This window comes from Dermacentor albipictus, chromosome 2 (assembly GCF_038994185.2).
Source record: "Dermacentor albipictus isolate Rhodes 1998 colony chromosome 2, USDA_Dalb.pri_finalv2, whole genome shotgun sequence".
Classification (NCBI taxonomy): Eukaryota; Metazoa; Arthropoda; class Arachnida; order Ixodida; family Ixodidae; genus Dermacentor; species Dermacentor albipictus.
This window is the reverse complement of record NC_091822.1, coordinates 151,413,288-151,521,546: the sequence shown is the minus strand read 5'-3', so window position 1 is coordinate 151,521,546 and position 108,259 is coordinate 151,413,288. Positions and strand designations below refer to the sequence as shown.

The 108,259-nt window shown below is 46.4% G+C and overlaps 2 protein-coding genes, 2 long non-coding RNA genes and 1 pseudogene across 6 annotated transcripts; 2 read left to right on the top strand and 3 right to left on the bottom strand.

Annotated features, from left to right (window-relative positions):
- Positions 1–4,158: 4,158 nt before the first annotated feature.
- Positions 4,159–28,469, top strand: LOC135899847 (uncharacterized). Its single transcript, XM_065429228.1, has 10 exons — positions 4,159–4,346; positions 5,029–5,146; positions 7,117–7,308; positions 9,120–9,299; positions 10,530–10,759; positions 13,437–13,631; positions 18,291–18,535; positions 21,959–22,258; positions 24,946–25,287; positions 26,000–28,469. The coding sequence occupies exons 1-10, from the start codon at positions 4,276–4,278 to the stop codon at positions 26,131–26,133; spliced, it is 2,007 nt and encodes a 668-aa protein (XP_065285300.1). The 5' UTR covers positions 4,159–4,275; the 3' UTR covers positions 26,134–28,469.
- LOC135899848 (acetyl-coenzyme A transporter 1-like) lies at positions 27,134–55,143 on the bottom strand. 3 transcript variants are annotated; one of them, XM_065429229.1, is made up of 10 exons: positions 54,916–55,143; positions 47,381–47,669; positions 46,462–46,769; positions 43,242–43,396; positions 40,802–40,998; positions 38,215–38,399; positions 36,658–36,775; positions 34,931–35,152; positions 30,379–30,548; positions 27,134–28,518 (listed from the first exon to the last, which is right to left on the bottom strand). In XM_065429229.1, the coding sequence occupies exons 1-9, from the start codon at positions 54,942–54,944 to the stop codon at positions 30,390–30,392; spliced, it is 1,662 nt and encodes a 553-aa protein (XP_065285301.1). In that variant the 5' UTR covers positions 54,945–55,143; the 3' UTR covers positions 27,134–28,518; positions 30,379–30,389. The 3 variants fall into 3 exon arrangements, with proteins under 3 accessions (XP_065285301.1, XP_070390208.1, XP_065285302.1); XM_070534107.1 differs by having other exon boundaries at positions 30,379–30,440; XM_065429230.1 differs by having other exon boundaries at positions 47,381–47,666.
- A 10,623-nt stretch (positions 55,144–65,766) lies between these two features.
- On the top strand, positions 65,767–68,495 carry LOC135899846 (uncharacterized). The gene is made up of 4 exons (XR_010563736.2): positions 65,767–65,850; positions 66,989–67,023; positions 67,977–68,051; positions 68,116–68,495. It is a non-coding gene; the product is annotated as an uncharacterized lncRNA (long non-coding RNA).
- Positions 68,496–75,332: 6,837 nt separating this feature from the next.
- LOC139046738 (zinc finger protein 84-like) lies at positions 75,333–77,843 on the bottom strand (annotated as a pseudogene).
- A 3,249-nt stretch (positions 77,844–81,092) lies between these two features.
- On the bottom strand, positions 81,093–100,151 carry LOC135899845 (uncharacterized). The gene is made up of 2 exons (XR_011512189.1): positions 99,838–100,151; positions 81,093–81,718 (listed from the first exon to the last, which is right to left on the bottom strand). It is a non-coding gene; the product is annotated as an uncharacterized lncRNA (long non-coding RNA).
- Between the last annotated feature and the right edge of the window lie 8,108 nt (positions 100,152–108,259).

Genomic DNA, 108,259 nt, shown 5'->3' with positions numbered 1-108,259 from the left:
AAAGGCACCTGCGCCCATGATCTTTCTTTTGCCTCGGCGCAGTGAGCACGATTAACGAGAATAATGTAGAGGGCATCCGGTGCAGTCGCGAATGCATCATGACAAATGTAGCTCGCGTCGCCTGGCGTCTGTAGTAATATCAGAGTTGGTTGTATGAACTTTATGCATAATACGCTTTGTTACGGTACCTTAACGTAATGGGTCTAGAGGACGGTGTTGGTACATTTTTTCGTACCGCCCTAACCCTATACCCCCACTACAAACACACACATACCCCCTTTCTTTATGTATACATCCAATTCCTTGCCATGCGGATCATAGGCTCCTTTATTTTTGAAAAATAGAGGAGGCTATGGACCGATTGACCAGTTCAATTTGTCAACTTGTCAGTAACTGTCGTAGGAATCACTGTAATAAACACAATTCCACGATCGGATTGTTTACTTTCATTTTTTGTTGTAACACTGAGGACTACATAGAACTTTATTTTGTATATGTGAGAGAAGTATGTGGATATCACGAGCTTAAGCCAATGTGCGATACACAGACAAAGCAGCTGCTACAACATGAACTGCATTGAGGGCCACACATCACATACGTAATTAAAGGTGCAAAATATAGGGGGAAGCTTCAAAATACACTCTGTAGCACTGCAAAGTATAACATATATTGCATGTGTACAATAAATGTTCAAAAATACAATGCATCAATGTCCCATTTGCCTTCAAGTTTATTATGAAGTTCAAGTTTACTGAAGTTTATTATGAGCATATGTACAACAGGAATCTACTAACACACCCACAGTCAAGGTGGCTGTTCGAGGTGTGCTGGCTGCCTCAGTGTAAGAAAAAGAAATTGGGTGACTGTCGACACAATTGCCACTGCTTCTTGCCTCTGACCTGCACGTGCCTCCGCGTCATCTTTGTGCACAAGTGTGCTGGCGTGGCAAGGCGTAGGAGTCATCCGAGAGAAAGAGTATCGTTTACATGGAGAAGTGGCTGTTCACATTGCCTGTCACTTTCCCTCAAATGTTTCCTTGGCGACTAGGGTGACACACCCGCAGTCAAGGTGGCTGTTCGAGGTGTGCTGGCTGCCTAAACGAAATAAAAAGAAATTAGATGAATGTCGATACCAGTGCTATTGCTTATTGCCTCTTACCTGCATTTGCCTCCACGGCCTCTTGGCTTGCGGAGTATGAGGGAGCTGCTGTGGCTAGGCGTAGGCATTGTCTAAGCAAAACGAAAAGGCCATTTAAATGGGGAATTATGGAAATAAATGCAGTTATGTCTGCTTCTTGCACTCTTCTTGCCTAAAAGTTTTCAAACATAGTGTCCAGAACACACCAGCACTTTGACTGCTTCTGCTTTTTACCTGCAGGTGTTGCTGCGAGATCCTTAGTATGGCTGCGTGCAGCATTGTAACACTTGGTGGAGGCATTTGAAGTGGTAGCCAAAAATGTAAAGAATCATCCTTGTCTGCACGAATGCTTTCAATTTCTAAATGCAGTGGTAACTATCACTATTGGTGCAAGGGCCCCCAACTCTCTGCGGCAAGTGCCATAGCTCGAAACTGAATTGTTCCTTTAGTGTTTCACAAGGCATCGGATATGTCCACATTAGATGTGATGTGTTTGTTTTTATTTACCCCAGTGTGGAGAGAGCATCATTAAATGGCTGAAATACTATAGCGCCAAACAGACGACACAAGAAGAAGAGACACGGACGAGCGCTTATGTCCGTGTCTCTTCTTGTGTCGTCTGTTTGGCGCTATAGTACTTCAGTAATATGCACCAACTAGCCCAACAAAAAGTTCTGCTGAAATATCATTAAATGTTTTTTTTATTTCTGCGTGTCTTGTTTTTTGGTTTATTTTTGAATTTATCATGATGCTAAAGTGACTTATGTAATGGCAATCAGCTTTTGTTTTGCAGAAAAACAATGCATTTCCTGACCCATTGTTTGACATCCCCTCACTCGCATAATTTTGCAGAGTATTCTACCTATATTGACTTGCTTGACCTCCACTAAAGAGTCTTGCATTTTCAAATATGACTCTTTCCTTAAAATCATTCGACACTTCTCAATTTCTGTACCTTGGGCTTCTGATACTCTGCAGTCACCATTTTTGCTTGTTTCTGACTAGAAATATCTTCTTTAATTTAGAGCTTAAATTTTACTTTTGTAACACATGGAAGGGCTTGCCATTGCATATCTGCATAAAAGGGAAACATGTTTCATTAAACATTTGCAAAATCCAATTGAAGATTGATGAATGCAGCTTGCAGTGTGATATGACTGAATGAGCCATAAAAGTAACTCATCTCACTTGGTAAATGAAAGCACATATTAGTGTGATGCATAAGATACGTTACACTAACGTGGTGGGTTCTCTTGCTTATACAGCAAAATAATCGGTGCGCGAGAAAAAATTATTTTTGCATAACCCTTATACACACTGACTTAAGGAAAATGAGCTGGAGCTGTCCGCATGATGTACTTATTTTACCTGCGAGTATGGTCAACAAAAATGTGTCCCAGCTGCTTAGTGGTATTCGGGATTATGTCAGTATTGCACATGTGCCTGTTGTCGAAAATAATTGAATTTTGAAAATGCTCGCAGGGATTTGATGTGCATATCTGCAGTTTATGGATACATGTAAAAGACTCAGCATCAAGTGCAAGTTAACGGTCCCACAGGCCCGGAGTCGATCATGCAAATAGATTCGCTGCACAAATTTGTGACCAGAAAAGATATTCCACATGAAATGGCATGCAAGGAAGTGTTGAAAATATTGTACAGTTAATAAAACGCCCAAGCTATTAATATGTGGGTTGATGCACTCGTTATGCAAAACGGAGGTGAGGCGTGCAGACAGGACACAAAAGTAGAGTATTTACAAGCAAACAACACGAGCGCCGCCCATTTCTCTACTCTTGTGTCCTGTCTGCATGCCTCAGCTCTGTTTTGCATAATGAATCCTTACGAACTAGCTCAGCTTTCTGTCGTTCTAAGTCTCGATGCACTCGATTTCGTCCGCATTAGGCACTCGCCCCTTGATTACTTCGTGGCACAGAAATACTCGGCATCGGGCTGTTTTTCTGCTGTGGCCTTTGTAGAAGCATGATTGTTCAAAGTGCAACAATTAAACAGATTCTTTGAGTTGCTTGTGGCTTCGCCAGTACAATTCCGGTGCGCTGGTCCGCCTGTCCAGCAATTTCCTACTGAAGGGAAACCTGCAAATAAAAACGCCGCTCCGCATGCAGAAAAATGCTCTACTGTTACGCTTCTCAAACGATTGTGATGTACCACAAGAGCTGCCTACTCGCGTGATATTCTCAACAAGGAGATACATTCGTTTACTTACATGTGAAGGTATATGCCAGACCACTTCGGGGCTTCGGTGGCTCATAAGGCACGAGTGTGCCATAGCGTCCGATGTCGACGCGCGATCGCATGTCAAACCTAAACGAAACTACTACGCATCCAAAAAACAGATTCGAAACCGAAATTCGCGTCATCCTTTATTGCAAGAATGCGCACATCGTGATTTACATAAGTAACGGACTTAGCGATCGCTTTCTGTAAACTTAATATTAACGTACCACCTTCATAAAGCCATCAGGTATGCGTTTTTAGATGACAAAGCATAAGGTGACCTGTACTTGTTCTCAGCTCTTTCAATAGTAATTGCGCTGGCCACATTGACCAGTAGCAACAGGGCGGCGCCCTAGAGGTTCCCACTTTTCCGGCCCAGCTTTTCCTCTAGAGTTGTTCTACTAACTCTATGATAAATATATATATATATATATATATATATATATATATATATATATATATATATATATATATATATATATATATATATATATATATATATATATATATATATATATATATATATATATATATATATATATATATATATATATATATATATATATATTGTAGAACGCATAAAGTTTCTCACTATATAAGTAATGTAGTGAGAAACTATGGTAGAAGGGCTATTCACTTAAGTTGGGGTCAGCGCGCAAGACGAATTCGCGTTGCACTCAATCTCGGAGGTCAGTTCCAGTGTCATAGGGGCGCCGTCTAACGTATCTCACGTTCCTTGTTCTCCCATCATTTCTCCATATTGCCTGCATATCGCTCGCTCTATTTTCTTCATCCTTTCATTCGCCGAAACCCGCAGCGTGAGCTGCGGCGGCATTTTTCGTTCATTTGTACTTGTTTCTCGTAGCTTTGCACAGTTAGTGCAGTTAGCTTAATCTCAGCATGATATTGCCGGTGCTCGCAGGAGTAGTACTGTGTGTGCCTGTTTTTCTGTATTCCTACAGAAGGATACGGTGAGACTTGCAGCCAATTACCCGCATACAGAGAGCTGCAAATTTTGTTCGCATCAACTGCAAATGCCGGTGCGCCGCCAAGCTTCGCGTTGGTCCCGCCACGTGCTGTGCTCTCGCGCGCGCGCACCTGCGTTTGTAAGCTCGACCGCGGGCATCTGCGTGTGCTCAACCGCACGACGCTATTATGGGTTTTCGACCCCTTGACTCACGAGCTAGAGGTAGACGCATGGCCTTCGCCGGGCACTAAATGCCGCGAGCATCGGCGAGAGCTGTTTTGTGGTGGTGGGCGACGATGGGAGTTGCCGCTTTCTTCTCATGGCTGTGCTCGCGTTCCTCTAGTAGTCGCCTGGGCTGGTTACGCGTTTCTTGTTTCACTCCTACGCATGGAAGTATGAAAGATGCTTCTACGATGTTTTGGAGATTCGAGGATCGAACATTCGCATTTGAACGCCCGGCGGGGTCTTTGCTTCTTTTTTGTTTTGTTTTCCTTTTACTTAGACGCCAGGTTTTTTAAACTGCTTCCTCGGACTGAATTGCTTGAGCTGTGGCTTCCCTGTTGTACATTCGAAGCGTGCGTGAATATATGTGCCGGTGTTCGACATTACATAGTGTTTACACAAGCGAAATGAAACACCGCAGTAATGATCGTACTACATTTTTTCCCTCCGCAATTTCCATGTAGGCCACTCTTTTCTGTCAAGGTAAACTGCTGGTTCTGCGGGGTGCAGACGATTGTTCCTTACGGAAACATCAACTGCTGGGACTGTCCGAGCTGTGAGCAGTACAATGGATTCAAGGAGGTACGCTGAACTTGCCAAGTGACCCCACTTGCTTGCGCACTCGCGAAATACATATTGTGTGTGTATGTATTAAAATTCTATGTTGTGCACTTGCACATTCAAGGTACAAAATTCTATAGCCCTCATGTACCGGCATATAGGAAAGTCGGAGCCCCATGTCATTTTAATGAGACAGTTGCCATTAATTCTTGTTTAATGTGTAGTGCACCTGAAGAATATCTTCAAGTAGAAACAATGATATGTTAGCTAGCTGATGCCTTAACCAAAGACGAAACGGTCAGTATGTTACATTTTGCATTTGAGGATACAACGTAAATTTACTTGCTAAATAAGCTCTGATATCACTGGGTGAGAAATCTCAAGCAGATCAAGTGAAAGAAGGGTGCATTTAATAAAGCCTATCCCTGCCTTTCTCTAATTTGCATCTCTCTCTCTTAATAAAGCCTACAATATAGTTAAATGTCACACTGTATATGAGAAGACTATGGATGTTCATTTCTTTATTGTCTTTATAAGAAAACAGCTTTGTTATATGCTGATGTTGAATTGTATTTACATTAAATGGATTCAAGATTTCTGGGACTACAAGTGTTGCCTAATCTTATATTCAAATATTGAGCAGCCAAGTTATTTAATGAACTGGTTATTCCAGTTGAAAAAGCACCCAATGTTTTACAACTTCGATTAGCTCAGAAGGCCCTGTTCATGTCTTTTAGCAGCTTTACATACTAAAAGTTAGCATAAAAGATAATGTGCAGGTCTTTAAAGAGGAACAAGAGAAAAAGCTCCACAAAAGTCATTCAGAGTAATTCGGTCACAGTGGCGGTGCGATATAGAAATGGGCAGAACTAGGTACTTGTAATGTTGCCATTGGTCTTTTGTGATACTAGTTTATTCAAAGGTAAAGAATGCTTAATATTTCCAGCCTCGTTCTTGAATTCACTTTCTGAATTGCTTACATTTTAGGAAATATCGGGCTAATTGCATACACAAAATGATATGTGCTTACATGAATAACCTTGAAATGGCTTTGTTTCAATACAAAACAGTGTACTTCATAAGTACTGAACAATGTCAGACCTTAATATTTATGGCCACTTAGCACATATTCTAAACAGAAAGGAGGAGGGGAGGACATAGCACTCACCTTGTCCCCGTCCCCTTTCTGTTCTGATTTTGTACTATGTGGCAATAAATCTTTTGGGTTGAAATTGCTCAGTGTGAACCGACTAGCCTCAACACGTACTACGTCATAATTCTGCTTAACGCCACTTTTTAAGGTCCGGTGTCCATTTTCAAACACCAGGCGTAAGTACTGAATAACTTAGAGGGAAGTCAACTTGACAAGACGAATGTAAGTGTGTATTCAAAATTGTGTGGCAAAGTATTTATACATTTCATAGTAGGAAGCTGTGTCGTTAATGTGCCATGTAGTTGAGAATCAAAGAAAAAAAAAAGATTTCAATTAGGGCATGCAAGATGCTTGGCATTCCGCTTGCAAACACAAGCCTGCTTGAGTTGCAGGAAAACCCTAACATAGTTTGGTTTCTTGGATACACAAATCACTCGCATCCCATAATCTAAAGCTCTCTAATAACCGTGGTGACAAACAACTGGTGTTTGCACATGTGCCTTTAAAAACGTTCCTCCTTGGTTGCATGTAGACAAGACTGAGATGTTGTGGGTGCAGTCCAGCCCCATCTTTTGAACCAAAATGTGTTCAGGCGCCCACATTCAAGATTGTTTTTAATGCTCCTCTCCAAGCAACAATAAACTGCCGCAGCAAGTAAACTGCTGTGTAGAAAAGCAGCGCATCAGTGACTTTTCACCTGTCTTTTCTACTTCATATAGGTATATAATTTTCGTTACTTTTAGTAATCTACAATATACTGAATCGCGTTTGTCCAGTCTTGAGGCAGCATTTAAGAAATGCTTTTCTATGCGTTTTTCATTTATATATTCTTTTTCAGGATGGTGACTACAACAAGCCGATTCCTGCACAGTTTGATGAAGCCCTCAATTTCACAGCAACTTCCAGCTGCCAAGCAGATTCCTCGCCCGGAGCGTTGAAGCTGAAGCCTGACAACCAGCTGTGTTCTGTTTGCAATTACCATCAGGTCATCAAGGTTCGACTTCTGGCAAACTTCACTCCCACAGAGGAGGTGTGTGCCTTATGAATGTTATCAGCTGTTGCACCTTGCCTGTCACTGTAAAATTTGCCCCTGAATATGTGCTTGTTACCATTTTCACCCAATACTGGAACACAAATGTGTGTCAAAACACATTTGCGTTTCCTGTATACAAGGATACAGCATTATTTTGGCACTTGTTCTTTCTAATTTGAGCTAGAGATGGACATAAGAAGTAATTGCATACAGAATATGACATTGAGGCTTCTTATGTGCTGCACTTATTAGCAGCTCGAAAGTTTTATTCATAACACCATGCTCCTGCACTTGAGTGCAGTTGGGCACATATCACTTCACAGTGTAATTGAAATATCCTCTGATATTCAGTCCTGTCCTCCTGTAAAGCTGAAAAGGCGCTCAGGCTGAATTGCACACAACTTCGGTAATAAGCCAGTGTAGCAGAACTCTGATTGCAAGTTCAAACATAGCCACAGGGGAACGACATGAGACCCAAAAATGAGACTGAATGAAGTAAGCGCTTCGTCCTATCGTGTTTTCTGTGTTGAACCCTTGTATGATGCCTATCTGCGATCATGGGCTCCCAACATGCCTACTCTCACATATATTCGGATGACAAGTTTATTGCCAAATGCGACGCAATAGGTGTCATGTTCTACAATATGGTGATGAACTTAGTTTTGTTCCCTGGGAATCGTACTGAAAGCACTGAGGTTGATAAAGGAAAAAATTTGACAACAGTGACACAAATTTGCCACTTTTTTAGACCCTACCTGCTCAGGCATTCTGTGATTAAGCCATATTGCAAATAAACTCTACTGCAGTTACATTCATTCGCACAGAAGATGTAATTATGGTTATGTATGTGTCCACTGTGGTTAAAGGAATAACTGTGGTTAGGCTTTTCATGCAACATTAGTGAAGCTGTGGTTCAGCTTAGCTGCTGTCTGAATACCTGCAGCTTATTTCGAGGCTGCATCACATCCATGGTACTATTTTGTTTCTTCCAAAGTTAAACCGAGGACAGGGCCATTGTGACTCAACCGCACTGTTCCCTTCTTAGGAGCTTTCATTTTAAAAGCCTTCAAGGGGACAGCCTTCGCTGAAGATGACTATGCAAGACTTTGCCTAACCATATATGTGTTAGCAGAAATGTAGGCATGGGCAGCATCTCGTGATGCTGCATTCAAACAAAGCTTGCAAAACCTCCCCCCCTCCCCTTTTAGGTGACTGTTCTAATTTAAGTACTGGTGTCAAAACATCAGCAGCAACATAATCTTAATAGACACATTTGATTTCACCCTTTTTTTCTTTGACAAGGACAGTCTTGAAACAGAAGAAAGCTTTCTCAAACTCCGGGTTGAACATCGAGACATACGATGCTAGATGCACTTGAGGACAGCAGAACATCCAAGTACAGTCGAACTTCGATATACTAACAAACTCTGATATTATAATTTATTGGGTATAAGCAAAGTAAACCTCAAATGTTTCTCACTGATATGAGCATGTAACAAATAATGAATACGATGAAGGCATCTTCCTTCAGATGAAACTTTATTATAATTTGGTTAATATGTGCTATAAATTTATGCAGATGTTTGCCTAACAAGCAACTTATCCAGCATTGTGTTCAACAATAGGTAGTGCTGTAACTAATGTGTACTCATGCTTGAATTTTTTTAAAGAGTCATACATATGTGTGACCCAGATGACATGTATGTATCATGTCAATAAGATCCTCTAATGGCACAGATTTCATCTGCCTCTGCGGTACATGTAGAGTTGCGCTCTGACTTTTTTTTGCAATGTGTCCTGCTGTGCAGAGCCTTTTCGAGTCCGAGGTGGAGCAGTACCGGCAGCACCTCGAAGAAGTCTACCCACTGTGCCAGCCGTGTGAGGCACAGGTCAAGAGGGCGCTGACCCTTCAGGACTCGCTGCTACGGCCGCACTTGGTTGGCCGCACGCTGCCGGGCCATTGGAGAGTCCTGGCACACTACTGTCTTGTATGTGAGCCCTCCTTAGATGGCAGATGCTTATGGTTATCTAGAAAAGCAAAGGATTTAGTCTGTTGATGTGTTTACACTGTACAATGAATAGCAGAAAGCCGGAACTATGTCACGAAAATGATGATCGTTGGGAGGTTAGACATTGTGTGTGAGAACTTCAGTACACAGAGACATAGATGCAAAGGAGTACAAGACATGTAGCACCTGCCACGGTGGCCCAGTGGTGTTCTGCTGCTGAAAAATGGCATCACAGGCTCAATTCCTGATGGCATTTTTATAAAGGTAGCATGTAAAACATTTTATTTACGTGCACGTTAAAGAACCTCAGGTCATGGAAATTGTTCTGGAACCTATCCACTATGGCCTCTCTCATAGCCTGTGTTCGTTGCCCCAGGACAATAAACACCGTAATTTGGCTCATACGAGACACAGCGCTGTCTTGCCTGCGTTTTTCCCCCATATTTGTCGTTGTGCTCTGCAGCTTTGACTTTAATCACCAACTAGACCAGTAGATTGGTAACCATCGCTGCTCATACTCTATCATATTGCTGGACACCATACATACGTGATCGGCATGTGTATGAGCTTGCCCTTGGGTTCTTCAAACAATGCGAAAATTAAATACCTACCGCCAGTTATGATTGGGATCTTAGCAGGAGGGCATAAATAAGGTGAGGAAGATGTAGCTACAGTATTTTCCGAACACATGGTAAGTACGCAATAAGGACGCTTAGGATCACGTAGAGTCTGATTAAATTCAAGAAATCAACCAAAAGAAATCATACAAAAGCAGGCACAAGCATATCGATGGTGTATGACTGTAGGCCAATATAGCATGAGGATTCTATTCCAATTCTTTGTTTTTGCATTTTGTCAATGTTCTGCGTGGCACCCTGCCTACGTTATTGACCATTTGTATGTAATGGGTAACTAGAAAGAATTTAAAGGAATGCTCACAATATGCCACCCATAGTTTCGTTTTGTTGGTTTTTGTGGTTAGGTCTTGGTTTGCGCGCAACTGGTCTGGTTTAACTGTGCAGACCCGTTGGCACCCCAGCAAAATGATCTCTGTCCAGCAGCTCATTTCGCTGTACCAACTTTTGGGCTAGTTGGTTTGATACAGTTATGTGAACCACGGCACACATTGTGTCATTCTTTCTTGTCCGCATCACGGAAGCACTACGTTCCTTGTATGATTTTGCTGGCATGGGTCTTCCTTTTTTGCAGCCTTGGAAGCAGCGCCTGAGGCTTGTGTTGTCCCTGGTAGCATCAGCCATGAGTGTCTCTGCCTCGACAATGTTGCTTTTGGCCTTGCTGGAGGGCAACGCTGTGCTGACGCAGTACTGCGCAAAGTTGGGCCTGGCTAGTGTGGCAGTGAGTGTGCAGCCCCGCCGACTACTGCAGCCTGCTGGTCTGGTGTTGGCTGGAAGCTCGGCACTGCTCGCAGGACGGCGGCGGTAAGTTTGTATGCTTTCTTGCCCTGCTGTGATTGTGAACCCAGCCTGTTCAGTATGAAACAAAATACCGTTAAACCTTGATATCACAAAGTAAGTAAAATCGGCAATTTGCTTCGTTGTATCGAAATTTCATTGCACTAAAATTCAACCTTTATGCAAATAAGTACATTTGCTGATCTATTTTTTTTTTTTTTTTTACACGGAAAGAGCCACAGAATTTTCAGTTATCAAGAAATTGAAAAAACCAAATTTGATTGAGAAAACAATTAATTTTGATAAATTTGAAAGTCGGCGACAAATGATACGGTTTCCTGCTGTGTCGACGATATCTTCACATACGTGGTATGAATTAAGCGAAGCCAGCCGCGCTCAGGATAGCGTCATCCGCATTGGGACGACGCTATCGTGAAAACCGCCGACAGCAGGGCGCGAATGCTTCATCTGCCTCTCGCTCCAACGGGCCATCAAAACTCCAGATTGTGCAACCTACAATACTAAAGGCGCAGAAAGATGAGTTACATGATGCCACACCGTCTCGGCACGCCTACTCTCTGCACGCGCTGCAGATTACCTCTAAAGCAGGGTGCGCAGCTGCGTATGCGCTCAGCCGCACCTACAGCCATGCGCAGCTACGGCCAAGACCCACGCCAATTACCCCCATGCCCCGCCCCGTCCCTCGCACGCAATTGCATCACTGCGAGCTCGCTCCCCTCCACCTCATTCCCTGTGCATGCACGGGGAGGCGGCACTCATGCATGAAGCAGTCGTCTTTCTCACCCTTGCACAGTTTCAGTCGTACCTAAATAACAAAGCGCGCGGGGCACATAAAATCTTATCGCACTTAGTCTTTATAGGGAAGGTGATGCAGCTCCACTTAGGTGGTCGTTCTTGTCACGCTGCTCACGATTTGAAAGGTGCGTTTGCAAGCAGCTGCTGGTAATTCAATCATTTGACTATTTGCGTATGCAGAAGTTTCCACTTATTGTCGCGGCATTCCTTTGCTGTATAAGTGAAATTTCGTTATATTGAAATTGCATACAAACACATTTTGTTATGTTGAGGTTCTAATTATATGATGTTCTGCGAGTTAAATGTTATGAAAAGTTAAATGCTTCGTTATATAGAGAATTTCTTCATACTGAAATTTGTTAAATCAAGGTTTAAACTGTATATCGGGACTGATAATAGCAGTTTACCAGCCTTATGATAGCAGTTTACCAGCCTTTCTTTTATTGTAACCTTGCATTGTTTTTTTTTTTTTGCATAGCCAACCTAATTCTAGAGAAAATTGCATTGTGAAATTCTGCATGACACAACACTTTCCATCATTTGATGCACAGAAGTAAAGTGAGCTAGGCAGTGCCTCTTGATTAGAACACTTAGCAATGGGTTCAACATTTCGTTTCCAAAAGGAGACTTTTTATTTATTTATTTCCTGGCAAGCACTGTACATTTTACATGCAGCTTTTGCTTGTCCATGCACTCGGTGTAGATGATCTTGTGACTTGTAGTAGTTGGTAATGTGCTGGACCTTGCAATTCGGAGATTTAGAGTTTAGAACAAAACAAGTATGGGTGGCATTTTCACATAACTGTTATTATCTTGTTGCTGAAACTGGACACTCTTTGATGAGACACCCTGGCAGGTGGGTTATCGTAAGGCCAATCTGTGGGACTGATGAAAAGACTGTGCATCACGTGACTCGATTGCCATCAGCGCCATTTCATTCACTGTTTCTGAAAATATTGGTTTCCTCGTCAGGTTCGGCTTGATTTGCCATCTGTCAAAAATTCTGAAATCTGGTCACAGCAAGTTTGCACGATGTTTGCTCCCCCTGCCTTTCCTTGTCCATCTGTTGTCTCTCTTTCATTTGCGAGATGGTTCGTCAGCTTTCTCAGTTTGTGCGGCTGCTCAAATCAGTCTGTTTCGATTCGACACCCAACTGTAATTTTAGTCACCAACGTTCAATGAAGCAACACCAATTAGGCCTAATGGCCAAGGCAGTCTGGCTGTGACGGAAATTCACCACTGGTTGATGTGGTAGCAGGCTGCTAGCCGGCATGGAATTCTTGCCACTATAACATGTTTGTACGGGTGGCTCCTCAGTAATCGATCCTGAGTTCACGCTTGCGGGTTAGATTGAAGGCTGTTGACATGCGATCTCTGTGCCTTCCAGTGGCTAATCAGCTCAATCTTTGTACATGCCTTAGCACTTTTCGAAATATGTGCTGTGTTCCCTTTTTTCTGTGTCATGTTATGGTTTCGATTGGTCCGGTTGACCTGGACGAGCTTTGTACCGACAGAGGCGGCCCTGGCCAACACGGTGCTGTTTTATGAACTGCAGTGTTCAGGCGTTGTGCGTGCAATCCCCGCGTCAAGCCGACATTGGGAAGAGCATGCAGCAAGCTAGAATTTAGCACTTGCAAAGACTTTGTCTTTGCAAGTGCTAAATCTAAGGGATGGGGCGGTCCATACGCAGCGCGCTTGGTGCTCTTTTTCACCGCACTGAGGCCCTCTGCAGTTCACGCAACCTGCAGCACAGCATGGATCTCCACAGCGAATGTACAGAATACTCTATTCACGAATCTAATTATTCGAACATTCACTATTCGACTCAGTTTGGTGATATTTGAGTATGTGCACACCCCTAATAACGTTCCTTTGGCTTTTCTCGCAGGCTGGGTCTCACTGCCCTTCTCCTCTGCTTCTCCTGGCTGCTGACGCTGTTGTGCAGCTACCCTGCAATGGAAAAGTGGCTGGGTTATGTTAACCTAGCATGGTGCCAGCTTGTTCTCGCCACTGTAACAGTTGTCCTAGGCACCTTCCACACTTTCAACCTTCTCAAAAGCTACCTGCATGGTGGAGCTCTTAGGTAGGCTTTGTCTTTTTACCCTAGTGTATTGATGCCGCATTTCTTCCCTCTCATTTCACACCTAAAGAGCCTTCCTGGATTGTTTGTGCCCCTTGCAAATACAATTGATTGATTGATTGAATTTAACACTCCAAATGAACACTGGGGCTATGACGCATGCCGTAGTAGAGTGCTCTGGATTAATTTAGGCCACCTGGGGTTCTTTATTGTGAACCTAAATACAGTTAATCCTCGATATAACGAAGTAGGTAAAATCGGCAATTTGCTTCGTTATATGAAAATTTCATTGTATTGAAATTCGACCTTTTATGCAAGTCAGTGCAGACGCTGATCCCTTTCCCCCTTCCCCCACTGAAAGGGTCCCAGAATTTTCCAAATTATTGGCCAGTCGGAAAAAGCACATTTGATTGAAATTGGGAGTTGACAATGAATGATGTGATTTCATGCCACGTCGACAATACTGTATTTACACGATTGTAAGTCGACTCGAATGTAAGTTGACCCCCCCATATCGCGTGACCGGAAAAAAAAAAATTAAAATAAGAGAGCCTACCCGAGGGCACATTCGATAACGAAAATTTATTAGTAGCTGACATTGTCACTGGACTACTCGTCTTCACTAGTGCTGCCATCGTCATTGTTGCTGCGGTCCCACAGCGCGTCGTGGTCTAGCGAAATTTTAAATTTGGCGAACTACCGCACCAGGACATCTTGCAGAACAGCAGCCCACGCCAAATGCACCCAACCACACGCAGCCGTCAGAGAGGCTCTTTTGACAGGTCCAGTTGGCGTAATTTCGCAGTCTTCTGCCGCCAGCCACTCGTTGTACTCGGGGTGGAGCAGAACCTTAAAATTAAGGCGAAGGTCCGGGCTTGTTTCATGACCACGTCGAACTTCACTGGCAGGGACCGATCACGCATTTCAGCGACGTACGCCGCAAGCTTAGCCTACAGCTCCGGAAAGCGCCCAGACTTTGGCACGTGGGAAATTTCTCACTTGTCACAGGTGAAAATTTCACTTCGCTGCAGTTGCCACTCTCGCACCACCCGTTTAGAAACATCGAAATTGCAGCCCGCTGTGCAGTAATTTGTTTCTTCGGTGTAAAGGATGGCAGCCCTCTTGAACGCTGCTGTGAACGAGTGCTGAACGATTAGTGGGCCTGGAGCACTCATGACGACTGGGGAAGCATAGAAGTAGCACGTAGCCGGCAGTGAAGTGGAACGCGTCAAACCAATACTAATGCCTTCAAACAGAGAAAGAGCAACCAGCGAGCGGCGACTGCTCTTCCATGAACTACCGAGACTCCCCGCAAGCGCCGCAGTTCTGAGGGTGCCGCCGCAAATGGGAACAGCGGCGCTTCCATCAACTATTGACCCCCCCCATGAGCGTTGCATGCACTGTAAAACTCTCAAAACTGTTGAAGAACCCTTCCGAAAAGCGAACAAACACGCGGGATAGCGAAAAGATACGGGTAGGGCCATAGAGCAAACATAAAATTCTAACTACGTTGTAGATCCCGTTGGTATCGCTTTTTTTGGCGGGGCCATGTTTCGGTTTCGATTGTAAGTCGACCCCCCAACTTCAGACTTTCAAATTTAAAAGAAGGGGTCGACTTACAATTGTGTCAATACGGTATCTTCACATTGGCATACGAAGCCAGCCACACTTTTGCGTGCACTCCATCCCCACGGCTGATAGCGTCACCCGTACTGGGACGACGCTATCATGGAAAGTGCCGGCAGCGGGGAGCGAATGCTTTGTCTCACCGTCACACAAAATGTGCGAGGCGTGACAACATCTTATCGCACTTGGACTTTATACGGAAGAGAACGGAGCTCCACTTTGGTGGTTGCTCTTGTTGCGCCACGTGTGATATAAGAGGTGAGTTTACAAGCAGCCGCTAGTAGTTCAATCAGTTGACCATCTGTGTGTGCGGAATGTTCCATTTATTGTCTCAGCATTGCTTTGCAGTGGAAGCAAAATCTGTTGCGCAATCAACAACCGATAATTTGGACTCCATGGTGAACGGAAACAAGTCCAAACTATCGAATGTCCGAAAAAATCAATTTATCCAAAAAAGGTAATTTTATTTACATTTTAAATCTCGTGTGCAAGGAATAAGTGGTCAATTCGTTGCTGCACACACTTCCACTTACGTGCAACCAAGTACGCCTGTAATTCTGCCAGTATTGTGCTGTCGCTTTACGCCAATGCAAGAACTGCAAATGCTCGAGTCCACATGTGAAGGCTCTGGAGCACACGGCACATCATCATCATCCAAGTTAGAATCGCTGTTTGATTGTAGAACTTGCTCAATTATTTTGTCATCATTCATTTCGGCACACGACAACACCGCACTGTCGTCGTCTGCAAAGTCTTCAAGTGTAATGACGGTGGAAATCGGCACACCGCAGCCTAACAGGTCATCAATGATGTCCACATTTGAGCAAGTTGTGGTAGGCGGCAGGTTCAGGCTCTTACGTTTTGGAGTCATTCAGACTGCGACTCAAGACTTGTTCCGAGTCGGACTGCGAGGGCATCGCTGTTGCCATTTGATGCAGCCTGTTGGTAAGTTCATGAGAAAAACTTCTTGTAGCCAGCAGAGCTCTATCTGGAATGCAAACTAGACAAACAAGCACAGAATAGTAGAATGCTGTCCAAAAGGCAAACTCAACAAACAGAATGGTGAGAGCAGGCCATGAGCGGCGTTGCTGGGATGGGATATGATGAATGCTATGTTCATGCGACCTATAATTCAGGCAAAGCTTCCAAGATCAGCATTTGCAGTTAAATCGTTGAGGCGTAGTGCTGCAACCAAGGCAAAGCTTCAGGGATTACCATCTAACTTGTAACCTCTGAGATCATACGTGATGTCTTGCATCTCTGAGGCCATACTTGATGTCTTGTCATGGTTGCCAGAGGAGACAATGGCGACAGAGTTGGTGTACACTACACAGCCATGGACGGTGTCCGGATAATCGAATGTAGAGCTCGTGGCTGCCCGAAATATCAGTCGTCTTTACACATTAAGTCTATGGGGCCATTGGCGGTGCCGCAGTGCTGTTCGAATTACCGAGCATGTCCGAATTATTGGTGTCCACTTTATCATTTGGCGACTGCATTAAAATTGCATGCAAACACTGTTACATTGAGGTTCTAAATGCATGGTGTTCTATGGACAAGAGGTTATGAAAAGTTAACTGCTTCGTTAGGTCGAAGTTTCACTGCAACCTGCAACTGCCAGCACGATGCATCTCTGCTGCACTCATTACGAACAGAAGCATGTGAGTGTGGAGGTCAAATGGCTGAAAGAGTGGTGCGTGGAGCAATTACCAGAGCAATCACTAGACTGTTCAACAATCAAAACTTTCCACATATCTGCACTTCCGAAGCGAAAGTCCTTGGAACATATTTAGAGCCTGCAAATTTCTGTGCACCAGCCCTATGTTACATATGGGCTGCTTCCTGCTGCTGCTTGAAGAGGCTGCCACTCTGTACCGCCTGAATGCAGAAATGTAGTTCTACGGGACTGGCCTTCCCTGTTGCTCTTTGTGTTTCCTTTGTCTAATTACAGACTTTAAGACACATGTCCAAATTGTGAAATTTGAGCCAAACAGTAACAAAAGCCTATCTGTTTAGCAGAAGTCTTCTGCTTTACGCCTGTTTTAAAGATTTATGTCCTCGAATACTGTGGTGAAATGGAATGACGTCCCGGTTAACACCATTGGCACAGTGTAAAATGGAAGTGCCGATAAGCATTAACTGGAACAGACTTTGTGGACAGATTTCTTGAAACTGGTTAGAGGGACACTAAAGAGCAAAACAATTTCACTTTTATTAGTAAATTACCCTCCTGAAATACCAAAAATTCCATTCCGACTGCGAGAAGACGCTTGGTAAGCCAGAAAATGGCCAAAAATGAGAGATGGGTGGCGTTGCCTCCTTGAAGTTCCCGCACCACCTTGTCATGACATCATGGATTTCGATGGCGTCTGCTAGGTCCTAGTTAATTCTTTGTCAGTAAAAATCGACTACATTGTTTTTGGAGGAGCCAAGGACTTAACATGGCAAGTTTCAGGAACTGAGCCAATACAGTCCAAATATAAAAAAATTAGGGCTCTTGCTGTGAAATTCAAAAATGGCACTGCGTCCTTCATTTGCTTTTATTAGTAATCAACCTATTATTGTAAAATCCACTACACTCGCGTTTTCAAACAATACTTTATCAGTATTCGGACATTTAGTGCTCTGATTTAGTGTCCCTTCAAGTACAGAATTTCTGCTGAATGGACGCAACTTCATTACTGCTCATTATACCATTCTGCAATTGAGACCTACGTCCTACACCTAAAGCCAATCACTGTGAAGTTAATTAGTGCAACATTCCTAATTAGGTAACATTTATGCAAGTAATGCCCGCCTCTCCAAATAATCAAGCCAATGTGACAAAATTGTGCCCAGAATCTGCTGCAGAAACTTTCTCAATACATCTGCTTCCACTAAAAAAATGATACGAGATGACCTCATATGTTGTAGGAGCACCTACGTGTAGCAGTTTTTTCATTCACAGTTGGTAGTACAGCTGTAAAGCAGCAGGAGCTGTTACACTAGCCTATAACTGAGCACCTTGGCTATTCCTTTTTTTTTTTTTTTTTGCAGGAAACTGGTCAGTCCCAGAGTAAGCAGCCTGTCATCTAGTCCCTACACATCCAGCACAGCAAGTCTGAGCTCGTCAACATACCTGCCCAATAGGGAAGGCTCACAATGCATTGGCCAGAGTCGGTTCAGCTTTGATGACAACCGGAGCACCTGCAGCCACCTGACAAAGACGGCCACCAGCGACCTCTCGGACAGGATAAGTGACGTGCACATCTCTCCTGAGAGTGAAAGATCATGGACTACTAGTGAGTGAGATCTTTGTATACCTTAGTGTCTCATAACCCTTCGTTTCATCGCTTGGCACTACTAAGATCACAATTCCCGCATCTCATTGCTCTTGTTTCCTCTTAGGGAAATTCCACAACTTCTGCTCGTACACCGTCAAGACCAATTTTTTGCACATGCCTGATCATTCAGATGCCGTGCGGCACCACCACATCTCCCATGAGGACGTCTGAAATTTTGGACGTTGAAACCCTTCGCCGCCAAATTTTTTAGATATTTTGCCGTGATTGCAGGTCTGAAGCAGCATGAATTGAAGCCTCTGCCGCCAACATTTTGATCATCTTGCAGCCTCGAACCAGAGCCCTTCCAGGCCAATCCGTTGGTAGCAGTTTGCTGTTCTGTGCTGTCATTAGGCCTAGCTGCTTCAATGTTCACTATCAAGCTTCCAGCTGTTAAATGCTGTGTTCTTCATTTAAAGGGCCACTCACCAGGCGCCATAACAAATTTCAATTATATGCTGGAAGTTGTTACATGACTTCTAGGGAGCGTTCTGCTGCAAGTATTATTCAAATTGGTCCATTAATAGCCGCGGTATAAATATTTCAGTGCCACGAACCTATGTTTTCAGGAGGCAAGGGCGACTGCCAAGAGACACTCTTTCCACTTATCCCGTCTAGCCTCCGCAAGTGAAATTCCTACCCTGCGTTCTCCTATACTGGAGCTCGAGGATCACGTGACACATGCGCCACGGGCCTCGCCTTCATTTTTTTTTCCCCTCACTTTTTTGCTGCGCAGCGCGCTTCCGCTGACGGTGTCATGCACGAACTGTTGCGTTTGTCCCGTTTTACGCAGCACATGATTTTATGCACTGCGCACGAGAACACCTGCCTAGTAGTATAAGTCAGAGCTATGCGAACACTGAGGTAGACACAAGCAGTTCATAGAGCATGATCGCATGCTGGAACATTGTAGAAAATGACATACTTTCGTTGTCTGCACGTGCGACTGCCTGACAGGGGAACCAGCAGACAAACCAAAAGAACATCTCTGTTGCTGCAATGTGAAGTAAAAAGAGAATACGCAGACATTTGGGTTGTGTGTTTTATTATTTCTTTAATCTTTTATTTGTCTATTGAAGCAACAGATTGCACAAATAACAGTTGTCTTGAATAATTCTGGAAGTCGCGTGTCACTACGATCGACGTCACAGCAGTGCAATGTACGTAGGTGCACTTGTGCGATATACGTCGACCCTCCGGCTGGAAGTGCAGCGCCCGCAAGGAGATGAGCAAACGGCACTCCGTTTAATATTTCAGCTCTTTCCGCGGCGTGTAGCGAGGTAATACATAGTGCACACGATCGTTAGCATGCATTGTATGGACGGCGTTTGTCAGTTCAAAATGGCCAGACCTGGTAAGGGACCCTTTAAATGATTCGTCGCTGTCACTAATGGTGCCAGCTCCGCCTTCGTCATCATCGCCGATGCCGTCGAAGCGCAGAACGCACGTCAAATGTCTAACGTTGCATGGTGCTGGTTTCCGAAAGTCAGCCTCACCACAATACAGCAAGGTTATGCGGTCAATGCAATGTACTGCGGTGAAGCATACTAAGAGCGCAAATGGGCGACTGTCACTGAAAGTAAAATGTGTTTCTTAATTACACGCGCCCTCACCCACCATCTCCTGTCATAATATGAGCATTGAGATGCTGAAGTGTTGTACTGGCAGACCTTTAAAGCTATTTCGGACGTGGCCGTGGTGATTTGAGCCCTCGAGGGCAGTTAAAGGCTTGCATGCTTTTTTTTTTTTTTTTTTTACAGTGAAGCTGTATATGCCTAGGCTAAATGCTCACGGTCTGACCACAGAAACCCCCTTAGGTTCATACCCCCTTAAGCAATGGCTCATACCCCCATAAACGCGACTTCCCCATTATGATGACATGACATGACATGACAAGAACTTTATTGTATTGTCCTGAGGAACTTGATTGGGGGGAACCGAAGGCTCCCCGATCAAGTTGGTGGCTCCGCCCACGACGGGACAGGGAGATGGTGACTCTCCGCGACGTCGCGGGCCCTCTGGACGGCCTGTAGTTGGCTTGGGAAATCCGAGCTCCTCAGCAAGGCGTCCCACTTGGACTTGTTATGAAAGTCGGAGCCCGCGGAACAGAAGTGAAATTCTACGCTAGAATGATGAGCAGCAATAGAGCCAGCAGCCAGCTGTGGAAGACGAAGACACTCGAGCCGTTGCTGAAGACAATAGTTTTTTGCACGCGGAGTCAGCTGTGGAAGAAGACGACAACAACAAACGTGCGAGCAGGGGCACTAGCGTCACATTTGTGCGGTTGGCGCCAATAATTTTTACAGCGAAGCTGTATATGCCTAGGTGAAAAGCTCACGATCCGACTACAGAATCCCTCTGGCAGAAAGTCTGGCGCGCCATTGGCTATGCCGATAGTTACGTCGTTTCTCTCTCGCAGCAGAGCGCGCATGCAGCAGTCTCTCTCCAACTTCTCAATGGGATGGGCTCGCATTATTCATTCTCCCGAGGAGCAGCTGGCCTATGAGCAACAGCGCTGAGAGGAGGAGCGGGAGAGATCTCGTCGACATCGCGGCAATCTCGGGCCGATCCGGTGGCTCGTGCGGCCAAGCTAGTTTATGAAGCGGAGCTAAAGTTGCAATGTTACGTTGCTGACGTCGAGAGAGATCACCAGAGGCGACGTCGGGACGGGGATCAGGCGGTTCAGGCCTGCGAGGCAGAGCAGCAACAACATTGATGTTAACGTAAACACCGGGGCCGCGCATTTCAGCTTCGCTGGTTTACCATCTGTACAAATTGCATGGCCGATGCTTTTTTTGTGCGTGCGTGTGTGTGTGTGTGTGTTTGTGTGTGTGTGTTTGTGTGTGTGTGTAGTTTCTGCAGTCCTAGAGAGTCAGCAAAATCAGACATTGACTGTTTAAGTGAACACTAATAAGAATTTTTATCTGGCCCATGCTTCTGCTCTGACATGGCTACCAGCCTGCGGTTGTGTAAGCCCTACTCTGACAAAGTTGATCTTGAGAAAATTGTTTAGTAAACACTAATTCATGCCCCATGTGACCAAGAAAAGTCTGTTGATTATCGTGATGTCAAGTTATTGACTTGACCAAGAAAACGATTGACAAGTTGCTTTCTGCACCGGCATGCACCAAATCAGCAGAGAAATTTACTACACTCATCTGTAGGTTAAACAATATGTGAATGTAAACTGCAGTCTTTGTCAACACGTACAAATGGTAAGCAATCACATTAGTGAGTCAAGTGTCTTTTTCACATTAGCCTGTTGCTGGACTCCATAAGCCGGTATCTTTTCTGGAATGTCTCTAGCCCTTTGCATTCCCACACAATCCACACCTCCGATCCCTTTTCTCTTACTCACTCTCTATTGTCATAAATTTAATACAGGCACGTGGTCCAAACCTACAAGTCTGCAAGGAATCCCCAAGGAATCTGCTCCAGCCAGTTGCACGAATTTGGCCGACATGGGTGGCGACGGTGGTAGCAGACCGTCGTCACTCCTATGGCCCGCTAGGCTGCGCTTTCAGCAGGGCTCGCCATGGATGGCGGGTGGCATGTGGGCCATGGGCGGAACACGCACTCCCTCAAACACCAAGGTCTTGTGGGGAGTCAAGCAGAGTTTTGGCCTGCTCACTCCACCGCCATCTCTGGCTGGATCAGCCAAGCACAGCTCCAGTGGTTCTGGCGGTGAGTTGCACATCGGGTGCCTCGAACATGGCAAACGTTCTCGGTTTTGTCTACCATGGGGGCTGTGGCATTGTTCTGCAAAGCACGAGGCCATGGATTTGGTTCCTGGCTGCTTCAGCCGCATCTCGATACTGGCAGAATGCAAAAATGCTTGTGATACTTTTACAGTTAATCCTTAATATAATGTAAGTATTTAACTTTTTATAACTTCTTGTCCATAGAAAACCACTTATTTAAAACCTCAATATATTGAAGTGCATTTATACATGAATTCAATGTAACGAAATATCTGCTGCCACAGAGAAATATGTAGACAATAAATCAAAACTTCCGCAAATGCAGATGTTTGAACTACAAGTGGCTGCTTGTGTATGCACACCTCTAGCAATCATTGAAGCGGAGCAACATCATGCTCCATATAAAGTTGAAGTGCAGTAAGATGCTATTGTGTCCCGTGTGGTGTGAAAACATGCGAGGGTGAGCTACGAAGGATGGTGGCTTGACGAGTGCCATCTTTCCACGTGGGCAAAAGGAAAGGTGAAAGGGGAACAATCTCACAGTAATGCGATCAAGTACATGGGGGGGGGGGGTAGTGCAGTCGGAAGCGTACTACACACTTTTATTAGGCAGTAACCCAAGTGTGCCGCTGCAGGAGACGCAATCTAAGCGTCGCGTTTCGCTCCAGCGGCATCCGGCGTCACCCACCAGCTGGATTTAGTTTCAATGTCCTATCGCCGTCCTAAAACACTATACAATAGGAAAACAACAAAACGCATTTCAGGCCACCAGAGCCCCACCAGCTCAACGCGCATATGCGTCTCATGCCTCGTGTCGCAACGCTTCACGTTATATAGATGTTGACTACATTTGAGTCTGTCAAACTTTCTAGTTTCTTCAGCTTATACGTTTTCGCTGTTGGTACGTTTTTTCTTTCTTTTTCTTCAAAAAAATTTGCACTTCCGCCCGAAAGGCAAAGCACCGATTGCAATAGCAAATTAGTAGATAGCTGTACAAAGTAGAGAGAGTAGTTTTGATCAGCCGTATAAACTTGTATACATTCGCTTGCCAATTAAATTAAAAATGATAGAATGTGTAAGCATGACTCAACGAAGACGTAGAAAGAAACACACACACAGACAGCACTGTCGTTTCCGTGTCTGCTTCTTTCTATGTCTTTGTTCAGTCGGGCTTTCCTGTTCTATCATGAATTCAAACCAACTAACTTGTCAACGTATTTTAACTAAATCAACCAGCACAGTGTCATGCGCGCACAGGTAAACATGAACAAATCTCGCTTGATGACAGCAGAAACTGTCTGTGAAAACGCTGGAGTTGGGAATCGCGGCAGCAGCCACGAGCCAATTGACCTCCCTGTATCTGTCGCTTCAACGTGAACGAAACGTTAAAAGCACACGGCATATGAAGCTACCAGCACTACGCGCACTCCGCAAACATCGCAGATCGCTTTGAAGATGAGGCCCGCGCGGGCGCGCACTTTGGCCCCGTCACAGATTGCTTTCAAGACACACAAACTCAGGCAGCGCGTCCCTACAGCATTCGCGATTCGCGTGGCCAACGCCGTAGTAGACGCCACCATGTCTCCACTCTGTACGGAGTGGCGGGCGAGGAGGACGTAGATACACCCTGGCAGCCACAGGAGAGGGCACGCATCCAGGCTGCGTTCCTCGCTCGCGCACAAGATTGAATCGCATTCATCTGCTCCCCCTCACACGCTTTCACTCATACAGAACCTCACTGCGAGTGCAACAGCAGAAATGCGCCTGGAGGGTCCATATAGTTGCTATCGCAATAAAATATATGGACGAGGTTATACTGCACCACTATGGAGCATACACACCATTAATTTGTGAGGACTTTTGTGAGTAAAAGTAAGACTCTTATACATGGTAGCTTAGGACGACTGAAAGCTAAGCAGGTTAGTAAAAATTCATGTTAGAAATAAGTTAGGGTGTTGTCAGCGTCTGTACAGCTAACTTTTTTCTAATGTAACTCTTGTAACAATTCTACCTGAGCAGTAAATTCACAAATAAAATTTGTCCACTTATGTAGCTGTTTACAGAACTGTACGATGTCTGCAAAGACTCCAGCGTTGGATAAATATTGCATTTGAGAATCCCCGTGGGTCTTTGTATGTTTGCTTTCATCACTAGAAATTGCTATTTCATTGTCGCAACAGTGAGGATGAAAGACTAGAAATGAGAAAGACACATTCAAATGCTTGAACATGCATCCATTTTATTCTATTGTTTTGGCCAGACGGAAATATCTTGGAGACATATTATATCCCCAAAAATGACACTTTATGCATGAGCCAACCACCCTTGTCACTTTGTGAAAGAAAAGTTTCAACTACATTGATCATAATTGTTAGGCACGGTACTTCATTGCTTGTTTTGCTTTTAGTTGGCATGGCATTCACAATGTATGTGTAAGACTTCCTCGTCTGCAATTAGAATTCAGCTGTGAGTACAGCGCTTGGATGTGTGCCCTTTCTTTTTTGTGTTTCCTGGTCACAGCAGTCCAGTTTCCCAATGATGAAATGCTAACTGTCCCAACTATCCACTGTACTATAGTGTTTGCTCTTAGCTTGCGCTGTTGTTGGTGGACACCTCCAAGTGTGTGCATTGACCTGCTAATTTCTCTTTCTCTCTTTTCGTGTGGTGTAGCCAACACAAATGGCTGCAAGCAGAAGAAAACAGACTGGTGTTTCTTTAAGCAAAGAGACGCCTTCTTCTCGTCGTCACCTGACAGCACCCTGGTACCTGAAATGCGGACATCAACTTCTGCCAGGAACCGGGAGACCGGAATGTTGACCAGCCAGCATCATTCGTTGGCTGGCAGTCACAGAGTTGATGGTACATCGACACTCAGGCGCTGCAGTGGAGTCAGCAGGAACACTGCATCTCACCTCCTCCAGAATGCTCAAGGCAAAGGCTACGCAAAGTCCTCTGTCAGCCAAACGTCGCTGGCAACGGGGATGGTTGCCAGCAGTGAACACACAGCAACAGGTATGTGGCATTGAAGAGGCACCTTGCTCTCATTTATTTTCTCATTGTTACTGCTAGGGCTACCAGGAATGTGGCAGCTCTTTTATTTTGGTGCAAGGAAAGTAAGTATACAGTGCAGTCCACTTATAATGATATCATGAAGAACAAAAAATCCTATAGTTATAATCAATCATCGCTATATCTGGACTGCTGTAAAAAAAAACAGAAAAAAAAAGCTGCCAAACATACCTTCATATCTCCGAAACCAAATTTGCCACTTACAATAATGAATTGACCTTGTAGAAAAAAGGCTGTGAAAAATGAGACATTTATTTACACCTCTAAACAGCGTGTCAAGCGTTAGGCGCGCTGAAATAGTCAGAAATCTGCATTTGCTTTCGTGACTGTTAATGTCGTCGCCTCAATCGCACAATGTCGCCGTCTGTCGCAACAACGATCACTCCTTCGGGAGATTTTTCACAGAATGACACAGCACTGGTCAAAATTGACCCAGATTCTCCCTAAAAGCTCTCCGCCGCCGCACAGCCCACTATGCGGACTTTGCTTAAGGGAGAACGCCATCAGTAAGCAATACTTCTGGTTGGAAAGTTCTTCTCAGAGCAAGCTTTCACATCTGTAGTTTATAAACAGTCCACCTCAGTAATTTATCATCTTAGTGTCTCTCCACGAGAAGTAAATTGTGCCTGTTTCCTTCATCCCTTTGCCCCTACAGCTTCCAGGGGCCAGCTTGCCAGGCGGCCTTTTCCAACGCTCGGCTGGTTCTTTCTGGGTCTAAGTGTGATGCTCAACATGTCACTGTTCGCCTACTTTACTTTCTGGTCAGGTGTAGCCATCTCAAGACAGTGAAAATCTGCGATGTGCTCATCTCGTACCCACTTTTCTGGCGTGTGCAACTGGCCATGACATTTTGAAGAAGTTTTTGTACATATGACAAGAGATCTGCACATACCGACATGGGAGAGGTGCTGTGCATGCTAATAATCTACAACCGGTGTTTGGTGGGTGCTCTGAACGCACATTTTTTATGAAACCGGCACTGCTTCAAGTGGTCAAGTATTCTTGCTTTTATTGATGTGCGTACCACTTCGAGTGCTGTGAGTGTCCGTGTTCAGCACTAGCCCCCATAGTCATAGAAAGGCCCCATCTCAATGCGCTTCCATGCCTTTTCTAAACGTAGAAGAGTGTCATCCTTTGACTGAAACAGACATGGCCCTTCAATAATTCCCTTTGGCAATTCTCATTTGAAAAGCTGCTTGAGAAATGCTCCTCTACACCAGTGCCTACGGGTAAACGGCGGCAGCATTTGGTTACAAGATTTTGAATCAGAATCGCCAAGGAGTGCTTTAATGCAGGATGACTACTTCAGATGAGTAACAAAGGAGCGCTCCATTTTCTGAAGACAAGGTGAGTGTCTATTGAACGAGCACTTAGGATTACAGTGTAGTCAGTCTTTTTTCAAACTTGAATGCTTCGACTTGTTTTATATGGTTCAACCCACATTTACATATCATACAAATTTTTATAGAACAGGCGTACAGTACTCTACAGCCCACAGAATATTCCTCCTTTTTTGGGTGTACTACACTTAAGTCACCTTGGCTTTCTGTTACACATGTTGCTTTGTATATATTGTTGTGGCTGCAGGGTGTACATGAGCCATAGTTTTCACATCTTATTCTCTCCTGACTGCAATGCACTGTTATATCATCCTTTACTCATATTAGAAATTGTAATGTAATTGAAAGTGTATTCTCTTGGCTGTTTTGATTTGGCAGTCATTCTTTCCTATTCAGGTATGAAGCTGTATGACCAACACATCTGGCAGACATAGTCTAGTATTGTTGACTTTGCCAGACACTTGTGATGAATACAATTGAAATCAAGAGCGAAATGACAAATGTGTTGTACTGCAAGTTATATATTCTGCACTTTAATGAAATTCATTTGTTACTATTAGCATAAGTAAAATCAACTAGGGTATGATTTTTTCTGCTGTCCATTTACACAGAAATGTCAGTAAAATGATGGCAGATGTATAGATTTGTACTTGCTGTTTGATAGCTTTACATAGTATAAGTGCATTTCATGTCTTCACTGCCACTCTGACATCGGGTCCAGTTTAAGTGACCTAGCTGTTTAACTGCCACTAATTGAATGCACATACCTGGGTGGTTTGTCATTGCTTCTTTTTTCACGTACCTTGGCAACTCTGCTTGGAATTCACATCGGTCTTATTAACCGTGTGTCAGATATATATTGTGTAAAGATATGATATAAATCATGCTCCAGAATGGTTGTTCAAACACCTTACAATTTCTAAGACATAGCGTAAAAGTGATGCTGCAAGTGTAACCATGTTGTTTTTGTTTCGTGCACTTTTATATTTCGTTTACGTTACAAAGAACTGCCAATGCATTTTGACTTTTTGCTTTTGTATGTTTTCTCACATATGTGCGCTTTTTAAGGCATAATTCAACTTAAGCTAGATGGTTTGCGTAGGATGCAATTTGTCATTTTTTCGCGGCTCCAGTGAAGTTTTTTCAATGCACTTCGTAATGTCTGTGGCCATGTTAAGCCAAAGCTGCAGGTTCTAAATGCCCGTCTGTTCACTTTGGATTCCAGGACGACCTGGTTCTTTTCATTTTGTATATTGTGCAACCATGCAACATTTGGCAAGCTCATTATGTCGTGTGAGACAAGTTGTGTGCAGTGTGCGAAGAGCTTTACAGGGATTAGGATGCTTCGGTGTGAAAAAAAAAAATGTGCAGTTTGTGAATTTTTAACTTATGGTATTGTCTATTTAAATAGTAATGTATATCCTTGGCTGTGGCTTGGTACAGGGTGCTATGTATTTGCGTGTATGTGAAAGCCCATTTGTGTACATATAGTTAACCTTGCCACATCAAGGTTATGTTTGCGTGCTGTGACGGCTGTGATGGAACTGCGGGAACTAGTCTCTTGTGCAGCACCATATTCTATCGGCAAATTTTCAGGGCCATAGTCTTAATTACATCTTGCTCCACCGAGACACCATTTTTACAGACGCATAATGTAACAAGCCATGTGTGAAGCTACTGTCTTCAGTGAGACACATTGTTCAAGCAAAACTGAAGAAAGCTGCGACATGCATGTGAATAAATTTTTTTATTATTGTTTTCAATAAATATCTGTCATCAAACTGATCCAGCAATTGAAGATTCTTTCAAGCACGTGTGTCAAGTTTTGGGTGTGCTGTCAGGTTTAGGAAAAAGAATACAATTCACATTATTGTCAATTAGTGGCTCTATCAGGGCTAACAGGTTTAAAAGTAATGTTGCATAACCATGCATGCAATTGCACTAATTTGTCATGATGACCAAGGCAATGCTGAAATGTACACTCCATGTGCAACCTCCACCCCTCGCCTTTATTATTTGCTTATTTTTTTGCATGGAAAAAATACGAAAAACATTACATCCTTATTTAGTCCCAAAAACATTTGTTAAGGTTTAAAGAATGATCATACACGTACAGAGCGCAATATGTAATAAGCTTTGTACAGACATGTCTTAAAAATGTTGGAAGGCTTTTTGACATAACAAATGTACAGTACCGAAGATGCTTGAGCAACCGAGCCTTTGTAAAACAAGCTACAGTGTGAGTGCACGCACAACTTTTAAACGGTAGAACAAGTGGCAGCCAGCTCCACAGCTTGTCATTGAAATTTTCATTGCACATATTTGTGGTAGGCTTAATATCTGGAAAAAAAGAGTTTGCCTTTTTTCTTCAGCCACGAGTAATGCACAGACTGCCTTGCTTTCGTGAGTACAAGGGGAGCTTTTTCGGCAGAATGGTGCACATTTTGCACTTTTCAATATTGTGTTATGAATACCGTGCTGTTTCTTTTTTTTTGCCTTTATTTATTTTTATTTTTCCCCTTTGCACTGGACTCCACTACTAATCATTTGCACACCAAAGCTCCAGTGATCTGTAAGCAGATTTTCCATCCATTAAAAGAGAGAAAGGGTGCTTAGAAAGGCAGGGAGGTTAACCAGAGGTAATTCCATTTGGCTACCCTACTTGTGGGAAGGGTAGGGGATAAAATAGAGAGAGAGGGTGAGAGAAGAGCACTAAGTAACAGCATGCACTATAGAGCAGTAGCATGTGGTGCTCTTAGTCTATTGTGAAGACCCGCAGTATTGGGAACCTGAGTAGCTTGTATAAAGCCTACTGCGAGGTTTGATGGTGTGGTGTGCTGCAATGGTGGCAGCACGCAAAGCACGTTTTATTGTGTACACAATTCTTCAAATATTTGCTAGTCTCGAGATTCTTAGCAAGCAAACATGCCTTGAGGACTGGCTCACTTGACTCCCCGAAATGGAGCCGACAGTAATCTTCCTTTCATTGAAGACATATTCAAAAAGCTCAATTGCGGAAAGTTAGTGGGACGTATGCCTTGCCATTGATTACTTAGTATTCGGTTTTACCGGTTAAAAAGTCTTGACAATTTAAGAGGAAACCTTACCTCAGTTGTCGCTATTGAAATGCATATATAGGAAGAAAAAATGTCTTTTTCGGCATGAGGTTTTTGTTTGTGAAAGAAAAACTCAACATCTACGTCTCTAACTGATGAATAAAATATCACAATTCTCTAAACAGCATCTACTTAGACATCTAAATCTGCTTTGGTGGAGATTTACAGATTCGTAAACTTGTGCTTAATTTTACAAACTTCCCAACTTTCATCTGTCTTTCTAAAACCTAAGAGGGCCTTAATCAGCATTCTGCTCCCTACAGCTGGAGAAATTCCACTTTCTTTTTTAAATGCAACCAGTCTTACTCAAACCGGTTCGGTGGTTTTTTAGTTAGAGCACTTTTGCATTTCACGTGTATATGAATCAGGAAATTGGCGTTGGTCCCGAGCTAAGGCCTCCTCTTAAAGCACACACGAGCTGTTATAAATGCAAAAGGAAAATTAACACACAGACACGTCTAAAAGCCGAGCTTATTTAGTCACAGGCAGGTATCTAGCTATTCAAGGGAAAGTTATACGTCTGCGTACAACACAATCAGGTCTGCTAATTGCAGCGGTGCATTTTAATTGTAACGTACCTGCAGCATGATCACTTGCACTTCCACGCAGACTGCGGCAGCGACTGCAACCAGTGTGCCTTCTGCCGTGCATACAAGAGCCACAGGAAACCGAGCATGATGCAGAGTACCATCTCAATGTTGTAGCCATCTAACATAGTCTCGCAGGTGCCTCTTTGACTGCTACATGCCTGAAGGTAATGTGGACAGTGTTAGCGCCCAACAGTCAATTCAGCAGCTGTAGTGATGAAAAAATCTTGTGCAATACTAGAGTTTGACCACTATGCAACAAAGTCACTAAAACGACACTTTGCTTCATGATATTGAAATTTCGTTGTGTTGAAATTCGACCTTTCATGTGACTAAGTACATCCTCAAGGTGTTTTTATTACACAGAAGGGCCCGTAAAATTTTCCAAATTATTGGGAAATTGGTGGAAATGAATTTTAATGAGAAAAACACATTTATTTGAACTTGCCGTGTAGGCGATATCTTCGCATTGGCAGTACAAGCGAAACCTGCGAAGCTTTTGCTTTCACGCCAAAAATAGTTTTATGCAGTGTCAGCGATACCTTCACCTCGGTGATACAAGATACAGTTTCGTGCCATGTTGGCTGTATCTTCACATTGGCGGTACAGGCGAAGCCTGCAAATCTTTAGTGTCCACACCGCCACCGCTGCGGAGTGTCGCCCGCAGTTGGGCAGGGCTATCAGCTGAACGCTTGGGTGTCAGTGGACTTAATCAATGGCAAGAGGGTTTTGAGCCCAGTATTATACCGCTACTCATGTTTATCGCTGCTATTGCCACAAAAGGCAGGGAGAATTAGCCACAACAAAAACACCATGTCGGACACTGACGCGGCATAGAATGCATCAATATAAATTCATGATATGCTGCGTCGACACCATACTCGCCAATTATGACCTCCAAAAGCAGGCGGTGCATGATGTGCGCTTTTGTAGGCCATTACCAGCTGAATTCGCAGCTACTGGCAAAGACGTTGCTCTGCTTTGGTGGCTGCTCTGTTGTGTGGCACGCAATTCAAAAGGTGCATTCAAAAGCAACCGCATGTTAATCAACCATTTGACCATCTTCATCCACAGCAGTTTTCATTTATTGCCTTGGTATACCTTGACAGCGGCGAAGCTTCGTTATATTGAAATCACATATAAATGCACTTTACTATGTTGAGGTTCAAGATACATTGTGTTGTATTGACGAAAAGTTATAAAAAGTTAAATATTTGCTTATATCAGGAATTTCATTATGTTGAAATTTGTTATGCTGAGGATAAGCTGCATGCCTTTTCTATAACACCAACAACCCTGTGCACACACAAGGCAACTTAATGTTTCCACCGCCATCGCTTAGGATAGATGTGTGTGTGAGCACAGGACACACCTAGAAACTGTTTGTAGGCCGCTCGAATTCTACTAAAGGTCTCATTAAGTTTAATGAATGAATGTCTGTTGTTTAGTGGCGCAAGGGTCAGGTATGGCCTAAGAGTGCCATGTCAGTGTTCATGAGTTCACAGTGGAACGATGAATTCCGAGAAGATGAGACGTGGCTGAAAGGGGCCTAAAATAAGTCATTGTAATGTGCGTAAAATCTAGATGTAATAAGATTATGGCAGTGACTACTGAGGTTTATTATGAACATGAAGAATGCTTTGCAAAAGAATGATACAGTATACAAGATATGTCAGATGCAAGAATTGGCAAGAAGCACTACTGCCTAAACAGAGCCCTTGAAACACAAGGGCCTAGATGCATGTACTATACAGAAATACTAACACAGCAGCATTCTCTGGAGAGAGGATGCGCTACAAGTTTGTTGGGTTTATAACATGTAGGACAACATTGTTCAAGAAAGCGAGGACTGCTTTGGTATTAAACAGTTCTTTACCAAGAAACATAGCCGGACGAAGGACACAATAGTGGTATGCGAGAGGAAAATGTTTCTTCTCTCTCTTTCGGCTCCCCGACACTCCAGGAGGATGTGAGGGACGGTCAGCCTCTCCCCACATCTACCACAGGTTGGAGGCTCGTTACCAGTCAGTAGAAAATTGTAAGTACCATATATGTGTCCTATTTTGAGAACACAATAGGATATCTGTTCTTCATGTTTTCGTTCTGGAGGGCCAGAAACCTAACTTCAGCTTAATCACATGAAGCTTATTGTTCATTTCAGCATCTCACAAGCGTTGCCAGTGGCTTTGCAGTTTGTTTCCTATGAAAGGCTTCGGATCTGTAGCAGGGTAGCAGCAGAATGATTAACACCTTGTGATGCTTTTGATTTAGTGATTTGGTCGGCAAGCACAGTACCCTCGATTCCTCTATGGCCAGGAACCCAGCATATTATAACATGTCTATGGGATAAACAAATGTTGCACAAGAGTGGGTAAAGCTTAATAAAAACTGGATTTTTGTGCTGTTGTAAAGACATTAACACTTTTACAAGACTTAATGAGTGTGAATATTTTTGCTTTCTCTAGTTTGAATTTGTTTGTTTTACCACAGACAGTACTGCATAGGCTTCTACAGTGAAGGTACTTGTTAGAGGGTTCAATACATCAGATATAGGAAAAAGACGGACCAACAACCACGTAGGATGCGCCAGCATGTGACTTTGACGCGTTGGTGTAGAATTTAGAAGAAGAGTGCTTCGATTGAAGTTCACAGAAATATATTGCCATTCCGAGTCCGGGAATGTGCTTTGTGATTAATTTTATCATGGTGTTTCGAAATACATGGTGCATTAGATGTATAACATGGCAAACGCAAACTATGTTCCCCACAATTTTATGTCGTAAGACCTCTGGAAGCTCCATGCCTGCGCCATAATTGTGCTGCTGACTGCAAGAAAGTCAAAACAGTAATGGGGAGGCACCTCAACAGGAGCTACGACTACTTTGTCGAGTCTTGTGTCATTCTTGGTTTCGTCAGAGCAAACTGGACAGAAAACAGATAAACACACTAAGAAGTGCAGCATGCTGTGATATCTTTTATATGTGATGATGTAGCAATCCTGCACAGTCATAATGCAACTGATGTGTGGCCTCACAAGCACTAGAATATTATTGCCGTACTATAGCTACAGCTTGACCCAGCAACTGGTGCCCTACATGTCATTCTCGGCTCAAGAATCACGAGTGCTTTTGCCTATACGACCTTAGGCGAGTGATGCAGCTCTCTACGGTGATGCTGCAATTTGTGACTGGGCAAAAGGGTTAACTAGCTGCTTGTGAGCTACACACATACGTTTCAATTACTGATATACTGTTGAAACAAAACTGCTGCAATTAACTGTTACAGTTCGTATGAAGTTCCGGTGGACAGTCTGCACGGCCACACAGTGACCAAGTTTGCAGGTAATGTCGGTGCTTTGAACGCGATAATGAATGTTACTTGCTTATATTATGTACACTTGGCCACAATATTTTATGGAACACGAAATCTGAGAAAGAGCTGAATGTCTGCACAGACTCACAATGCAGCTTAGTACTGTGTTTGGATCTACAGGCTGTACTAGTATATGAGAACAAAATTGTGATGTTCGGTTTTACTGACTACTGTTACAGGCTGCTCTAAAATTGAACGTTTTCTGTGATCCTGTGGTCCGTAAAGTTTTGTGGCCGACTATACCTTACTGCTGGAACTGTTCATATACCTATAGTTCTTGGGTATAGGCCAACAGCAGTAGGTTGGCTTGTAGAATTTCACTAAAGAAACCCTGGATAAAGAGCAAAAAACTTAAAAGCGCATGGTGTGCCAGGCAACTAATGGTCCGTGCCTGCCCGAGCGCATCCCTCACAATGGCAGCCAAAAATCAGCATTGCAGCACAGGGTTGTCAGTTTTATGCAGGGCCCCTATAGTTGAACATTTTGCATGCGTCTGCTGCTGAAAAACCTAAAGCTAATTTCCTACTTGTAAGACATAATGTTGGTCTGGAATTGTGATGCTGGGTTTGTCCGGGTACTCTATAAGGTATTGTCATCTGATCTTTACTGTTAGAACAAGTCAAATCCCATTTGAACTCAACTAACATTGCATTCATATTCAAATAGGTGCACCTCCTTATGTGCCAGTTCTCAGCACAACTACAGCCATATTTATAGATGATATGGTATACAATTTGTCCATGTATGGATGCCATTTACCATTAGAGATGAATGGCCACATATGATGCAATCCATTTATGACAATGAGTACCATTTGTAACAGCATTCACAAAACCCCAAATACTGATCATTGCTGTCGCATCTAGTTGTAGCCACAATAATTTTACACAGCTTGAGAATACTGTGTACAGTGGAGAATGCCAAAATTAGTGGGTATGAAAAAAAAAAGCCATTTGTGGTGTGGGTGAAGAAAAACCACAGACATGCTGGTGCTTGGCGTCCACAAATTAAAGTTTAGCCGAGCCCGCTCAATCGGGCAGAAGCCTGGTTCCGCCGTTTCCACTGTAGTATAGTAGTACCAATTCCATATAGCAGTGCGCTACAGTGGTATTGTTTTGCGTCGACTGCGGTGTATAGTAGCTGCCACAGAAGTGAAAGTATGTGAACTCACATCATGATCTTCTATGGATGAACAGCGTAGCCATCCCTTAGTGGCACCAACACATTGGGTGAAAGTAAGACTGTCCACCATCCACAGTGAGAGTGTTGCAGGCCAATTGGAGCCCAGGTTGGCGATGGTGTTGAGGAGAGTCATGTAAGTTCCCCCAATGGCAGGGTCGCTCACCCTTGCATGGAATGCCACCAGGGACACGCAACAGCTGTATACAGTCACCTGCACAGCCGCCAAGATCAGGCATATTCACATTTATTTAAGCACAGTCATAACGGAAGTGCCAATTCATGCTGTCCCAGTAATAAAAGACACCTAAAAGGAGCACTGACAGAATGCTTTTCTCTCGTTTTATTTCATTGTTTTATCTTTATTGAATAGCTGTTGATCCAGCAAATATGTCATGGAGCCTCAATTGCTCGAGAGCCTAACAAATAATTAGTTGAACAACGACGGGAAGCGCCTCGTCTTTGTTCCTTCCTTGTGTGCCGTCACTATTGGCGCTTCATCTATTGAAAAAAAATAATAATTAGTTACTTTTATCTTTCGATGTGTGCCAAGTGTAGCACAGATTAGTGTAGTCAGACTTGAAAAAGAAGACTGATCATATCACCGAAACCTTATGTGGTGTTCTCGTGCTGCCAAACACCACTAACAAGTACTCGCACACCGTGCTACCGAAAGCAGACTCTATTCAACAATGGGCAGGGAGACAAGGGAAGAGAATGAGTCTTCTGTGTTTTCAAGAGAAGTGCTCAATTGGCAGCTTTTGGCAACACATTCATTGTATGGCCTTGAACTACAGCACCAGACTGGCTGTGCTTTGCAATACCATGCGATGATGTGAATTGTTTTTTATTTTCGCATCCAAAGCTGCTGTGCACTTGACACACGTTTCTAACTGGTTGCATAACAGGCATTGTAATCAGTTAACTGTACGTAGTGCTTTTGAGGAATTGAGGCTTCGCACTGTGATTATGGAGCTGACAGCTACCTAAAAATGAAAAAAAAAATGTCTTGGCTCTCCTTGGATGCTGCAGCTGTAGCTGAATCTTAAGTGATCTTATATGTCCTGCCGATGTGTAAAGGTCCACCAGTTGGAAAATAAAACATTGCGATGTGCTGTGCAATGCACACGAGCTTTAGCTGAGCATTTGTTTCTTATGAATTGCTTTTGTGCACGTTTTCCGCTATTTATTTCTTTGTGCTGAGTCTTCGGCATCAGAATAACTTATGTGGAGCCATGACAACAACCCTGATGGTGGGGTATCGATTGGTTGTAAGTAAGCTGTCATGTTTTACGAATTTTCATTTAGGTACCTTTCTTCAGTTACCTTGTTCAAAAAAATGTATCTGGAATTCCTTTAAGGCTGCATGAAATGATAGTTCATTATGCAGCTATGCCTGCATGCAGCTGTAGAGGTTTACTGCACCATGCTTGTACTGTGCTACTGGTATTTTGTGGCCATACCATTGTGTGGAGTTTGTGGGGTTTCGGGCTCTTGAGGTGGTCATCTGGCATGCACGGTATCACGTAGTGAGGAGACCACAAGTTTTATGTATCTCGGCTTCCAATAGAACACCCACAAGAAAGCATATATATAGAGGGAGCAAAGCATAACTTGCAGTAGCATTAGCTCTTAGGTGCTGGTCGTAAAAGAAGTAAATTATAAGCCATCTCCATAATGACATCTGGCCATTTGAATCTGTGTGCACACAAACGTTACCTGGTGCACTACATAGACAACCACAATGACTGTGTAGTAGTAGATGGGGAAGGTTCCATCTGTATTTTTGATATATGTCCAGTGGAGGAGAACCATGAACATCAGTCCAAGGAGCAACCTGCAGGAGCCACAGATCGTACGAAAGGAATAAATAATGCATAAAAGCAAGCATATCTGCTCGAGCATTATCCTTGAATGCAACCAATAAAGCTTTTCACAAAGCTTGCACAATATGGGTTGAACTATAAACTTTCATTTTTGGAATAATGCAAAACGTGGTGCTAAGTTAAAGGGGCTCAAAAACATTTTTCTGAACATGGTAAAGAAATGCCACCGATATGTAGACGAGGCTCCTGTGAACGTGTGAGCCAAATATTGTTGCATTGCATGCAGCAGGGAACTTACAATCTCCTGTCAGAAATGTGAAAAGTCACTTGGTCACTCCTTCACAATATCCTCGTGCAGCTACATTGCAAGCAGCCTTCCACCAACAGTTATTGGCTGATTTCGTTTTCGCGCGAACGTTCTCGGTAATGCTATAATTGCTAATTTTTAGTTATATAAATGAAAAATACATGTCTCTGATCTCAAGACGACAAAAAGAAATGTATTTCAGCTTTGCACTTCGTCTACTCACGACAGTTGCACGTAGCTGTCTACAGAGCATGCCCTCCTAGAATGCACTGGCGTGCTTCGCAGCGTAGACACCACAGCTGTCACGGAGTGCCGCAACAAGCCCTCTCGTCGGTGAGACGATCAGACAACCATGTGTGCTGATTGGTCTTTGTAAGTAACCTAGCTCCAGGTGCCGAGCACCCATCTTGCATCGAGAGAGCACTACACATGCCTAAACCAGAACTAGCGTTAAAAAAAAAAGAAAGAAGAGGAAGAAGCCCTTTTGGGCGAGGCCTTGCCCTCTTGCCCTCCTCTCTGCGTAGCTTCCAGAACGCTAATGGAGACCAAAAGAAAGCCATGCGTCAGTGTAATAGCTACCTCTAACTTCACTTGAAGGATTCAACAAATTTTTGTGGAGGGAGATTCATGCAGCAAAGTCCTTTAATAATGAGGCTATTCTACGATCAGTTAGAAAAGTGTTTTAAAGTGTAGTTTTTATTCAACTAGCCATCCTTACTTGACGACTGAATTGACTTTTTTTTTTCCTTGTATATGTGTGTTGTATATATTTATTTTTCATTTCATTTAGTATTTTGTTCCTTAGTTTGTTTCTAACGAAATAAACTGCTTAGGATGAGAAACGCAATGAAGAATTGCCATTAAATTTTGTCCCTTACTACTCAGTTAAGTAGAATCTCGCAGCAGTACCAGTGACAGAGTCCGGCACCAATTTTACAAAGGCAACATTTTTAATTTCTTATTAATAAAAAGTTACGACCCTGTGCTTTCACAGGCATACCAGGCTTAGTGCTTCTATATCCGTGCAAAGAATGAAGCTTTGTTCTTGGTGTATCAAACTCTTGTGAAACACCAGTGAAAAAAAGCAAGTGAGGAAAGCTGACCGCTGTATTGCTGCAGGTCTCTCTATGCTCTCTTCCATACCTGTAAGGGTAGGCCTTGAAAAAGACGTTTAGGGGTCTGTGACCGCCAGTATGCTTGCTTATCATGAACGGCAGCATAATCTGCACGGGCACCATGGGGATTGCCAGCAGGGCCAAATTTTCCCGGCGCAAGCCAGCCTGTAGGAGCTTCAGCCCCGTCACATTGTCAGCTGCAGCAAAGCCCACCTGCACAGTGGTGGTACATCCTGCGTGAGTTTCACGACCATTGGCATTGAGCAAAGGAAGGCTACCACTTTGCTGGACACACAAAGTGAAAAACACAAAATTTTAGCCCAAGCCCCAAGTAAATTTCTTGTGGATGTCAGCTGGTAAGGGTTTCTCAACACTATGATATAAATATAACCTGGAACTTGTCAAGCTTTTCCACGTGGCTCTCATATTTACTAATCCTTTACTAATCCTAAAACCTTGAACAACTTCACTTGTGCTATGTCACCTTCTAAACATAATAGTGTAGCTACAAATGGCAACAGACTGCTTTAGCAAGGTGTTATTGCCTTATCGTTGCTCCTATTGCCCTTGCCAGGCACAAAGCTCATATGCACCCACAGAAGTCAGTGCATGCACAGTTAACACTTGGATAAGGGAGCAAAAGACAGAAATGGTAAGGCAGTAACACTAAGCCAGAGAGCGTGAAACCTGGCTATTAGGTTTTTATTAAACGTAAAGAACAGTACAGACAATGGAACAAGTGATACATTCGACTGTCGTTACAGCGAACCCTGATAATCTGACAAGAAAACGTCTGTTTTACCCAAAGTCCGTAATATGAGAAATGGCTGAATTCCGTAACTGCAACCTTTCCTTGTTTTTTAATTTGGACATTTGCCCTCACTCTTTGCAACAATATTGTCAGACATTGCGAGTTTCGGTCGCAATGTCTGACAATATAGATAAGCGTGGCAGCAGCGGCGAGTGGATTAACCTTCATGCTGTCTCTCGCTTCAACGCAAACTAAATGTTGAAAGCACAGCGCATACGAAGCTACTAGCACTGGGCGCACTTTGTCCACATCACAGATCGCTTTGAAGACGAGACCTGCACGGATGCACACTTTGCCCATATCGCAGGTCGCTTTCAAGATACAACGGCCGCTCCCAGAGTAACCCTCCCTTGGGCATCGCGCGTGCCCGATGTTGAGCCGCAATCAACGGCTGACCCTCGCAAGTCGGCTGTCAGCCTGTGTCAACACGGCAAATGTATGTTTATACGCCCGATTTCGAAAAAAAATTGCAGCTAATTTTGTTCGCTGTAGCCTATAGTCCATTGTAGCACGATCCATTAAAAGTGAAATTTGTTGCATTTAATAAAATAGGTAGAACAAACTAAAGTTGAACATAGGCCACTATATCCAAAAGTATGTTGTATGCGGGTCCGTTGTAACGAGCGTAAACTGTATTGCATTGTTGTTGTGTGCCTCTAAGCTAACACATTCTGTGTTTGCTATCTACATTATTGCACGCCTCCAAATAAAGATCATTATAGCACCATGTCCTTCTTGTATCTCTTGTTCTATTGGCTATACTGTTCGCTATGCTGAATGCAATGATAAAATGTCCTAACGATGTAATGCAATCCAATGCATGAAGTGATTAGCAACGATACAACAAGGGATGTCTAAGGCTGGAGCCAACCTGTCAACAAGGAGCCTTGTCTTGCCCTGACGAAGACATGTTCCCTTGTTGTTGGCTGCAGACTGAAGCTTACCATGTTTGGCCACTGTTGATCACTTCATGTCTTCGTCTTTCCGTGAACCTGTTACCTTGCTTTGGTTTTTATCAAGGCCTCAAGTGAGACTGAGACCCGTCGTCTGGATGTTCTACTTTAATGCGAATAGCATTCTTAGGATACTTCACAGTTTCCACAACCTGTCTATGTCCGTCTCTAATCGTGTACTCCAATCGACATCAACTTTGGTCACTGGGTAGTCCATGGTCTAATGGGTGGAGCATTAGGCTGCTTTGCTGGGGGAATTAGGATCGAAACCAATCGTCCGGCCAACTTGGGTCATGGGGCATGCAACACTGAGCGCGTGCCTTTCTCAATGAACCTCTTTGACGGCAACTTGGGTCACTGGGTGTGTCCCATTGGGTATGTGCCGCTCTCCATTGACATAAAGAAATCCATTAAAGTTTAGGTGTACTGGGAAGAATCAAACCGGCATCATATGTATTCATACAATATTGTCTGAACATATATATATATATATATATATATATATATATATATATATATATATATATATATATATATATATATATATATATATATACACACACACACACATACACACGCGCGCGCGCATGGCATGCGGACTTTGTGGTGGTGCCACTAGATGACAGCATGTCCAGAGGGAAGTGCGAGAAAGGAGCCCGTCTCCCTGCATGCCTCCTACATGATGGGTTTCGGTAGTGGCAATACAGTGTGTCGCTACGTTGCTTCAATGCTCATCGCATTAACGCCAACATTCGTCGTGAGATGAGTTCTGCGAGAATTCTTTGTACACATTCATACCTTGGTGTGAGGTACTAATAAAGACGCACACTACCACGACAAAGGCCATTCACCTGGCACGTTAACAGAAAAATGCACTGTGTGCGGACACTGGGGAGCTGAAAGATGCGCAGTGCCATCTTGTATGTCTGAGCGATACCCAGATCAGGGTGGCCATCCTCATCTGGGTTAGATGCATCTTGTTCGTGTTTCAGCAGGGCCACCAGAGTGGTTGTCACCATGAACAGGATGCCCGAAAAATACAGGAATCCTGCGGACACAACGCAATTAGTGAGTTGCAATGCAGCCCTGGATTCATAATTTGTCTTGTGTTTTTGCTGCAGCTGCACAAAGTTATGCGCAAACCTAACGCACTTTTGTGATGGCTAAGTGGTAACTCGATTTGATGCTTGCAGTATTTTTAGAAATCGTACCTGTGATTTCTGAGTCACAAAGTGCTTGTTGTTTTATTTACGAGATGACAATACTGCGGCTTTCAGAAACGTTAAGACAGTGTCCTTGGCCTCTTTATTATCGCACATGTTTAGGAAAACACATTGTGTTGATTAGACAGTAAAGTATCATCACTATGGAGGGTTAAGATTGCATACGATAGAACACAGCGACCTGTTTACAAATGCCTGATTTCAGATATCCAATACATTGTCACTATGTTAAGAAACAAAATAAAATGCTTTTAGTTGTGCACACGGGGTGATTGACACCACAGTTTTCATGTCTGAACACTTGGCAGAATATTCTCTGCCATTCACCAACAGTAGCAATATTCAAATTAAACATATGTTAGCTATGCAGAGTTTCCAGTAAATAATAAGCAAAGCCTAATTTATTGGTCTAATAAAAAGTTTTCAAATTTCCTGTAGACAAAAACTGTACTGAATATTACGCGTAATAGCAAACACCAAATTCATTATTGTGTATCTCAAACTGCTAAAGCTCTCATTTCATAATTGCAATGCTGCTTTAGAAATCCGTGCATTATAACAAAGGCCATGTGGAATATTTGTGTCGAATCGTGTTTTACTTTTGTTCTGCACTGATCAAGTTTTTACATTTGTTTATTGACTGTTTTTCATTGCTGAGGCCCAAACGACGCTAATTACGTGGGGCTGCAGACATGTCAAGCCGCCTACTGGGAGCTTGTCCTCCATCTGTACTGTACATGGTGGAAAATAAAGGTTTGATTTGATTTGATTTATTTTACGGCTTCGTAATGGCAGCATTCACTCATTCTCACCACCACAATCCTCAGTGCTACATAACTATGTTTCTATAGCTCACCAGAGTTAAACTTCCACCAAGTTTATAGAAGCAGTAACTTTTGAGGGAGAACATTTGCCACGTGCTAAAATGGATCTTAATTGACAGCAAAGGTGTTGGTTCCTGCATTGAAGCCTCTTGAAATTATGCTCTGACAGTAATTATACTAGTTTGTACATGCCAGCAATGACACTTTCACCGAGGCATAATAGGGCCATATGGTTCATTTGTGCAAACAGGGGTGTTTATAAGTCAGCAGACTTCAGCAATTGCTCTGGCTCTGTACTCATTTACTCGTAGGTCGGCACACTCGCTCACAAGTGCAAGTGACTCGTACTATCTCCACATTCCCTTCACAGGCGTGAAATAGAGCGAGTGACGAAGGGTGTGGGTGGATAATGGTATATTAACTAGGGATAATTTCGATGAATTTGAGTGGGTGTGTGAATGGTAGTGAGAGCTGGTTAACGTGTGTACAAGTGAAAGTCAAGTGATGGTGGTTTTAAATAGATGGGAGTAGGAACGTAGATGACTGTCGGTGAATGTGAGTGGTCCTGAGTTTGTATGTGGGTGAGTGGCTGCGAGTGGAAGTGGACTCTAGTATGAGCATTATTGGGTACTGGTAGCTGGGAATGGAAGCAGCTATGAATGCGAGTGAATGTTAGTGAGTATTGAGCAGGAATGAGTAGGCATGAGTAGGAATGTGAGTGAGTGCCGATGAGCGTGAGTGCATGTAAAAGTGAGCCAGTACATAGCTAGTGAAAATATTGGCGAGTGAGTACAGGTGACTCTCCGCTTGATACACGTACATGTGCATTTACTGCGACAGTATCAGGCTTTAACAGGAAGCACTGCCACATTCTCATGAATAGCTCCTCCTTTGCAATGTACACAAATGCCGTCCTTGCTCGCTACAGTATTGCATGTTGTGCCCTCCAAGATGGAACAAACACCACTACTCTCAGAGTCCATATGGGGCACAAAGAAATGTACAATTCACCCAATTCTAAAGCTGTGTGATCCAAAAGTGGCTAGTACAAGCAGTTCCCAAATTCATATGGTGGCAGTGGTGCTGGGCAGTTTTGCTTTGGTGAAGCTGAGGAATAGTTTATTTTGATGATGACAGCTAGGATAAAAATAAATGGTTGTCATCGTGAGCCTAATGGAAAGGACATACAGAAGAACATAACAAGCACAGTAAATATAACAACCAAGTAGCAGGAGGATCCTCACCATCAAGGGTGACGATACCATCCTTATGAGGTACGGATCTCAGGTAGCGGTTGCAGAAGTCTGCAGACTCGAGAGCTAGTAAGACCACGTTGCCCAAGATGTATCCGGCAGTTTGCCCCACAGAATTGCATGTGGAGGCATAGCCTACGTGTCTCCTGTAATGGTGAAGGGACATGCCATTTGTACTGTTACAGAGTACTGTGTATGTCAAACCTCTTTATAACGAAGTCACATTGGACATGAAAGTATCATCGCAGAAATCGGCGGCAAAAGAAATTGCAGTCAGGTTTATGTGAAAGAAATGCATAAGTAAGGTGCCTCCTAAGGGCCAGCAAATTCTCTCCTGCGGATTCTGACAACCAGTCGACCTGTTGCCGTGGTTATACGAGGCCTCGCAAACAAGAATTACTATATGCGCTCTACACAGCCGCAGGTACGCAACCGTGCAGTTGTTGCCGCGTGGGATCAGCCCAATGGCTTCCGACTGGGGTCCTACCAACCCAAGCTGCTGGCCAAGACATGAATCCGTACTCCGCTGCTGATCTCACTATCGATCGCCTATAAGGTCCACGAGTGCGAACATATTGGGATATTGGTGTTGTAGCACACTACTGCGTGCCGCAATGGTCTGGTCACAAGAGGATGACTACGATGCGCCCAGCACGCTGACGGTGCGCGAGCAATAGAATCGGCAGAATCAGGCTTCCACCTGATTGAGTGGCCTTGGCTAAAGTATAATTTGTGGACACCAGGCATCAGCGTCTGTCTGGTTTTTTATTCACCCACAAATTGGTGACTCCAATCTGGACTTCAAATCATCACTCTCAGCTCCTGGCGCCTCAGCCACTTCGCTTGGCCTACCACCTAGAGGAGCTCAAGACCCGCTGTCTTCGTGGTCCGCCTTCTTCCAGTCAGCCGTGACCTCGGATTCTCCCGATCAAGTACTGCCGTCAGTGCCACTACCCCGCGATCCTAAGGTCTTCGCTTTCAAGTTCTCGGAGTGCTAGTCGCCGGACTTGGAGCTTTGGTTCATTGCCGTCGAACCCTTGCTGTGTGGCCACTGCCTCAGTTCGCAGTTGACCATGTTCAACCATATCGTAGCGCTTCCACCTATTACTGCTGCGACTGTTCGCGATATTCTGCGCTAAGCTTTCTGCGATGCTTTGTCACCAGCCACTCTGCTGGCCGCAGTGCTTAGGCCACCAGGCCTAACCAGCGCCGCTTCGCTGGGAGTCGGCAACCAAAGTTGCTGTCCTGTGCCAGTCGACATGGCGGAAACATTGCTCGTGTCCGTCATGTTTGCGACCTCGCATGCGCGATTCAAGCCCGAAACACCATGTGGCATTCGGAATTTCGCTTATTAGTGTTATATATTGGTGCTAATCTCATAAAAATGTTTACACCCTTTGGAGCTTATCTTGCCCCACAACAATAATCGTCATCTGTCTTGCTTGCATTTCCTTTCTTGAAAACTCTACGCTCACTGCTTTCCTGTTGCGAATGCAGTGTCACGTTGATAACGCGCAAGCCGTTAAGGGCTTGGAAGTACCGGACCCGCAGCATTGAAGAAAGGAAATGAGGCAAGACAGATGCCGATTCTTGTCGGACAAGGTAAGACCCAAAGGCTGTAAACTTTTTTTTTTCTTTTTGAGGTGCATGGTTAGGTGGTGGTGCCGCAGAAATTGTGCAGGTCCGAAAATAAGGCGTCTGAAAAATCAGTAGGCGACTCTATTGGACATTTGCTACCATAATATGTATTTTAAAGCACGTGCTAACGAAAATTTGCTTCTTCGCTACAACCGATATCGTGCCGTTGGTGCACTCATGATTTTGTTATACCAGGAGAATGCTCCGTCGAAATTAAGCATGACCAACCAAATATTATATTTACTTTGTTATATCCGATGATTCGTTAAATCCGTGTTCGTTATATCGAGTTTTGGCTGTATATACAGTTAACCATCTACATACCAACCAGTATAATGAAATTCTCAATATAACGAAGTATTTAACGTTTTATATCTTGTCCGTAGAACACCATGTATTTCGAGCCTCAGCATAACGAAGCGTGTTTGTGCACGATTTACAAAATTTCACTGCTGCCGCGAGAGAATACCAAGGCAACAAATGGAAACTGCCGCGGGCGCAGATGGTCAAATGGTTGGTTTAGAATTGCGGCTGCTTGCGAACGCGCACATCTCAAATCGCGCGCCGAGCGACCAAGAGCGACCGCCGGAGCGAGTAGCGCGTAGCAACTGAGCCTGTGGCCGTCATGTTCCATATCAAGTCCAAGTTCCATATCAAGTCCTGTCTTCAAGCGCGAGATTGGGGAGAGAGCGCAAGCGCGCTGGGCGCTGGAGGTGGGGGGGGGGGGGTGAGCGAGGGGCAGGTGAGCGCTTGCCTCCTCTCCTATCCTTGCCGTAACTACACGTGACCGTCAGCCCCGCTGGGCGCGCACACGTGGCGGGTGCACAACCAAGATGGCCGTGGCTTCATGAGCGCTGTCTCCTCGTGCGTTTAGTGCTGGAGATAGCGTAAGCTCTAGTTTCGGAGATGCGTTGAAGCGAGAGGCAGACGAAGCGTTCGTTCCTTCCTGCCGGCTCTCATGATAGCGTAGACCCGCTGCGGGCGACACTGTCAGCCGCGGCGGCGGAGTGGACGCGGAAGCTTAGCAGGCTTCGCCTTGTACCGCCGATGTGAAGATATCGCCTGCACGACATGAAACCGGATATTTGGTTGCCGGCTGTCAAATTCAACAAAATGAACATGTTATTTCTCGTTGAAGTGTTTTTTTCACGATTGCCAAAGTTATGCGGTCCCTTGTACCTTTCTGCATAAGAGGTCGAATTTCATTATAACAAAATTTCGATGTGACGAAGCAAAGTCTCAATTTTAAGCACTTCGTTATATCGAGGTTTGTGTGCTACATTGTGCCCAGAGAGCCGCTTTCAGAGCTAAATTAACGCGTTTAATACTTGAATGAACTAAAAAGGTGGAAAGAGCGCAAGAACGACGACACCCAGAAGAAGAAACAGGCACGTGTGGTGTGTGTTTCTTCCTGTGTGTGTTGTCGTTTTTTGCGCTCTTTCCCCCTTTTGAGGTCATGCTTAACCAACTAGCCCAGCGTCGCATATACTTCAATGAATCCGAATGCGATGTAGAAAAAGGTCTGTCTTTTCGGAAGAGAAAGTGCGCGACAGTATACTGTGCATTCGCTCACCGTGAGAGCATTGTGAGGGCCCAGCCATCGACGGCAATGTCCTGAGTAGCCGCAAGGAAGTTTAGCGACATGAATATGAGCGTCAGCAAGAGGACGCTGGGCTGCGTCGTGCTGCCGCCTTCCTCGTCGCCCAGCAGGGACCGCACGTGCGACGACAGCCAGAAGAAGGACAGGCCAATGGCGTACTGGGTGGGCACCAGCCAAGACTTGCGTCGGCCGAAGCGGCTCGAGTACAGAGAGTCTACGATGGGTGCCCATAGGAGCTTCACGCTGAAGGGCCATGTGACAAAGCTGAACAGGGCTTGCTCCTGCGTGACACGATCGCACGGCGTCTCCATTTAGCCTAAAATCAGCGGACTGATTTTTAGTGGCAGAAACCAGAGCCATTCCCTACATCTCAACGTCATAAAGATAGTGGCGCCTACCACAGCCCCCCCCCCCCCCCCCCAATGTGCGCATTTGTAATGCAGCACTCTGACAAGCATTTCTGTGCAGCAGGGAGGTGTAAAAAAAGGGAAAAAAGGGAAACCTGCTGGGTATGCAGCACATGCATGCTTCCGAAAGCATTTCGCTCATTTTCGCGACGTCATGGCAGAGGTGAACTCCGAGCGTCCCTCGAAAACTATTTTTTGAAGCGTAGAAGCACAGAGGTTAGCTTCAATGTGGTTTTATGGGTTGAGCTACCAGAGGATTCTTAAGTTGTCACCGACAATATTGGTAAACGAGCTCTGGCCTGCTCTGACGTTTAGTGTTCAGCAACGACATCTACCTCTGAAGTGATGCTTTGCACAAAGGGTAAAAAAACAAAAGTGATAGCCAATTTCTTTTGTATGTGTGTGTGTTGGGGGAGGGGGGTGCAGACAGTGCCCCACGTATGTATCGCATATGTAATAATCGCATATATGAATCGATAGCACACCTTGTAGCTGATGCGCCTGTTTTGAAGCAAAAGGGGCACAGCTGAACTAAGGCCCAGTGGTATGCCCTGAAGCAAGTACAGGAACAGCAGGAGCGCAATGCTACGCCACTCTTCTCGCACACCACCGACGCGGTCTTTGTTGTTGTGGTGGCCGTCCCCGCTTGCATGGCCATCCGCCACCGAAGGATCTTTGTTTTGAGCCAGCGTGCCTAAGGTGATGTCTCTGACGGAATCTTGATGCTCGCTGATGGGACGCCTGCGTATCTCGATGTCACATGGTGGGCTTCTGCTGCGAAACACAAAGCACGGGGTGCTCACGCGGCCAGTCACAACAGACCTCTCCTCGGGTACGTCACACCGCGCCGGCGACGTCACGAGCAGCATCAGCATACGATTACGCGAAGATTAAGGTAAAAAAATAAATGGCCCGAAAAAGTTACACATGACAATACATATGCGACAAAACAGAGGAGAGTAAGCGCTTGTATCCAAGTCAATCACTGAAGGATACCGGGATATACCGTGCACGTATGTATATATATATATATATATATATATATATATATATATATATATATATATATATATATATATATATATATATATATTTATTTATTTATTTATTTATTTATATAGCGTGGATGTTAGCGTTTATCTAAACTTACAGTACCATATTGTTGCTCGTCTTGTTTGAGTAATTAGCCAAGATAAATAAACTCTTTAAAAATAGCTTGAGACGTTCAGACGTCAATAGGAAAGTTGTGGAGCTTCACAAATATTGCCCAACCCAGGTACTTCCAACGACGTAGACGTAGCGTGGCCGTTTTTAATCGGGAAACACGAAAGCCCGCGGAGTTTTAAAAATACCACGTGACAGCGCGCTCTGTGCGCCCGAATGCGCCGCGATTGCTGCGCTCTCGTGAGTGATTTGTAAAAACATCGCCAGCGCCGCGCCTTCCCTTCACTAAAGTGAACTTTACCTTCACTTACGAGAAAGGGCTTGAACCTTTGCTCGGCTCTGACATTACCGGCAGCGGCTGGCGACGGCCAGCAGCTACTCGCGCCTGTCGCCGAAGAACGCGCCGTCATCAGAAGTTTATTCCGATATGACGAGAAGAGCCGTTTTTTTTTTTCAGCGTTCAATTCGGTGCGGAATGGAAAAGATGCACACAAAGCATGCATCATACATCTGGAACCTGTGCGAGAGAGAGCATCATTTATTGCAACGTCGATTCTCTTCCAAGCTATACCAGCGGCTAGATGCATGTGAGCTCGACTGTCTATTACTGTCGTGCCGCGCAACCGTTTCGAAGAATTTGTTTGCAGTGCCTAGAGCATGCCCTACTCAAGCGAGCAGAAGGGGAACATTGTCTTAGCCTTGGGAGCGGCACGGGGCAACAAGCGGGAAGCTGCCAAGGTATACCGAAATTGGCGATGTGGGGGCAGACCTAGCACGAATACTTGACGCTGAAAGAAACAGGTAGCTTCAAGAAGCGGCACAGAAAGGGGGCCATCAGTGAAGAGGCTGAAGGAGAAATTTGGGTTTCATGACTGCAAACCCTCGTTCCAGCATGCATGCGGGATGTGAGTGGCGAGGTCGGCATTTCAGTCTTCAGTGTCAAGAGTTCTTAGGAAGGCTGAAATGCATCCGTATCACCCCCAAGAGCATCAGAAGCTGCAAGAAAGAGACTTTCAAAGGCGGCTTGATTTCTCAAATTGGATCCTTGTGAACAGTGACGAAATACCGGATTTTGTTGACGAAGTACTCTGGACAGATGAGGCAACCTTCTCCAGAAATTCTCAACATCCATAATGTCCATTACTGGAGCGTTACGAACCCGCATAGGGTGGCGCAGAGCAGACACCAGTACCAATGATCATTCAGTGTGTGCGGTATTTTTGACGGAAGAATAATTAGCCCCATATTTTCTGACCACATGCTTACTGCTCAGCGGCACGTGAACGTCTTGGAAGGCCCAGTCGAAGATTTTCGCTGTGATTTTCCCCTTGCGTTTTTAAAGCGAACTTGGTATCAGCACGACGGTGCACCAGCTCACAGCAGCAGCCTTGCCCGAGCCCACTTGCTCCGTGCCCGAGCCCACGGAGTAAGACATATAGGAGGTGAAACTCCCGTCAGCGCGAGCGAGCGCGGGCGACCAGATAAAGTCACAATTGTTGCATGCGCCGACGCTACCCTATGCAGTGGCGGCACCATGCGGCGCGTCGTAGAAGCAGCAGCGGAAAAAAAAAGCAGCGCCCGGCGCTCACTCCGGCGGCACCCGCTCAAAGCAAGGTGTTCTGTGCTCAAAGCAGACGACAAGCAGACGACACGGGTGTTTGCTTCAGCGGGCACGCCGTAACCGAACTGCGTAGGTGCGCGCACTCAAGAAAACTGTTTTGTTGTGTGCCCATCAAAAAAAGCAACACGTGTGGCAAACTTCCGCTAATCTTCCTCTTATCGCCAAGCAGCTAGGGCAACTAGTTTTCGCGAGTCTTATAAAAAAGAAAAGGAACGGAAACACATGCACGGCGGCATCCTTCCTAAGCGCACCCCTGTGAGCACTAGAGCGAGAAAGAACCGGTCGCCCTTTGAGCGGTTAGGAACGAGATAGCCATCAGTTTCGCAAGCGCAAAAAGCCGAAAACCGCCCGCCACGGAGCAAGATAGCCCTGGCTACAACCAGAAGCTACGTATCATCTTATAGCTGTCATGGAAAACGCGTTTTATTTTTTACTGTGCTCAAATGGCTGAAGCGTAGCAGCAGTTGCTTTTCGGGCTACAAGCGGTAAAGAAGCGCGCGAGAGTGCCCTCAGTACAAGTCAGGCGCGCGCGGCCGAACGGGAGCAACACTCGACCGGTTGCCCTGGCAACCGAAACAGCGGTAATTTCTTCCCATGCCGCCAGGTGCCGCCAGCATGAAAATATATCCGCAGGCTTGTGACCTTTTCTGGTCGCCGCAAACAGCGGAGTTTCCACTCCTATTGGCCTCGAGCTCCACCACTGGAAAAGCTGGCGCCACCGTCGGCGTGACGTGCTAGGAGGGATCACGTGGACATAGCGGCCGCGTCGGCTGCTTCGGGCGCGCCGAAGCGAGCTGAAAACGAGCTTAAATTCCCTCGTACGCTGCGGTTTTCATTTAGTGGCGAAATTTTCCCGCTTCGAGTGTCTCCTTTACAACGCTTGAAAGCACTACAATAGGTAGTGGCTGCCTTTGAAGGCGCGCGATATGGTAGGCTACTGCTCGGTGCCGCAGGGCCGGACGTACGTAACGGAGGCCGGTGTCAGCCTTATTCGCACGTAGCCGCAGGACAAGCTGGGTGAAGCTTGGCTCGCGAAACATAAAACCGGTAAACAGTCATCGGCTACAACTCGGGTATGCAGCAAGCCAAGACGCGAGGAAGATTTCTGCTACGGCGCCCGGTCCGCGACGTTCTGAAAACGCGCACTGAGACGCTCGCGCGAGTCCGCTGCCCGACTAATGTCATGACGGTTTAGCCTATGAACTTGTGATATTATAGATACTGGCAAGTTCAGTGGAGTGGAAAGGCAGCGGTAAGAAGCACATTTAAAGAAAGCATGGCATATGGTCATGTTTGTGTTATGAATTAATGCACTGGATTACAAAAAAGGAGCAGCGGGAAATTGCGCGCTGAGAACGCCGATAAACATACAGTGCGACGCAACTCAAGAAATAGCATTGAAAGGTCAAAGAATTTAGAAGAAAAAAAAGATTGAATCGTCGCGACGGCACATCACAGTCCCGTAGGCGTCAAGTCTCTACAATGAAATTATTTTTGAACAGCTTTGATAGCGCCCACGCAACAATGGTTGCTTGTATACTGTCAAATGTTCATATTCTGCGGCCTTAAGCTCATGGCACGGTGCGAAAACGCGCGCGCGGAGAAAGCGAAACAGTGCGCGGACAAGCATGCAGACGCGCAGTCGGTCGCGGCGAATCTGCGCGATCGCTGCATTGAGGCTTCATTCTATTACGCTCCATTTAGTTATACAAACACTATAAGAACATATTTCACATAGTTTGCTCTCAGCGTTTACCTACCTTTCACGCAAGAAGCCGGTTCGGGAGACTCCATCGCGGCGACCGCGCGCAGTGGCGTTCACTGTACGTATTCGGTAAAGAGATCGCGGCTGTAAACGATTGTGTGCTTTCAGTTTGCCAAAGATTATTATTTAGACAGTAAGAAACTTCTCTCGTTTCGGAAGTACTTACAGAAATGTCTGGGAGAGCTCGCGCGTGGTGTTTTCAGTGAGCGCTGACAGCAAAACCTATGAGGAGCGCGCCACGTGATCCCTCATACTACGCTAGCGAGGCGCTTCCGATAGAGGGCGACTCCGTAACTCCTCGCCTAAAGCCCCTCAATTTTCCAAAAGTAGCGCCATTCTTAGATCTTTCCGCCACCCCGCTCACCCAGGCGCTTCCTCCTCCACTCCTCCTGTCGCCCCAGCCTCCTCCGCCCCCCATTGGCCAATCTGTGTCACGTGAAAGCAGGCCCCGCGCTTTTGTATATTTTTTTCTTTCCGGCGCAGAGCAGGCGCCGCGCTTTTGTATATCTTTTCTTTCCAGCGCGCTGCGACCCCCACTCTTGGGCCTGCGCGACGGAAGTACGGCAGGCGGTTTGAAGGAGCGCGGTAGTTTTATACAATGGGTTAGGGCCGAGTGCTTAATTGTGATGCCGTGCTGCTGCGCCTACGGTTGCCACAACAGACCCAGTGACGGCAAAAAGCTTTTTGCTTTACCATCCGCCGGGCGCAACGCAAAACGAAGAAAAGTGTGGATTCACAAGATCGGGCGGGCTGACTTCGAGCAAGTGGCAAAGAACGCGCGGCTTTGTGAAGTAAGTGCCACGGCTCCTCCAACCTCTTCTTTTGACGCCCGTGTAAAAACGGGCCCGTGTCCAGTGCATTGGGGGCGCGTTAAAGAACCCCAGCTGGAAAAAAAATTAATCCGGAGCCCCCATTATGGCGTGCCTTATGAGATCGGGGTGTTGGGATGTAAAACCCAAGAATCAACTTTTTTTCTGTCTTGTGTGCCTTGACTGTTCCAGTTAACGCAACACTGCTTCCTTGTGAAAACTTACAACGCAAAAGAATACAGACGCACGTAGTATCCAGAGATAAAATTAGCAATTCAACAAAAGTGTTGCTGGTGCCAATGAGGGGAGGGGGATAATTATTTTCTGAACCTCTTTCCAGTTGTCCCATCAAGTTCCTTCTTTTTTTTCTATCAAATTCTAACCATTTGCACTGTAATAAATAAATAACGATTTCATATGCTGGTACGTTGTTCAAATTATCTATACCGCCTATGTGTGAAAACGTTGCTCATGGCCACCACAACCTGTGCATGAGCTACGTACATCTGTAAAAGGCGCGGAACAGAAACGGCCCTGCTGCCAGGCATTGCTGACCGCAGACAGTCGGAATCTCTCACGCGCCGGCCGAACAAAAGCATCCTGCAGGCACGTAAATTAACCTACGAAACCACGTGCACATACTTTCACGCTGTCAAAACCTGAAACTCTGGTAATTACTCGCGTGTCTGAGCACACCGCGTGCTTGTGTCGTGTTTCAGCAACACGAACTTTCAACGTGCGCGCGCTTTACGCCTTAAATACGCCTTGAATAATGATGCTTTTCTCTATTTCTTCCGCAAATCCGACACGACATTCTTAAGGCCAGTTACCGACTGACAAAGCAAGATCTAGATTGAAAAAACTGATCCGCAGGACTCGAACGAACTTTTCCGCGGATTTCCTCCCGTAGCGTGCTAGCCGTCGTCTGCTACGGCAGGCCCACCGCCGGCGGCGCCACCGTCGAGGCCGCGCCGAGCGGAGGAGGAGGGAAGTGAATGGCGCTACTTTGGGAGATTGAGGGGCTTTATCCTCGCCGCCAATATTTCTTGCTCCGTGCCCGAGCCTGGCTTGACGAAACCTTGACGAAGACGGGCGGCATGGACCAGTGGCATGGCCTGCAAGGTCGCCGGACTTGACACCTCTTCTTGCGAGGACATGTGAAAGACCGAGTGTACCGCAAACCTACAACTACACCAGAAGCGCTAAAGGCAGAGATTGCTGAGGTCTGCAGCGAAATACCGTCTTGCGTCATCAAAACTACATCGGACGTGCTGAAAAGGTGCCAGTACAGCATTATGGCAGAGGGCGACTTCTTTGAACACATTCTTTAGACAGACATCACAGCGAATAAGTCTCTACAACCGTTATCCATGAAAAGAGCCATCTGTTGCACACTTTTGGACGACGTGTAAAAGGCACGTAAGTAATATGAAATAACAAATTCTCTGCCGACAAGGAATGGAGAGGAAGCTAAAAAGCAACCTTCCGTGTCGGTTTACAATTCGTTTTGTGACGACCAGCGTAATTCACACGACGTTATCAAGCTCGTTATCATGTGTGTTTGCTTCTTGGGGTCTTGTTCCCAGTGGCGTAGCAACAGGGGGGGCCGGGGGGCCGTGGGCCCCGGGTGCGCGGGGCCAGAAGGGGGGGGGGGGGTGTCATATACGTCTGAAGACACCCGAAAATTGTCGATATCCTCGCCTTCCTCGACTACACCCGGGGGTGGGGGGGTGACAGAAGAGCTATCGGCCCCGGGTGCCAGACGACCTAGCTACGCCACTGCTTGTTCCCAAATTCGAACTCACGAGCTTGTCATTTTTCCTCCGCATGCATTCTGCTAGCGTGAGAGTGCAATTATCGCCGCAGAAACGGGGGCCGCGCTGTATTTCAACTGCCGCCCGAACCCACTGGCGTCATCTCGGAATCAAGCACAACGCGAAGCTCTGTCGTGGGAAGCACAAAATGTGCGAAGCGGGCGATGTTTTTTACAAAGCACGGTTGAGGGCGCTGTAATCGCGGCGCATTCGGGCGCACTGTCACGTGGCGTTCTTTAAACTCCGCGGGCTTTCGTTTTTCCCGAATAAAAACGGTCACGCTAAGTCTGTCTCGTTGGAAGTGCCTGGGTTGGGCAATATTTGTGGAGCTCCACAGCTTTCCTGTTGACGCCTGAACGTTTCAAGCTATATTGAAAAAATTAATTCATTAATCTCGGCTAATTACTCAAAGAAAGACGAGAAAAGAAATGCTACTGTAAGTTCAGATAAACGCTAACAACATCCACGCTATTATTGTTCTGAACGCATAGGTGTTTTTCAACATCTTGGTCCAAGTTAGCTGGGACACCCTTGTATATATATACGAACACATACACACACGCATCATGTACGTCGGTCTCGCATTGGAAGCAAAACGTGCGGTACAGACTCTACAACGACCTGCCGACGTGGTGGTCATTGAAATCGTGCGAACGATAGCTCTTACTGAGCATTGTTAAATGAACGCAGCCTGCAGCAGGGCCCAGCGGAATGCACAATTGGTGACTGGATATATTAAATTTCAGTTTGGGGCTACAGCGTGAATTCTCTTTCCTAGCTACACCACGCACGGCTCGTCTTGCGCAAAAAGTGAACGCGCATTCCCAACATAGCTGACGCAACTCACCTCGGGACTTTGACTATATCTCGCGTCATTCACTCGTATCGCACGTGTGCAATGGTCGCAGCAGACGACCCCGCCGAAGGCTTATGCCCCAACCACTGGCACGCGCCGAAAGCTTCGGCGCGCGCTGGCAAGCGAACGCGTCGCTTCGCTTCGGCTGGAGGGAAAGGGCGCGCAACCACTGGAGACGCGCGCCGAAGCTCGCTCCTCGGCTGCGGCCACGGAGTGGAAACTCCGCTGTTTGCGGCGACCAGAAAAGGTCACAAGCCTGCGGATATATTTTCATGCTGGCGGCACCTGGCGGCATGGGAAGAAATTACCGCTGTTTCGGTTGCCAGGGCAACCGGTCGAGTGTTGCTCCCGTTCGGCCGCGCGCGCCTGACTTCTACTGAGGGCACTCTCGCGCGCTTCTTTACCGCTTGTAGCCCGAAAAGCAACTGCTGCTACGCTTCAGCCATTTGAGCACAGTAAAAAATAAAACGCGTTTTCCATGACAGCTATAAGATGATACGGAGCTTCTGGTTGTAGCCAGGGCTATCTTGCTCCGTGGCGGGCGGTTTTCGGCTTTTTGCGCTTGCGAAACTGATGGCTATCTCGTTCCTAATCGCTCAAAGGGCGACCGCTTCTTTCTCGCTCTAGTGCTCACAGGGGTGCGCTTAGGAAGGATGCCGCCGTGCATGTGTTTCCGTTCCTTTTCTTTTTTATAAGACTCGCGAAAACTAGTTGCCCTAGCTGCTTGGCGATAAGAGGAAGACTAGCGGAAGTTTGCCACACGTGTTGCTTTTTTTGATGGGCACACAACAAAACAGTTTTCTTGAGTGCGCGCACCTACGCAGTTCGGTTACGGCGTGCCCGCTGAAGCAAACACCCGTGTCGTCTGCTTTGAGCGGGTGCCGCCGGAGTGAGCGCCGGGCGCTGCTTTTTTTTTTTCGCTGCTGCTTCTACGACGCGCCGCATGGTGCCGCCACTGCATAGGGTAGCGTCGGCGCATGCAACAATTGTGACTTTATCTGGTCGCCCGCGCTCGCTCGCGCTGACGGGAGTTTCACCTCCTATATGTCTTACTCCGTGGCTGCGGCGCACTGTGGCTGGACTATTCCGTCTTCATCCGTCAAAGTTCGGCCTAAAACAGCCTGCTGTAAACTAAGCTTGAAACAATAAGTTAGCGATCTGTATGTGCTTTTAGATATAAAAAACACGTTGAATAATGAATATACACCTGCCGCAAGTTTGTTTTTATTTTTGAAGTAACAATAGTGTACAAAATATCGACATCAGCGCACGCGCGTCGTCTGCCTGCAAGATCGCTTTGCAAACACCTGCACGACGATGCCATATATCAAAAACTGTTGTACCATTTCATTTTTTGGTAGCTTATTGCACAGCCAACTATGTGAGAATTAGGCGTGCAATGTATAACTGACAAAAATCTGTGTTGGAAATATTGCCACGTAGTAGTGACGGTAAATAAATAGTGCCGGCTCAATCGCAACGATAGCGGCGAGCAATGTCGGCAATTGTAGAAAATCTCATCTGCGGGTCAAGCGCGTCGGTTTGCATACGTCAGTCGTCGAAAGTTACAGCCTATTCGCTGGTGCCCGCGCGCCTTCCAGAAACTACAACACAATTCGTGTCGCGTATGCAATCAGATTAGCAATGTTCGTCGACAACAGACAGAACCATCGATAGCATTCGCGAAACTTGCGATACGTTCAGGCGCATCCTGCACCGAGCGATAACGTTTAACATTTTTTAGCTGGTGAAATACGGTAACCGGATACAGATAAAGCATCCGCGTCAATATAATTATGCTTGTTGGTGCATGAGAGAAACGTGAAAAAGTGGGTCCTGAGAAAATCAGCAAAGCGAAATTGAAACACCTGTAGCACTCACAAAAAAAAAGAAAAACTAGAATAGCTAAAATGTATGTAATTCGTATCTTGTCTCCCCCCAATTCTTGATTCTCCCAAATCTAGCCCATGGAGCACCTCCATTATTCTAGGTTGTTTTGATGCATCAACACTGCATCCGGAGGCCTTCACGTTGAGTGTATTGCTACAAAACATTTTCACAGTGCAAGGGCCATATTATATTGTGACTGGTTTCCACATATCAAGTTTGCCTTTCTTTACATTAATGAAACAACATACCGTCAGATAATACAAGCTTGAGAATTAGAGGGTTTTGATAGGAGTCTTTCGTTGCCCTTTGCCAAGTCATACTATTGAAGCACTTATTCGAATGTATGGGAGCAGCTCATTTGCATAGTATCAGAAATATATAAACAGGTTATTTTCACAATTTACACACTTCGTCACCACAAAAAGAAAAATTGCAGTTTATTGTTTTCAGCCTGCCATGATGTTTTGACTGAGAAAGATATATTCAATTTGTTCTGCAAGGCACGCAATAATTGCTGTGGCATATTATTTTATTGCACAACACTACATACAGTAGCCAGCCATTATTAAAACTCAGAAGAAATTAATAGCACAATGCATATGATCAGGCACATAGCATATTATTGCACTTTCTTAATTCATGCCAGAACGACGACCACAGGCGTCCTTCTCCAACAAGGTCAGCATCCATCGTGCCTCCTTACCATCGGGCTTCACACCCTCAGCATGTTCAACCTCAGCTTTGTGGAGTTTAAAACAACCTCAAGTGCGTCTTACGGTTCCAGGGATTAGAAAGAAGACCGTCCTGCCTACCTTGGCCTTGAAGCAAGCAGCTGTGGATCGTTTGCACACTTTCTACTTTGATCGAGTCCACATATATACGGATGGTTCTTCTACTCGGACCAGCTCCACCAGCGCAGTGGTTATACCATCACGATCACTAAGCATCCAAGCTAGATGGAAAGCCGTTCACCTTGAACTAGATCTTGGGACCATGCCCTCGCATGTCGCAGCTACAAAAGGCCACAAAAGCGCTGCTGCGATATTTGCAAGATATCGGATTGAGTCAGCGTCTGTGATCCAAACTGAGTGACCGACTGATATCCCCAGTGGACTTTCTTTTCTTTTAATCTTTCCGTCCTCCTTTCCCTTTCCCCAGTGTAGGGTAGCCAACCGGGCTCAGTCCTGGTTAACCTCCCTACCTTTCATAATTATCATTTTCTCTCTCTCTTCTTAATTCATGCCCTTTTTTTAATTGCACAAAAGCTACTGAACTGAAATAGTATACTAGTACATACTAAAACAGCACAATTTTATACTACGATAATAATCAATCATTCAAATTTTTATTGTAGTACCCAGGAACAGCTAGAGAGCCTTTGTACAGGTGCACTTAACGAGCACTATGTGAGACAAAATGTACAGAAAACATGAATGTAGTAGACAAAAAAATGGAAGATAGAGAAACAAATAGGAAAAAAAGGAAATGCGGAAAAGTAAAAGGGAGTTAATCCTACATGATTATCTACAGATACACAAAACACAGGAAATGAACTCTGAAGTATGTTTTGGAGTCGAGTCTTATTAGCACAATCTTGTAACAAGCCCAGGCAACGAATGTGGAATGCTACCTGGTATACTATTGCGGCACAAACAAATGCATATGATCAAGAAGCTTTAAGGGGGGACACGGCTCTTTGGGACCGAAAATCGGTCAAAAAGCCCCATTTTCAATGTTTTCATTTTTGGATTCATGGCATAATTCTGCACCTTTGAGCAAATTTCCATTTAAATCTGATGCGTAATTGCGCCGTATTGTCGATTTAAAATAATGTAGTTTCTGAAAGCGCCCTTTAAATTGAGGACAAACGGCGCTAGTTACGACCGCGCGCCGCGCAAAAACGAAAAGCCGCACCTATGCCATCTTGGTCTTGTTTGAAAGCTCGCGCGTCCGGCTTCCCTCCCTCTCTCGGCCAGCCACCATGTGCCAGCCGCAGTAAAATAAAACAAGCGCAATGTTTTCTTCAACGCGTGTTCTTATTGGTCGGTAAAAGCACGTGACCCGAATGGCACCATCTGATAGGCTTAGGCCGGTTGCCCTGGCATGAGCGCTGCACATGCCGCCATTTTGAGCGGGTCCTCGCTACTGCACGGAACTATGCCAGGGGGACCGAAGAAGCACCATTCCGTGTATATGTTCGGCCGGAGACGAAGGAAAACGAAAAAGAAAGTAGGGGAATCGTCTTCTTTTGCGTCTGAAGTAAGCGACCGACGAGGAGCAAGTGCAGACGAGCAGCCGCATGATAGCCGCGGAGAAGCAAACAAGGCATCGCTGGACGACGCATCGCTAAACAGTGCTCCCATCACTTCTGCGGATCGTCAGCCGCCCGATTGTCGCGGAGAAGCAGAAAATGCTTCGCTGGACGATGCTTCGCTGGACAGTGCAGCCAACACGCCTGCGGACGCCAGACTCGCCGACCAACGCACGGACGGGCAACCGCCCTGCCGCGGAGAACCAAACAATGCCTCGCTGGAAGTTGCATCGGTGGACAGCGCACCCGACGCGTCTGAAGTGTCCGCCCGAGTAAGAATTGACTCGAAAACTGTGACCGACAGCGACGTAAGGGAGGCAAGCGCTCGTGAAAAGGCTACGCTCGAGCGGCTTGCGTCGACGGCAGCAACGACGCGAAAGATGCAGCAGTTCACGGAACTCGGCGGCGCGGCAGCGTCGGCATCAGACGAACGTAAGACAGCGTTTACTGCCGTCGACATGCGTGCGATAAACTCCCTCCTTGGCTTTATGCGCTGCCAGACTTGTCAAGGACGCGCGGAGATGGTGACAGGAGATCGCGAGTACGGCCTCGCAGTGAAACTGATGCTCATCTGCGAGAGGTGCGGTGAGATAGCGACTGAGTGGAGCTCGCGACGGGTACAGAGTGAAAAGAAATGCAACCCGTTTGAAATTAATATCCTTGCCGGGCGTGCGATGCTCGCAACAGGTAACGGCCAGACAGCCATGAATGACATTTTCGCAGCGATGGGCCTGTCTGGCCGAGGTCTCCACAACAAGACGTTTCAGCGGCATTTGAAAAAAACTCTGAACCCCGGTGCGACGCGCGCAGCTGAGGCTGTTATGGTGCAGTGTGCAGAAAAAGCGGTTACACTTTACGAAAACTTGTGTTTTGGACACAAAGGCAACATTGCTGTGTGCTTTGATGGCACCTGGATGACGCGGGGCCATTCTTCGCATATAGGAGTAGGCGCAGTGGCGGAGCTATTTACCGGCTACATCCTGGACTACGTCGTGCTTTCAAACTTTTGTTTGGGCTGTGAAATTGGGCCCAGACCTGACTCTGATGAGTATGCTGGGTGGAGGAAATCCCATCAGTGCCGGAAGAACACTGGTTGTAAATCTGGCCAAATGGAAGTTGAGGCTGGATTAATCTTGTTCCAGCGTTCTTTAGAACGCAACAAAGTAAAGTACTCAACCATGCTGTGCGACGGTGACAGCCGCACTTTTAATGCTATCAAGGATGCAAAGGTGTACGGCTTTGTAGATGTTCAGAAAGAAGACTGCATCAATCATGTACAAAAACGTATGGGCGCAGCGCTTCGAAACCTGCTCCAGAAGCACAAAAGTGAAGGCATGCGGGGACTTGGTGGCAAGGGGAGGCTCACAGCAGACCTCATCAACAGGCTGAGTGCCTATTATGGTCGAGCACTCAAGTCTCACTGTGGTGATGTTGACGCCATGCAGAGAGCGGTAATGGCAACGTACCACCATGTCACGTCAACCGACAGCTGCTCTAACCACAGCCTGTGCCCAAGTGGCAAGGATTCTTGGTGCCGTCATAATGCGGCAACAGCAAAAGGTGAGCCACAACCAAGGCACAAGTATAACTTGCCAGCGGACGTGGCAAAGGCCCTTTTGCCTGTGTATGAGCGCTTGGCAGATGTAAAGCTACTGGATAGGTGCAAGCGAGGGAGAACCCAAAACTCCAATGAATCATTCCACTCAGTCATCTGGAGTATGATTTCCAAAGAGCAGCATTTCTCCCTTTTTGCTGTGGAGGCAGCCGTTGCAGAAGCAGTGCTACGCTTCAATACTGGAAATGAATATGCAGCGACAGCCATTCTTCAAGAAATGAATATGAATGTGACAGACTCCGGCTCAAAAAGAGCCAAAGAAAAAGACTTGCGTCGCACCACTGCTTCCAGGAAAAAACGGGCATTATCACTGGGCCTCCAGACGATGGCAAAAAAGAAGCACCAATCTGGGATGCACCCAGATTATTCCCCAGGTGCATTTTCGTAATTTGAGGTGCTTTCGTTCTCATAAAGGTGCTTGAAACCGTTTTTCTTCGTTTTCTCAAAACTACAATTTTGACACACAAGCAGTTTTGGAGTGAACATATTTCTGTTTGTATTTGTGCTAGCACAGTAATTTTTTTTTCCCTGAAAACAGAAACTCTTACTCTATGTAGTAAGGCTAATTTCACTGCGCATATTGGTCAGTAACATTTTTTAAAAAGATACTGTGTATAAAGCAGGTGAGGGAACATTTACTGCAATGGGTTTAGCAACCCCTAGATTTAGACCTAATTGGCCTAGGAGACTCATTCTTGTTTTACTACATTCCTTAGATGTTAAGGAATGTATAATGTCATGGACCACCTTATACAGGAACAAAAAGTGTGATTTATTAAGACTTGAATCTAGAGGTGCGAGTTGAAGTATACTTGAGAAGGCTCAACTGTGGTCACCAGAATGGCAAAAGTGGTGCTTTAAGATAGATATCAATTTATTTTGGATGCGTTCAATGAGGTCAGAATTAGATTTGCTCATTGCACCCCTCTCCTACAGAAGCATACTCTAGTAGTTGGAGGCACACAGCAGAATTTCAGAAACACAACAGGTAAGTGGAAATCATGCAATTCCAAGAGCATGAAGGGCATCTTGTGTATTTACCTATGTGAAGAGAAGCTTAGCATTTTGTCAAAGTACACACCAAGATCTTTCATTTCATCGACCCTAAGAAGTGGAGCATCACGTAGGGTGTATCAAAATTTCACATGGTGCGTTTTGTGCATATAACTTAATCCCATAGTGTTGGAAGCATTTAAGAGTACTTATTGCTTCTGCACCAGTTCGAGAGTGAAAAAATGTCTTTTTGGAAGTCGATGCAGTGGTGAACACTGTTGACAGTCTGAAATGTCGGCACACAAAGTCATGCTGTTCATTTATTAAAATGCTCTTAGCACTAACAGAAAGCGAGGAATCCCATATAGATTCAAACACCTGACGCACTGAAGAGGATAGATATAGGTCAGCAGTTAGTAACTGCACATCTAGCACCTGATTTTTGCATGGGCAATGTTCATGCTACCTTTCGAGTGCTAGAAAAGGTACTAGGCTTTAGGGAACTATTGAAGATGCTTGTGAGAACGAGGAACAAGTATGCTTCCATACGTCTTAACCCTTTCAGACACCACTTTATCCCATTGATTGAAAAGTTGCTTTCACCACATCTCTTGCATCCTCAGAATCGTAGAAAGTGTACAGCTGCAGCAAATGTTAAGAATTTTCAATTGTTTAGCGAGTTTTGTCAAGTTTACAAAATTTCGACTCCATGCGAAAACTCACTACAGGAACACAAAATATGAAAACATGTACTATTTCGTGTTTTGAAAAGCTTGAAAAGCACTTATCCAGCCACTTGACAATTATGCCTGGTGCACGACATTGTAAAAAACAATGAAAGAAGTGAACCCACTACATACAACATACTGACACAGAGTAACAACACCCAGCCGTCTACCTTCCCACTCATTTTGTTAAAACATTCTGCACATTATTCAAAATTGCAGTACAGTTCCAATAATAAGTGTTTCAAATGTATGAAACACATTTTAAATACCATTACTTTCATCAGTGCTTTTGCTATTGATGCACGCTCCTGCTGTGCCCAATTGTGTAGACGGTGTCTCAAAGGGTTAAGCTCTGTGGGGGAAATACCATCAACACCACAAGAAAGGGAAAGTTTAAGGCAAAGTTTAAGGCACTTCATATACTTGGAAACGAGGTTTTCATTGACTGTTAGCATACACTGCGCCAGACTGAAAAGGAAGGTTACTTGAAGCATATTTCACACCATATAGCAAACAGAAATGTTCTGCAAAGGCATCAGCAGTGTTCGAGACAGCACCACTATTTTCATGAAGAAGACGTACATCTTTGGCACTCCTTTTAGAAGAGAGAGCCCACAAAGCCCCAGAAATATTTTGAATTATGTGTCACGCTGGCTTCAACACAATCAATCTGGTCAAAGTGATGATTCTAATAATAATAATAATAATAATAATAATCTTAGTGGTAACTTGGCACACTAGACTAAAAAGAAGGCTGATGCCTGTATGTTAGAGCATCTGATAACCAGCCATCTAAAGCAGGAATTTGCAGGATGCAGAAGAGACTTCCTTCCCCTCCATGTGCACACACACTTGCTCAATAACACAGCACGGCACACACGCACACATTTGACAGGTGCACAACACACAGGAGTGCCAATGAAGTCTGGTTCCAAGGAAGGAGAATCCAAATCGCCAGGGGGGTGGAGAGAAAGCTCTGCATGCCAGATATAATCATGCAGTTGTGGTGTCGGGCCATAGAGGCGTGATGAGGGCTCGGGCTGTGCTGACCACTTGTTCAGACGAACTGAAGAAAGATTAGTGCTGTCCAGAGAGACATCAAACACCCTGCAGTATAGACTAGTGCAATGTTGCGTTGGTATTGCAGGGTGTGCTACTTGAGGGGTTTGAGGCAATCCTCGAAGGCTGGCATGGGCTTGTGACAACCGAAAAGACGGGAGTATAGGGTGCCTATACTCCCGTCTATTGTCCGGCGCTGAACAAGCTCAAGTTTGTTAGTGTCGCGAGTTTGGTACGGGAACTATACTGATGAGCAGTACTCAAGTCGTGACAGAATGATAGAAGTGTAGAGTGCTCGGAAAACCTTAGGTCATCAGGGAAGGGAGACACGGGACACAAACCCAAGAAAGGGCCGGTGCTTACATACAGTGCTGGTGACATATGCGGAAAAGTTGAGAGAACAGCTAAATGCTACACCCAGAATGGGAAGGGTCCGAACAGTCTTTAGAGAAGTGCCTCCAAGGAAGAAGGTTGGACGTGCAGCAGTTTCGTTGTGGCTGATATGCATGGCAGCACTTTTTACGGTGCTACTACAAAGTTTGATATTGTAGGCCCAGTCGTTCACCTTTACGGAATGTATTTATTGTAAGCACACGTGCTGTGCATCGGCATATTCTTGTTGTGGAAGCGTTAACTTGTTAATCAAACACATTCTGCGCAGATGCATTAGTAACTTGGTTTTGAGTAGATCTTTGTCCTGACTACAATCTATAGTATCGCAGCAAGAAACATTTTAGTAGAGGCTGAAGGGATTCCAGCAGTTTAAGCATACTGACTGCACAAAACACTGATGACACCTTTTCACCTTCCCCACAATGCACTCACACCATCTACACTTTTCATAAGCAAAAAGTGAGATAAAAAATCAATTACAGTTTCATCGACTCAGTACTTGCTGATTCTGAAGCGGGCATCGAAGCAATCGTGATATACGCTGCTACATGCATAGGTCTTGCATGATGCAGGTCCTGCTATGCACTGCACACAGGGCACATGTTGCAAACAGATAATTTCTTTTTGCAGTGCTCAACTATAACGACACACTGACTCAAACATGACTGTGTTGTCACGTATGCTTCAGTGCGTCAGTGTTCTTGATTGCTACACGAGCGATTTGTGCCCAACTAGCCCAAAAGACGGACGCACTAGAAAGAAGTTAGTGAATGAGTACAGTGAACTTGTACTGAACTGGATTCACATGCCGAATAGAAGAGCGCAGTGTCAGCTGAAACAGGCGGCACGGCTGATTATGTAAGTACTTCCAATAGTTCGGCGGAAGTTATCTTTACCACTGGAAACAGCGCAGAGCTTGCCCGTTAAACTTGAGTCAACCGACACCACACGAAACACGCCGCGGTTGACCAACCCAACTTCCACACGGTTCATTCACCACATCACAGGTCACACGAAGAGTGCCATATTTTAAATCACTGCAGCACCAAACGGACCTGAAAATTCATTTCCTTCGACAGAGTTTCTCAGGTGAGTTCGTTCACTCGCCAGTTACGAACTCGATGGACCCGCTAGGCCTACGCGTAAACGTAAACAACATCGGCGATAGGCGAGTGCTGATTATCCAGACTTCGGAACTCGTAAACATGTTTCCATTCGTTTTGAGCACAACAAAATGCACACACAACAAGCACGGACGTTGCGGTAATCGGGAATCGGTTGGCTGTTTTAGCAGACGATCGCACTGAGCCCGGCGGAACCCAGTGGGCAGGTTGGATTAGTCGGCGTCGTTCGAAGTCGCTTCGGATCCACGTCGCACTGCCACAACCCACGGTCGTCGGTCGTGTCGTCGGCGGCATACTATTACAACACTGTTTTTCAGGAACACTGTCGCGCGCGTCGTACGCCCAAGGAACTCGGACGATCGTTGGTGCCGTCGCCTTCGTACGGGCAGGTACGGGCATAGAGTTAGTAGAACAACTCTAGAGGAAAAGCTGGGCCGGAAAAGTGGGAACCTCTAGGGCGCCGCCCTGTTGCTACTGGTCAATGTGGCCAGCGCAATTACTATTGAAAGAGCTGAGAACAAGTACAGGTCACCTTATGCTTTGTAACCTAAAAACGCATACCTGATGGCTTTATGAAGGTGGTACGTTAATATTAAGTTTACAGAAAGCGATCGCTAAGTCCGTGACTTATGTAAATCACGATGTACGCATTCATGCAATAAAGGATGACGCGAATTTCGGTTTCGAATCTGTTTTTTGGATGCGTAGTAGTTTCGTTTGACATGCGATCGCGCGTCGACATCGGACGCTATGACACACTCGTGCCTTATGTGCCACCGAAGCCCCGAAGTGGTCTGGCATATACCTTCACATGTAAGTAAACGAATGTATCTGCTTGTTGAGAATATCACGCGAGTAGGCAGCTCTTGTGGTACATCACAATCGTTCGAGAAGCGTCACAGTAGAGCATTTTTCTGCATGCGGAGCGGTGTTTTTATTTGCAGGTTTCCCTTCAGTAGGAAATTGCTGGACAGGCGGACCAGCGCACCGGAATTGTATTGGCGAAGCCACAAGCAACTCAAAGAATCTGTTTAATTGTTGCACTTTGAACAATCATGCTTCTACAAAGGCCACAGCAGAAAAACAGCCTGATGACCGAGTATTTCTGTGCCACGAAGTAATCAAGAGGCGAGTGCCTAATGCGGACGAAATAGAGTGCATGGAGACTTAGAACGACAGAAAGCTGAGCTAGTTCGTAAGGATTCATTATGCAAAACAGAGGTGAGGCGTGCAGACAGGACACAAGAGTAGAGAAGTGGGAGGCGCGCGTGTTGTTAGCTTGTAAATACTCTACTCTTGTTTCCTGTCTGCACGCCTCACCTCCGTTTTGCATAACGAGTGCATCAACCCACATATTAATTGCTTAGGCGTTTTATTAACTGTGGAATATTTTCAACACTTCCTTGCATGCCATTTCATGTCACAAATTTGTGCAGCGAATCTATTTGCATGATCGACTCCGGGCCTGTGGGACCGTTCACTTGCACTTGATGCTGAGTCTTTTACATGTATCCATAAACTGCAGATATGCACATCAGATCCCTGCGAGCACTTTCAAAATTCAGTTATTTTCGACAACAGGCACATATGCAATACTGACATAATCTGGAATACCACTAAGCAGCTGGGATACATTTTTGTTGACCATACTCGCAGGTAAAATAAGTACATCATGTGGACAGCTCCAGCTCATTTTCCTTAAGTCAGTGTGTACAAGGGTTATGCAAAAATAATTTTTTTCTCGCGCACAGATTATTTTGCTGTATAAGCAAGAGAACCCACCACGTTAGTGTAACGTATCTTGTGCATCACACTAATATGTGCTTTCATTTACCAAGTGAGATGAGTTACTTTTATGGCTCATTCAGTCATATCACACTGCAAGCTGCATTCATCAATCTTCAATGGGATTTTGCAAATGTTTAATGAAACATGTTTCCCTTTTATGCAGATATGCAATGGCAAGCCCTTCCGTGTGTTCCAAAGGTAAAATTTAAGCTCTAAATTAAAGAAGACATTTCTAGTCAGAAACAAGCAAAAATAGTGAATGCAGAGTATCAGAAGCCCAAGGTACAGAAATTATGAGAAGTGTCGAATGATTTTAAGGAAAGAGTCGTATTTAAAAATGCAAGACCCTTTAGTGGAGGTCAAGCAAGTCAATATAGGTAGAATACTCTGCAAAATTATGCGAGTGAGGGGATGTCAAACAATGGGTCAGGAAATGCATTGTTTTTCTGCAAAACAAAAGCTGATTGCCATTACATAAGTCACTTTAGCATCATGATAAATTCAGAAATAAACCAAAAAACAAGACACGCAAAAATAAACAAAACATTTAATGATATTTCAGCAGAACTTTTTGTTGGGCTAGTTGGTGCATATTACTGAAGTACTATAGCGCCAAACAGACGACACAAGAAGAAGAGACACGGACATAAGCGCTCGTCCGTGTCTCTTCTTCTTGTGTCGTCTGTTTGGCGCTATAGTACTTCAGCCATTTAATGATGCTCTCTCCACACTGGGATAAATAAAAACAAACACATCACATCTAATGTGGACATATCAGATGCCTTGTGAAACACTAAAGGAACAATTCAGTTTCGAGCTATGGCACTTGCCGCATAGATGTGGGGGGGCCTTGCACCAATAGTGATAGTTACCACTGCATTTAGAAATTGAAAGCATTCGTGCAGACAAGGATGATTCTTTATATTTTTGGCTACCACTTCAAATGCCTCCACCAAGTGTTACAATGCTGCATGCAGCCATACTAAGGATCTCGCAACAACACCTGCAGGTAAAAAGCAGAAGCAGTCAAAGTGCTGGTGTGTTCTGGACACTATGTTTGAAAACCTTTAGGCAAGAAGAGTGCAAGAAGCAGACATAACTGCATTTATTTCCATAATTCCCCATTTAAATGGCCTTTTCTTTTTGCTTAGACAATGCCTACGCCTAGCCACAGCAGCTCCCTCATACAGACTCCACAAACCAAGAGGCCGTGGAGGCAAATGCAGGTAAGAGACAATAAGCAATAGCACTGGTATCGACATTCATCTAATTTCTTTTTATTTCATTTAGGCAGCCAGCACACCTCGAACAGCAACCTTGACTGCGGGTGTGTCACCCTAGTCGCCAAGGAAACATTTGAGGGAAAGTGACAGGCAATGTGAACAGCCACTTCTCCATGTAAACAATACTCTCTCTCGGATGACTCCTACGCCTCACCACGCCAGCACACTTGTGCACAAAGATGCCGCAGAGGCACGTGCAGGTCAGAGGCAAGAAGCAGTGGCACTGGTGTCGACATTTACCCAATTTCTTTTTCTTACACTGAGGCAGCCAGCACACCTCGAACAGCCACCTTGACTGCGGGTGTGTTAGTTGATTCCTGTTGTACATATGCTCATAATAAACTTCAGTAAACTTGAACTTCATAATAAACTTGAAGGCAAATGGGACATTGATGCGTTGTATTTTTGAACATTTATTGTACACATACAATATATGTTATACTTTGCAGTGCTACAGAGCGTATTTTGAAGCTTCCCCCTATATTTTGCACCTTTAATTACGTATGTGTTGTGTGGCCCTCAATGCAGTTCATGTTGTAGCAGCTGCTTTGTCTGTGTATCGCACATTGGCTTAAGCTCGTGATATCCACATACTTCTCTCACATATACAAAATAAAGTTCTATGTAGTCCTCAGTGTTACAACAAAAAATGAAAGTAAACAATCCTATCGTGGAATTGTTTATTACAGTGATTCCTACGACAGTTACTGACAAGTTGACAACTTGAACTGGTCAATCGGTCCATAGCCGCCTCTATTTTTCAAAAATAAAGGAGGCTATGATCCGTCATGGCAAGGAATTGTATGTATACATAAAAAAAGGGGGTATGTGTGTGTTTGTAGTGGGGGTATAGGATTAGGGCGGTACGAAAAAATGTACCAACACCGTCCTCTAGACCCATTCCGTTGAGGTACCGTAACAAAACGTATTATGCATAAAGTTCATACAACCAACTCTGATATTACTACAGACGCCAGGCGACGCGAGCTACATTTGTCATCATGCATTCGCGACTGCACCGGATGCCCTCCACATTATTCTCGTTAATCGTGCTCACTGCGCCGAGGCAAAAGAAAGACAACGGGCGCAGGTGCCTTTAAAGTATCTCGACCTTGCGAGGCACGGCTGCGCGTGCCTGGGGAGCTGTCCGTGCGAACACTCCCTGGCACACACCTGCCTCGGCGGCCCCAACCTACGTACCGTTCTGCTTCAAGCTTTGATCCCCCCACTGTCCCTCGGGTGCCCTGGAGTTCCTGCGCCGCCTGCTCTACTATCATCTCAGGTGCTCTCCTGAGACTTCCGTTTGTCGGTTACATGTGCCCTACAGCTGGATCATTACTTATAATAATAAAAAACCCATCTATCGTCACGACGATAGATCGCGAAAGCGGCTTTTGCAACATACCGCGCCCGTGCGAAGATAATTACGGAACGCCAACGAGGAATCTGACCACAGCTTCGAGCTCTAACGTCGTCGAGTGACACTCCTGCAACAGGCGTGACCGCTGAAAACAGCATACCGCCAGAAACTTGAACAGGATCATCCCTCGGTTGCATAACTGCCAGCTGTACGGTCAACATGGACCACACCCACACCATCCCGCAACATAGAATAAAGAACCGACTTATAAAGCCCAAACACACGGCTGCACGCACACATCACAACATCACAAGCGAGACGCCATGCTGCTACGCTGCTACTGTTGCCGGATTAAAACTGACTACTGTCACCAAGTCTAGCAAGCGTCTCAGGAGCTGGCAACCTCGGCGCGTAGCAACATGGCGGCGCTCTTGAGGTTCCCGATTTTAATGCATGGGCCCTATGGGTAGCTTGTCCTCTAGAGTCAGTATAGTAACTATGGGTACGGGCGGCCATGTCAGGCCTAGTAGCGGAGTCTGCGCAGCCTCCGATTGGTTGACGCCTGCGACTCGTCGCAGCCTCTCATAATCGCTGCGCGACGTTGCCTTGAGTTGCCTTGTGTGAAACGAAATTTACCGTTTATTGTTTATAAGACTGCGAGGGAGTCGGCAGCCACGGCATGGCGCGAACTCTTCGCGCTTAGCGCTAACCGTTCTTTTTTTCTTCCCTTTTCTAGGTTCTTGTTTGACGCACAGCGTGCTTTTGCAAAAATGCAAATCGTTCCGGTCACGGCTTCAACCTTTCATTGTGCTATTGTGTTGCCGAGGTCGTCGTGTACGCGCTGCTGCTGCGAGCGTGTATGACTTTAAGAAAAAGAACTAAAGAAAAATTAAAGGAGGAGGCGTCACTTAGGAATCTTGAAGCCTACTCACAAAAGCAAAAATAGAAAAAAATATATTGAGTAGATCGAACGCGAATACAGGCATTATGTGAAGCAAAACTTTCGCGAAGCGCAGTTAATTAAATTCTATATGGAACTAAGAGACAGTTGCACGTACAACTGCCTTTATTACCATCATATGCATGCAACGAGCAACCCATACAGGTATAAGCTTCAATTTCATGCATTGTTTGTTTCCCGGACTACACCGTTCCAAAGCGATCAATGCCGAAATGCCAACTGCATGCAGTTCAGCACAATGCGCAATGTGAGACGTCGATGTATTGAGGTCATACACGAAAGGAGCGTTTGTCATGTTTGTCGAGGCAAGAAGAGTGAGGATACTTGTATGGCCTAAAGAAAGGACAGTGGTTTCGTTCCAGCGTCTGTGGCCAATGGACACCGGCGCGTGGGCGTTTGCTTTTGAGCGAAATGCTCTCGTGCATATCTGCCACATGTGATGTGATGCAAGCGCCCCAGCCGTCTTGAAGAGCTACTTAATTACGTCGACGTATGTGTGCGAACGGTGCGATTGTAGCCTGATGTTTCCGATACCAGCCCAGCGCGGGGCACTTCCGTTTGCGTCTATCTGTATGTACTGAGTTGTAAATTTTCTGGCAATATTGAGAAGAAAAAGTCGCAGTTTCGCCCGAAATGCGAAGCATCGATTGCGATAGCAAATTATTAGACAGCTATAGAAAGTAAGGATAGTAGTTTTATTGGTCGTATAAACTTGTGAACATTCGCTTACTAACTAAATTAACAAGCATGGTGTCACGCGCGCGCAAGCAAACATGAACTCATCTCACTCAATGACCGCGGAAACTCGCTGTCGAAACGCTGTAGTGGTCGAGGAAGCGCGGCAGCAGCAGCGAGCGAACACATTATTCGTGGTGTCTCTCGCTTCAACGCTAACTAAATGGCGAAAACGTAGCGCACACGAAGCTATCAGCACTCGACGCACTCTGTCCCTGTCACTATCAAGCGCGGCCGCGCCGTACGCCGCAGCAGCCGCAGTAGAACCTTCCTTCCGCTCTCCCCTGTGCCTTGCGCACGACAGTGGATGGCGCGCTTCCTCCCTTGCGCGTAAAAAGAGGCTTTACTTGCGCGAGCGAGATTGATCCACCAACATGGAGGAAGGAAAGTCTGAAAAGTGACGCAGGCGTTACTCCGACATCGTGTCGGGCCAGATTCTCCTCTCTTGGTTACTTTTCTCGCCTTTGCGCGCTTCCAGAAAGCCGTTGGCTAATGCCGAAGCCCGGGCCCGGTCTACCAGACTTCGCTGATCTTCCAGGCTCTGTGCCTTTCACATTGCCTCTCACGTTTTTTCGATGGCTCGTAGCGGTTCTGACGCATCATCTTGACTGTTTTTCTCGCGGTGTGGGCACACAAACACCATCTGTTGGAGGGTCTCTTGTACATCACAATATCGGCATAGGTATGAGAATTTGGTGGGGTGCATCCGGTGCATGATAATTCCATGGACATATCGAAGAAAACGTGAAACGCTTGGTCCACCGAAAACCTTACGCATACTGCTCGGTATACTGCATCGGCGATACAGGACTTTCCGGAGAGGCTGCGCTCCAGCGAACGCGGTGCAATCGTTGAGTCCCCAGAGTGATGGCGGCGAGCGACCATTGTTTTTTTTCTTGTCTGCTAGCCAGAAAGCATCCAAAACTCTGCCAGGCGAAAATCCACTCGGCCATAGAAAACCGAACGCGCACCAAAGTGCTCCGCGCGATGGTCGGGGCAACACGAGAAAAAGTTTGCACTCTGGTTGGCTCTGGCAGCCCGCGGTTACGGTAGCCAGAACAAAAAAAATTGAAGAGGCTCAATATGCCCTCGCAACTAGAAGTCAAAGTAGAAAAAATAAATAAGAACATAGTTACCTTTGCTGGTTTTCATGTCTTGACATGGTTTCTTTGGCGTAGGTAAAAAAATGTTGATATTTTTTGTGTGACATGACGGCACAAATGACATAAACCACCGCAATGTTTCGTCTTATCGGACCTCGCAGCGTGCTTGGGCAACTTGTCTGATAGTATGTTGATTTCGCTTGTTTCGTTGTATGCTCCGATGTACGACTTTAGAAGTCAATGTACCTTCGGCGTCAAATGTTTGTGACAACATTAAACCCCAAAGTTCGGCAATTGAAAATATAAAGCACAACTCTGGAAATGCCAATGCACCCTTCACATCAAACGTTTATAAGAACTTTATACCCATAAAGTTTCAGAATTGACATCCATGCGCTCCGTAGGTTCCGCGGACTCCGCGAGGTGCCGCGGCGACCCCGTTTGCCATCAAAACGCCCTTGAAACTTTGTGCTCATTTGTGGCTGCTTGTATTATGTGGCTCCCGGTGCATGGGCGTTCCGCGAAATCCAGCGCGAGTTCGCAATGTTCGCGGTGAGATGTTTTTTCGAGCGTGAAAAAGACATTCTAAACAAAATCCAGAATGGTTTCCGGCGCCGGGGGTTGCTGGGGTCGGCGGGGTCGGCGGTGCATGGACAGCACGAAAAAATTTCGTGGGCGGGGCTGAAGCCCCGTAAGTCCCTCCCCCTCCTGGCTACGCCCCTGGCGACCACGGAACATCCGTTTGATGTGTTCGCAGCTGACTCTCAAAGCATATCCGCTAACCTTCATTTTCCTGCCCTTCCCGCGCGCACAGATAAGATGCGGTAGCGAGGACTCGTTCCTTAAGTCAAAGCAACCGCTTCCTTCCCATCTTCCAGGATGAAGCGTCGGCTGGCAGGCGCACGGCGAGAGGGCAGCAAAATGCACATATGCTGCGTAACGCTCTATCAGCACGTGTATTGTGGTACACCTGTGCAGGTGTGCATGGACCTCGAACGCGCTCCACTTAAGACAGTTCGTTCTGTCGCGAGTACTGCGAGGAACAAGCAACAGTTGACCAACATGTGTTTTATTATGTACAAAATCAAGTTGTTACTGAACACAAACTATGCATTCATAACGTACGTTCTACGTGCCGCAAATGCACCATATGCGCTGTCAAAAGCAGGAATCGCTGACCTGCAAGGCGTTCATTGTATACAGGTTCTGAAACGCATCGGTTTCGGCCTGCGATGGCACGGTAGCATGATTCCGCCCAAGAGGGCAAAATTTCCCGCGGATATTCTTTCGTCTGTTGCCATTGCCGTGGCGCGGTACACTGTACAGCGTTGCATGCGCGTTCATTTCGCGAACTTTAGTTCCTCCTGTCCCACATGGCCACAGCAACATCCGGGAGAGTACGGTCCAGATAACGCAGCGCCGCAAGACACGGAGACCAACGCAAACCTGGCCGCACGGCGCCTTTGCCATGGTACGAAACCTACGGAGCAACACGTGTTAGTGCACAGAACCATAACAAAGCCGCCATTGTGGCCCGAAAGGCGTGGCCGCTACAGCAAAAAAATAAAAAACAGCAAAAAAGAGAAACTACTATGTCATTTCCACCACACTTTTATCCTAATGCGTGGAGGGGGTAGGGTCTCTCCTCAGTTTCCTTCCTCCATGAAAAGAATTCACGAACAAAACAAAACCAAAATGGCGGCGCTCGGGGTAACGGTGCAGAAATGACGTCCGTGCCATTAAGTAGGGGTATTTTGAGCTCGAGGGTTACCACGGCTCGTTATAAACGTTATTTGAAATAGTTTTGCGATGAATGAGACGTTGATATTTACAGAAATGATAGTTTATAAGACATACTGCCCGAATATGTGGTTTTCCAAAAATCGGCTTTCTCGCGATTTTTCGGTATTCAAAGGCCGTGTCCCCCTTTAGGTCTGGCTGGTATTCAAAGTAAGCTGCAGGAGTGCGTGGGGCAGTTCCACACAGACCAAATTTTTTGGCATGATGAGCAGTATGCTGCACTCTCTGCACTAAGGCTTATAGACTAGCCGCTACCTCCATAAAGCCAAGCAGGCTGGAGGGGCTGGCAGATTCGTAAAGAAGTTGATTCCATGAAGACAATTTTCAACTTGTGCTAGCTGATCTTGACCTCGCCGGTCAGAAAGGCCCTGGGACTCAGCTGGCACAGCTCCCCAGTGTCAAGAAAACCTACCTCCATGGGCTCAGGTGCAGCACTGTAAGAGTCAGGAACCGAAGGAGAAGGTGGCTGTCTTTCCAGCACAGTTTTCGTAAAATATTCCTTGTACCAAGCCATACATTTGCAGCAGGACTAGGAGGTAGAAGACAGGGTCGGGTCAGCAAAGCCATACTAATCTCCCATCAACCAGAGATAGCACATACCAGCACCCGTGAATTTCATCGGCCTACTTTACACCTGAAAACTATGCACGTCCTTTATGCACTGCGAAACAATTTTTTAGGTTCTACCTAGATTACCTCGTCCCTTTTTTAACATTACACGATCCAGAGTATGCATGTGGACTGCTGCAGTCATGGCACTTTGTGAACGCATTCATATAGTTGTACAATTTATATTGATGTGCAGCACTTTGCACATTGAGTTTCCCACGACAGGAATGTGAGCTATGCCCATATCGCTGGCTGTTGAAACATCTACTTAAGTTCAGAATGACTAGCCTGACTAGACAGCTGAGGAAAGCTGACTCTTTCATGCAAATACATTCGGTTAAGGTGAGGACTAGATCATTGTGTTTATCTCCATTGCTTGCCTTTTTTATTATGCACCCAACCGCAGCGACCACTTGGTCAAGCAGTGCATTTACAATGACCATCTTTCTCATTTAATAAATCTCTTTTAAGTGGGTTATAGAAAACGAAAACAGTGTTACTGTCATACTAAGAGTGCATATGCCATTATCCGTCATTTCTTCCCTTCCAAATAATCGAAAATAAGTCATTGTTTCTTCTATGTGATGGGGGGGAAGAAACGACACTGAAAGTGTTAAGGATGCATAAAAATAAAAGGGCCTTCAATCCATGAGAACAATGTTTTATTTATTATGAAGCAATTTTCAAGGTTCTCAAAGGTCTGCACGGATCTTTACGAGCAAAAAGTTCATACCAGTGAGTTTACTATCACTGAAACCAGTTGAATCTTAGTAGGAATCAAAAAAGCACATAATTGCACAATTTCAATTCCCCAGAAAAGGTTGTTTTAACTGCATTACATAGCAATAGTAAATAACCTCTTAAATTCTGTTTAAATGTTCAGCACAATAAATGCAAATGAACTGCAACATTACATGCTATTAATGCAAGTATTGAAATATCAATAATTAACAAAACCCAATGCCAAATTTTATTTATTGTGCTGAAACGAACTCCCACAACTGGTTTAGTAAAGAGCAGTTAAACACTTCAATGCTGGAAGTACTTGTCTGCAACAAATAACCTAAACATCATAATAATGAAAAGTGAAGACTTACAATGTTTCATACTAGCATAGTACTACAGGTGTACACATACACTCAGCTTCGATGAAAAAACCAAGGAAAACATGAAAAGCAAGAAGGAACAATAAGGAGGGCACACAACTCAGCACTGCTTCACTGCATGTGTCAGGTGCGCTTGTGGTGGCAAGGTGCCTATTGAGGTGGCTTTTATGCCCGAAGGTTTGACGGTAGAAGTGGCACTGAAACACCCTCTCGCTTATGTGGGTTGTGCATGTGTCAGTTCAGTGTGAACTTCTGCAAGTAACTCTGAGGACATGAAGAGTCCTGACATGGTGTCTCCCTGAGTGGATACACAGGTGATCCTTCACTAGGAATTTTGTGTGCATGAGCGTGTCGGTTCAGTGCAGATTTCCACGAAAAGTTCTCAGGACACGGAGGACCCTGAAACAGCCTCTCACATTAGTGGAAGTGAAGTTCAGTGCGAACTTCCATGAGTAGATCCGAGTACATGAAGAGTACTGACATGGCCTCTCGCTGAGTGGATGAACACGTGGTCCTTCAGTAAGAGCTTTTGAGGATTGCTGAGGACATGCCGGGAACTGAAATGGCCACCTGCATGTGTGGATGCGTGGCTGTTGGTTTAATGCAGACTTCCACATGAAGTTCTCAGGACATGAACGGCTCTGAAAGAGCCTCTTACATTAGTGGAAGTGCAGGTGAACCTTCCATGTCGACTTTTGTAAGAAGCTTTGAGGGCATAAAGGACACTGAAATGGTTTCTCTCTTGTGTGGGTTCGCAGGTGTTGGTTCAGAGCAGTCTTCTGGGAGAAGCTCTGACGGCACGAAGGGCACTGAAATGGCTTCTCGCCTGTGTGGGTTCGAAGGTGCTGGTTCAGATGACTCTTTTGTGAGAAGCTCTGAGGGCAGGCAGGGCACTGAAACGGCCTCTCGCCGGTGTGGGTGCACAGGTGCTTGTTCAGGGTACTCTTTACTGAGAAGCTTTGAGGGCATGCAGGGCATTGAAATGGCTTCTCGCCTGTGTGGGTTCGCAGGTGCTGGTTCAGAGTACTCTTTCGTGAGAAGCTCTGAGGGCAGGCAGGGCACTGAAACGGCCTCTCGCCGGTGTGGGTGCACAGGTGCTTGTTCAGGGTACTCTTTACTGAGAAGCTTTGAGGGCATGCAGAGCATTGAAATGGCTTCTCGCCTGTGTGGGTTCGCAGGTGCTGGTTCAGATTACTATTTTGTGAGAAGCTCTGAGGGCACGCAGGGCATTGAAATGGCTTCTCGCCTGTGTGGGTGCGCAGGTGCCGGTTCAGATTACTCTTTCGTGAGAAGCTTTGAGGGCAGGCAGGGCACTGAAATGGCCTCTCGCCTGTGTGGGTTCGAAGGTGCTGGTTCAGATGACTCTTTTGTGAGAAGCTCTGAGGGCAGGCAGGGCACTGAAACGGCCTCTCGCCGGTGTGGGTGCACAGGTGCTTCTTCAGGGTACTCTTTACTGAGAAGCTTTGAGGGCATGCAGGGCATTGAAATGGCTTCTCGCCTGTGTGGGTTCGCAGGTGCTGGTTCAGATTACTATTTTGTGAGAAGCTCTGAGGGCACGCAGGGCATTGAAATGGCTTCTCGCCTGTGTGGGTTCGAAGGTGCTGGTTCAGATGACTCTTTTGTGAGAAGCTCTGAGGGCATGAAGGGCATTGAAATGGCTTCTCGCCTGTGTGGGTGCGCAGGTGCTGGTCCAGATAACTCTTTTGTGAGAAGCTCTGAGGGCACGAAGAGCATTGAAATGGCTTTTCGCCTGTGTGGGTGCGCAGGTGCCGGTTCAGATTACTCTTTTGTGAGAAGCTTTGAGGGCAGGCAGGGCACTGAAATGGCCTCTCGCCAGTGTGGGTGCACAGGTGCTTGTTCAGAGTACTATTTCGTGAGAAGCTCTGAGGGCAGGCAGGGCACTGAAATGGCCTCTCGCCAGTGTGGGTGCACAGGTGCTTGTTCAGAGTACTATTTCGTGAGAAGCTCTGAGGGCAGGCAGGGCACTGAAACGGCCTCTCGCTGGTGTGGGTACACAGGTGCTTGTTCAGGGTACTCTTTACTGAGAAGCTTTGAGGGCATGCAGGGCATTGAAATGGCTTCTCGCCTGTGTGGGTTCGCAGGTGCTGGTTCAGATTACTATTTTGTGAGAAGCTCTGAGGGCATGCAGGGCATTGAAATGGCTTCTCGCCTGTGTGGGTTCGACGGTGTTGGTTCAGAGTACTCTTTTGCGAGAAGCTCTGAGGGCACGAAGGGCATTGAAATGGCTTTTCGCCTGTGTGGGTGTGCAGGTGTTGGTTCAGAGTACTCTTTCGTGAGAAGCTCTGAGGGCACGAAGGGCAATGAAATGGCTTTTCGCCTGTGTGGGTGTGCAGGTGTTGGTTCAGAGTACTCTTTCGTGAGAAGCTCTGAGGGCATGAAGGGCATTGAAATGGCTTCTCGCATGTGTGGGCGTACAGGTGTTCCTTCAATGTAGACGTCACTGTGAAGCTCCTAGCGCATAAATGGCAATGAAATGGCATGTCACCTCTGTGGATGCACGGGTGTTGCTTTAGAATAACTTTTTGTGGGAAGCTCTGTGTGAATATGCAGGTGTTGCTTCAGCTTGAACGTTCGTGAGAAGCTCCGAGGGCACAAATAGAATTCAAACACTTGCTGGCCTGCATGGATCCTGGTGAGCACTTCAGATCACAGTTTATCCACCTCCTAGACACAGGAGTTACAGCAGTGGCAGTATCCTTCATGTAAATGCACCATCTGCATTTGCTGGACAGCTGGAATGCTTCAATGCTGCACCAAGAAAACAAGACAGGTTATCCGAGTAATATTTTTCACTTAAATACAAAAATATAATTATAAAATCCCGAATAAATAAAATTACATAGATAGTAGTGGTAAAGATCAGCCTTTTCTTCATTCAATGTCTCGGTAGTGACTTCAGATCAAATCAGAGCACAGCAGGTCAACCATTTTGATTTGGAAAATATAAATATATTTTTATGATTGCTCAATGGCCAAGTATATGAATTCGCACACATTTTCGCTTAAATAATTTTAACTGTATGTATAGTGAGAAGACTAGGAGCATGGTATTAATGCAAGCTGCCATTGCAGTCAAATACGAAAGCCCAAACATTCATTAATACCATCATGGGCCTGATGACCAAATTAAGAACAGCAGCACTTCATCTCAAACTAGGTTTCGCGGTATTGTCTGTTGTGGTAGATAGTTACATGTCTGAAATTTATTTATAAATGCTGCCGACTCACTTGAGTCTACGGAGGAATGAATATACAAAAAAATGCAATCAAGGGACAAAAACACAAACATTGGAAAACAATATTATAGCCAAACAATACAAATCATAGATATGACAACATATCTACTTTCAACAACTATCTTAGGCTATTCATTCCATTCTTTGTCTTAGAAAAAAATTACTATCTATAAGCATTATTCACAGCACATAGCTCCTGCATCATTCTACTGTGGTACTGACGAATGCTGGCACAAGAAGCAGGACACAGGTAAAATTATTTCATAATGCTGGGCTCTATTGTAGACTACATGCAAGAGTTGTAGCCTGTCTAGCGTGTCTTCCATGTAGCTATTCAAGATGGAGAATAATCAGCATCTGTGACACACTATCAGTTTTTCTGCAGAAATTGCAGATGAACCTAACTGCTATTTGCTGTAATAATTCTAATTTAACAATATTTTATTGGCATATGGATCCCGCAATGCTTATGCATATTCATAGCTAAGTCTGACAGCATAGCGAACGCCCCTATACATTTACCTGTATAGGGGCTCCTTTGAAATTGTGACAAAGGTCCACAAACTTCTGAGAGCACTCATGCAAAACGTTTTCAATATGCTCGTCCCGCCTCATGTGTTCTGTTAGAATTACTTCGAGGTACTAATAGGTAGAAACATTGTCAAGTGTTGTTGCCAATAAAATATGGAAAGCGTAAAGGTGTCTCCTTGTTGCTTATTTTCATAACACAGCACTAATCAATGTTCAAGCTCATTTCCTACCCTTCAGACCAGTGGCAAATCTTATCAAGGTTATTTCTGAGCTGTTTCGTCAGCTTGTGATTTAACTACTGTGTACAATACATGCACCTTTATTAGCTATGTCATTTACTAGGAACAGAAAAGGTCCCAAAAATGATTCCTATACTATGCTACACCTGACGTAAAAGGAAATACCTCAAATACGATTGCCGACTTTGACGTACTGAACACGGTTTTCAATATAGGCTCTGATAAAATGCACAGATTTGGTGTCCATTCGGCTGTGTAAAGCATACATGGAGCTTTATGTTCAGGCACTTAATCAAAGGCATTGGCAAAGTCTAAAAAATCCTGCCTCTATTTGTTTCTTGTTATTAAGTGCGAAGTCGTTATGTGAGGCAATAAGCTGTGACAGTAAAAGCCTTCCATAAAACAATGCTGTACTTCAAACAGCATGTTGGCTTCATCTAGGTATTGATTAGGCTGCCAACACATCACATGCTCTAACCTATTGCTGCAAAGTTGGGTCAGTGAGAAAGGACGATGACTTTGCACGTTTAGGGGATGCACCAGCAGTGTATTTGGTAATGAATGGGTGGACACGCAATATACTGTCTGACCAACAATAGTATATACTTTGCGAATACTTGACCGGCAGTTTCGCAGAGGACATGTTCTTGTTCAAGACCAAGAGCCAAGCCAATAAATGTTCCACAGTGGCCTGCAGCAGCATTCATTCGATACTACGGCACAAATCTCTCCGAATGGCACCGACTGTTCTGACGATGAGTCACTTATTGCTTGCAAAGCCCATCCGTTCACTACAACTTTATATTGAAACCATGAAGCAGTCCATTAGGGCACCAGTTGGAGGCTTGAGTATAGTCGAGGGAGTGGAGCACAGTTTATATGCTCCGTTGACGAGAAAACGTAAAGTACCTTGTGCATTGATGGAACAGCCATTTGACCTTCTGGCGCAGATCTTAGCATCAGCAAGAAGCTGATTTTGCACAGCAACTAGCACGTCTGGCACAGTGTCGAACCTACGTCAATTTTTCTTTTATTTAGATTATTCAAGGCAAATTCGGCACAAAACCATATAGTGTAATTTTAACTGAAATAGGCAATTGACATAGCTGAAGCCAGTTTATGTGCATAAATAAGGCATTCGGGATAAAAAGAACCCAACTTTTAAAATAATAGTCAACCCTTTGCATACATCACGGTATAAGGCTGTTAATTTATGGTATTGATCAGCACTTATTAATAATTGGAAAGTTTCGTCATCAGCAGGTAATGACATTACTAAAGAATGCTGTCTCAGAGCAGATTTTTATTCCATATTTTTCATCAATCTTTAATGACTGGTCAGATTCCACAAGATTGGAAACCGCCAGTCATACCAATCTTCAAAGACGTCAACAAAAACGTGGCTGAAAACTACCAACTGATATTGTTGACATATATATGCTGTAAAATGATGGAACATTATGCCACGGGAGGGACAAAGACGACGACGAGACACGATGTAAGAGACGACCTAGTGGGGCTAACCTAACGTTCAGCCATACTGGTTTTACCGGTCATATCTTCTGCAGAGTTATCACGGTCCCATTTAACCTTGTATCTCTGCCCGTTTCATTTTTGGTGGAGGTGCTGGGTATTGCAAAAGACGGAACTCCGCAGTGGGCTTGTCTTCGGCCGTCCTACCATGCTTACTGACGGCCACGCCTTGCGAGCATCACTGTCGGGTCCCATCGGTTGAGTGCAGTGACGCGTTCGTATATGCCAAGTCATTCTTCGATGTTGACTTTGTCGGTGCCGTTACTTGAGAAGGTGCCGGGGTCGCGCGGATGGGTCAAGATGACTGACGGTTGCGGTGTCGCGGATGCTGATGGCCCGGGTGCGCCAGGTGCTGACGCCATGCACGGCAAAAGTTCTGGGAATTTGAGAGCATGGGAATTTTGACAGACGAGGACAGTTTAGAAAAACTCAATGCTTTCATCAGTCCTTGTACTGTTTCAAAGCAAAGTTGGATTTGACGGGGATCGCTATGAGGTAGCCTTCTCATGGAAAGATTGTGAGCAGCTAGATAGCAATCAAAGAGAAGCTTTAAAGCGAGTTTAATAGAGATTTCGCTGCGGAACATGGATCAACCATTAAAATTTATATGAGAACATGCCTTGTTGAATGTAGACCAGAAAGAAGTGGTTCGCCATGTCTTGTATTCATTACATTCCACATCATGCTGTCGTACGTAGTGAGTCAACAACTACAAGAGTATGGATGATCTTCGAAGAGTCAGCATATAGACCTCACTTGCGTCATTGAACAAATGCTTAGAAAAAGGACCTAATCTTCTGACTGACTTTGTTGCTTCTCTCACACGTCTTTGGATTAATCATTAAAAGCCTTGCTACAGATGAATATCAAGAAAGAAGAAAGAGATACTGTGCAATGAGTTGAGAATTATCAGATCTCTTTAGGACCGCAAAAAGCCTATTCATGCTAAATGTTATTCTGCGGCAACACATCATATCTGTGTCATCATCATCATCAGCCTGGTTACGCCCACTGCAGGGCAAAGGCCTCTCCCATATTTCTCCAACAACCCCGGTCATGTACTAATTGTGGCCATGCCGTGCCTGCAAACTTCTTAATCTCATCCGCCCACCTAACTTTCTGGCGTCCCCTGCTACGCTTCCCTTCCCTTGGAATCCAGTCCGTAACCCTTAATGACCATCGGTTATCTTCCCTCCTCATTACATGTCCTGCCCATGCCCATTTCTTTTTCTTGATTTCAACTAAGATGTCAGTAACTCGCGTTTGTTCCCTCACCCAATCTGCTATTTTCTTATCCCTTAACGTTACACCTATCATTCTTCTTTCCATAGCTCGTTGCATCGTCCTCAATTTGAGTAGAACCCTTTTCGTAAGCCTCCAGGTTTCTGCCCCGTAGGTGAGTACTGGTAAGACACAGCTATTATACACTTTTCTCTTGAGGGATAATGGCAACCTGCTGTTCATGATCTGAGAATGCCTGCCAAACGCACCCCAGCCCATTCTTATTCTTCTGATTATTTCTGTCTCTGTGTAAGGCCTACTATAAGTGACAGCCAGGCTATTAGCTCAATCTTTCCATGTACTTGGCCTCTGCATTAGACGTGCAACAGAGGAAGAAGCACGACAACTGTAGAGAAGTTAACGCCCCGATTGAGTCGATGGGTATGCGGCTGAGGAAATGGCCATCGCAGTCTCACCATGAGCCAATTGTTGCAGCCAATGAAACTGCCATTCCTGCTCAAAATAATATGGGACCCTGTGACACAAGTTTTGACAGTTGCCTCAAGATCTGCACTTGGGTTTCTCCAGACAGAACGCAAACCATGCAAGAGGTCTGTTCTGTAGACAGTATCAAGAATATTTGACCCCCTAGGAATGACTGCCCATTTCTAAGAAAAAATAACATTTTGACTTTACCCTTGAATAGTATGGGTGATCGAAACGTTTCGTTTTCGCTCGACTCTGCGCGCTCGACTTTGCGCCGCGCGCGCTTTGGAGTTTAAGTTGTTTCTTTATCGCGTCGTGCTGCGGTGGTCCTGCTAGCTCGCGATACTTGTATTTGGAACAAGCAGCGAGAATGCCACGTCCATGTGATATCCTGGGATGCGCGAACGGTCCGCGGAACTTGGCCAAGGGCAGTTGCAGCGGCGAATCCAATGTTACTTATCACTGTGTGCCAACGACTGAACCTCTCCGTTCGAAGTGGTTAAGTGCCGTACCTCTGCCACAGCGCGCTGATAAAGAGCCGACAAATCTCGTAGTGTGCTCGTTGCACTTACCTCCAGAGTATTACGAGTTCAACGCCGACTTACTGAAGTCGCGTGAAGTGCCTTTCAAAGCAGGCCGTCGTCGTGGTAGTACGCAACGACGCCGGCAGCGCGAGCCCTCAACAGCAGGTCACGTTCACCAGTGCTTAAATCGCTGAACTCAAGCCCAGCGTCGCGAGCTGATGTGTCGTTGTCAGGGTCATCCATTGCAACGAGCGTCGAAGTTGGCGTCATAATACAAAGAACCAGCTTATCGTCGTGCGCTTTCCGTTCCGCTAGCCAGCACAGTTAGGGTGGCTAGAACCCTACCACAGTTCCGCTATCGCGCTACTGTCGGCTCTGTCTTGGCTGTTTCTGGCCGCGCGTTTGCGTTTTGAGCAGAAAAGCCGTAGCGCCGTCTGCGGGAGGCGTTTTACTCATCGACGGCGCAACGTCACTAAGAGACCATGACGTCAATACTCCTCGATCGGAGGGTGAGTGATTTTAACTGCGCTAGAGGTACGCGGACGCTTCAAAACGCATTTTCTCTTAAAATAAGTATCTTCGCACGAAACAAGCGTTTCGAGGCTTTTGGGATTGTATTTCAACAGTCCACGTTGACTTAATATTAACCTTTAGTGTCCCTTTAAGAAGTGCAGTTCCAGCCTCCAGAAGGTTCTCAGCAAGGTGAAGCTGATGCCTCAAGAATTTGGGATAGTGTTGTATAAGGTAAAGGTAGTAATGGAACGCAGGCCCCTCACTTAAACGTCCTTGTCACCAGAGAAAATGAAAGTGGTTATGCCAGCCCATTTCTCTAATGGTAAGCGACTCAAAAGGCTTCCTTTATCACAAAGAGACAGACATTTCAGTTCCAAAATCCACAGTGACGAGAAGATGCTGTCATGGCACAGTTCGTTGAGCAATTTTGGAAAACATGGCAGAGAGAGCATCTACTGAGCCGCCTTTCTGCACACCATGCAAGTGTTCAAGCTCAAGCTTCGAACAATATAAATTATGGAGCTTGTGCTTGTTTATCTAAGCATCATGACTGCTATGGAAGTCTGGGCAGATCACAGAGGTACATTGAGGACATAATCAGAACATAAATATCTGTTGAATTAAGCTTTCAAACAACTCAGTAACACACAGACCTGTCCAGCATTTTCTTCAATTGAGCTTTTGTTGACTCAGCAGACTCAAACTACACGCTTTTCAGGGGCAGAGGATAGTGAAGAGTTTGGCTGCTTCTTGCGCAAGCATAACCGTCAGCTCTAAGAAAACTATGAACAAGGACAGCATCCGCCATAAACTCTCTCACAGTCTATGGTTGATTTACTTAAAATTTGTTCTCGCAATGGCCATGATCATATTTTGTACCCTCTCCCCTTCAAGAATGACAGAATATCTGACTGAATTAAAGAATTACCATACTTAAGGACAGCAAGTCTGCAGAACTAATTGCAGAAAAGGTGTCATGGATGCTACTCAAGCTACAAAAAGCCTGTCTAAAAGTGTACCTGAAATCAGTGTAGAGAGCGTGCAGATGGAATGAGCCACTGCTTTTTACTAAAACAAGACTAGCTTCTTCGTCCAGCTTTTCTAAAACTTACATTTTGGCTGCCCCATTATAGGTCTTACGCTAACATTGAATTAAAAGGATATCAGCACCATACAGTCAAAATGAGGACAAGCAGTGCTCTACAATCATTGTCATTATGTGTCAATGAAAAGAACTTCATTTAGGACCACTTCCACAACTTGGAAAGCTACATGCTTGACTATGAAGGTACAGACGCCAGCTCTACCCAATACACAGATGTTGAGCGGGCGTTGGACAGTCATGGCAGCTGGTGGCACCATCCTGCTCTCTAAGATAATTATTCTCCACTGATGTATGAACAGAGTGGCTGAGAAGCATAACCCTGGACTGCCAATCTGTTGACTGTGAGTTAATGTCCTTCCAGAAGAATGAGAACATTTCGTTCTTTGCAGTTTCGTTGCAAAAGATTTTGGGATAATAGTGATGGGCAGGCGGAGACACCACTAAAGATCAAAACAAGCAGGGGAGTTCTATATCTCCTTGCATGTTAACATTTTGTACAGGGCAGCCTGCTTAAGATGAATTTTCACACACGTCACTTGAGAAATAAACTCCACTGCAAGCTGCAGAACTGCTGGCACTGTAGTTGCAGCAATGAAGGCACGGAATCAAAATAATTTTAGCACTTCCTTCAAAACTTAAATAGCTGATGAAAAAGTGTCGCAACAGGCGCCATTGAATGACAACACAGTTAAACCTCGACAAAGCGAGGTCGGTAAGATCGGCACTTTACTTCGTTAGATCGAAATTTAGCTAAACTGAAATTCAACCCTTTCGCTAAGTAATGTTGCCAACCGATTCTTTTTTACTCGGAAGGGGCGTAACGGTTGAAGTTAATTCATTCCCATTCACCCTTTTCCCTAACATACACCAGCGTGCCATCAACTTGCCTTTTAAAGTTTTTTTTTTTCATTACACTATATTACCAGTAAAATCATCTGATAGGTTTCACGTTATTTCTCTGGGAATTTGTGGTTTTTTTTTCAGTGTGTCGAGGGCAGCTTTTCGGAACTTCAGTCATGGAGAGCGACCTCTGTGTGGTATCCCGAAACGAGTGGCGAAGAGTAACGCTGAGCTTAGCATCACCTATTACTACAGTGTACTAGAATAGGGGCAGTGTGTTTAGGAAGGGCTCGCCGCTGAGGCGCTTCATGTACATGGCACAAGATGGCGCTATAGGAACATGGGCTGTACGGAACCGATGGCGCAGCGCTTGCAATGCGCGTTAATATTATTGTAATCATTTTCTGCCGCAGTCGAATAGACGTGCAAATGCTCAGCGGATGTTAAGGTGCATGCCTGAAACTCACTTGATATAAGAGATGAATTATATGTGCACTCCTAGGGCATCTCAACGCCCATTAGACGGATTTATTAAAGGGACCCTGAAACGATTTTGGCGATTTTCTACAAACGTACTGAGTCGTTAGAGTAGGTTCTTCTGATCATTAATTGATGCATCTAAGTGCTCTGCATAAAGCGTGTAATTTATTCTAAGGTTTTAAAAATACCCATCGCTGCCGATCGCACCGCACTGCTCGGCGGAATTTTAAGCCGCCCCTACCCATATGATGCAAATAACCCATATTACGTCACATGGGCGAGCTATCTAATTGGCTGACCAGGGCGCGTGGTCGATAATTTTTCCAACTTTATGGTGAACAAATGATGCTCGTAATAGTTGGAATGTTAGTTACTTTGTTTTTGTAAAAAGAAAAAACCTTAAACAGAATACACAAGAATAGTTTTTTAGTACACTTTAGCACTTCCGGCACACAGCAAGTGTTGTCTGCTTGTTTACAACGTACTCCATTTTGACGAGAGCGCCGTGGTCAGAGTCGGTCTCAGTCTTTTCGCGAGCACTATGATTCGGCTTTGTTGCCTTGTGGACTGCAAACCTAGCGACCTGCAAACCGCGAGTCCAGTATTAGGGCAAGCGCAAGGGGACAGGGTCTGGCCGCTTGACTGTGCCGGGATAAGCCACGAGATGAGCAGAAGGGCAAATGTGAACGGTCTGCACGGTGCAGCCACCTGGTGGCACAGAGCTCAACCATACACAGTAGCAGCAACGAAGTGTATTCTTTGCTGCTGGTGTGTATTTTTCGCAGGAGTGTAATCATCAACACGTTGATTATAAATGTTTAAAATGCTTTACACTTGGTTACAGCAATATTAGCGCTTTGTTTGACTGGTTAAGCGCTGCGCCAGCAAGAGTCTGGACCGCACAGACCGATCAGGCCGCTCACGTACGTCTACGCTAAAGTTCCTTCATCAGCTTGAGTTTATACCTCCAGTCATTTGCCGAAATGACCAGCTTGCCTGTTTTTAGCGGAGTACCGGACACGATCGGCGCTACGACAGAATGCTCGCAACGCACGCTGCTTCGATAGCTCTCGGTCGACGGCCAAGCGGCTAGCGGAGAGGTCTCGCGCGGGAGGGGGCGTGCTCCTAGACAACCGGAAGTGAATGATGTGACGTCGCATCGTGACGCTGAACCAGTGAAGGCGGAGCTTAGCGCCGCTCGCTCGGCGAGCGAGTTGAGGAGGAAAAGCATAGCTAGGGAGGAGGGTAACTTCTAATCGCTTGCAGCTCCATTAATACGTAACGCCTCACTTAAATTGTGGTGCGAATGTTCTACTTAAGCTGTACCCTACGCGCCTACAAAATTTGTCCGAACCGTTTCAGGGGCCCTTTAACCTGACAGCAAAGATATTGCAGAGACCGATCGTAGTGGCGTAAAGCCGTTAAATCTGTTTTGAGCCACGCTACCACGTAACCAGATATTATTTGGATTGAAAAAAAAACGATTTATTTTTGGGTTGAATATCCGCAAGCAACACTCGTGCTGGAAGTAGCACCGTAGTAAAGGGCTTCGGATTGATGCAATTCGGATTCCAGACGCACACATTTTTTTTCGGTTCTCATTCATAAAGCAGTGACCGCGACCCAACATCAAGCGCTTAGTTCCCGAGCCGCTGCTGTAGAAGAGAAGGCAAAACAATATGTACATACATAGCGTACGTAGCCCAAAGCCATTTAGACCTTCTCTGCTTGGCATTTAGCCTCTCTCGGGTTAAACATTTGTCCCTCGTTCTTTCATTCTGTTTCGCGAATCTCCCCCAACGACTACATTTGCACATACGGTTTATTCGTGCATGTTTTTTTTTATTTACGTCAGGAAGTGCTCCCGAACGTCAGGCTCATGTCCAAGTATGAGACACACCGACATCCTATATTTCTGTGAAAGGAATCAAACAGGTAGGAAAGACGCCAAGTAAAAGGGATCCCTGAAAAGCTAGACACAGTATGCGAAAACACAGAAAAACCATGCGAGTACCGAAACAATGGAGACTTATAGAGGAATTAATATGCCTAACTGAATTCCTTGATTCATTTCTTAATAGTATTAACAAAATTAGCTTTTTGAATGCACCAGAAAAGTTGTGCAGTTAGGTAAAAAAAAAACACGAAGTGTCAGCATGCATGTTGCAGCAGCCTGCTAAGAACAGTGGCTAACTTTCAAATGTAATTTCCTTTTTCGTTGCGCTTCTCTTGACGTTAAGACTTTTAACATAAAAGCGCACATCTGCTGATGCGAAATCATCAGCATGCAACTTGCAGCGTATGGCATAGGCAAACTTAGCTTTCACTATAGAATCATGACATAGATTATGCCGCCACTGCAAAGCTCCTTTTGGCTGAAGAAGGTTGTAAATATTCCCTCAAGTTTTTTTACTGCTTCAAAAAGCAACTTGGAGGAATGCAGCAAGCGTGCCCTGTCACAAATTTCGTGAATTTTGAGACTATGCTACTGACACTAAAGTTCTGCAAAAGAAGAGAGCGGCAGCCCTCACATTTGTTTCGAGTAAAAAAATTTCTGCGCGATATACCTTGCTATATGATGGATGAGGCGGTCATCGCTCCTTTCTTTCACGTAAGCCTAGCGCTCTGCCGGAGTACTGTACGTTTAGCCTTTGCTTTACAAGCGTCAGATTTCTAGCTTCAACTAACTCATGAAGTGACGCAACGTCCCTTCCTTGCCAGGATTATCAGGTAAGTTAAAGGGACACTAAAGGTTACTATTAAGTCAACGTGGACTGTTGAAATACCATCACAGAAACCTCGAAACGCTTGTTTCGTGGCAAGGAGAGACTTATATTAAAGGGCCCCTGAAACGGTTCGGACAAATTTTGTAGGTGCGTAGGGTACAGCTTAAGTAGAACATTCGCACCACAATTTAAGTGAAGCGTTACGTATTAATGGAGCTGCAAGTGATTAGAAGTTACCCTCCTCCCTAGCTATGCTTTTCCTCCTCAACTCGCTCGCCGAGCGAGCGGCGCTAAGCTCCGCCTTCACTGGTTCAGCGTCACGATGCGACGTCACATCGCTCACTTCCGGTTGTTTAGGAGCACGCCCCCTCCCGCGCGAGACCTCTCCGCTAGCCGCTTGGCAGTCGACCGAGAGCTATCGAAGCAGCGTGCGTTGCGAGCATTCTGTCGTAGCGCCGAACGTGTCCGGTACTCCGCTAAAAACAGGCAAGCTGGTCATTTCGGCAAATGACTGGAGGCATAAACTCAAGCTGATGAAGGAACTTTAGCGTAGACGTACGTGAGCAGCCTGATCGGTCTGCACGGTCCAGACACTTGCTGGCGCAGCGCTTAACCAGTCAAACAAAGCGCTAATATTGCTCTAACCAAGTGTAAAGCATTTTAAACATTTATAAATCAACGCGTTGATGATTACACTCCTGCGAAATATACACACCAGCAGCAAAGAATACACTTCATTGCTGCTACTGTGTATGGTTGAGCTCTGTGCCACCAGGTGGCTGCACCGTGCAGACCGTTCACATTTGCCCTTCTGCTCATCTCGTGGCTTATCCCGGCACAGTCAAGCGGCCAGACCCTGTCCCCTTGCGCTTGCCCTAATACTGGACTCGCGGTTTGCAGGTCGCTAGGTTTGCAGTCCACAAGGCAACAAAGTCGAATCATAGTGCTCGCGAAAAGACTGAGACCGACTCTGACCGCGGAGCTCTCGTCAAAATGGAGTACGTTGTAACACAAGCAGACGACACTTGCTGTGTGCCGGAAGTGCTGAAGTGTACTAAAAAACTATTCTTGTGTATTCTCTTTAAGTTATTTTCTTTTTACAAAAACAAAGTAACTAACATTCCAACTATTACGAGCATCATTTGTTCACCGTAAAGTTAGAAAAATTATCGACCACGCGCCCTGGTCAGCCAATCAGATAGCTCGCCCATGTGACGTAATATGGGTTATTTGCATCATATGGGTAGGGGCGGCTTAAAATTCCGCCGAGCAGTGCGCTGCGATCGGCAGCGATGGGTATTTTTAAAACCTTATGAAGTGGGGTTTATGTAGCTCGTTCGAGGGATCGCAGGTAGCTCTAGATACGAGTCCTAGCGCTTCGCACCAACAACCCGCGCTCGTGTCTCGCGCCGCAGCGGTGGCAGTCCGCACAGTGCCACATGCATATTACCCACTACAACTACAGTGCCACATGCATATTACCCGCTACAACTTCCCCCGGGGCGAAGAGGAGCCATCCTGGCGACCTAAGGCGATGATACGATAAGGGGGTCGTGGTACGGCTTCAGGCGGCTGACGTGAACAGTCTCGCGGCCACGGCGGCGTTTGTCCGAAGATGGCGTCACCGGTTCGACCACATAATTCACAGGCGAAGTACACGCGACGATCCGGTACGGACCTTGATATTTCGGGGCAAGCTTTGGGCTAAGGCCTGGAGCTTGGAAGGGCAGCCGAAGCCAGACGTGAGAGTCCACGGCGAAGGACTGTGTGGGCTGATCGTTGTCGTGGCGATCTTTGCGGATTCCTTGGGTATCCGACGTGAACGAGCGAGCCAGTTGGCGGCACTCTTCAGCATGGCGAGCAACTTCGGAAAGAGGGGTGAATTCAGAGGCATCCGGGTGATATGGTAGTACGGTGTCGAGGGTAGTGGATGGTTCACGCCCATAAAGAAGGAAAAATGGTGAGAAGCCTGTGGTAGCCTGAACGGCGGTATTGTATGCGTACGTCACAAAAGGGAGGACATCGTCCCAATTGGAATGATCCGACGCAACATACATGGTGAGCATGTCCCCAAGGGTGCGGTTGAATCGTTCCGTTAGACCGTTAGTTTGTGGGTGATACGCCGTAGTGGTGCGGTGAATAGTGCGGCACGCGGCGAGTAGCTCATTAATAACTTCGGACAAGAAGACACGGCCTCGGTCACTGAGCAGTTCTCGCGGTGCGCCGTGCCGTAAGACGAAATGCCGTAAGATGAATGCGGCGACGTCGCGAGCAGCAGCCGAAGCAAGTGCAGCAGTCTCAGCATATCTTGTCAGGTGGTCTACTGCGACAATTATCCAACGATTTCCGGTAGCGCTGCATGGAAGAGGCCCATAAAGGTCGATGCCAACCCGATCAAAAGGACGTGCAGGACACGGTAAAGGTTGCAGAGGGCCTGTCGTATGAGAAGATGTCTTGCGTCGCTGACAGGCTGCACATGACCGAATGTATTTGCGGACATAAGAATACATGCCGCGCCAGTAGTACCGCTGGCGGAGCCGCTCGTGGGTTTTCAGGACGCCAGCATGAGCTTGTTGTGGGTCTGCATGGAAATACGTGCATACGTCGGAACGCAAATGGCGAGGGATGACTAGTAGCCATTTGCGACCGTCGGGCTGATAGTTTCGGCGGTACAAGATGGCGTCCCGTAGCACGAAGTGGGTGGCTTGGCGACGAATGGCTCGAGGGCATGTAGACGTTGAAGAACTGCTAAGAATGTCAATAAGAGAAACAATCCACGGATCTTTTCTCTGTTCAGACGGCATGTCAGTAACAGCAAGCGTAGCAACCGGGCACTCTGTGGATGAAGGTGGCCTTTCGTCGGATCGCATGGGCGCACGGTAGAGCGCATCTGCATCAGAATGTTGGCGCCCGGATCGATAAATGACGCGAATGTCAAATTCTTGGATCCGAAGAGCCCAACGTCCAAGACGCCCCGACGGGTCTTTCAGTGACGCAAGCCAGCAGAGCGCGTGGTGGTCTGTCACAACGTCGAACGGACGGCCATACAAGTAAGGGCGAAATTTGTTTAAGGCCCAAACAATAGCTAAACATTCTTTTTCCGTGACAGAATAATTGGATTCTGCCTTCGTGAGAGCACGACTCGCATATGCAACCACATATTCTGCAAAGCCAGGCTTCCGTTGTGCAAGGACGGCCCCAAGACCAACGCCGCTGGCGTCGGTATGAACTTCAGTCGGTGCACTCGGGTCGTAGTGGCGTAGAACAGGCGGTGAGGTAAGCCGACGACGCAAAGTGGTGAAGGCTTGGTCACACGCCGGAGTCCAGTCGCGAAGGTCACCAGAGCCAGCCAGGAGCTTCGTCAGGGGAGCGATGATGCAGGCAAAATTGCGCACAAAGCGGCGAAAATAAGAGCAAAGACCGACGAAACTGCGGAGCTCTTTCACTGTAGTCGGCCGCGGAAATTCTGCGACAGCACGAAGTTTGTCAGGGTCGGGAAGGACGCCGTCTTTGGACACGACATGGCCAAGTATGGTCAGCTGGCGGGCTCCGAAGCGGCACTTTTTCAAGTTAAGTTGAAGGCCGGCGGTGGTAAGGCAAGTAAGGACTTCGCGTAGACGAGAGAGGTGAGTGGTGAAATCAGGGGAGAAAACTACCACGTCGTCTAAATAACATAAGCATGTCTTCCATTTGAGGCCTCGTAGAAGATTGTCCATCATCCTTTCGAATGTCGCGGGTGCATTGCAGAGGCCGAATGGCATTACGGTAAACTCATACAGGCCATCAGGCGTAATAAAAGCTGTCTTGGAGCGGTCGGATTCATCCACTGGCACTTGCCAATAGCCCGATCGCAAGTCCAAAGAAGAAAAGAATTCGGCACCATGAAGACAATCTAAGGCGTCATCTATGCGCGGTAGAGGATAGACATCTTTTCGTGTAATCTTGTTGAGGCGACGATAGTCCACACAGAAACGAATCGAACCATCTTTTTTCTTAATGAGCACTACAGGAGATGACCAAGGGCTGCAGGATGGCTTGATAACACCACGTTCAAGCATGTCTTCAACTTGCTCGGCGATGACACGACGCTCGGTGGATGACACGCGGTACGGACGCTGGCGTAATGGTGCGTGATGTCCCGTATCAATGTGGTGAGAGACGGTACTTGTGCGGCCTAATGATGCTTGGTTGCAGTCAAAAGAGGCGTGAAAATCATTTAAAAGAGTAATAAGCCGCTCACGTTGTGTCGGCTCGAGGTCAGCGGCAATAGAGCGACAAAAAACATCCGGTGGTACTCGGTTAGATGGCACATGGGGTGCCAGTGCTGTTACGTTGGCAGTATCCACGTCGTCGGGAACAGGGAAATGCACAATAACGTCAGCGTCCACAGTCTGGATGGTACCAATAGTCTCGCCACAGTGCAAAGCCAAAGTGTACGAATTTGGGTTAGAAATCAGTATTTCTGCAGCCCCATGGTGCACCGTGAGGAGAGCGAAAGGCAACAATATAGGCTGGCGGCGAATGAAGACGGCAGCGGGTGAAAACATGACCGTCGCTTCGGCAAGCGATGCGCATGAAAGAGGGACAAATACCGCGCTGTGAGGGGGAAGGTCAGTATCGGAAGCTACACAGATCCTGGTAACATCATGAACTTTAACGTCGTGAGATGGCATATCGCACAGAACGGAGAACTGAACCTCAGCACGTGCACAGTCAATGACGGCGTGATGGCGCGACAGAAAATCCCAACCGAGAATCACATCGTGGGAGCAACAAGTTAGCACAAAGAAATCAATCGGATACAAAATGTCTCGAATCAACACCCTGGCAGTGCACATAGCGACTGGCTGAACTTGCTGTGCACTGGCTGTTCTAAGCAATAATACCGAAGGCATCATGGTCACTTTCCGTAATTTACGGCAAAGTTTCTCACTAATCACAGATACAGCTGCACCTGTATCGACGAGGGCAAGACATTTGATGCTATCAACAGACACTTCAATAACGTTAGCGGGGGAAAAACGAGGACTTTGATGTTCCGACGATGACGCAGTTCGTGCCTCAGGAACTGCGGAAATCAGTTTTCCGCCTCAGTAGTACTGGCACTGGGCCTACGACGCATGGGTGAGAGTGAGCGCCGACGAGGGGAAGGCGAGCGACGAGTATTGTAGAGCTGTGACTGCGGTGCTGGTATGTCATCAGCAGCGTAGACTTCCGATGGTGGTCGCTGAGGCATACGGTATGGTCGGAATCCGGAGCTGGGTGGTCGCGCGGTGCCCACGAAGGCCGGCAAGCGCCGGCGGCAGAAGCGCGCTACATGCCCCGGTGTACCGCAGGCATAGCATATTGGGCGGTTGTCAGGAGTACGCCAAGGATTTGTGCCTTGCTGCTGTGCGCTGAAAAAGGGAGCGACCTGCTGGCGAGGCGAGGGCGGATGAGAGAACACCGGCTGGAGAGGCGCTGAAGGCGGAGGAGAGAATCCCGGCAGACGAGGCGCCCGTGCAGCGGCTTCAGCATACGTCAGAGGCGCGGCCACGGGAGCCGGCTGACACGGAGGTGGAAGAGCTTCGGTCACTTGCTCTTGAATTACCTGTCGGATCGCTGGAGCCAAATATTGAGAAGGCTTCTCCGTGGTCGGCAAAATCGAGAGCTGTCGCGCGACCTCCTCGCGCACAAATTCTTTTATTTGCGTCAGCAAAGTTGCGTGGTTGTCGCCAATAACCAATGCTGCTAACGAATCTTCCGTAGGCGGTGGGCGCCGAGCTAAGATGCGTTGTTTCCGTAGCTCGTCAAAACTTTGGCACAAGTTGATAACTTCGGCCACCGTACGCGGATCCTTCGCTAGCAACATTTGAAACGCGTCCTCATCAATGCCTTTCATAATGTGTTTTATCTTGTCCTGTTCCGCCATTGACGGATTCACGCGCTTACACAGGTCAATGACATCTTCGATGTAACTTGTGAACGTTTCACCGTGATGTTGCGCGCGCCCCCGTAAGCGTTGTTCTGCGCGAAGCTTGCGCACAGCGGGGCGCCCGAACACTTCTGTGAAACTTGTCTTGAATCTGCTCCACGTTGTGAAATCGTGTTCGTGGTTTCGGAACCAGAGGTTCGCGACGCCGGTTAAGTAAAACAGCACATTGTGCAACTTTGTGACGTCGTCCCACTTGTTATGCTGGCTCACCCTTTCGTAAGATGACAACCAATCCTCCACGTCATGATCATCGGTGCCGCTAAAGATGGCAGGATCACGCTGGCGCAATGCACCGGAAACGATGACCGTCGGAGGCTGGGGTGCATCTTCCTGGGTGGTTTCGTCAGGCATGGTCGCAGCAGTCGGTAGCGTCCGGCTTCGGAGTTCCAGTTTTTGAGGTTACCCCGCACCTCCACCAAATGAAGTGGGGTTTATGTAGCTCGTTCGAGGGATCGCAGGTAGCTCTAGATACGAGTCCTAGCGCTTCGCACCAACAACCCGCGCTCGTGTCTCGCGCCGCAGCGGTGGCAGTCCGCACAGTGCCACATGCATATTACCCACTACAACTACAGTGCCACATGCATATTACCCGCTACACTTATAATAAATTACACGCTTTACGCAGAGCACTTAGATGCATCAATTAATGATCAGAAGAACCTACTCTAACGACTCAGTACGTTTGTAGAAAATCGACAAAATCGTTTCAGGGTCCCTTTAAGAGAAAATGCGTTCTGAAGCGTCCGCGTACCTCTAGCGCAGTTCAAATCGCCCGCCCTCCGATCGAGGAGAACTGACATCATGGTCTCATAGTGACGTTGCGCCATCGGTGAGTAGAACGGCGTCCGCAGACGGCGCTACGGCTTTTCTGCGCAAAACGCAAACGCGCGGCCAGAAACAGAGCCAAGACAGAGCCGACAGAAGAGCGAAAGCGGGAGTATGGTGGCTAGCGGAAGGAGAAACTAATTACGTCCCACATTACGTCCCACGGCACACGGAAAGTCCGTTTTCGTTAAACTATAGGCTGCGGCGAGCTCGCAGCGTGGTCGGCGTGGTCTGTGAGAAGTGACGAGCCTTTCCGCACTCGCAACAGGGCATAAAAAAGTGCGAATCGACGCAAAACTCGGCCTAGAAACGTGCTTCGCCACAGCCGACCCAGATGTCTTTTCCCGCACCGCCACCAGGCGCCGCTACTATACCTCAAGCTCCAGCGCAAGACGCCCATAAGCTGGTACTTCATTCTATGACGCAAACTTCGACGCTCGTCGCAATGGACCCTGACACCGACAGATTGGCTCGCGATGGTGGGCTCAACTTCAGCGATTTGAGCACGGACGAGCGCGACCTGCTGCTGAGGGCTCGCACTGCCGGCGTCGTTGCGTACTACGACGGCGGCCTCGACACCGGCTCTCCGGAGCGGGAAAGCAACGAGGGCTTCCCACGACATCACATGGACGTGGCATTCTCGCTGCTTGTTTCAAATGAAAGTTTCGCGAGCCAGCAGAACACTCACAGCACGACGCGATAACGAAAGTACTGAAACTCCAAAGCGTGCGCGGCGCAGAGTCGTGCGCGCAGAGTCGAGCGAAAACGAAACCTTTCGACCACCCATACTACTGATGGGTAACGTCAAAATCTTATTTTTTGTTAGAATCGAGTAGACGTAGACAAGTAGCATTTTCTTCCGTCTTATAATCGAATGAAATGATATTTTTAATACGAGTAGTTGAGTATTAGTAACATAAATTACGGGGAGACCTTTCGTCATCGGTTAAAAACCGAAATGTCGCTGGGGGGTCTCAAATCGTGTCATGCATTTACCTCAATTTCTCGGTTACTAAAGCTCTGTTCGCGATTATATTGACGCCTTAGACGTTCTAGAACATTGCTCTACCACTTTAACTTGACTTTCTGGTAACCTTTAGTGTCCCTTTAAGTGAAGTAGCGATACCAAGTCTTCACTGGCCTCTGTGTTCCGTTTGCATTGCCTTCGCCAAGTTATAAAAAGACAGGCAATTCACGAGAATAAAAAAATTTAGACGGCATTGAGTGATCGTTGGATCCGCACGACTACCCCACAATACCAAAGAAGTTCTCCAACTTGGCTTAATCTATATGTCAATAGGGTCAATAGATATTTACAACCCTCTTCTTCCAAGTATTCTAACAGCCAAAGTGCTGCACAATGACACACGGAGCCCATCTACCGTCGACTGGCTCAAGAAGCCGCTAAGTCATTTTGCATGCTACTCCTAGCGAGACAGAAACTCGAGAAATTCGTTCAGAGTGCTTCAGAGCAAGCACGCTGCAACCGGCCGCAACAAACGGAGAACGCGTCCGTACATGCGACTGCAACGCCGCTGCATACATCCGGGACCTCTCTACGCTCCCGGCTTCAACGCAGTGCGTGGCGCGCTCCGCCGTCTGAACACACTGCCCCTATTCTAGTACACTGTACTAAAGTGCCTCTTCTAGTACACTTTAACTGTACCCATTACTCTGGCTTCTAGATTGGATTGGCGCGGCTCGCTACGTGCTTGCGCGCGCTTTTCCGAGCGCAAATTGGTGATCGCTTGTCGCTGCTTTCTTTTTCTCTGGATTGATTCGGCGTGGCTTGGTGCAGGCGCACAGACTTGGTGTGCGCCTGCTGTTTGCACTGGGCTTTTAAAACATCGCTCGCTGCTCGCGCTTATATATAAAGACGAAGTGAGCGTCGTTTAGCGCGGAAGTGCTGCGGCGCGCGCGTACCGTGTTAGCGCGCAGCAATACCGTGAAGCGGTGCGCAAACCACGACCTACTGAACTACAGACCTGCACAGATCTCCCTCCTCCAGCACGCCTGGTCTAGTTCGCCCCTTTTGCCGCTAGGGAAAGAACGTACGAGCAGAGTGGCGCTAGTCATAACCTGTTCGCTGTCGTCTGCTTCTGCGATCTGTTCAGCGCTTGTCTTGCCATTTCGGCAGGCACAAAGCGCTTGTTTTGGCGGTAAATGAATAAATTCACAAATATACAAAAGAAGACATATTTGCGAATGCTTTGCGTTTGAATAGTGGAACTAGAAGAGGATGAGCGATGCAAGAAATGTAAACAACGAGCATAGGTGGCCGCTGCAATGCTAGATCAACGGCATAAATTTCCCTTTCCTAGCCTCCTTAAGAGACTGGAGAAATTGTTTAAAAAGATTCATAGGATAATCTAGCTTTCTTTCGTTGATTACAGACAGCCTAATGTCGTAGATGACATTAGGATTTACTACTGTGTGCCGTAGTGAAAGGAAGATGATCTGGTAAAAGTATAGTAAAAGTATTCACTAGTAAGTCCTCCACCCGATATGTGCAATAGTCTGATCGATTCTGTTTCAAGGGAAGGTGAGCATATCTTGTTTTTAATATCGTTGGATGTCTAGCTCGGTAGAAAGCGCGCAAAAAATTAAGCGATCCCAATGCTTTAAAACGTGCTGCAGTGCAGGCCTTAAAAATCGTGTCACGGAACTCTTTTCAAACTGTAAAGCTAGCTTTTCCGCGTAGTACGGCGGCAGCATAACGGTGGTGCTGAAGATACGTACACAGTGAAGCTGTGTGCGTAATTCACTTTTTGTGCTCGTGACGCATTCACGGACAACATTTAAGAGTTAAAATGAGTGGTAATCGTTCTGTCGTCGAACATTACGGTGGCCTCAAGTTTCTAAAGAGCGCAGACGCGAATTTTACAACGTGTACAATGAAACTGTTGGGTACGTTGCGAACTCTATACACAATGGGATTTATAATAATCTCCTTGAAAAAGGCAGTGGGAGCGGCTATTTACCGCTATATTTTAGAGAGCAGCGGACTACACGCTCCGACATTCTTTAGGTTCGGGGAGTCAACTTTTGGAGCCAAGTGACCGATCAAAGCCTTGTGACATCTCTGTCACTGTGTTAGCAAAAATCGTCAACTAGAGAAGCAGTTCGTCGCAACACCACAGCTGCCGTACTACTTACAACGCCGCACAACCGCCCACCGCGTAGCAGACGAACAGGTTATAAAAGCGCCACCTACGGCAGTCGGTTGAACGAAAGTGGGTGCAAGCTGCTCCCATAGAAGCCGGATATCTGTGCAGGTCTGGAGTTCCAGTAGGTCGTGGCGCAAACACGTAGCAAGGTGCGCCAATCCAATCCAGAAGCCAATAAAAAGGGGGAGGGTAGTAATAGGTGACACTAAAGGTTTGTTCGATTCAGAAAAAGGTGCACGGCACCATAAACAAAAAGGTGCAGGGGGTGCCAATTATGTCGTGCCGGGCTGCACCCACTCGCTGCAGGGTTCGAGGGTGCATTGCACCGCGGCGGCACCTTGCCTTGCACCTTGCCTTTCATTCGTACACGGGTGTGCAGAGTGCACCCGTGCACCTCGGGGAATCAAAGGCCTAGGCGCAGCGCACTGTGAACAGGGGCAGAAGGTGCAGAGAAACTTGGCTGAATCGAACAGACCTCAAGCTCAGGTAAACAGACCTGAACAGACCTCAGGCGAAGTCCTTTACATCGCACCGATCGAGATCGCTTGCACGATGCTAACTAGCCCTGCTCACAGGCGAGAGGCTGTTGCATATAGGCAAGGCGTTTAGTACTACTGCCTCTACCGGTACTCACGCTTGTCATTTTGCAGACGAGGTAGGGAGCATTGGTCTTCGAAACAGTAGAAACAACCCAGCCGCACACACGAAATCTGGTATCGAAACACGCGCACATTCGGCGCGATTGGTGCCGATGTTGATGGACTATTCAATTTGGGAGGGAGCCCCCCCCCCCCCGACCCCCTCTTCCATTTTCTTACTCCATACAATCCTCGGCCCAGACGTGTAGAGAGGCGTAGAGTAATATGTAACGTCGAAAATATGTGTGCGTCTAAATGACTGAACACCTATATGTCCTACAATGGTCGTACAAAAATCCCTCATGTGACCTGATCCTAGGTGCACTGCCCATAACACCGTTTCGTCTGTCACATTAACTACTTTTCTACTAAAACAGCACATAAAAAGCTGTTTTAGCGTTATTATTACACAGAAGCTTGTTTTGTTTAACTATGAAAACTTGTTGTTGCATGTAGATTATATGAGACTTTAAAAGTATCAGCGGGCCGCTAAAGTTGGAGGACAGACGACAAGACTTGTGCTCGCTTTGGAACAGTTTGTCGTCTGTTGCGTTTCTTCGCTTGGTTATGCATTGCAGGTGAGTAAACTTCACTGGAAGATGTAATAAACGTAAATGGAAAAATTTTATGAAGATTTTACTGTAAAAGCGCGTTATTTGTGTAGTTATATCCACGTTTTAGACGAAGTCTCTTACAACATCAGCCAACACAAGCCCCGCAGACACATATAATAGGTGTCTGTGCATATACTACAGTTACAGTGCCTAGTACTACAGTGAACTACATTCCATACACCACATATACTGTGGTGTATGGAATGGGGCAATGGGTCTCCGTACGGAACTGGGAACGCTTCTTCGATGACGCCAAGGACACTGCGATCAACCGTGGTGCCTAGCGCGCGAAATTTAAACATGCTGTGCAAAACTTCTGCATTTGTAAACCCAAACGCTCTCAAAACACAACTGAAATACTAATAATTTGCAAAATACAAATAATGCGAACTCTTAATATACATCAATAACGCCGTCTATGCTTGCACGCTTCCGACCAGAGATCATGCAGTGTTCCTGATCGTCCGCTCTGCCACTGGCTCAGCGTTTCGGTTGCAGAAGACAAACAGACACTCGTCTGCTCGTTCTGTTCGGTAAGTACGGATATATTTTTAGTATTTCGAAATACACGAGCATGAAAAGCCCAGAAAGAGCACCTCCACTGCGCCTGATCGGTTGCACGGGATTCCTTTCATTTTGTATCGGCCAGAAAAGCGGTCGCCAGGTTCCACTCAAGAAAAAAAAAAAAAACACTGCTCTGTGACGAATGCTGCCGCTTACGTTTAGATATTTCTCTCCGTAAAAGGGCGCCGAAGAATACAGCCCATGCTCTCTATGTGCCCGATCTAAAGCAGCTCGGAGTTGTGATCGTTATGCAGGAACCTCAATGCACGCGCACACACACAAACACACGCACACGCACGCACGCACACACACACACGCACACACAAAGTACATTTGCAAACCCAGCACTTGCCGTGCGCATAAAGTATGTGCGAATGCGGCAGGAAAAACCATAGCAAGCAATCGGCGAGCTCCAAACGTGCATGCATGACCTCCGCGACAACCATAGCTGTCAATCCCGGAGGCCCTGTGTTGCACGATTAGTTTTAGAGCGCAGCTCTTTGGCGTCCGTTCCTGGGTTTCGCGTCGTCGTCGGCCTCGTAACCAGCTCCGCCCCCCTTTCATCCCCCCAGCGCTAGCAGCGACCGACTGATACCGCTGGATGCCGCTGACGCCGCTAGAGAGTCAAGATAACGTGACTGCATAGAACACCGTCGCCGCCATGCAGAAACAGGAGGAAAGGGTCCCCCCCCCCCTGTTCTTGTGTGGCGGATAGGGTGCTCTTCAGTTGCCGACGCGCCGGTTATTTCACGTAGGCCCCGGCACGTCGACGAATACGTGACCACCTTCCCACGGCTAGACCTGGTTCTTAGCGCTGCGGAAGCGAGGGTATCATATTGTTTGTGTCGGCATCGGCGGCGTTGTCCCTGAAACCAACTCCGCAGCTGGGGTTGACTCACTATCGGCGTCAGCGGCATCAGTCAGTCGCTGCTATCTCTTCCCTCCTCCCTTTATCGTGTTGTCCGCTTGCTGCGCGCGCTTCTGCCCCCATCGTTTGCCGCTGGGTGTACACGCCGCCCCCCTCCCCCCTCTTCCTGCGAGTCTCCGGTTGTCAAAGCGCCGGCTCGAACTTAATTCCTTTCTTCGCTCCTCCTCCAATGCAACCCCTGTGCGGTGGCAATCAGAGAGCCAGATCGGTGGCGGCGGATCTGTATATGTGCACCGCCCGAGCCGAAATTGCCGCTGCCGTTCGCCCTGTGAGGTGGCAATCAGAGAGCCAGATCGGTGGCGGCGGATCTGTATATGTGCACCGCCCGAGTCGAAATTGCCGCTGCCGTTCGCCACTGCGAAATTATCTGCCAGTTCTTTCTGAGCCATGAGCGAGACGACCGATGGAAGTCCTCCGTCTGCTGCTGCTGCTAAACGAGCTGCCAGAGCAGAGGCCCAGCGCCGTCGCCGTCAGAATTCAAGGGCAAGATATAGTCCGGCGTAACGCGCGCGCGCGGCCACGCGCGTCGCGGTTAAGCGACGTCGGTGAAAAGCGCGCACTCTACAGTCCGGCGTCACGGCGTAGCCGGCGTGCCTGGCGCGCTTGGCGAGCACAACGCCGCCGGCGCGGACATAGAGCGTGTTCTATCTCACGCGGCTGCCGCTAGACCAGAATGCACTGCGCGCTGCAGCGGCAGCGAGCAGAAGGCAGAATGGCGGCCTGCGGTGCGCGTACTGACAGTGCTGCTGTGGTTTTTTCAACATCCGTGTGGGATGACAGCGCGAGTGAGGACGCCTGCTTGAAGCGATTTGCAACCTTCCATGTGTATACGATGTGAAACGCATGGACTACCGCGACACAGAGCGCAAGAACAACACGTGGGCACTGGGAAGCTATACGAAAGCAGTGTGGTCTCACCACAGGTAAGCTGCATTTCGCAGCTCCTGTACTAGCTGGTGGTAGTCGCCTAGTTGAGGGCGCTTGTCGAATAGCTTTCGCATGTACATACATGGTCCGCTTCCGTTTTTGACGTAGCCGAAGTACTAGCAATATGAGTGCGATGTTCTGGCTGTCAGGCACGGCGGCCGCATTTCGATGGGGGCGAAATGCGAAAAACACCCGTGTGCTTAGATTTAGGTACACGTTAAAGAACCCCAGGTCAGAAAGAAAGTTGTTTTCGCACGTAAAACCTTATGTTTTTTTTTTTCTGGCTGTCAGGACAAGTTAACGCCGTCCCGCAAAAGTTTTCATTTTAGCGCACAAAGAGCGCGCGGAACGAGAAGCGCGCTCGCTACCCGAACGGCGAGGGTATATGCAAGACGCGCATGCGCCATGTAAACAGCTGTTCGCCGCGGCGGTGAAGTTGCGCTCCCGGACGCACAGATGGCGCCAACCTCGAGCGGCGCGCGCACGCCGAACTCTAGAGGAAGCAAATTTCTTGCACCCCTGGCGTCGCTAGCGCAGCGTATCCGACTTCGCCTGCCGCGGCCTGGCGCGCCGAGAACGCCGGACTATATCTTGGCCTTCAGAGGTGCGTGCCGCCGAAGCAGAAGCTTACCGTCGCCGCCGTCGAGATGATCCAGGAGTACGCGTCGCCGAAGCAGAGGCTAAGCGCCGCCGCCGAGAAGACCCTGCCGTTCGCGCCGCCGAAGCGGAGGCTCATCGCCGCCGTCGAGAGCAACCAGCAGTAAGCGAGGCTGAAGCAGAAGCTCATCGCCGCCGCCGAGAAGACCCTGCAGTTCGCGCCGCCGAAGCGGAGGCTCATCGCCGCCGTCGAGAGCAACCAGCAGTAAGCGAGGCTGAAGCAGAAGCTCATCGCCGCCGCCGAGAAGACCCTGCAGTTCGCGCCGCCGAAGCGGAGGCTCATCGCCGCCGTCGAGAGCAACCAGCAGTAAGCGAGGCTGAAGCAGAAGCTCATCGCCGCCGCCGAGAAGACCCTGCAGTTCGCGCCGCCGAAGCGGAGGCTCATCGCCGCCGTCGAGAGCAACCAGCAGTAAGCGAGGCTGAAGCAGAAGCTCATCGCCGCCGCCGAGAAGACCCTGCAGTTCGCGCCGCCGAAGCGGAGGCTCATCGCCGCCGTCGAGAGCAACCAGCAGTAAGCGAGGCTGAAGCAGAAGCTCATCGCCGCCGCCGAGAAGACCCTGCAGTTCGCGCCGCCGAAGCGGAGGCTCATCGCCGCCGTCGAGAGCAACCAGCAGTAAGCGAGGCTGAAGCAGAAGCTCATCGCCGCCGCCGAGAAGACCCTGCCGTTCGCGCCGCCGAAGCGGAGGCTCATCGCCGCCGTCGAGAGCAACCAGCAGTAAGCGAGGCTGAAGCAGAAGCTCATCGCAACGCTCATCGACCACAAAGCTTCCTTCATGACTGTCAAGAACTGTTAGTGGAGTCTTTGTTAAAGGAATACGTGTGAAAAATAAAAAAAAATTCTGTGATAGCGCATACATGTGTTGCTCGATTTCTTTGCCTCAATCTATCGAAAAGGTGAAACAGCTTATTTGCTTCGCTCAAATTTCGCATTAGGAAGTAACGTAATCGTCGGTAATTTTTTTTCCTCTTGCCAGCAATGACTCCAGGCTGCAGTGACAGATGGCGCTGCAGTAGACCGGCGTGCTCCAGCACTCCCGGCCGTCATCGCAAAAAGAGGCATGTCGGGCACGTTTTCGCCCCCGGACGACACACTGCCCTATTCCAGTACACCATATAGCACAGCTGCATCGTCCAGATCTGGCATGTCGGGCTGGTCCTGGTGTCATCCCACATTTCAAAAAGCGCTATACGTAGACACTACAATGCACATCAAGTTACCGTCAAGCCACTATCCTTTTCGACTGACCCTCGCACCCGCAACACATATACCGCTACCCACGTCTATCATCATGCGCGGTTGAGGTGTCCTCTGCTGAGAGACAGTTACTGCGCTGCACTTTACCCCAACCTTTCCTTCCCTTCTTCAAGAATCTCCTTCTCTCTATCATCATTCTTGCCACACGAGGCAGCTAGGCATGACAAAAACACCAAATCGGGAGCTCGCGGCGTAAAATGCGCCAGTACGAATTCGCGATATACCCTGTGCCAACACTGCACTCGTTAGTTATGAGCTCTCAAATCGGGCGGCGCGCGCTGCGCGATTTCGGAGGCCATTTTGCAAGCTGAATTTGCCGCTACCGACGTTGCTATGCTTTGGCGGCCGCTCTTTCGCGCGGCGCACGATTTCAGAGGTGCGTTACGCATGTAATTCAGCCATTTAGCCATCTGCGTCCGCGGCAGTTTCTATAGATTTTTTTTTGCTTCGGTATTCACGGCAGCAGTGACATTTCGTTAGATTGAAATCGCGTATAAACACCCTTCGTTATATCGAGGTTTAAATATACATGGCGTTCTATGGACGCGTAAGTTATGTTCAATACTTTGTTATATCTAAAATTTTGTTATACTGAAGTTCGTTGTAGTGCAGTCCTACACTTGCTTACACGTCCTCTTTTGTGTTCCATCGTCGTGACAGTATCGTTTCCCAGTGATGAATTACTGTCTGGCCAAACTATCTATCCAACAGCAACGTTTGCCCTCTGCTTACACTGTTCTTGGTGCATGCCTCCTAAGAGCCCCTCGCAAGTACCTACTAAATGTTTTCTCTTTTCCTGACCTCGACCCCGCCGTGGTTGCTCAGTGGCTATGGTGTTGGGGTGCTGAGCACGAAGGTCGCGGGATCGAATCCCGGCCACGACGGCCGCATTTCGAAGGGGGCGAAAACACCCGTGTACTTAGATTTAGGTGCACGTTAAAGAACCCCAGGTGGTCGAAATTGCCGGAGTCCTCCACTACGGCGTGCCTCATATTCAGAAAGTGGTTTTGGCACGAAAAACCCAATAATTTTTTTTCTCTTTTCCTGTGGTCCAGTAAACACGGCTGAGTGAAAGCGGAACAAAGCAGCAGACTGTTTTTTCAGGCAAAGGGACGCTTCTTATTGCCCGACGACAACCTTGTACATGAATTGCACCCACCGACTCCTGGTGGGGCTCCAGAGGCTGAAGTGCTGTTCAGCCAGTTTCATTTGTTGACCGGTAATCCCAGACTTGACAGGACATCGACACTCATGCACCACAGTAGGGAGGAGACTGCATCTAGCCTCATCCTCAATGCTCAAGGCACAAGCTCTCTAAACACCACTGGCAACGGTGAACGTAGCCAGCAGCAAACCGACAGCAGCAGGTATGTGGCGTTGAGGAAGTGCCTTGCTTTCGTTTTTTTCTCACTGTTGCCAGTAACTTTGCCAGGAATGATACCAGGAATGTGAAACAATCTTTTTTATTATCTTCAATAAATATGTCATAGTAAATGGACCTGGTATTCAAGAGTCTTCGAAACTGGTCACAAGTTTTACTGCGCAGTCAGATTTAGGAGAGCAGCGTTCCAGTTCAATGTGCCATTGTAAATGGTAACTACTGTATATGCCCAAAAGATTGTGGCATGTAGTGTAAAACAATTCACTCGATATACTGTCAGCTGGTACACTGCTCCATTCTGCTAGGGATGTAGTTTTAAAGAAATGCATTCATATTGGATCTGCAAATACACTGATTTGTCATTATGGCCACCATGAGGAAGATGACAATGCTTATGGACACATGTACGATTGCAGCTTTATCCCTCCCCTACTTTCTAATGATCAGAGAGACGGAGACAGCCAATACTCTAGTTGAAAGTAAGATAAAAAAAAATTGAGCTGAGCAGGCCATGTAATGCATAGGGCCATTAGAGTTACAGAATGGGTGCCAAGAGAAAGGAAATTTGCAGCACAAGTTGGAATCAGCTAGCACAAGACAGGGAGGGGGTGATTGGAGATTGCTGGAAGAGGCCTTCGTCCTGCAGTGGTCATAAATATAGGTTGATGATTTTTTAAATGTTATTAGCATTGTTAGGGTACTTCACACACTTTCGAGGGGCTGTCTGTCTCTAACCATTTTCGCACCAACTTAGGCCACTGGGTAGGCCATGGTCTAATGGTTAGTGCACCGGGCTGCTGTGATGCAGGAAACGGTTTCCAAACCAATTGTTGGACCATCTTTGGTCACGGATATGCGATAGTGGATATGCACCGCTTATCAGTTAACCCATTACACACCAACTTGCGTTACTGGGTGTGTGCCAGTGCTTATGTTCCACTCTTCAATTATATTTCACCCCATCTTGAATCACTGCCACACTTCAATGAACCTCTTTGATGTAAATTTGGGTCACAAATCCTTACTGTCAGGATTATTAATATACAGTTAAACCTCGATATAACGAAGTAGGTAAAATCGGCAATTTGCTTCTTATATAGAAATTTCGTTGTATTGAAATTCGCATGCAAATAAGTACTGTCGCCGATCGATTTTTTTTCTTACACGGAAAGGGGAATTTCCCGAATTATCGGGCAATCGAGAAAAGCAAATTTGAATGAGAAACCCAATTCATTTTGATGAATTCGGGAGTCGGTGAATAAGGATGCGGCTTCATGCCACGTCGACGATATCTTCCCATCGGCGGTACGAATTAAGCGAAGCCAGCCACGCTTTCGCGTGCACTCCGCCCCACCGGCTGATATGGCATCGCCCGCACTGGGACGACGCTATCATCAAAAGCGCCGGCAACGGGGCGCGAATGCTTTCCTGCCTCTCGCTCCGACGGGCCACCAAAACTCGAGATTACGCAAAATACTAAAGGCGCGGAAAGACAGCTCACATGCTCATGTCATGCCGTCTCGGCATGCCCACTCTTTGCACACGTGGCAGATTACCTCTAAAGCAGAGTGTGCGGCTGCGTGTGCGCTCAGCCGCGCTTACAGCCATGGGCAGCCACGGCCGAGACGCGCGCCCACTTACCCTCCCAGCCCCCTCGCGCACGCTTGATCGCGTTACCGCGAGCTCGCTCGCCTAACCCTTTCCCGCTTGAAGCACACTGCGCGGAGCGCGATAGGATCTTATCGCACTTGGACTTTATACAGAACGTGACGCAGCTTCACTTCGGTGGCCAATCATTTGACCATCTGCGTCCGCGGAAGTTTCCATTCATCGTCTCGGCATTCCTCTGTGGCGGAAGCGAAATTTAGATATAATGAATTCGCCTACAAACGCACTTCTTATAATGAGGTTCTAAATACATGGTATTCTATAGCGAAGTGGTTGTGAAAAGTTAAATACTTCCTTATATCGAGAATTTCGTTATATTGAAGTTCGTTACATCGAGTTTTAACTAAATTTAAGAAAAACCCCACATATGTTAACAAAACTAATAGATAGGGATGGGTTTGGCAATGCCTTCTTTACTTAGTTC

Bases quoted from the DNA above. Each gene is read 5' to 3' on its own strand.
- LOC135899847 (XM_065429228.1), top strand. From the start codon at position 4,276: ATGATATTGCCGGTGCTCGCAGGAGTAGTACTGTGTGTGCCTGTTTTT. The intron at 4,347-5,028 runs GTGAGACTTGCA...ATTTCCATGTAG, and splicing joins TATTCCTACAGAAGGATACG to GCCACTCTTTTCTGTCAAGG. The intron at 10,760-13,436 runs GTAAGTTTGTAT...CTTTTCTCGCAG, and splicing joins CTGCTCGCAGGACGGCGGCG to GCTGGGTCTCACTGCCCTTC.
- LOC135899848 (XM_065429229.1), bottom strand. From the start codon at position 54,944: ATGACGCGAGATATAGTCAAAGTCCCGAG. The intron at 46,770-47,380 runs GTGTGCTATCGA...CGTGTCACGCAG, and splicing joins ACAGGCGCATCAGCTACAAG to GAGCAAGCCCTGTTCAGCTT. The intron at 36,776-38,214 runs GTATGGAAGAGA...TGGCTCCTGCAG, and splicing joins TTCAAGGCCTACCCTTACAG to GTTGCTCCTTGGACTGATGT.